The sequence below is a fragment of the Passer montanus genome, unplaced genomic scaffold (assembly GCF_014805655.1).
Source record: "Passer montanus isolate IOZ18808 unplaced genomic scaffold, ASM1480565v1 scaffold29, whole genome shotgun sequence".
In the NCBI taxonomy this organism is placed as follows: Eukaryota; Metazoa; Chordata; class Aves; order Passeriformes; family Passeridae; genus Passer; species Passer montanus.
In genome coordinates this window covers 9,706,592-9,849,448 of record NW_024367596.1, presented here as the reverse complement: position 1 = coordinate 9,849,448, position 142,857 = coordinate 9,706,592, and the positions used below count along the sequence as shown (strand labels likewise).

The following is a 142,857-nucleotide window of genomic DNA, read 5'->3' as shown; positions in this document are numbered from 1 at the left end:
ATTTGATCCAAAACTATTTCTATTATTTTAACTTCCAGTTTAAAAAAGAAGCCGGGGAGGGGAAGGAATTCAAGAGCAGATATTTCTCCCAGTAAATTTATGGTCAGTTGAAACCCTAGATTTTCCTTGAAAAAAACCTTGTAATGAAAATTTTGGGACAGCCTTACCCTGTTTCTCCCCCGCTTCCCCCACCCTTCCTGGTCTGCCTGCAAAGCCCATCACCCACATTTAATTTTTGTAGGCTTAGAGATCACACGTCAAAAGGGAAAGAGCTGCTCATTTCCCATCACTCTTCTCCCTCACTCCCAACAGTGTCCAAGGTCTTTTGCACATCAGTGAATCCCATTCTGCCTCATCCCTGACTATTTCAGCCATCCAGAGCCAGCCTTATGCCATCCACTGACTTGGAAATAAAAACGCATTTAAGAGTCAACCAAGGGGGAAAAAAAAGGAAAAAAAAGAGGCAGTAGGTGTGCAGGCCAACCCTGCAGGTGCTTCTGCAATTGAGTCTTGGCTCAGGGCAGTAAGCGTTAGTGACTTTTAATTTCCTCTGTCCCCAGGCATCCTGGATAATATCACTCAGATAGGTCCAATTCAACTCCTGACCTGGCAGACAGTGCTGGGTATCCCACCGTGCTCCATTGAGTACACTAAGCCTCACATAAGCCCTCTAAGCCACTGGGCTACTTTGGTGAGTCATTTAATAACACTGAACATGCTTTTCCCTACAACTTTGCAAGGAGGGGAGGAATCTACGGCAGGGAATTAAAGACCCCCCAAACAAATTTTAAACACAAATTGAATTTTTTAATTGGACTGGAGTGCTGAAGCATATTCAGATCTTGACCTCAAACCAGATCAGGAAGGAGAAGTAGGCAGTCAGTTGGCTCTGGAGATTTGTAGGGGATCAGAGGTGCCTTTAATAACCAATACTACAAGTTAATAGCTTGGTTAGGGGATGGGAATAGACTAAAAATTATACCAAGGAGTTCAGTTTTAGTCCAGTTTGCTTCAAAAAAAAAGCTAATACCACAGTATGATCACAACTGGAACAGGAGGTTGGAAAGACCCCCAGATTACTACTTTTAAGCTTTTGCTATTGCAAACCTTTTCTTATAATTGTGACAACCTGTAGAAGTTTTTCAAGCCACATCCTTGTGCAGGACATTCTTACATTGGTTGCTCCTACTGGGAAGAAATTTCAAACTCTGCAAGAAACTTTGTCCTAATTATCAGCCCAAGACTCTGTGGTTAGCAAATGACATTCTCCTCTAGTTTAGTAGCTATTCTTCTAATTTCTTTTGTTGAAACCCACTAAGAGGGTCCTTGCCTGAATGGCAACAGAATCATGAAGTCTTGAGGGGACAGGTATCAATCAATTGCTTCATCATGATCACAGTTTTAGTTGATTCTATTGATCAGCTGTAAGTAACCCCAGAATAAAAATGTTGGCCCATTATTTGGTAGCTGCAATGCTACCTTGCTCTGCCTCTCATTTCATCCCTGTACTCTGCCTTGGCTGCACATTTCCAGAGGTGTCAAAGGGAGTTGTACCAAGCTAAAAGTTTGCACATATCTTCCTGGAGCTGCTTTGAGAATCACAGGCTCCAGGCAGGAGTCTGATCTAAGTCTCCAGTTCAGCACTTGCCGAAGGATCAACAAGAATATCTTTGTGAGTGTCTGAGAGCCACTGGGTTGCACAGTGCTCAGGCATTTGGCTGCTGCAGGGAATCCTACTCTGATGTTTATTCAAGTCATGACCTGAGCACCCAGCACTCCAGTTTGCAGACAACAGGAACCAGGGGCAATCGGCATTTTTGAGCATCTTCGATCTGTTAACTGACATTTTTCTGAAGATGAAAAGCTTTTGGGTTGACTGCCCATGAGAGAAAGCCCCCTGCCCCCAGATAGTTCCTGCATGGGCCTTGGCAGTGGGCCCAGACAACGTCAACAAGCTTTGAGCATGACTTATAGCACTATCTGAGACAGTGAAGAAAACAGAAACTCCCATGACAGCATTCACATTCAGGTCTTGTTGATGAAACTACCAGTCACTGATGCCAAAAACAGCAGCGATTATTTTTTACCATGTGGGCTTCAAAATTCACATCAACAGGCAGAGTAGCATCTTTCACACAGCTCCTTAGAACACCACTCTGCCACAAGCCTACCCCTCACACCCATCTGGCAGCAGGCTCGCCCATGGCGAGGCGCAGCTTCCTCCTCATTTCATCCTCCTCCAGCACTCCCATTTGCGTTCTGTCCACTTGTTGCATCCTGTCTAATTCCTGTTCAGGCTTTCATCAGGGAGGGGAAGGTTGTTTTTGCTACTTGCCTGTGCTGCACCCAAAGTAATGAGCCCAGAACCTTTATGTGATCTCCTACCTGATACTCTCATTTAAGGTGGGACTACAAGGAAGACTTTCCTCTCTTCAGCCTTGACAACGAAGTGGAAAGCACACAAATTTCAGATAAACAAAGGTTATTGGGAAACCTACTTGAGGGTCAGACAAAAACATTTAATTTGACAAGTAACATTCTGTGTTTGGAGTTTGCCTTCCCTCTTTCTGCACATTCAAACCAAAGTCCTGCACATCAAAAATATCCTTTTGAAACAGAAGTCAAAATGCTGACTACAAACCATGGGAAAATATTTGATACCAACATCCCTATTCTTGCCTTGACCAAAATTCAAACCATATTTGATGCTAAGGAGCAAATAGGCTTGGCCTTTGAGAAGCAGTTTTGAGCCAAATTTACTGCTCATTCACAAACCCAAACCAGTTCTTCATGCAAAGCAACACAACCACAACTTCAGGTCGTTTGTGACCTTGGCCTTATTCAAAATAAATGAAAGCTTAATGCTCACAGATTTTAAGTCCTAATCCACAAACATCCCAACCCTCACTTTGTTTGCTCAGTATTAAAAAAATATGGGTTTTACTTTTTTCCCCTGCATCTCTTTTCAAACAAATCCTTCCTGCCTTTGGACAAGCTGACATTGTGTGTGTCCTTGAGTGTGTTCAAAAGAGAGGCAGAGCGTTCCTTTCTCATTACATGACTTGGCTTATCAGCCCAGCAAAGGTTTGGGTTTCAGGTGTGGCTCTGTGCCAGGTGTGACTGGCCACACACCACTCACAGCACCAGAGGCAGGAGCGTGTGCAGGCTTACAGGCTGTCCTTCAGAAGCACCAGGAAACTCTGCTCTCACCTGCTGATCCTCATGGACAAACAAATGGCCTCTAGCCTCAGATGGATCAGGAGGAATTAAATTATATTCAGCAGGTTAATTGAGAGGTTTGATATGATTTGCCCACTGAAAGCAGGAATAGGTTCTCAGCTGTATTTTGATTTTGCTGCTCTATGGCCAAAATCCATAGTGAAGAAAGGCTGGTAAAACTGGGGCAAGACATTTGTATTATCAAGAGCATTAATGCAGAGATTTTACCTCCTAGAGCAGACTGCAAATTATACATAAGAGATAGGCCACCTAGGAAATAATTCCTAGACAATGTGATGAGCTGATGTGCTAGACAATTCCACTGCAGAGAGGTTGCATCCTAGGACACCCATAAACAGGACCACCTCAAATCCATCAAGGTGTCCTGTTACTGCAAACTAGTAACAACAAACTGGTAACTCAGCTTTCACCTATTAATTTTGAAATGGCATACTCTATTTACATATAAATGTAAAATACTCTACGTGTGAACAGTTTTCATTTATGTGTCATAATGAAAATGGACTCCATACGCTGTCTGGGTGTTCAACAAGTCACCCCCCAAGACATTCTACCATTCTTTGTTGTGCCACTTTGCATTTATCTAATACCTTATGTAGTTACTCAGAGGTTACTATTAGAATAATTGAGAACATGCATCTCCAGGAGGGCTTGTAATGAGCAGTCCATCCACCAGCAAATATTTTGAAGCAATGCCCTGGTGTTCTCCAATTACCCAAACAGGTGTTCCTTGGGCTGGCTAAAATTGCCAAAGCAGCTTTTGCCCATGGATTGACAAGTGGTGCCATTGGCCAAGGAGCTCTTTCTGCAGGCAGAGCAACTCTTGTGGAAAGGAGGGAGGGATGGAGGAGGTAGGAAGGAGGAAAAGCTCTTCTGGAGATGTGTGTAAGGAGAGTGCAAGCTTTGGGAGGGCAGTGCAGCCACTGGTAACTTTTGCAAGTTCCTAGCAAGCCTTGCACTCATTGAAGTGTCTCAGTACTCCAGAGAAGCTGAAAACATTTGCAGGCTCTTGGCAATTCCTGAGCAGGTCATTTTGGCCAGTTAATTAATGCCCTGCAGCTCTTTGTCACTCACAGAATGAATCCATAGCCCTGAATTCACAGGCTAAATTAATTTCCCTGATTCATGGCCTGGACAGAGCTTTTACAGCAAGGGAACCACAGGTGCCTGTGGTGCTTCTGCAAATTTTCAGCTGACACGCCAGTGCAGCAACACCTTCAGGATTTGCCAATGTTTTCACAGGAGAAGGTCCTGAACCTTACCTTCTTGGTAACCCAGATGGTTACCAAGTCCCTTCCCACACCTTGAGGCAGATTTAGCACTCCCAAAACCTTTCCCTGAAGCGTTTGGCATACAAGATATCAAGCCACTTTCAATACAGTTGCTGATTTGGCTGTCCTGCTCACAGTATTCTGCAGTCTTCAAGGAGTTTACCCTCACAATAATCCCACAAATTGGGCACTCCTGTAAATCCCATTGTACTCCTACTGAATCACAACACTGATGTAATTTGCCTGGGACAGAAGATGAAGTCTGGGTCAGAGCAGGGATCTGAGCACAAGTCCCTCAAATTCCTGGCACTCACTCCAAGCCCAGGCCATCCCAATGGCTTGCCATATTTGTGAAAACATCTGGCACAGGCTTTAGGTGCAGTGTGTAAGATTTTCACTTGCTTGAGCAGGCATGGAAGTGCCAGCCATTCACCTCTGGGTGAATCTGCTGCAGCAGGACGGAGGGGATGCCATTGCATTCCAGCCCAATAAAATTCTGCAAAGCCCTCAGGAAGAGAACCTGGTGCCAGGCACGGGATCAGCAGGCGAGCTGTGGGCAGCCAAGGAAGCTCTTGACAAGCAGCATCATGCAGCACCTGATCCCAAGCCCAGATCAGCCACTGTCTCCAGCACACTTTGAACACACTCGTCCAAGTGATCACTCAACACCAGAGGTATTTGTGAAAGATCTGCTCTGAGTGTGGTGATGTCCAGCTGGCAAGAGATAACTATTAGACTTCTGCAGTGCCCTGCACACCCTCCAAATTAAGCAAATCCTGCGTTTAAAGGCATAAATCAAATCACAGCACTTTCTCTTGCAAGATGAAGATTTTAAAATCTGACTTCAAAATGCTCAATTAGAGATGCAGAAGCCACTTAACAACTGAACTGACTAGCAAAGCTCCTTGAGGCTTTGAGATGCCCCATGCATTCAGAGAGCAGTCAAAAGATGACGAGGCTCTTACTCCCTTGTATGGGGGCTCTGTTTCCTCATGATGATGGTGACCATGGGATGGAAATCCTGTTAAAACTGATGGAAAGCATTGAAGCACATTTGGGCTCAGCTCTCCAGCAGCAGGGCACTAAGCACCAGGGTGGGCTTCTACTTTTTCTTTTACAAAGATAAAAATCCTGCCTGGAGTTTGTACAGCTGGAAGATAAATGGAGTCAATGCACAAAAACACCCACCACTGGCAGAGGCAGAGAGATAAAAAGTTGCTAGAATTTGATTGCACCCATTATTAAAACTTATCTTTAACCATCTCTCTGTCTATTGATTTCTAGCCAACTATTAACTAGCAATGACCTTAGAGGCTTGAAAATAACTTGGGAAGTCAAGTAAACAAAGGGGAACCCAGCTGCATAAAAAGAACCAAGATATTTGCAGAGACCCTCTTTGCTTCTGCTCATTGCAATAAACCTGTACTAAGTATTTTTCCATTTAAACATCTGAGTCAATGATCCAAGAAGCTGAGGGTGTGGACAAGCAACTGAGTGTACAGAGGAGCAGAAGGAAGGAATAGGAGTTAATTTTAATTGTGTCTACAGCCTTGAATTGATGTAATCTCAACCAAAGTCAGAAGACAAAGGTTCACATTTTAAGAGCTTAGCTCCACTGGCTGCAAGCCTTCATGTATATTAAAAAGAAACATTAATTATACACAGGTCAATCTCACTTTTTCAGGACATGGTATTATACTGCACCTAGTGCCAAAGAGAGCCCTTTTTGTTGTTTAAAAACCTCATGAAAATGGGCAATAGTTCTTTTAGAAGGAGAAACATAGTATTTCATCATGCACCTTTGTTTGTCCTCCAATCTTTTTCAGGCCTCAAGATTGTTCTTTTCACAGTCTAAGAATTTTCACCCCACGTCCTTTCCCTCTATCAGCACATGTACTCTATTGTCCCCCACACTTCCCTTTGTTCAGTGCTTCAAGATTCCCCCTGCAGCCACCACAACCTTCACCTCACCCAGCCCTGTACCACAGCATCCTCAAAACTCTGCCCCTTCCCAATACACTCAGCTCCTTCCTGTGTCCTGTAAGGATTATCTGTGGGAGAAGCAGCATTTACTGTGGTTTGGTTTAACCTATTTGTGCTCTAGCTGGACAGTCACCCACTTGTACAAACAGCACTTTTGAAAACTCCCTGAGTCCCTTATACAGAGCACACCATTGCCTTGCCATTGATTTTCAAGGTGCTTTTGTAACAAGGATTATTTAGGTTGCCCTGTTTAGGTTGGCTGATCAGCTGGTTCTACAATTTCTGAAAGTACACAATAAAGATACCAGTGTTACTATTTTGAAAATAATTTATATTATTATGCACCACATTCTACACTATTTTGGTTTTGGCCTTGCTTGGTATTGTGGCCAGGGCAGTAGTTCCTAAGAAAATCTCTCAAAATCCTGAAAAAATATTGTCAACATGTCAGCCTGTTGATTTAAATCCCATCCTGGATCCAGCAGCTGATCTGTGTGTGAGAGTGAAGTGAATTGTGCAAAATAGGGCTAAATATGGTTACTGTTCAGCTCAAATTGGGAAATTTCAGAGAGAAATGTGGGACACATTTGGTTTTGAAAATCAAATGTAGGTTTGTTTCTCCTTAAGAGAGAAGAGAGCTGGGGACATTCACCTATCCAAGCTCACACAGGGCACAGTCAGGCACAGTGGAGCAGGAAAAGCCAGTGTGTCTTTAGTCGTAGTCCCACATTACAGAATAAGATCTTGCAAAATTCTGGTGTTTACAGTTTGTGGGGAAATCCTTTAGAAGGGCCTTTTGTGCTTTCTCATTCTCACCATAGGCAAACCAGGCCTGGAGGGGCAGCATAACAAAGTAGTTTGAGGTCAGAAGAGGAAGATACCCAAATTCTTCTTAATTTGAAACCTTAATATAAGTCTAAATATTTTGGCAATTCAGCCATCCACACAAAGGATTCTTTTTGGACTGACACTCAGATAATCCACCACCCATCCTTCTCAAAGAACTTTTGAAGGTTTTGACTCAACTGGGTCACATTTGAAAGAGTGGTAGAAATTTCAGCAACAAGAAGTGCCCACAGGACTTGGCAGAACCCATAGGACAGGAGGTGGAGATGCAGAGGATTTCCCAGTGTGGAAGGGCACGTGGTAACAGCCCTGGGGAGCAGCTGCCTGGCCAAACAGCACATGTGTCCTGCCTGGCCAACCAGGGCTTGCCCAGCTCCAGCATTACGTTATCTTCCGTGTCACGGAGCCACAGGAAGAGCAGCGTGAAAAGAGCTGGGCTTATTATGATAGAAACAGAAGTAGGATGAAAAGGCCAAAGGACAAAAATCCACAGGAGACTTCAGTAGCTGTGGTGTTCAGGAAACAACAAGGCTCTTTCCCATCCCTTCATCTTCTTCCTGTGAAGGGTGAGATTACCCACCCTAAAGGCAGGAAGACACATACACCTCCCTCACCAGAAGAGACATGGCTTTATAATAGCAGGGCTATTTTTTCCCCAGGAAAAAGAATGAAATCAGCTATTTACACTGGACAAATTACAAACTCTGGAAAGCACATGAGGCACACAAAGAGAGCAGTTGTATCACAAATAAATAGGTGGTGGGGGGAACTTATTGATTAGCTTTGTAAACGCAGTTGCCCAATCAATAGCAATTTCTGGAAATGCCTGGTACTTATTTGGTGCAGCTTGCACAATGAGGATAAATAATAAGAGTACTTAAGGGGCACGTCTCCTGACACCACTGCCGAGCCCTGTACAACACAAAGCCAGAATGTGGTACAACAATTGCACAAGCCAGGACTAATCCACTCTGCTTCTAAAAAAAGAAAAATCGCAAGCACAAATCCAAACACAGCCACGCTATCAAAATAAACACCTGGATCCCAAAGGTATCCTGACAAGTTCCTGCTGTTCTTGCTGTAGATAGCTGGCACAGGATGGTGTGAAACTCACCTATTCCCAATTATGCCCAGCTGGGAAGCCATGGGTCCCCCAGGATCCCTGCTGTATGGGAACACATAGACCCTTTCCTCTTCCCTGAATGATCAGGGTGCCCCTAAGCACAGTAAAAACCCCAGATCTTGGACTAGGAAAAAGCCAAAGGTACAAAGCATCTTGCCAGAACGGTTAGCCTGATGCAGCCCCTCCATGCCAGCAGCAGCCCCCTGCCTCTTGGAGGCTCAGTTTGAACATGCTGACCTCTTCCCACGCCTTCCTCTTCAAGGGAACCCAGTCCCAATGGGGCAGGGCAGGGCCCCAAAGCAGGCAGGACTCCTGAGCCACACCACACGCTGCTTGCACAGCAGCAGCTCAGCAAGAACCATGGAGGGTCAGCATCTGACCAGCAGGGCTGCAAGGAGCCCTGATTAACCCCGACCCAGCTCCTGGTTATACCACAGCCCTGTGCTAAAAGTAGCACCTGATGGGAAGAAGGGAAAATCCACCTCAGCTCCCCAGAGGCTTCTCTACTTCCCTTCTTTACAGATAGGAAGTTTGCTCACATTGTAACATGAGATCATAGCACAGGAAAGACTGAGGAACCAGACGCTCATTTGAGGCACAGCTTTTTCACTGCAGCTGCCAAGGATAACGATGTTTGCATGAAACCTGTTTACAGATACTGCTCACAGCCCTCCCGTGAGGTGCCTGTGCAAGAGCCCATGACCAGCTCATCATAACAAAGACCTTCACCCAGCCAACTTACTTCAACCAGCTGCATCACTCCAAACAAGATGGGGCAGGGAGTTCTCACATCCACAGCAGCCAACAGCACCCGTGCAACTGAGGGCTGGAGGCAGAGAGGGAAGGGTGCCTGTAACATAATCCCTTATGTAGTTTTTGGTGCAGATTGCTGCCAGCTGGGTGGGGAGAGAACAGGGGAGCTGCTCTTCTCACTGGACAGAGCCCAAAGGTGTTTCACATTTTCCCTCAGGGCCCTAATGACTCTTCCCACCTGCAGGTGTCTCAGGACACAGGGGACTGGGCAAAATGCTGAAACCTTGTCTTCCCTGCAGGAGAGGTCATTTACTCTATCCCATGGTGAAAGGCTCCATGGGACTACACTTGTTCTTGAATCATGGCAGGATGAGAGGAGTTCATGTGGAGTAGGAGTGACTCATTTTTCTGTTCCTAAAATGTTGGTATTACTCACCAGAAAAATCCCCACATTTTCTGAGGGATTTCAGTGTTTTTTGTCTTTCATTAACAGCTCATCTTGTTTGCTTCCTCATCACAGCGTTCTCCTCATAAGAACTTCCTGCATCCTTTGTCACCACCTCACAACATCATCACGACAGCCAAACAGCTCTTGGAAGCTGGAAAAGACATTAGGCAGCAAAGGATCCCTTTGCCATTAAGGAAGGCCCCATCAGCCTCCGTGGCTCCATGTTCAGCAGCACAGTCAGACACACAGGTTGTGGGTTGTGTGGATTTTCCTTGTGACTCAAAGCAATTTTCATTTACAGTCCAGAGGTGTGCACTCATTACCAAAGGGTGCACAAATGAAAGCCTTCAGTTACCTTGTACAAACAGGACAGGTGTCCTTACATGAATTCCTGTGTCTCCTAGGAGGGAATGCACACATGCTGCTTGTGGATCCTGGCATAGCTGGTATGGGGAATTAAAGGCATAGCCAAGTTACTTCAGCTCTCTGTGCGTGGTTTCCCTAACAGTAAAACAGGTTTGCTTTGCACTGACCTTGAGGCTAAACATAAATGGAGGCCTGGAGTTGCTACATGCAGAAGACTGTGCAAAGATAAAGAAAATTTCTTGGGGACCTGCAAAGCAGTGAAAGGGAATACATTTAACTTAGGAGTGGTGTGGGCTTATGTCTCCACTTTCCCTCCATCCTACAAAATCTTAAAATTGCTTTTCTTGCTTTTTGTTGTAAATAATTGATGTGTGAAATGCTGACTCATAAGTCTGGGGTTACAGGAAAGGAAACTTTGTTTCTTGGTTAAAAAATTCATTTCACAGCATAGGCAGCTTCCTGCAGGGCTGGCTGGCATGCCCTGGGCCACCCGGTGTGTGCCCTGCAGACACGGGTGATCCGTCAGGGGAGGATTTCCCAGGCACTGCGGTTCTGCCCGTCATTCTGCAACAGGGAAACCCAAGCATTGCCCCACCAGGAGCGTGGCAGACCCGTTCATGAAGGGGAGCACAGCAGAGCTCCCTTGCCTTCCTGCTAGAGCAGAGGTAGGGCCATTGAGTGTGCCAGGTCATGTTCCTCTGGGCATCACCTGGACCCCCGTGGGCTTTTACCCACTCTGCCCAGGCAAGAAGAGGTTGTGCTGTGGCTGCAATGTCCACAAGCTGTTCCTTCTCCACAAACAGCAGAACAAATTTTGGACTTCCCCAGTTATTGCCATACCAAAGTAGCAGAGAAGAATGTCCCCAAAGCTCAGTCTTGAGCATAAATGACTTAATTCCTCAAAGACCTTGCCATACAAAGGAATAGAAGAAATATTATCTGTACGTCATAGGAGAGAAGACACTGAGATCCTTACATTTTTTTCAGCACCTGACCTGCACTGATTTCCACAGCAGTCAGGCACTTGCACTCCTGCAGTGAGCCACACGTCAGTGACTCACTCAGCGTCAGACAGAAAGTCTGCAGCGCTGCAGAGAAGACAACTTCACTCTTCTGGAGCTCACAGAGGCACTTCTGACACCTGGGGTGCCCTGACACTTCCCCTCACTCCCTTCAAGCAGCATTATTTCATCGTGGCTGCCAGGCACAATTTGCTGCTGGAATTCAGTACTTTTATCTCAGCTCTTTGATGGACACCCTTGTGGCATATTTGACTCATCTCCTTTCTAATATTGTCGTGATAGAATTCAACACCCCCTCCATTCTCCTCAGACGTTGCAGGAAAGGTGAATTTGGAAACTTCTTTCTCTGAGCAATTGTTAATAACAGCTCCATTGTGCCTGACAAAGCCAGTCACAGTCTGTGCCTTCCAAAGCCATAGGAATGTTGTTGCTGTAGCTGTGCCTTGTGTTGGCAATGGCTGTGCAAGGTGCAAAACAGGGAACCAGCCTCTGTCCCACAGAGCTTGCAATCCTAACAATCATCCATACATTGAATGTTTGCTATATAAATATTTAGCTAAAGAAAGCATCCAAGTTACATAAAAGCTCAATGGATTGAAAAGGTCAATGGAGAAGCAAGTTTTTCAGCAGATTTGGTTTATCCATAGAATAGCAATTTGCAGAGCTTCCGTGTTGTATTTAGTGAGAAGCAAAAGCTCACCGAGAGTGAAAAAACTTCAGATGTAAACCCCTCCTTGTGCAAACCTTTCCTGAGTAAAGCCTCCTCCACTTGGAAAAGGAGAGGAATTGAAGAGCTCCATGAGCTGAGCAGCATTTGCCTGTGCAGGGCTGACAGCCCTGGGGAGTGCTCAGTACTTGTGGTATGGACACATATCTGAGAGGTGAGGCAGAAAGTGAGTCATGGTGGCTTGAATTTCACATATCAGGACAAATTAGTTCATTGAGGATACACCAACAAGTACAGGTGCTGCTGTGGATGTGTGAATGAGACAGAAAAAGAGATGGCACTTCAAAGGCAGCATTAGGAGAAAGCCGCAAGTCTTGCTCTTCTTTTGTGAGAAAGATTTCCTTGAGCTCTTGAAGCTAATGGGAATAAGGAAAAGATGTTTCTCCTTACTCCTGATGAATGCTTTCCTATTTAAATTATAACCAACTCTAGAGTGAAGTGGGATGCTCCTATGCAGATTCTACACAATAGCAAGCTGGGTTTTTTAACAAGAAAAATTCAGATCACTAGAAAGTGCTATGCACTCCTGCTACACTAAGACAAAAAGGGACTCTTACAAATCGGTAACAGGGCACGTTCACAAACCTACAGTTACATTAAGAGGTCTTAAGGACCACTGAGGAACCTGCCTCTGAAGGCTGTGAGACCACACTGTGGCTGGGCTGGAATTCCTGCTGCTCCTCTAAGCTGTCCAAGCCCTGTCCTCTATGGCTGCTTCAGGGGGCAGTGGGAGGCAACTGCAGGATGCAGCAACCACATCTCCTCTGTGGTGACAGGACAAGGGAGACAGATGAATGATTGCATAAAAGAAAAAAGGAAGAGCTTCATTTCCTCCTGGTCAAGCCATCTTTGTTAACCAAAATGTTTGGGGAAGCTTTGGGTACAAGCTGTGGGCATGGCAGTGGTGTGGGGGATTCTGAGCAAGGCGAGGTCCTGGGGAGCAGCCAAACCATCAAATGTTTTTTGTGCTTTTCAGCTGTCCCAGGGATGGGCCCTGACTTTGTCCTTCAGTCTCTGAGGACCAGGGATCTTGGAGCATGAGAGCTGGCCAGACTGCCTCGGGGAAATATTCTTTGTGCAAGTGACAGCTGGGTCCTATTTGGAGACCTTTGCTCCATGAGACCAAGTAGAATGGCTAGGGTCTCCAAAATGTGTACACATAACAAGTATCTATGTGTGTGTATAAGCACAGACATAAGCTATGTACATGTGTGTTTTTATATATATGTGCATGTACTTTACCTTTCAGGTTACCTGGGGCACACAGACTTTCTGAAAGGGATAGCCCACATGGAAGGATGAGTCCAAGAACAACTGACTTCAGAGAAATCAAACTCCTGTTAATTTTTACAGCTGGAGGAGAGAACTCTTGATATGATTGAACATCCTGTGCATCTTTAGTGAAATCAACTTTTGGAAACACCATGATGAACCAACACTAATGCAGCACTGTGACAATGTGTTTCAGCAAAGCTCAGGCTCTTTTCCCTCTGTCCAGCTGCAGTGTGGCCAGGCAGAGCTCTGGGTTATGTAAGATGGGAATCAGATGACTGATACAACTCTTGCTTCAGTAAGGACAGATGCTGCCAGCTGGGCATGTGAACAGCCCTGCCTCTTGAGTTTGAAACAAGAGTATTTCAAAAGAGAACATAAATATAATATTTAAACATAAATATTTTAGGGTTTAATGCTGTTGATTTTTGTTTATTTGAAATGTATTTATTCTTGCTGAGAAAATCTTGTGGTTAGTGGGCTTTTACTCTGCACTTCCTGTCTTATGCCCTGTCTTGTTCCTACTGTAAAATACTGAATGCAAGATAATTCAAAACAAATTGGTTATTGTCATGTTCTCAGTGGCTGTCAAGGCATCACAGCCTTCTTTTCTAGCTCACTCCTGTGAGCCTGGACACATGAGACTTGTTCTTAGGGAAATCCTGGTGTTTCCATTTTTTACTGTATTTGGGATTACCTTTGTTTGTAGCACACTGTAGTTTTGGTTTCATCTGTATTATGCAAGATTTTTTAAAAATAATTCTGGTCAGCATCAGACACAGTGTCTCTTGGTAGGTTATAAATTGTTCTGTGCAGCAAAGGAGAAAAACTGATTGTTCAGGAAGGGAAAGGACTGGGATGCAGATTCCCTGGCATCTGTTCCCACGCTGAGCAATTTACTGTCTGTGTTGGTGCCTTGCACAGGCCACTTACACAAAGGTCAGGCACCCCCAACAGCCCCTGATCCTCTGGTAACTCAAAAGCACAAACATTAATCTATTAAGGTTTACTCTACAGAACTTCCAATACACCACATCAGCACAACCCTGGGGCTACTAAAGTCACGAACTCTTCATTGGCTGAAACTGAAATAAGCAAGCAGCACCTAAGAGGTTGATCCCAGCAATTCCCCTTTGCTGCTCTCTAATTCATGCTGCTGATCTTCATTCCAACAGCTGCCAGGGACCACGTGGTTTAATGATCCTGGACCCCTTAGCAGTGCCCAGGGACCTCCCAGGCCCTCCTGCAAGTGTGGCCTTGCTGTGGCAGCTGAACATGTTGGGTGACACTGTAGGTATGGTCCAAAGGGCAGGGGGTGCAGATGGAGGGGAAAATCCAAAGAAACACAGAGGAGACACTGGTCAGGGCAGTACAAAGGTTTTTTAGTGAGTTTTTTGGTTCTATTTTCCAAAAGGAGGGCTCCAAGGAGGTCAGGAAGATGCCACACAGGAATTTTGGGATGTGCCATCCAAACATGTGTGACTGCATTCCCAGCCCGCCGTGGGGGAGGTCCTGTGTCCCGGGGAGCACCTTGGCCAGCAGCACCTACGGGAGTGCAAACATTCCACCTCAGCTGAGCTACTGAACATGCCTCCAGTTATTATAATGGAATTATAATGATGGGTAATTCTCCGATTGCAGCCTGGAAACAATGCTGGAAATCTCACTTGGAGACTGAAAAGCACGCAAAGGTCTCCCTTTGCTCCGTCAATTCCATTTGAGCTCCACTGAGACCCCACCCAGCTCGGGCAAATCAAACCACATCCATTTCCTCCATCTCTGCATGGTCTAGCAAGTGTCCTGAAAGGTCTGGTGTGGATTTGCAGCTTGTAAATACTGCATAGCCAGGAACCTCTCCTACGGAAAGCAAGAATCCTCTGGAAGATGTCAAGAAGACAAGACTGCATATCACAATCATGTAACAAGGAGGTGGTGAAATTGCTGTTGCGTTAGAGCTGAGCAACTCATGATTGCTCTGTCCTGCAAATGTTTTCAGTGCTTAAATGCTTTTCCCTACATGTAAATATAGGTGATGATAAGCATTTTTACAATGAAAATGTGAAAAAAATGCTCTGTGGGGGCAATCAACACTGGTTCATTTTGATAACTTTGAAGTGTTTTGTATTCAGCCACGTTAAAAAAAAAACCTCATTAGCTTAAATTGTGAAATCAAAAGTAATTTTAAATGAAATGAATTTTTCATTTCGGAAATTATAAAAGGGCAATTTCCAGCCCTTAAAATACAATTCAAATTGAAAAATTTGCCCAGTACAACCCTTTCAGGGAAAATGCTTTGTTTCTCATATATTAGCATTTTTGGGCGACAATACGGTTCATCAAAAACCTCTGCACCTCAATAATCTGCATCTAGGCTTCCCCTGATTGCATGGTGACTGTGCGTTGCCTAATTGTGTGTGACTAATACAATTTCATGTGCATTTCCGTGCACTGGGGATTCATTGTTGCCACATACTACCATTGGGAAATCTCTAAGCGTGTGTCTATGAAACAATGACAGGGAGACAAGAGTACCTCCTCTGGAGAAAAGACCTAGGAGGAGGCGGATGACTGGGAGCAAAAAATTATCAAGGCAGAACAGACAGAAAACAGAGCAGCTGTGCCTCTCCCTGGTTTGCAGGGCACAAAACCTCCTCTGTGGGGTGGGACTTACTGGGACAGTGTTTGAGAGGTCCTCTTTGATGGTGAGAACAATGAAACCTAAGCAATGCTTGAGAAGGAGGGGAGTGAAAGAAGCTTTCCTTCTCAGGGAGAAATATCCTGGGTGGACCACAAGTCATCAGCAGCATCAGGAAGGCAGCTCAAGAGAGACCTGATGCCTCAGGGATGGAAAAAGAGAGGAGGGTGCAAGGCAGCTCCAGGCAAGCTGCTGTCCTCAGTGAGAGCTGGCAGCCAATGGTTATAGTAACCCTGCACTCAAAGCTCAGTCTGCATGGCTTGTGCAGCAGGTACAGAGGGTACAGAGCCCTCTGACCAGCACTCAGACTCCCAAAATGGGCACCTTTCCAACCCCTTTGTGCAGCAGCACCCAGGCTGCTGGAGAAGAGGGTTGGTTTGTGAACAGGTACTTGTCACGTGGGGTCCAGGTCCCACACCTCCATCCTCTGCTGCAAAAGCCCTGTGGAGGTTTAGCATTCCCAGGGAACAGGCATAAAATTGGGAGAGGTCCCTAATTCGGAATAGGCCCTGGAGGCCTTTAAGAGATGTGTAGATGTGGTGCTTAGGGACCACATGGTTGAGCGGTGGGCTTGGCTGTGCTAGGCTGATTGTTGGGCTTAATGATCCTGGAGGTTTTTCCAATCCAAATTCTGTGGTTCTATGCAGAGAAGAAATACACCTCATTTGATATGGAGGCTCATTCCTGAGCTCCTTAACCAGGAGGCTGGAGTGAGTCACCATCTCACTAGGAACACCAGGGAGTCATGCCCTGTGGCTTGGCAGAGGGGATGTGTTCCTGCATGGTGGCACATCCTATCAGTGGGTTGGGTGAGTGAGAGGGAACACAAACATCCTCCCGAAAAGGGCAGCAACTTGTTTGGTGCAAGTCTTACACATGTTCAGAAAGCATCTTCTAGAAAGTGTCCCTCTGGGAATTAAGGTATTTCTCCACCTAGTTTCGGGATGTTGGAGATGTTAAATGGCACCTGAGGCAGCCACTTCTAGATTTATGTTTTGGACTTGACTGCCTCAGTTTCAGCTGTATGTGCCTGCACACAGCTGCCCTGCACAGGAGGGCTAAATCTAAGTGCAGATCCAATTAAAAACACAAGGCATCCAGAAGCTGCAGAGAGGGGAGCCCCATAAATACTTGTGAGCAAGGGGGTGCAAACAGCCACGTCCCAGGGGAAGTATCTGGTTTTTGCAATGTTTATAAAACAAAAACAAATGAAACCAGCAAAAGTCCTGAGGAGTCCACCACTCACTACTGCTGATGGGGAGGGACAGGAAAGCCCTTTGATGAAAACTTTAGTGAGAGTGACAGGCTTTCCCCTCCTGGCTGCTGTCCCAACCAAGCTGGCTGCTTGTGCAGGTGGTCACGGGCCAGTGCCCTACCCAGCCTGTCCCCTCTCCTATCCACAGACCCTGGAGAAGGGCCCTCTTCCTGGCCCCTGATTGTAGGCTTCACAGGAACGTAAATAGTGCACATGGCAATAGAGATTGCCATTATTTTTATAATTGCTGCTAATGCTGCCTGAAATAAAAAAAAAATGAGATAAATAATAAAACCTGTTCTGCAAGCAGGATGACAGGAAAAGGCCTTTGTAATCAAACAGGAGGAACCCATCCCTTTTCCTCTTCTACCAACCTCTACTTCGTTGCTTACAACATTCTTCATTGTCTCAATTCAGCATTTTCTTCTTCTTTTTATCCTTCCCCATAGACATGGTATATTTAGTCCCTCCTTTCTACTCATCCCAAGTGCCCACAGTTACAGTGATTGTTTATCATCCTCTTGATCCCCAAAGCCTTTCACTAAGCACTTAGCTGGCTTCTTGCTTTTCAGATCTCAGAGTTCTTTGAGGCAAGGGCTCCCCTTTCTGAAGTGTCTGCTCTGTTCCCAGCACACAGCACCCCTAACCCTGGCACTGGTCTGATTGTCCCTGGCATCTCACGGGGGGTTTCAGAATCCACCACAATGGGTTGGCTAATGAACTTGTTGCTACAGCTGGGCTGGTCTCCTGAGACATCTCTGTGTGGAGGGAGTTCTCTGAGAGAGAGAGAGGATACACAATTTTGGATTGAATACAGGGCTCCAAAAAGGAAGGTGACTCATTGAGCCTAATCATTAGGGTGTGTGATGATATTATCTAATGAGGAAACGCTTGATGATGCTTTTAGAGACTGCAGAGAGCAGTGAACTGGCTGTAGAGGAAATCAGAATGTGAGCACTTTCGACATAAACAGTGTTCGAGAAATGGGATCTGAAATGTCTTTGGGGAGAAGAGCAGAGCAATTTCAACACCCTCAAGCTTGCATCAGGGTGTGTTGCTGCTTCTGTTTAATCTTAGTTGTTCACATAATTCTCTCCTTAAATAACCAGCTCTCTAGAATTCAGGACAAAGGAGTCTTGCCTAAAGAACAGATTTCATCTCATTTTTTTTTCTGAAGCTTGTGCTTGTTGTCATTGTCTTTTTAACTAAAGAAAACTCTTGGGTTGGTGTAGGTTCCAAATCTAGGTTTAGTTAAGGGGTTTTACAGAATTTCCAAGAAAAAGAGAAACATTTCAGCTGTTGCTGTTCTGTTTTGCCCTTGGTTTTCTTTTTTTTTTTTTTTTGGTGCGGTTTTTTGGTGGTTGTTGTTTTTTGATTTTTTTTTTAAGAAATCTCCTTGAAATTTTTTACTTGACTTCCTCTAAAGAATCTTCAGCTTTTTGCTACCTCATGAGAACCAGAGAGTGAAACCATGTAGAAACACCAAGTCACAGTCCCCATTCTCTTTTTTCTAAGTTGAGAAAGATGAATGAATGAGTTGCCTGACACGTTTCTCACTCCTGGCACTACTTGTCTAAGGCAGCTGCGATATACCTGGGCAGTTTTCAGTAAGGGACCACAGTGGGGAGTGTTGTCATGCCCCAGAAAAGTCAGTAGAAGACTCTAAACACCTCAGAGAAAAGCCTGTTAAATGTATTCAGCAGGTGGGAAATTTGCCCTGGTTATTTTATTTAAGTCTTCAGCATCTGATAAACTAATGTATTCATCTAGAAAGCAATAGTGCAGGGGGAATAAAAATAGCACAAATTAAAACTTGTCTCTTCCCTTAAAACTGCAAGAAAGGTCTGCCCTTCCTAAAGCTACAACACCCTCAAATTAGGCTTTCTTTGCACACAAATTTTCAGTCTTATTTAAAATCCATTACAGATAGTGGTTTAAGCATGTTCTTCATGTATTGAAATTAAACTAAGCTGACAGAGCACATACAGCCTCCTGTAGCCCTTTGACTAAATGATGTTAAACTGGTGTAATAGACTTGGATGCTTTTCACAAGCGTGGACTCCGACCATTGCAGCTCTGGGTGCACATGAGACTTCAGCTCTGTTTTAAGCAAGAGAAAATGAAAGGAGAATAGACCCATGATCAAATGAAGGTTAAGGTCTTGTGTGAGCATCGTGGCAGCTGTATCTCTGATGCAAATGTCTGCAGAAATATCAGGAAACCCTGATGCAGGTGTTTGGGAATCCAGACATAGTTACACCAACCCTTTTTTCTTTCAATTTTTTTTTTCTCTTTCTTCTGCTCTAACTAAACACATCTCTGGGCTTAGCAGCACTGTGTGGGCTAAGGCCAGGCTGGTCTCACGGCTGCAGCTGTGTGTATGTGCGTGTGTGTGTGTGCATTCCTTCTCACTCTCGTAAATGTGCAGCAAAAGTGTGAAAAAAGAGCAGCTGGCACATCTGAGAGAGAAAATTACAGTGGAAACATGGCATATTTTTTAGATCTTGGTTACTGTGACACAAATTGTGAGAGCTCCCATCTTCTTGGGCAAGACTTAAAGCTCAAGTTACACAAAACCTGGCCTCCCAGTGCCCCATGACCCCAGGGCAGTGACATCCTGGGGTGTTCAGAAGGCATAGGCTGGGGTGTTTCTCTTCTAATTGATTAAATCTACCCATCCCTCAGACTTGTTTTATTGTTAATAATGACACAAAGACGGGAAGTGATGAGGACACTCAGCACTTGTGCAGAAGAGGAGGCCATCAAACCCTGCATATCTGGGTCTCCTTTCTATGGTGTCTTTGCAAAACCATTTGACGTGGCCATCAGGAAGGAAGAATGTGCTTCAGAGGTGGTAGCTGAAAACTTACCACAGCAGAAGAGCCAGTTTGAACTCTCTTTATAACATATTCTTCTCTTGAGTGCAGCTGTGCTTGTAACAGAGATCGGCTGAGTCAGGAGAGCACATAAAGAAAAGCAGGAGCTCAGCTCTTCAGCTGCTAACACATCCCACACAGAAGGGGACTAGGTCCTTGCAGGTGCTGCACAATCTTCCACTGCCTCCTTGCAGTGCACCCTCGTAGCTGGGAAGGAGAAACAAACTTTTACAACTCCCACCACAGAAACTTCACCAAGCAGGTCGGCTTAGGGCAGTGTTAGAAACCTGTGGGACATTCACTCCATCAGGGAGACTTTAGGCCCAAAGGTTTCAGTTTGCTTTTTAATGCATTAAAGCTAGACTGACCCAAAGGACCTGAGCATAGCCATTCTCAGGTAGCTCAGCAGGAAAGACAGCATCCAACACCTGAGAACATCCTTTCTTTTTTTTTTTCTCCTCCAAATCTTTATCACAATGAAGACATGATATCCCCCTGACCAGGTACTGACAGACTGCCTGGAGGAGGGTGGAAGGAGCAGGGATGGGCAGAGCCCTTTTCCACTCCTCTGTCCTGGAGCTGGTGCTTCAGCCAAGCATGGTTTGGTACATCCCCAAACCCGAGAGATGGCCAGCAGGGATGAACCCCTGCAAGAGCAGCCACAGCCTTGCCTGCACCTCACAAGAATCAGGTGCTCAGTGCCTCTGCTGGTAGGCCCTACATCCAAGAGAACAACATTATAAGATCAGTCTTCCCAATTAGGTGAGGATAGCAGAAGAATACATAAAAATAGAATAAGAATAATAAGTTTAAGAATTATAAACTTAGTAGCCTCTCAGCATTCCCCTCTTCTGTGAATGTGATTCAATGTTGTAGTAGAGAAAATAGCACTTAACAAACCTGATTTAGTTCTTTGAGGAGATTACAAAGTTGCCTGATAAAAGTAACTACGCAGATATGCTATACTTAGATTTTCTACAAGGGGATTGAGCTAAAACCATGACATCCTGCTTAAAAAATAGCACAGAATAGTATGAACCAGAGGATATGTGAGACAGATTGAGAGCTGGATAACTGACAGATCTCAAAATGTTGTTGTCAGTGAGGACTCATCACCGAACAACAAATTCCAAGCAGGTTTGGGACTCAGCCCTGCTTTACCCCATGTTTTTTTATCATCAGTCTGGAAGACAATGTAAAAGGGCCACTGACAGAGGGCATTGATGCCCACCTTTGGTGGCAAGGTGGTGGAAGAGGCAGCTGTGCCAGGGCTGGGTGACTGCTGGATAAGCCAGGCTCACTTGCAATGCATTCCTGCAGTCCGGGAGGAAGGAAAAGGGGAGCTTGCTCATTATCAGCAGGACTGGCTGCAAGTGTAGCAGAGCTCCTGAAGGAGGGCTGGAGGTCGCTGTGGATGAGTGGTTCAGCGCAGACACCTCTCCTGGCAAATGGGGGCAAGGGCTGCCTGGGATTAAGCACACAGGGAAAGTAGTAAGTAGGATCAGGGAGGTTAATTTTCCTCCACATAAAGCACTGAGACTAAAGTGGATAAGATAACATAACCAGGCCCGGGGCTCACATTTTAATATTCAAAAGGTGGTTAAAGTGAGGGCAGGAAAGAGCCACAGAAATGAATTAAGGAGTGTAAATGCCTTAGAGCAAGATACTGAAATTGTTCGATCTGTTTCATGCACCCAAAGAGGGACTGAGGGGAATATTGAAGGGTGAGTTAGGATCAGCATATAATTAATTCCACCGGATGAAAACAGAGAGTGCAACAGGGCTTTTCAATGTAGTAGAGAATAGCATAAACACCAACCACCACTGGTGAGAAGCTGAAACCAGACAAATTCAAATTAGCTGCAAGGTGCACGTGTTTAGCAAAGAGATGATCAACCACTGGAACAAATGACCAAGGGGAGGGGCAGCGTCTCCTTCTCCTGATATCTTCAGATCATGACTAGACACCTTTCTGGAAGAGATGGGATAGAGAAGAGTACTCTGGAAGAGTAAGGGATAGAGGGTAGTGTTATTCACTGTGTGGGTCAGACTGCAATCTAATGATTTCCCCCCACCTAAACCCTCTCAGTCCTGATATCACACAGAGATGACTTTTTCATCTGAACAGTACCCTGGGTCACCATAGTTAGCATCCCTGTTGCTTAGTAAACTTACATAGGAAGCCTATGATTGCTTGTTAAATAACCCGTGATTCCCACCCAAATATCTTGACTTCAGACACTATTTTCCCTGAAAGAACCAAAAACTCGCATCTAGGTCATCCAAATTTTCCCCCAGAAACAGCCTCTGGGTATAACAACAGTGTGGCAGATACAGCATCAGATCATGCTTTAGTGTATCTGCTTGTAAAGGTCGTGCCTCCGAGGCATCAGCTTGGGCTGGGAAAGAAAGGTTCACTTCTCTCCCAACACGGACAATGTAGATTGATGGTCTGACCCTAAAGCTTTTGATCTCTCCCTCATCCTTCACATTTAGGCAGTTCATCCTGTACAGCACTACACAAGGTGGTCAAGAACAGAAAGTAAAGAAAACATGCTGTATTTTCATGCCCTTAGCAGGGCTGGAGCAGTAACTGGGGAGAAGGGGCTTTACGTTAAAAATCCCCTTGAGTTACTCACATGTGCATGCAGACTGCATTACTGCTGAATCACTTTAGAAAAAAAAAATAGCACATTACATCTGTGCAAATATAGCACTGCCATTATCTATAAGGTGTCACCAACACATGCAAAGAAGGGGGAAGCCATTCAAGTGTGACAACTCACTGGGCCTCTACATCTTGTAGACCTGAAGAAAGTTTTACCTCCTGTATCCTGTTCGGTTAAATGAAACCCAGAGTGGGTACCAAAGTTAAAAATAGCTATAAGGTTTGTATAACAACATCTATATGGAATTTTAATATAAATTCAACCTGTCTCATCTTTTCAAATCCCATCTCCCTGATGGCCCTCATCAATGACCCAAGGTCTAACAGTCTCTGCCTTCCTTCTCTGCTACCCCAAGGAGAAAACCCTCCAAACCCAGCAGGCTGGAGGCCTCAAGTTTTGGGTCGTGCTCTCTCAGCCCAGATGTGTTGGCTGGGCCAGTGACCACAGGGCTTTTTTGAAGCCCTCACTGGCTTGTGAGCAGTGCGTGGGCTGGCACATGCTCCTTTCTGTGCCTTGGCTCTGTCCCTGAGGACCCCTCAGTTTAGGACTGGGGCGCTGGTGTCTGCATTCGTGATGAGTAAGCTGTAAGTCCCCAGCCAGCTCTGCTGTGTCCAGAGGCACTATACTGGTCTGGGACCCACTGCAGGAGAGAGGATGGTGTATTCAAGCACCTCTATATCCTAAAACAGACACATGCTGGTCCTTGTCACCATGAAATCCAAAATGTGTATGGGACACCCACTACAGCCACAGACTACTCAGTTTAGGGCACCTGGTTTAGCTGGAAGTCAGTGAGACCATTTTTTCCCAGGCATTCCGGTTCTTCCAAACCTCCCAATGGACACAATTGCACTGCACAAGCTGCGTGTGCCAGCTGTACATCTTCACTGTGGACTTTGCTCAGGGGTCATCAATATGCAGTGCCAGTCCTCACAAAGCACATTGCCATGGGACAGACCTCATTTTGTGAGACCATTTTTTCCCAGGCATTCTGGTTCTTCCAAACCTCCCAATGGACACAATTGAACTGCACAAGCTGTGTGTGCGTGTGCCAGCTGTACATCTTCACTATGGACTTTGCTCAGGGGTCATCAACATGCAGTGCCAGTCCTCACAGAGCATATTGCCATGGGACAGACCTCATTTGCTGGGGTTAGTGTGGAGCAGTTTGGGGTCTGACACAAATCAGAAGCCTCTGAGTTCTACCTGGGTGGGTGGGGAAGGAACGCAGGGGATGACCTAGGATGGAGATGGAGAAACAGAATTGCTGCTGGTGCACAGCAGAGTCTGGGTCTGCACAGGACATTCTGCTCCCTGCTCAGCCCCCTTGTGCTCAGGGCAGCTAGCAGGGCAGGATGTTCTGCTCCACAGGGTGGTTTTCCTCCAATGCGGTCAGGAAGGATCTGGGCCCTTCGTCCCACCTGTGCTTGTGCCAAGGGCCAGAGCACAGCACAGCACTAATCCAAGGCTGGTTTCTGGGACAGATTGTTCAGCCAGCCCCTAGTGCTTAATGCATGATCTCACCCAATGGCCTAGTTTTTCTAGTGATAGTGCTTTTCAGGAGCTTTGCAAAGCCTTTCACATAATCTAAGGGGTATCAAGATGGGAATCCATCCCTCCATGGTAAAGCCAAGCGCCACAAAAACATCTTAGCCATGAGTAAGTGACAGTAGCTGATCTGACCTGTGTGGCAGCTCTGACAGAATAATACCAACAGTTCAGCACTTGAGCTCATTATTCAAAATCTGACTTGTTAAGGTTGGGCAAATATCATCCTCATTCGACACAACCACTGCTGTGGGAAGGCACATGGAAAAAGTGCCACAGGCCAGTGGACTGGGATGAGATGGGGGAGGAGAGCTGGGGACCATGCCTGGAATCTCTCAGGCTGCTGCCCCGACAGAGGGAAGATGGGTATGTGGCATTTTCCACTGGCATGCAAACAGCTGAGTCTATCTGATATCTGGCACACAAGTGTTTGGCCAGCTATTTACCAGCTCACAAACAGATAAATATGCAGAGGAGGGTTCTCACAGCTTTCCCACAAAAGGGAAGAGTGAGAAAGAAAGAGACACGGGGAAAAAAAAAAAAAAGAGAGAGAAAAACAACCCTAAAAAAGAGAACAGGAGTGAGAGTTGTCAGTGCCCGCAAGCGCTCACAGGAATAATAGCAATAATCACTGTCATCCGTAAGAGGCTCTTGCGCCAGGTTCAGCCTCTCCCCCTCCCTCTCTCCCCTCGCCTTGCTGTCTGAGTCACTGGATCTGAGTCACACTCCTGTTCTATTCCTGTACCCTTCCCTTCAGCTGGGGATGTAGATTTGTTTTGGCTGGAACGATCTGGGCACAGGAGGGACCATCTGCTGCTAGTTCTTGCTTGCTTTGCTCTTGTTTCTTTCCCAGAGAAGGGAAGTGAGTGCTGCCATTGCAATAATTCAGAGGGAGCATGCTGGGAACATACACCCCTTACTGTACAGCCAAGGACTGCCATTTGTCATCTGAAGGCTTGTTATCCGTGGCTGACCCTGAGCAGTTGTCTCCACGTGCTTAAGCAAGCAGCTCTGACAAAATCACTTCCCTGCATCTCAGCTCTTTCCCAAGGAGGGTGTTTTTCCTTTGGTCAAGCCCCAAACAGTTTTTGAGGGAGCTGGGGTGGTTAGTGCAGCCTGCACATTGCTGTGATGAAGGAGAGGCACACGGAAGAAGCTGACAGCATGCAGGGACTTGCAGTCAGTGTGCACAGCGCGTGTTATGACGGAAGGAGTGCTCCCTTCTGGCTTTCCCATCAGGAGCAGCAGCCCCAGTCAGTGTATGCACTCTGTCTTTTGCTGCAGGAGTAGTAATTGGCAGTGGTGAGGAAATGCAAATGGCTTAATGCCTAATCCACCACGACCAGTGTCTTGGTTGATTCCTGCATCCACATCCTGAATAGGAAAGTCAGCAGAGAGAAGGTGAGAGAAGAATTGACCAAAGGGCTGAACTAGCAATGGACTGGAGGATGGGCTGAATGAGCAAGAGAAAAGGCCTGGGAGAGAGCAAAGTCACACCACAGGCATACCAGGGCTCTCAGGAGTAACCAGACCTTTAAGAGGCTCTGTATCTGAGGCATCTCTCTGGAGGGATCTTTGAAGTATACAGCAGTTGAAGACCTCCAAAGGAGAGATTGTTCCAGCAAGCTGTGCTCAAGCATCCCAGAAATGAATGCCCCACGATGAAGAGTTGCCTTTGGAAAGCTTAATCCCAAGGCTGTGCAGCAAAAGCTGGTATTTGCCAGACCTTTTTATAGGAGAGACAACAGAAGGAGTTGCTTCATGCCTGAAAGAATATAGCTGTCCATTCAACAAAGCCTGAATCTTGAACCCCCTGGAAAACCAAATAAACATCAAATCAGCTTCATACTTTTCATTTCTAGTCCATGGGGCTTGTGAACTTAACCTAAGGTCACAAAGCCCTGAAGCACTCTGTAGTGAGCAGTCTTGCAAGCCCTGAAGACACATCCATTTCCAGAGATAACTTTCTCAGTCTCATTCCTCACTGTGCCTCCTGAAAAATTTAGATTGGATTTCCCAAAACCTGAGTTTTAAAATGTTTTCAGTGACCCATTCCTGAGTGGGGAGTACTTAAATGCCTGCAGATCAGGGAGCCCACTGACTGATGATAGCCACCATGCTGATGTCATATCCCCCCAAGGATCAGGGCTGCCAGGCAAATTGATTCTCTGAAGAGTGATCTGGACTCTAATTTCAGCACAGTAGCAGCTCTTTTTGGGGCAAAGATGCTCCAAAAGCATTTTGGTGTTTGGGACATTGCTCAGAGGGGCTGAATGTCAGCACAAGCAAAACTACCATCTCCACTGGTCCACGTGTCACATCAGCATCTAAGACACTTAAAATGTTAATGTCTTTAATGCAGAAGGAAATCAAATTACCACAAGGATATGACTTAAAAGGTCTGGGCCAAATTCTCTGCGGGTGGAGAATGCCTACATCATTCCTAATGGAGCTGTGACGATGTGACTGACCCTCCCCACAAGTGGTGGCTAGACACTCACATCACAATTCCACCCAAGCTAATTCTAATTTGCTCTGAGTCTGACTCATCTGCCCAGCCAAAGAAAAGATGCTTCACCTTCAGTGGCTGAGATGGGCACCTGGTTGTTAAGGTTTGCCTTGCAGGTGTGCCCCAGCCAGGACCTCTGGCTCTGAAGGCTGCCAGCACAAGCCACCAAAGGACAGTCCCTGCCTCAAAAATCTTGTAGTGCATGCAAATACCAAAGCAGGTGCTTCCTGACCTCTGAAGGGGCTGGACATCAGTTACAACAAACAGGGTGCCTGGCAGGAGAAGCTCACAAGAGAGACAGGTTAATTACCCAGCTCTTTCTGAGGTGTTGGTTTATTATTTTCAATGCTCTTATTCAATTCCAGATAAAAACCACCTGATCTCCAAAGAGGCTCCTGTCACACCTCATGACTGACTCCTGCTCCCAGTATAACCCTGTTCCAACAGAGAAACCCTGACCCCACACCACTTCTGGGAGTGACTGAGCCAAGTTGCCCCTCAAGACCTACCAGTTTCTCACAGCTGGGAATCAACTCAGATAAATGTCTCTGTTTTCCACAGTCTTTTCTGAGGCAATTCTCTAAAAGGGATGGTTTGGTGTACCCATATCCATTTGAGATGGCCACCCACTTCGGCATTTTTCACTCCAAGAGACATGGAGGGGACGTTTTGACTTTTAACAATTAAAAAAGCACATTGATTGCTGTTGTAGTTGGGTTCCTCCCATTCTTGCAGGAGATCTCTCTTGCGTGCTCTCCATTATGCAATTTTTAGCAGGAGGGACACCCAATTCCTCCCAAAACTACAAGAGAAACCAAAGATCAGTCTGAGGTCTTCAGCAACACTTCTTTCCCCTTAATGCTTCTTTCTTCCTTTTTGCATCCTCTCTCTTCTGTCCACCAGATTTTATCCCTTCCAAACTTCCAAAACACAAAGCTGATCACAATCAGCTCAAGGCAAAGCAGGAGCAGAGGCCGCTGATCTTTGCCAGTCTGCATTTTTGATCCCAAGGACCCTAAGGATGATGTCCACCCCATGTTTTCATTTCCTAGGCATGCTTCAAGACACTCTGGAATTGCAGTGCATGCCAGTCACTGAGATTTACAGCTCAGCAAGTTTAACCTTAGATTCTCTGAATAACGTGCACACGTCTTGCTAAAACTGGTGCATTCAGTGAAGGCTTGACATAGTATCTTATGCAGCTGTATTAAAAACACCCTGCCCCTTCAACCATAATAGCCCAGGCACACATTACAGCTCTGACCACATTTCATAGCCCAGTGCTGTCCCTTAACTGCAAACATCCCATCTGCAGATCTGCCACATCTCTGCAGTTGGGTTTGGTTCTGACTAAGAGATCCTTAGCAGCAAATGTAGGATAGGAGGAAAACACATGGATTGCAGACCAAGAGAAGTACAGGCATTTAGTAACAGCCCACCTGCCCTGTGTTTGCTTCAGAATTTGCCAGATAAGATGCACGTGTTGACTAGAAAATGTTTATTGTTACTGCTGGCCCTAATGGATGAAGTGTAAAATGCACACCCTGCTTTCCCTTTGCTGAGCCCTGACAGCCTCACTGCAGAGGGCTCCTCCTGTGCCAGGATTTTGCCTGTCTGTAAACAGTCCTGATATTTTGGTATCCCAAGTGAGGGGGATAAGGGGATCCTCTGAGAAAAAGTCGCCTTCATTGCTGCTGCACTGTCCAAAACCCAGCCCTGCCTCAGCAAGGCTGGACTCACCAGAGAGTCCAGATCCACAAGGCATTTGCAAAATGTATGTGAATCATCCCGTTTGCACAAGCATTTGCACATCAGGAGTGATAGCATGCAGGATCAGCCTGATGCCTGAGAGCAAACCTGGAGATCCATGTCCCACACAGCCAAGGCTAAGGCTTTCCCCCAGAATGGCACACCACACTGCTCCTGGACACATGGATGCACCTCTGCTGTGAACCCTGCCAAAATCTGGGGAGCAAAATGAGTTTGAGTCTATGTGAAACCCAGAGACAGATTCAGACATGGTGACATGGGAGGCAGCCCCAAGGTAGCTCTGGCTCCTATTGTTTCCAAACTCCCCATCCAAAGCAAAGAACAGGTTATCCTGATTTTTACCCATCTGATGCACATTAAGAGGAGAAATTTGATACCAGTGTTACCCTGGACTTGTGCAGGATGCTTAGGATTTTATGGTACAGCACTTGTAATTTCATCCTTCCAAAGAACAGCCCACAAAGTGACTGGAATTTATTACAGCAAAATTAAACAACAATAAGAAGTTTTTAGAACAACCAGGAAGAAGATTAACACACTTGGAAATCTTGAACACTGTGAGTTATAGCCATAGTCCTGAAACAGCAGGGATCAGGAGGAATTCCTCCAATGAGACACAGTGATGCAATCCACCTCTAAGGCAGGACCAGTGCTTGGGAATCAGCAAAACCAGACCCTTTGTTGCTGAGCGATGACAGCTTCGAAGTTTAAATGTTTGTAGAGAGATGTTTTCACCAAATATGATACACAGTGATTAAAATAATGAGCTGGAACAAGCTGAAGTTATAATTGCTCCTTTTCCTCCCTCCCCTGAGTTGGTCTGAGTGCTTCGTTAACTACCTTGATGAACCAATCAAGAGTTGGCTAAATCAAGGAAGGAGCAAACAAACCCTGGGAGACATCCCTACAAGAAAAGACATAATCTGGACACTGAGCTTTGAAGGCAAGCTGTATAATGAGAGCTGACTATATCTCAAAATCCATGTTAGCTTGAATGAACTTATGTAATAAACATTTATCACAGAACATATGTCACTGAGCACCTGCCAGACTTCAGGAATAGAGCCAGCACAGCTTGAATCGTATATGTATTAAAAAAAAAACCAACTTGGCGGCAGGAGGCTGGCAGACGCTTTTACTAGAAAAATCAGAAGTGATTTTGAGAGGAGCAGAAATTTCCTGAAACCTCTCTCACTCCATGTGGGAATATAGCACTTGGAAAAAGCAAGAGGCTGATCAAGCTGTGCTGAGCGGAGGGAGCGGGACGAGCTGCTCTGCTCATCCCCTCTAGAATTTGTCCCTGAGTCCCCAGTGCTCCCCTGCGTGTGCTGCTGCCCGTGGAGGAGTGTTCTGCTCGTGCCTGGCTCTGCTCAAGCAGAAAGGCAGCACTGGACAGTGCAGGGCAGCTGCTGGAGGAACAGCAAGCACAGGGCTGAGCAGGGCTGGGAAGTGAGTTTATGGTGAGACAAGTAAAGCTACCCAGCTCAGGGGGAAAGTTAGCACCCAAATCAAGCAGAATGAGGTGGTTGAGGGATGAACTGAGCCTCTGGGTGGGAAGGGGGCTCAGAGCAGCAGTGTTCAGTAGAAATCACAATAGCAGAAAGACAGGGCAGGGTAGTGCAGAGGCTTGGGCAGGGCAGTATGAACCTGGTCCGGGATTTTCTTCCTGGGCCAGTGCTCCCTGAGAGCAGACACAACACAGCAAGGAGCCAGGGATAGAAGGTGTTTCTGTCTGATACAATGAGGATCAGGGCAAGCACAAGGCTGTGCCAGGCATGGATCGCTTAACTCTAGACACAGGCTGGGTGTGAGAAGATGCAGAGAGATGTGAAGCAAAGGTGACAGAGCCAGGCAAGAGGAGAGGAAGGGGACTACCTGGTCTCACCACTGATGGGCATATCTGCACCACCTGTGCTTTATCCAGAGCTACCCTGCTTTCTCAGGCACCCACAGCAGGGCATCCGTGACAGCTCCATCCCTGCTGGAGGTGACAGACCTGGTTCTCCTGCAAGACAATTAACTCAGGCCATGCAGATGAGTGGGACTGTAGTGCTCACAGGCTGCGTGTCAGCAGAGCTGCAGCAGGTGTGGGTATCTCTGAAGGGCAGTGCCTGTGCACTGAAGCCAGACCCTGAATTTCCTGTCTGCTCTATCACACTTGCAAACCGACCGTCAAACCCAGCCCTGGGGAGCAGGTTCTCTGGGAAAGATAAGCAAGATTTGCTTTGTAGCAGGTATCCTCATATTTTGTTTCAAAAACAAAAGCTTGTTATGGGCTCTTCCTGCCATATGGCTTCAAGCCTGATGAACTCTGCAGAACTGTCTCAGTTTGAGGAAGGGGAGTGAGGGTAAAGAGTGCAAAGAGTAGAGAAGAAGTTTACCCCAGGAAACAGGTATAGGATAGGTGAGAGGAGAGGAAAGAAGAGGAGAGAAGAGAGAGATCATCTGGTCAGACTGTCCAAACTGCACCTGAGTAAATCCGGACCCTCCTTCCGTCCTGCTATCTAACTTCAGCACTTCTCTGACTGCCATTATCATTGCATCAGAGCACCATGGGTTATTTCAGAGCTTTTATCATGTCTTTTCCCTGCTGCAGGTGTCCTTGCTTTCCCCTGCAGCTATAAATGAGAAACAAAACCTTGGGGAAGATTATCAGATTATTTCCAACTGACCTTTTGGACTTCTGACCCTGACTGAAGTGACCAGGGACTTGCCACTATTAACTAACCATCTGCCCTGTGTTTGGGCTAGAACCAAGGGCTTGGAAGCAGTCCAGTATACGCCATTGAGAGCTTTGCCTAATCCCTTTCATTTTGGTGGTCCTACAGTGAGTTAGAGGAGTGTGAGATCAGATCCAGTAAGTGCAAGACTGAAAGGAAGCAAGAGGAAGGAGGCAGCAGAAGTGTGGGGAAGAATGAGCAAGGGCATGTTGGTGCAGTCCTTCTGCAGGGAGCTGCTGGCTATTCAGAGGAGCCTAAGGCTGAACAGCCTGGCTCAGACTCTCAAGGCATGCAAGCCACTCATCTGCCTCCCCAAACAGCAGATCCCAGCTGCTCCACGGGGTGACAAGAGTCTATCTGGAGAGAAAACCCTCACTAACCACCTGATGGTACAACGCTAACGACAAATGATTCATTGTTATTGCAATTCTCCCTGCTGCACTGAATCCATGGGCTTTCATTAGCGCTCTTCCAGGCTGGCTCTTCCACAAGTGTGACCTGGGTCACAGCTTGCTTGCTGTCTTTGCTAGTGTCCTGGAGTCACACCACTTGGGGTTTTGCCCCTTCTCTGTGGAAAAGTGAATGCTGACCCTGTCAGCATGTCAGATGCTGACCTGTATCTCACCACATGGATTGCTTCAATAAAACCCTGCTAAAGCAGAGCTGTGATGATTCATGGTTGTGCATTTCTTCCACAAGTGTTGAATGTAGGCTAAGATTACAATAGATCTGGTATTGATAACTGCTTAGATTCAGGGTATTTTTTGTTTAAAATTAGGTATTTTTAAAAAAAAATCTTGTTGAGAATTTGTAGAGGAAAATCATACTTTGAACAACTACAAGAAGTATATGGTGCAGAAAGGGAGGTTTTGCCGAAAAAAGTTCAAGAGACACCTTTCTCTTTCTCTTTTCTCAGCTGCCAAACAACATTGTTCTCAGCTCCCTCTCTCCCCATTTTTGGAGGAAGAATGTCTGTTTTCAGTAGCCAAAACTAAGCAGAAGTTGAATTTCCCCAGTGGCAGCCGAGTTTTCTCAGTGAGGAGCTGATGTGGTCACTCAATGGTCCCTTCCAGCAGCGCCCTGCTCGTTTCACCATTTCCAGAATTCAGTGATTAAAGGGTAAAGCCTTCCTTTCTGCAGTGCTGCACCACTTGGAAGATGCTTTACTCATCTGCCTAACCATAACCTACACGGTGATAATTAATGAGTCAACACTTCTTTCTGCACATGACAGTGGCTGGAAACAGGTAAGGCACCGAGATAGGCAGGAGGGTGACGCACCCACACAAGGCACCCCCAGGGCTGACTCTGCACTCCCACCAGCCTCAGGAGTCTCCACTGGGGGCTGCACACGTGGGATGGACACAGCTCATCCACCAGCTGTGACAAAAACACCCAACCCGCCAGCCCAGGGGGGAAAGAAAGAGGCATGAAAGCGAGAGGAAGTGGAAAAGATCAAGGCGAGAGTGTAAGACAACAAGCTCACCACCGGAAAACAATAAAAATAAAATTGCTCAGAAATAGCTTAACTGACATGCAAAGGAGATAAAAACAGGCCCTCAAAATATCTCTTGGTGGGGGGCAGGGGGTGCCTATGGTGGACACCATGGGGCAGCCAGAGGATGTGCTGCGGGTGGCGGGCAAGTGTTGGCTGTTTCGTGGCCACATCCACATCCTGCCTGGCTCCCCAGATTCTGACCTACAGGTCTCTGGAGGCTTTGGTCTCCTGGGAGATGAGCAGTGCTTTGTGCCTTCCCCAGGGCACCAGAGCACACGAGATGTGGCTGATATCTCTGAGCCAGGGGTGGTGTAGGGGCTCTGTGGGGATCAGGTGCTATTCTCATTTGGTTCATCCCACTTATCCAGCCATTTCTCTGATGCAAAGAAAATAACTTGGGTCCTCCTTCACTTGCCCCAGCACAGATTTGGAGCATGTGCTGTTTACATAGCAAAGGGACTGGGAAGAAGGGAAAGGAGAACCCAGTTCTTCACGGTTTGCTTTGCTGGAAAGGACAGCTGCTCTCAGCTTGCCTTCGTGAGAGTGCTAAAGTCTTAAGCTGCTGAGGCATTAAGCATGCTTTGACCTTTAAGCAAAGATAAGGCTCCAAAGTCAGCATTGTTTTGCTGTAGGTTGCTCCTCTGCTTAGAGCTGGGCACACTCCAAAGCCTTGCTGTGCTGTGTCCTGATGTGTTTCAGACTGCTGTGAGCACAGCACCAGGGAGCAGAATCAGGTCCCTTGGGCCCATCTCAGCTCTGCTTTTTCCCAGCAGTGTGACCAGTGGCATTCAACCAGCTCTGCTGCCCATCTCTGAGGAGTTTCATTCTCCTGAAGCTCCAAGCACAGACTAGACATCACAGCTGGGGCACTGTCCCACCGCAGGTCCAGAATAATATGTCTTTCACTCCTTGCATAACAACAACAACAACAAAAAAACCAACAAAAAAAGCCCAAAAAATAAACAAAAAACCCTCACCAAACCCAATAAAAACAAAAACCAAAACAAAACAAAAAAAAAAGCCCAAAAAATAAACAAAAAAAAACCCACCAAACCCAATAACAACAAAAACCAAAACAAAAAAAAATAAACCCACCAGAGAAATCACTCCAAGCACGGGCAGGTCTTCAGAGGAGTCCTTTGGGCTAATCTGCCCAAACTTGCAAGACCTAGTTGGAGGCTGTTCTGGCAACTTTCCAGCTCCCTGTGAATCAGGGAACACTGGGACTGCCACTCAAGGACAGCAAACTGTTTAAAACATAATACCTTATTCCCATCTGGTGCACTGAAATGCATGGATGCCCATGAACGTGTTATTCTTCATTCCCTCTATAACAGAGCATGTGATACAGAGTTTTCTCCAAGGAGAAGAAGGGTGAATGAACACAGTCAGGGAATGTCATTGTGTTTCTTGAAAGCATAAAAGCTAGGGCTAAGTATTAGGGATTAATTATTGTAGCTGCTTAATGATGCTAGGGATTTTTAATATTATTATTATTTCTGTGTGCTAGCCAGGGCCATGGCAACAGGAACACAGGAGGGCCACTTGCCTGGGCTGTGCCAAATGAAGGTTTATATATGGGTTACAAAAGTCACTGGGACAAAATGCTGATGACCATGGGATGTGGCTGGGCTGGGGTCCACTTTGGCTGGCAGCAGGAACTTCCATCTGTGGGTCCAGACATTCTTATCCAGAGCTGAGGGTATTTCTAAATAATGCAAAGGTGCCTAGTGGCCTTGAAACAGCTATCCAAAAATGGCCAGTGTGTGGGAACTCAGTACAGGTCCTTGGACCTCCTTGGTCCTGCAAAAACACTGGCTGCCTCAGTGCTTTTATACAATGAAACACCAGTGTCTGGACTGTAATTTTGCTGCCCTGGATGGTGAAAAGGGGGAGCTGGACACTGTCAGCTCTTTCTCCTTGAATACCAACTCGTGTTACAGTAAAGTAGAAGTAACATGGTCCTAAGTGTGAAAGGACATTTTTTTTATTTATTCCTGGTTTCAAAAAGCAAGAGAGAATTATGCCCATGCATTGAAGGAAGTTTAATAAAGGTTTAATTAAGTGCCTCAATCTTGATTTAGATGTTCTCACTTCTAGTGCTGGAGCTTGGAGCTGTTAGTCATTAATACTCATCTCAGGTAACTTCCACCACCCTCAGCCCCTCACCTGACGCATGCACGCACTTGACAAAGATTGCTGATATCCTCTCTGAAAACTAATGAAATCACAGTGTGATATTTTGATTTCAAGGGCATCAAAGTGATGCAAAATAATGATGGAAAAGGGAGGCTCTGATACCACTGACACAACACAGCTCTTCTTGTCTCTAGATCTGAAAGCACCTTGAGAAGGAGATCCGAATCACCCCCTGCCTCTGTTCAAGAGAAACTGAGGCACAGCGCTTTGCAGAGATCCCTGCACCACTGAGATGGAGAGCAGCTGCCCCAGCCCCAGGCCAGCCTAGCACTTACTGACCACACTTCTCCCTGGAGCAGAGATGGGGTCTGCCATGGGCAGGAGATCTGTGTGTGTGTGTTTGTCTGTGGGTACACAGGTTTTGCAGAGAGAAGGATCCCAGACACAAAAACAAACAAAGAGGAAACCAATTCAATGGTCAGCTGGGAAAGCAGGTCCTGCCTAGGCTGCTTGGAGTTTAAAGGGCAGCAGTGGACACAGGAAAACGCTTTCTAAAGGCTGGAACAGCAACCAGATTTCTTCCTGAGATTATTTCACAATATTTGTAGTTCTTGTTTGCTGCACAGGAGATTGGGTAGGCAGAAAGGCCTGATCCCTATTTTTGTACTTTTCAACAGAGAAGAGTGACTGCTCCTGACCTGCAGAAGGCTGCAGGACTCCTGCAGTAATCCACAAATTACTGATCTTCAGCAGAACAGAAATGGGAAAAGAAATTATTCTATATGCTTCAATAGAGTATTGTGGAAAATTGAAGGATCATTAGCAAATCTTCTGCATATGGGGCTGGCAGTATACAGCTAAAGAACAGAAGGCACAGGTCTCTTCAGGTTATTAATAAAAGCAGCAAACATTTCCTTTACTTACTAGCCTGAGTATGCCCAATTTTTGTTATAGGAAGAAGGCCATGCCCTGATGAGGATTATTACAGGCATCACTTATACATGTGGAGATCCTGCTGCCTCTGGGAAAGGTTCACCAGCTCCCCAGAGATGCGCTGAATTGCTGTGAACCTGCAGCTCAGCTAATCAAAAGTCTTTTTTTGCCCTTTCTTCCCTTTTCCCTTCAAGGCTGGCTATGCAGAGCTGCTGGAGCAGACAGTGCTCCCCTGAGGGGATTGCCCCAGGCAGCACTGGACTGGATGCCCGGACACCCCAGGAAGGAGCAGAGCTCGAAGGAGAGACACAGCTTGCAGTGCCATGCTGCAGTCACAGCTGCTGAGCGTCCGTGGACTTGAAGCCTCTCCGGGTATCACAACAACCCTCTCAAGATGACTGTGCTGGTGAGAAGTGTGATATCAAAAGCCGTGAGGCTTTGCCCCCGGAAAGTAGTGGGCTCAAGGCTCCAGGTTTGTTTCAGCCTTTCCCCCTCCCCCAGCAACACTATGACTGAATCAAAGTGAGCAGACTCAGCCTCTCAGCCAGCTTGGAAACTGGGGCACAAAGAGAAGTGACTCACTCCATAGCTATCTACCACTCAGAAACTCATCTATGGGACAGGAGCCTTGCAAGAAAACACAATTTTCCATAAGCAAGGTCAGCAGTTTTCTTCAGGTGTTCAAGCCCAGGGCAACCCCTGTGGCTGGCAAAGTCCTATTGAGCCCACAACCCCACCCTGAGCCTCTCCCAGCCCAAGAGCTGTGCAATTGCCCTGAGTAAGGGAAGAGGAGGATGGCATGGTTTGGAGGCTGCTCACAGCCTGCCCAGCTGGCAAAGCCATGCCCCTCTTTGGCCTTGGGCACCCAAGGCATGACTTGCTCTTGGCAGTGCCACCCCAAGTCAATGAGCTGTGACTTCACAGGAATGGCCTCGCCACAGAGCAGGGACCTGATTTCCTCATGTCCCTGTGGTCCTTGCACCTTCTTAGAGGTTTCAAGGTCATTTGACATCCCTCACTGAGACCAGAACTGTTTTGGTATCCTGAGTCTTATCTGTAAGGCTTTGTCTCTTCTTGGTTTTGGTGCCAGCCCAAGTCCCCATTGGTGCCAAAACTGACACCATCAAGAATGCTCCACTGCTGCTGATTGCTCTGGGAACCCAGGCCTCAGGCTTTTTCCCTGACAATTCTACCACTAGATCAATATCTGTGCTTGAACAAGAGCAGAGCGCTCAGAGATACCTCCAAACGCAAATGGGACCCTTGCCAGTAATGGAGAACCCATCACAGCTCTCCAAAGCTGTGCCAGTGTTTAATTAAGCCTCCTGATAGACACACATTTTATACCTAATCTGCATTTGTCTGGCTTCAGATTGCAGCCGCTGGATCTTGTTTTACCTCCCCTAATTGGGCTGGTTTTGTGTCATTCCACTCCCATTCCACATCACTTCCCAGCAGGACTTCCCTGGACCAGGGTTACCCCAGGCATTACTTTTCCATGCCCAGAAATGTTGCCTGGGTAAAGGTTGAGGATTTCAGTCTCTCATTTGACATTTCAGATGCCAGACAGCCCATGCAGAGCTGTGTGGGCATGGGTGAGGGAGCTCACACAGGTTTCCCCAGGATCAGACTGACCATGCATTTCCTCTGGATATTCTGCATCTGCCCAATTTGCTCCCCACACCTCAGACATATTGGAGCTCCCCTTCATCTCTTGCAGAGATCGGGACAAAACTAAGAATGCACTCAGTGCCCTTCATTTGGTTTACTTCTTGTTTTGTTTTTGTTTTCTTTCTCTTCACCCTCCAGGACCACCTTTTCCTTCGAGGGATGGAACTGGTGCCCATCCCAGAATCACGTGGCAGAGGGACTGCAGCTGCTTGGTTCAGCCTCATGGTCTGGTCCAGCGCCTGCTCTCCTGCATCCCTTCCTAACATCCTGCTCCTCCCACTGCATCCCCTGCCTTCTGCTCTCCCTGCCTCTGCCTGGTTTCTCCCATGGAAACACGGCCCTTCACCTTCCTGCCAAAGCTGTGTCCTCGGGGGACCAGGCTGCTCGTCAGCCTGATGGATTGATTCAGTCTGACTTCCTCACTCTCATTTATTCAGGTTTCCTAGAAAGACTTTTTCACTGGGGGCTTCCTGAGGGAAGCAGGTGGTGCGTCCATGCACGAGTACGTGTGGGTCTGTGGGCCGGGGGAGCTGCATCCCAGCCCCTGCTGTTCCCCCCAGCCCTGTGAGGAGCTGTGCCAGCCCCGTGCATCCGCGCGGCGAGGGCTGCAGGGATCTCGGCATTTGCAGAATGAGCATCTGGGAATGTGCATCTGATCCTCAGGCCACGTGAACGGGGGGCTAAAAATAATAACCAACTGCCACTCCATTCCTCGGCAGCATCTGGGAGAGTTTGTGCAGGGAGGAGCAGCCATCAACATCTAACACTCCCCAGCAGCATCCCTCTGCTTTGCAACCTGGCTTTGTGCATGAGAGAGGGGTCAAAGGCTTCAAGCTATTTTTTTTTTTAAAGAATTTCTCTAAGGGAGGGTTATGTTGTGAATTTTCTCCTACTTTACCCATCAGCTGCTGTCCTGGTCTGTTGAAAGATGCCCCAGTTTTGCACTTGAAACCTCATTTGCCCTTTGCAGAGGAGCTGGCAAAAGTGCCCAGTGTATCAGTGAAAAGGTGACAGTACTACAGAAGGAAGGCTGTGCAGACCATCCCTGTGAACATGGGTGGAGATCACCTTTTTAGAGCAGTCAGTGCCTTCCCCAGCAGTGATGAGCAGAGTCCAGCTGTAGCAGATCTGCAAGATTGCTGGTGGGAACAGCCACTGCCTTGGCAATGTATTTTTGCACTTTTGGTCATCACCTTGAGCTATGCCACTCTTTGCAGTGGCACTGACCAATTGCAGGCAATGGTGTCAAAAAAGAGTCACCTCTGGTGGCAGCTTTGTTTAAACTTGCTCATTTTGTAGGGTTTCCTGCCCTCACTCCTAATACAAAAATAGCTTTACCCAGAGACTTCTTTCAGTGAGCAAATACCATTTTCAACCAAGGAACAGCAGCAGCATATGGATCCCTGTGCGTCTTGGGGAGAAAAGCTCAGCAGTGTCCAACACAGCTCACACCTGGATTCCCTGCAGTCCTACAAAAGGGCTGGGCAGCTCTGGAAAAGCAGAGTATGATTAAACCTCCCTGTGACTTGTTTCTTCCACTGTAAAATCAAATTAATATCACTCCTGTGTTTCTTGACAAAAGGTAGTCAAATCCTGCAGGGATGCAGGCAGGAGTACAGCCCGGCTGTGGTCCTTGGTGGATGCTGACTCAGCCCCATGAAGGAGGTTTGTTTTCTTTCTTCTCCATCCCTCAGCCATCTCTGCTGCCTCAGGGGGCACTGGAATGAGCAAGGACTGAGTGGTTTCTCTCACGACCTACAGATCAGAGAAATGAGCAAGTCCTGGTAGCTGTTGAATGAGGAGAGAAATGTTCCCTCATGTACCAGGAGGAACATGAGCAGGGAAGGCATCAGGTAGCAGAGCATTTCCACAACAGGTTTATCACAGATCCCCTAGCTCCCCACTGTAGCATTTCAGGCTTGCAGATGGGATAACACCTCCGGGCTGGGCAATTTATGGTTTGTGGGCTGCCTGTGGCTCACAGACTGTTCAGAGCTGGTTCTTGTGCCAGCAGGCAGCAGTGGCTGTAGGTGGGCTGCTCCATAACCCACACCCCTGGCTGGAGGCAATGGGAATAAACCCATCAAAAAGGATTTTCTGACAAGCCACTGAATGCTTGTCCCTCCTGCTTCCCTAGATAGCCAAATGGGCCCTGGGAGCATTAACCCCTCCCAGCATCATAGAGATGGATTGGCATCTTTGGGATCACTCCATTGCCATGCAAACAAGCATGAAGATGCCTCTGCTGTGGCCTGGTTTGTACCAAGAGAAAGATCTTGAGCAGAGAGGTGTGTGGGGTGGTGGAAGAGAAGGGGTTCATTGCTAGAGGGACTCAGGAGCACCAGTCTGCTGCATTTGACTTTCCCAGTGGGTAGGGAAGTGGCTGGCTGGATTGAAGCTGTAACCAGCACCAGGATGTGTCAAGACCATCCTTGAAATCCTTGTGTGAAATTGGGTCTCCTGGGAAGTCAGCCAGGAGCACAGGGAATGCAATGCCATGGCAGGTAGCGAGTAGCTTGCCTCAGAGCTGGGCTGGGTCCCCAGGCTGCGAGAGACTCCCACCTTGGGTGGGTCAGGGTGCAGGTGCCAGGTTCTGTGTCCCAAATTCTGAGGCAGTCTGGATGCCTCACTGGCAGAAGGCCGTGTGGGGCAGAAGACAGCCAGCAGGGTGATGGAGGAGACCCAGCTTGGCAGGGAGATCAAGGCCCTGGGAGTGGGCAGGAAAAGGAGAGGAACCAGGAATGAGAACTGGGCTGGGATGGGGTGTGGGAAGACGAGCTCAAGGGAAACATCTGAGAGTCTTTCTGTGGGAGGATGAGCTTTGGATTCCCCTGGAGCTGACAGACCTATTGAGTCCTGATCCAGATGTTTCCCATGAAAGTTCTGCAGCATCCCCACCCCTGAGCTTTGCTCTCAGCAGTACCCAGGGGAGCTGGGGAAGGACAGCAAGAGCTCTGCAAGCTTTGGCACCTCTCAGCTGGTAGGAAACCCTGCAGAGGAGAAGCCCCAACTTCTTTGTCTTTTGCCTTGCTCAACCCCAGATCCAGCTCCTGGATACTGACCCCTAGGGAAGGAGACAGACTGGAGAAGCACAAGGAGTACCCAGGGCAGTATCAGAGCACCAGGGATAGAGCAGCAGGGCTATTTAGCTCTGAGTAATGTGGTAGACCCTGATGTGCTTAATGACTGAGAGAAGAGAGATGAGGTCAGGATGTGCAAGTGACCGTGGCATTTCTGCTGCATGTGATCAAAACTGGTGTATTTCTCCACCACTTTTCTCCTTATTCTTCCAGACCTCAAAAACATTCACTTTTTATTTATTGTAAATCTCTCTGCATTGGGAAATCTGCTGCCAGCTCTTGGGCTGGAAACCCTACTCCCTTCCATGCTTCCTGGAGGGAGGTGAGCTCCCTCCACACCTATCTCCTCTCCCATCAGCTGTGAATCATGGACCATCAATGGCAGAGCAAGCAGAGGGAGAGCAAGAGGCAACTAAAATCCTCAGGGGAGTGCTGCATATTTCTGTGTGCTAAGCCTGTTGAGGTTTTCAGTTTTTCATTAAAAAATCCCCAATTTCCTACTGAAGAAGCAGATGGAATATTTCCAACTACGTAGTTCCCAGCCTGTGGCCAAGCCACAGATTTACTGTTGCTTCCTGATTCCAAACTCCAGAACCTGTGTAGGCAGGGACTGATGTTCAGAGCTGAGCTTCTGGGGGTGCTTCACCACACCAGCCCAAACTGTGGCCCCCACCAGCAACACCTCTCTGCTGCACGTTCCTGAATCCAGATCATCCAGTCCCTCCCACAGTGCACCCCAGGAACAGCTCTGCATAGATTTACACCTCTGCACAACATGAATCATGTCCAGTTAGGCTTGAGCTGACCCTTGCAGGGAGCTCCTGAGGCATTGCATGAAAATTATTTATGGCTGGTTTTTATTGCCTGTAAAAGGATGTAGAAATCGGGCAGCGCCCTTGTGGTTTTCTGCTGTCAAATTATGATCAAGGTTGCTATTTTGCTGCCCAAATATTTAAGAGTGAGACAGAAATCTTTACAAGGGCTACCACATTCCTTAGGTTATCTGTATTGGTTCTGCCTGGGCCTATAAATACTAGAGGGACTACCAAAGTAAATAACACATTTGCCTGCACATATGTTGCTCCAGGGGAACTCCTATTTCCTGCACCATGGAGGTCAGTAGGTCAGGGACTTACTTGCAAATCAATAGAAAATTACCTTTCAAGTGACACCTGCATTAACCTTTGATTCTTGTTGGTCTAGATGAGGTTAAGGCCACCAGTTCCTATAGGGAGAGTCTTCTATTGCGCCTGTCATTTATTTGTATTATGATTTATTTGCATTTTCTGTTTCCCTCCTTGATCTTTGGAATTGCTGGCACAGTTCCCACACAGCATGCAGAGCCATTTCCCTGCACATTGGTTGGGAATGGCAGGAGATACACAAGGCTGTGCTTTTTGCTGACAGGTGTCAGAAACAATAAAGAAAATATATATGTTTGGAAATGAAGAGAAAACTAAAACAAACAAGAGGAAGCAATTATGAAGACCCAGTTGTCAACATAAGCTCTTCTATCCAAAAGTTGTGTCCTGAGCTCAGTCATTAATGACAGCCATAGGTCATTGAAAGTGAATGAGTTGTAAAAATCAAATTCACTTGTCATTACAGCTCATCTAGAAAGAAAATTGCTGGACCCTACAGCCTCCAAACTGGTGTGAATCATTGGTTATTTTCATCAGGGGCTGGTTCACACCTTGTGTCTCTTCTAGCTTGCATGAAGGAATCAGACTGGTCATTTCATGTTTCAAATCTGCTTGTTCTTTTTGCTGTCTGTCCCTGGCATTGCTGCAAGGCTGTGCTGGTCTAGCAGGAGCAAAGAGCTTAGCAGAGCATCCCGTGCTCACCTCATCTCTCACTGTCCCATGGCAGTGCCCATGTGTTACAGCTCAGTACTGCCTCTCCCCTCCATCTCCCCTGGCCAGAACTGCATTTAGCAAAGACTTCATGGTCCTGCCCCAGATGTGTGAAAGGGGTCCTCGGACCCTGTGCTAGATGCCTTTCCCATAAGCCAATTAATGTGGGAATTTGGGTGGGACCCCTTTCCCTCTCCCCTTCCACAGAGGTTCTAAGATGCCCCTTTTCTGGATATTATTAGGCTTTAGTTGTCACGCAGGGACTCCTGGACACAAATCTCTTTCCATCACTTCAGATGCTGTTTCTCACTCTATGAGGTGACTATATCTTTTTGTTTGCCTCTGATTCCCCCTTTGCACTCCATAGAAATGCTCCTTGGTTGCTTTGCTGCTGGTGGAAACCCTTCTGCAGAGCTCCCTGCAGACGTGAGGGATGTGCTGATCATGGGAAAGCAGCTGACACGTCCCAAGCAGCTCCTGCAAGGGCTGCATTCCCAGGCAGCCCAAGCAATCCTGTCAGGGTGTGCAAAATGCCCAGCAGGCCTGAGATAACACTGAGCAACACTCAACTGGCAGGAGGGCACTGTGTCCTCAAGGCCACCGTGATGGTTTGACAAAAATCCACTGGCACAGGCCACCACTCTGCCCCTCCACCCTCCTGTGGCCCATGGGAACATCCCGGGGGCAGGGGGGACACGCAGCTCTGAAGCTCGACTTCCTCTTGCTCTGGGCATGTGCACTTTTGGCCACTGGCTTCTGATTGTCACTAGGGACCTGTGGGTGCTTCTAGAAAGCAATTAACAGCCAGAATTAATATGGGCAGACCATAGGACTTGGCACTCTGCAGTTGGCAAACACTCCCTACCCCTCTGGCTTACTTCAAGCCCTGAACCTCGCTGATTGTATCCTGTTAACAGGCTTTAGTTCTGGATGCCGTTGAGAGCCTGCCAAGCACAATCTGTAGGATGTTTTAATTGGAGCAGAGAACAGTAATAAAAAGACCTTTGCCCAAGCCCTGCAGATGAGGCTAACAGGAGGGGAGGGCCGTGCCGCTGTTCGGTCACTTCCCTTGAGCTGTCCTTGTTAGAGGGAATGGACCTGAGGTCCCAGTTTTCTTGCCAGCCATCTCTTCTGCCTGGCCTCTTTGTGCACAGCAGAAATGTGCTCTGACCAGCCGAAGCCACCCAGGCACAGCAGCACTGAACAATTTGCCATGGCTTCCTGAAGCTGAGGACAGTGGCACCCTGCAGGGTCTCACCTGGGGGGCTGGAACACCTGCCTGAGGGTCTAGCACAGGGATGGGAGGCTGAGACATTGCCTTCCTTCAACTGCCATGGGAACAGATATCAAGAAGCATCTGGAGAAGAGCTTGCAATGTAATGTCCTCCTCAGTCCACTTATATTCAAGCGATTTCACTTTTCAAGGACCTTCCTGGGAATCTGGGGTGACCAAATCATCACATCTTCAGGCCACTTTTGAGACACCCACCCTCAGCAAATGAAGCTGAATCACAGAACAAGGCTGGACCAAGTCTGTTCTTTGTTCCAGAGGTTTTTCCCAACAAGACTGCAGATCTGCAGCTCTGCTGGTAAAAGGTTGAGCCCTGGGACTGTTCTTCCACCTGGGAGCCTCAGCAGACAGCAGCTCTTTCCTGCTTTCCACCCTCCTTTCCTTTCAGTGTCTGCTTTGAGCTGCTCAGTGTTCTTGCTGTGCAACATCACACAGCACCTGCATTCTGCTTCACAAAGGGTTGCATTTGCACGGGGGTCAGATGGTGCCCCTCCAATCTGCTGACCACGTGCTGTTCAGTCAGCAGGAGAACACCAGGGGGACAGGCTCCAGTGTGGCAGCAATAAAATCAGTGCTGCCACAGATTTCAGAGGAGCAATTGCCAAGGACCAGCTTGTCCACACAGTCCCTCGAGGATTGGGATGTGTGGTCACTGCAGGCTTCACCAGGCCCTGCAGGCCCCATTTGGGCTGGAAAAAAGGTGAGGAGGAGATCATCCTAGATTATGTGACAGCAGGTCAGAAATCTAGTCTTAGTCCCCCTCCCTAGCCCAGCCCTGCCTGGGCATCTCTACTGAGGGCAGCCTGTGTGGGTGGGGGTGCAGGGGGCTGCGTGGGCTGGGGAGGGTGGTGGGTGTCAGTGTGGGAGCCCAGGTGACAGCAGCCCATCCCTGCTGACTGAAAGCACCCCGTCTGCCCCGCTGCCACGCACCGGCACGGCGGGACCTGCCACGGGGGAGCACGGCTGAGGGGTTTGACTGGGACCTCAGTTTCACTTCCTGCCCTGTGTGGGGAGAAACCATTAAAAATATCTGACTAAGGCAGACTTCTCTGCTCTCAGTATTACTAAACCCTCCCTGTTCCCCAGCCCCCTGCAGTGACAGTGGTGTGGGCAGAGCTATTTCACTTTCCCCTGGTTTGCAGGCTCACAGGTGGGCAGGCAGGTGTACAGCACTGCACACCTCCCGGCCTCTCCCAGCCTTGCTGCAGCATCATCCTTTGTCCAACAGACCTGGGGCTTTTCCCCACGACCTCAATGAGGCACAGCTTCTTAATCCTCAGAGAGGGCTGCGGACACCAAGTCAGGGTAATGTGGATGATGCTGAAGGCCATCAGGTGGGGATCAGGTCCCAGGGATGCTCAGAGAAGGGAGGGTTTGGGACCCTGCTTGCCAGGCACAGCAGAGCTGGACTGCACAGATGCCTCCTGTGTGGGGCTGCAGGGGGCAAATCTTGACAATCTCACTCAGCCATCAACAGATTGATCACAAACTGATTTCCCCTTGGATTAGTATGGTTACTGTGAAAGATACAAGCATTTTAACATCTGCCCCTCCGACTTCAATATTTGTTTTAATGACCACGTTGACTAATGCACACAGTACTTTTCAAAACTGTAACATGCCTTTTCTTGCCAGAGTAGCTTGCACCCAGTGCACATACAGACATTGCAGCTTAGAGGACAGTGGTTTGTAATTTGATGTATCCCCTGCACACCTACCAGGTCCTGTGGTGCAATTAGATGCTCTCTTTTGCAAAAGCAATAGTAATTAATGTTTCTGCAGGATCCTGGGAGTTGAGAGTGGGACAGGACACGTGAGGTGAGCTAAAGCCAGGGATGAATGGCTATCAGAAGCTCATATCTGAAACAATCAAGAGAAGGTACAGCAGGTCACCTGGAAAGACTGTTTTTTCTTGTTTTTCCACTTTTGCCTTACTAAATCTTTTTATTGATTTCACTGCAGATAAAGACATGAATACTACACCTACATGGTCTGTCATGAAGGCCAGTGTTTCATTCCATGTTTCCAAACTCCAGACACCCTGACTCTTGGGCTGGACCCACTTATCTTGTGCATTCTCTGCCTGTCTCCAATGACATTCTTCCAGCTGTACTGATTACTGATATGGGATCCCATTAGAGGTTTGATTACATTTCAAAATGGGTGAGATTAACCTGTGGCAAAATATCCATACACCACCTGAGATCTAAATCCCTTGAGTTTTGTTGCTACAGAATATTCATGTTTTCACCCTGCTGGTGAAACCAGGTGAAAAACTGTGGGTGGCAATGTGCTAGTATTCATATTGGGCTGCAGGTAAGTGGAGCTGCCATCTCTCTCCATTGATAACTTGAGTGGCAGTGTTGAGCTCTGCTCCTGAAAGCTCAGGTGAGATGGCATTCCACCAGAAATGCTGAGCTGTGCTTGCAGATGCACAGGGACCATCTGAGCCCTGAGTGGGGAGTCATCTGCAGAGACAGATCCAGGAGCAGATGTGAGGGGTGGATGGAGCTGCCCACCCATGTCACCATCCAGTGGTGCTGACTGGGGCTGATCAGAACTCTTGCCTCCCTGGAACAGGCTGTGCCTGTGGGGAAAGCCCTGACCACTCTCCCACTGCTGTCACTTCACATGGAGCCAGCGAGATGGGAGCAGGGCTGGCACCCTGTGGGAGGCACTGTGGAGGAGGCACCCAGAGCATTATTTCATGCTAGAAGAAGCTGATTAATAAGCTCAGAGGTTCTGGGCTGAGCCCACTCTGGAGAGAGAGAGGGTTTCCAGTGAATCCATCCTCATTTTTCCTTGCAGGAGTGACATGATGGATAGCAGCAGTGGTGGAATCATTAATAGGGTAAAATATTTCCTGCACAGGTGGATCCCTGAATTTAAAACCCTGGGGACAACTTGTTTGGGGGATGATGTGGAGCAGGAGCTGAGGCAGACAAAGCCCTTCAGAGTGAATATACAGCAATGCAATCCTGGAAAATAAACCCTGACAGGGATGTGCCTTTGGAGGCTGGAGGACACCTTATGCATTCAGCAGTGACCCCATCCCCTCCTGCACAGGCAGCTCCTTCAAAGCAGAAGAGACTGGTCAGAGTTTGGGGGCCGTTTTTGTACAGCGTAGCCAGGAATTAGTGAGAAGTGGCTATTTTAAACATTTCATTTAAAGGAGTTGGGCATTTTGCATATGATTTCATAAAACACAGGAGAGATCTTCTTTAATAACAGAGATTTTTTAGGAAATATAAGGCTACATGTGCCGTTTCCATCACTCCAGGGTGCTGCAGGTGTGTGGAGTGCTTAGGATGCTTCAGGGAGGAAGGAGGAAAAGAAAAGCTTTTGGGATTAAGTGGTTTTTGTTCAGCTAATCAAAGCTCCTCACTCAGGGCCAGGACAAAGCAGCCAAGACCTCTCCTTTTTTCCCATTATCAAATGAGAGGTTTCTGTTGGTTGTATCACGCAGGAAGCTGCAGGTTGCTGTTACCCTAATCCCTGGGCAATCCCATGCTCCAGAGCAATGCCCTGTGCTGAGCAGTGCAGCTCCTCCAGGAGCTGGTGAAGGACATCTGTCAGTCAGCACTGACTCTTCACAGGTCACCCTGAGCAAGAACTGCCTCAGCCAGGTGTGGTCCTGGCCTGCAGACCCCAGCCCCAGGGCCAGGACCCACCTCCCAGTGTACCCCAGCCTCCTGTGCTGGCCGAGGGTCCGGCTTTGGACAGGAGCTGAGTGTGCCTGGTGCTGGCTGAGCCCTGGGCAGCAGTCCAGGGCTGACTGCTCCATGCAAGATACACTGAGCTGGTGCACCTTTACCTCCTCCAGCCTTTCCAGGGCAGCAGGAGTGGGAAAAAACGGGTTAAGGGAATGTGAGTGTGTGTGTGTATACGTGGGTGTAGGACAAAGTGTGTAAATAAAGGTGAAGAAAACACCATGTGAAAGAGGATGGGGGCTTGGAAAGGAAAAACTCCTCCACCACAAAACAGAATTCCTTTACCTGTTTTTCTCATAAAGCAGCATGAGTATGTTTCTGCTAAAGCAACCTCCTTTCACAGCAGCTGCATTATGAAATTACTTCTTTTTAACAAATCCGTCTGCCTGCTTTTTAATAAGCAGGGCTTTCCACCATTGTATATGTGCGAGGTCTGACCTTTTCATAGGAAAAAACATTCATAACCAAAAACTATAAATAGAAGCCTTCAGACTGGAGCAGATCAAGATGTAGGTTTTGCGACTTTTTAAAAAGAAAAACAAAAAACCAACATCATGTGGGAGGGAAAGAAACAGGCTCTTTTAAAAAGTCATAAACTTCTATTATTGCCTTAAGCTTACTTAATATTTACTGAAACATTTAATGAAAGACTTAACAGTAAGGCTTACAAGACTTCTGTATCAAAGCAGGTATTTTTACAAATGAAAGGAAAAAAGATTAGAAGTATGTTAGTTTAGGAAAAAGGGTATTTCCTCCAACTACGTAATGAAAACTTTATACAAAGGTTGTATTTCTAGGGTAAATTAGGTTTTGTATTTTGTTCATGTTCTGGCTCTGCAAGCTCTCCTAATATGCATGTAACTTTGCTCCTGAGTACAGCCACAGCCTTCAAAGGGACTACTCATGTGAGAAAAGCTGATCATTCATTGTTTCCACTTCAAGCCATATTTGGTCCTGTGTTTTAAGTCCCAGTTGCTGAAGGTAGGTGATTACATAAGAATCTCAGCTTTCTTTTAAAAAATGGGAGGAAGAAAAGTAAGTTCTAAATCTTGTGGTTGAAAAGAAAGCTTGAAAACTTGTCCTCCACAGAGCTTCAGAGCCAGAAGGCAAATAATAATGAAACAAATCTTCCATTTAAATCTGCTAATCACAGAGGTTTTTTGGGAGCAATATTAGTTCAGTGTATGACAAAGGAGCTCAAGAAAGAGGAGTATGAAATGATCAGTGCAATTGTGGCTTTGAGCCACGGCAGCAAATCACAATTGCCACATGCAAAGACCCTTGGTGGATCTGCTCACAGAAGCTCTGAAGAGCTTCACTTAGTAAACACTCAGGTACATCAAAGTGAATCAAGAGGAGGCTTTGGTTAACATGAATTTAGCTCATCTGCTGTATCCCATGCCTCACATTCTAGGAGATGCATATCTCCTCTGATATTTAATACAGCACAGAAAATAAATCAACTTGCCTGGTGCTGTCAGCATGAAAATAAAAATAAGATGTTAGCTGTAGCCACTGAAGGGTGCAGTGGTAATACAATACTTCAAGTCTCTCTGTTCCTTTTTTATATACTTCAGCAGCCTAAGAAACAATTACACTGATCCATATTTCATCAGGCATGGTGGGCTGAGCATCTTTTACGACCATTGTGTAGCTTCTCAAGTGTTAGCTGCTACAGCTTCCTTAGAGAGGTATTCTTTTGCTGGAACTGCTCAGTGCCAGGATCCTTTCCCCAAGAGGCAGAACTTCACCATCACTGCTCCACAGCACAGCACAGCCACAGCCTTCCCTTGAACCCAGCACCTCCAGTACCGTGCCACTGCCCACGTGAGGAACCAAATCATGGGGTTTGCCCAACACTCACAACAAAGAACTTTGTATCTTTTCTGCTGCAAGGCATTTTAGGATGAGTTTATGTCACCACTTCCCCGATAGCTATAAATATCTTTTTTCATGTGTTGAAAATGGGAAGCTATGTAGAGATCGTGGAGATGAGAGGTGGACGGCGATTCCTGCAGAGATCTCTGTGGGCATAAGCACGTGTGCACACTCACTGCACGTAGGGTTTGCCTCGTAGCTTCATTTCTCCCAAATGATGATGACCTGTTAGCCAAAAGCCTCCCAGGCAGGAATGTTTGAAATGTTTTTCAGAAGCTGCAATTGCTGCAGACATATCAAGACCCAAAAGTCACGCAAATGGTACACAAACCCTTGAGACAGCCAGGAAAGATGTCATGAGTTCTGCTTGGGTGTTTGAAGAGAGGGGAACCCCACCATCCACATGCAGAAAAGTGAGGCATGCATTTTGCCTGGCACCTGCTGTGTGTCTGCTCTCCGTCACTTGGGCTGGATGCCAGGATGGAAGAGGGGCTGTCCTTGGGAGAACCTGAACTCTACAAGAGATTCCTGTTTTAGGAACAAAAATATCCCTTTCTGCAGAGCTGCCCTTGGAGTGGTCATTAAGGTGAAATCTGGGCCTGCAGCAGCTGATGGTGAAGTCGCCATGGACTTTGGTCTGGTCCAAATTCCACCCCTTGGGTTTGACTGCTGTCCAGCCGCTGCCTGAGCCTGAGCCTGGCCTGCTGCCCTACGCTGGGTTTCCTCCTGCAGCCATGGAATGGGGCCTAGGTTGTATCTCACCAATAAAACAAACAGAATTATATGATGCAAGGGTGTTTGAGTCGTGATTTTCATCAGCGTTTCCTTTTCACTGAGCTCAAAGTCTAGCTTGAATGCAGCCTACTATTTCAGTCCCCAAGAAAAGGCTACATAGAAAATAGGTTTTGAATCAGATGCTTTACATAAACCATGAGTTTTACTAAAAGCTGATCCATTCTGCTCTTTTTCACTCCTACAATAGCGACTCAGCAGGGAGGCATTAGAAGTTTCAGTACTTTCATCTTGCCTCAGAACATTTAAGGTGGAGAGAAAAGGTAATAATAATAATAATAATAATAATAACAACAACAACAATTAAATCATTCACCACAACTGATTTATTAGAGGAATTTTGCCACACGTGGACATGATAAGTCATCCGAAAATAGGTCATGATTTCCTGAAATGTATCTGAAGTGCAGGATCATTTGCCAAGTAAGCTATACCAAAAAAATTCCTCTCGCTGTTAGTCGACAGCACTTTTATTTTGAGTTGTTTTGACTGAGTAGCAGCATGGTTCACATGGTGAATATCTCTGTCTTGATTGGGAACCAGGGCAGGCACCCAACTTTAACCATGTGCCAGATGTCTCCTGGCTGAAGCCAGCCATTAATGCATGTTCAGTCTAAGGACACACAGAGAGGTTGATTTTGGTGACCAGTCTGTGTGCCAGTAACACAGAGACCTTTTGGCTTAGAGCTGTCCTAAGCCTGGAGATGCTGCAGTGGGGGAACAAAAGTGACATTTTAACTGCCCTTTCTGAGATTCAGATGGATTTGGGGGGGTTGTCCCAAAACAGCCAGGTAGGGGTTATGAAACAGTGAGGCCTGTGGGAAGATGAAACAGAGCCCTCCTTCTGTTTGAACAAAATAAACTGTGATCTCACTTTGCTTTGCACCCAGCCTTACTTACTCCTGGCTGATACATCTGGTTTTATTGTCCTGGCTGGAAGTTGCCTGAGCCCACTGTTGAGTTGGTGGTAGGGATGAGAAAACTCTTTGTATGAAGACCCTCTCAGGTGGCTTATGGTATACTCAAGCCCACTCATGTCAGTAGGAGACCTTTTGAGGTGTGTGGCAAATAACATGAAATTCCAGCAAACTGAAAGTAAGAGAAGTTTGTCAAGGCTATCACAAATGAGATGTTTGTCAAAAGATTAATCATCTGCTCCACTGCTTTTTTTTGAACTCATCCCACAATATGGAGCAAGGAGATCGTTGCCGATTCAGACCTCAGGGTTTATTGTAATCCTGTGCTGCGTGTGGGAAAGCAGGAAACTTCCCTGCTGTGCTTGGAATTGTAACTCTGTAGAGGTGTTTATACGTGTGGGACTTATTCCTTTATGAGAAGTAGGATAAATTAGACTTGAACAAAGGCAGCACCACATCCACCCTAGGGAATTCTCTGCCTGCCTATCACTCTAATGCCCACACTATCACCCTAACTGCACTAGTTAAAGGAAAACACAATCTTGACCAACATACAAGTATGAAAATGCTTTTCTGCTTTCTAAAGTTCTGAGAGAACAAAGGTGATTGAAATGGGTTGTAAATTAATTTCTGTGTGCATTAAGACTCTTTACACAGCCTGAACAGTATAAAAGAGCTTTGGGATCACTCAGAATTAGCCTGAATAAATTCAGAAGGCCATATTTCTTTATACAGCACATAATTATTTCCAAAACATCTGTCATAAAAGGGGATGATTGAAACAGATTTCCTAGTGGATAATTTCCTGCCTGTCCATTGCACTTTCATCTGAGGGAGCTGAATGTAAAACTCATGGTCACCAGTGTGAAAACTCCATTGATCTCAGTGGACTTTTTGGTTCAGCTCTGAAAGATATGAGAACAGATACTGAGAATTTGGGTTTCTGGAGCTCAGTGCAGCACTGTCCCTATTTGACAGAGCACAGTGAGACCAACACGCAGCAGAGCTCCTTCCCATGGCTGTCATGCTGTGATCCCCATTCTTGTTCAATCCTCTCAACACAGCCAGTGTGACATGGGGAGATGGCAATGATTGGACAACGGACCTGTGATCTGGGAAATGGATCTCAGATTTACACAGCTGGAGATTACAGCAGTAATTCACTGTTCAGGTGCTGTGGCTCAGGATGGGAAGTCTCCTGTTCAGCTGGACCTTCTCCATGTTTCCCACTGTCACCTCTCCCCTGCTCCAGCTCAGCAGATCACAGCAGGGTTAATTAATTTGTCTCCATGGAGGACATAAAGAGGTGTAGTGAGTGTCTAGGGAAGCTTACCACATTGCTTTCTTAATAAAAAACACTTTCTCATATCACAACAGATGAATCTTCTTTCCCATAGGAGCTGGGACAGCTGATGCAGTGAGTAGAACCCTGGTGCTGGCTGAGGTAGCTGTTGCTGACTTGACTTGAGAATGAGATTGTCAGTGAAATGAATTGATGGTTTCAGTTCCAGATCTGGTGGAAAAAAATTTTAAAAACCAAAAAAAACTAACAAACCCCCCCAACAACAACAAAAAAAGCCAACCAAAAGTGGGTTGTGTAATTCAATGCGTATTCTCAGGAAGCCACAGCTCAGAAGGTGAGCATGGGGACTCATATCTCTTGCTCTTCAATACCAGCTCATGTTCCTCAGATGCAGCAGGCAGGAGAGGGAGGCAAGTATTCCAGGGCCCCAAGGAGTTTGCTCCTTTGTGTCCCTTCTCTGGGAAAAAGAGCAACACCAGGGAAAAACAGTGAAGTGGAAAGCAAACCTCTGTCTTTGTGAGATCCCATTCATCCCAAGACTGACTGAAATAATTCAGATATAAACTGCATCATACCAGAGCTTGTTGGCATTTTCATTCAAGCACAGTATACAAGGGAATTTTGGTTAACCCTCCCATGGCCTGAAGATGTAGGAGGAAATCCAGATTCATGAGAGCTGTCAAGTCAACATCCCTGTATCTCCAGCCAGTTACACCAGTGTGAGTTTCACTGATGCCACCTGAGGAATTGCCAGCAGCGTTCAAAGGTTTTTAAAGTACCCACCACATCCCTGTGAGAGAAGTTAAAAACACCTCTTCCAACAAAGAGAGAGAAAGGGACATTGGAGATGCAAAGTGTGAATTTGGGAACAAGGTGGCAGAGCAGTGGGGAGCAGGCAGGAGCTCCTGGCTGGTGGGAACACAGCCTTCCTGAGCAGCCAGTCAACAGGACGAGGAGCAGGAACAATGAGCTAAGCACTGCAATGGAAACAAACACCTTTTTTTAGGCTCTCTGCACCAAGCTGCTGCTGCTTTTATCACAGCATTCATTTGGGAAGAAAGCAGTGCAGCAAAACAAGGTGCACACAGAAAGCTGCACACTGTGTCTGAGCTCACACCAGTTACCAGCCAAAATATCCAGTTGTTAAATTATTTCATTTAATGGTTTGGGATTGCTGTGATCGTGCATGGTGTTAAATCTTGGGGAACTGGTTACAGCTGAGTTAATCCTTCTGAGCAGGACATGGATGATCCACAAGGGGACTGGGGACCACAAGTAGTTTCTGACTTCTTCTGGGCAGCCCAAGCCAATGTTTCCACCATGCAAGCCTTCCATGGAGGCTCATGAGCTGTTTTACAAACACATACACACGTGCACATGAAACCCCCTGGCAAAAACAATGGTTGCTTTGCATGCCAAATGTGTCAGTTGCATTTCGTTTTACGACTGAATTCATTCTCAAGTCACGAATGCAAAAAAAAAAAAAAACAAAAACCACCAACCAAATCTTGGTGAGTGTTTAAATTTAGGGCATTATTTTTGCATTCCAGTGTAGAGGGAACCCAACAGTCTCAAACCTTGGAAAAAGGCACTCCACCTCTGCTTTATGGGCAATTTCATTCTGTTTGTGTTTCCAGAGCCTACTTCAAAGCACAGATGCGTTTCAGGTAAATAATGACAGCTTCAGAACAAGTTTTCCTTGTAACACAAATCACCTCACTAATGAAATCACGGGAAAAATTCAGAACAACTTGATATCCATCTGCATCAAATCAATTCCTTCTATTTATATGCTATAAGTAGGGGCCTGATTCCTCCCACAATCAAATCAGGGGTGAAACTCCCCAGATTCCAGTGGGAATGGGGTCAGCTCTTTATGCTTGCTTGGTGACCACTGCCTGAATGTGGGTAAGGATGCCCTGGTCCATCCAGAGTGAAGCAGAGAACATGCCTGTGGGTGCAGCACCAAACAATGGGGTCAGGTTCAGAAGAATATGAGGCACCTTCCCTCAGCACAGAGAATAGTTTCTGTAGTTTCCACATTTCCTTCCTGTTCATGTCAATCATGCACAGGGAAAAACAATGGAGTAAAAACCAGCCCCACATGGAATAAAGTAATGGGAATCCGAGAATGAACCGCATGCTGAAAAGAAAAGTCATCACATCCAAGATTGAAAGTATTGACTGTCTGGACTGCCAAATAAATCAGACTAGCCGTGGGGACTTGGATCTACACCTGTATTTGCCTCTTTACCTCAAACCTCAAGGGCAAGCTTTCCTTCTGCTTTGGAAGTCTGGAGGTGGGCAAATGATGTAGCTCCTGGTCGCCTTCATGTGCACTGCTGAACCACTTTGCCTCCCTGCAGGCTGCTGCCTGCTTCAAGAGACACTCCTCTCAGATCCCATCACCCTTTCCAAAGGCTCAGCTGTGGTATGAGGGGAGCTAGATGTCCACTTGGCTTGGCAACAAAGAGAAAAAATTGTACTTGAACCTGGAAATTTACAGGAATGCAGAGCAGCCGTGTTGCTAAGCCAGCTGCAAACCTGCTTTGCTCGAGGCTCTTCCCTTTGTAGGGTTGAAGGAATGAGGCACGTGTTGCCAAGTAGGACATCAGTGCTACAAACAAATGGAAGGCCCTTATCCCACCAGCAATCTCGACCTGGTAACGGGCAGGCAGCTAGAGTAACAAGGAAGCTCAGCTCCTTCCTACTCGCAGAAAGGGGAGGCGGTAGGATACAGGTTATAATTAGAGCCACCCACAGCAATTTTGGGGAAGCTTCAGTGTATGGATTGGGATCTTATTGTTAATGCTGCCAGTTCACCATCTGCTTGGACTGGGCCAGTTCAGAAATCCAGTGGCCAGCACTTCCAGACACATCTCTTGCTTGGCTGGAGTTTAGCAGTGCTTTAAGCCACCCTGGTACCTGCAGGAGAGGCACAGCAATAGGAATTTCTGTATAAGCCTTTAACCTGACTGTCCTCCTAATTTAAAGGATTAGCTTCAGCTTTGGGGACAAACTCCTTTTGGAGCCCTCACTCCTTTTTTTTCTATTGGATTATAAAATGTCAGTGGCTCATCCAAATTGGATCTCCCCAGCATAGCTTCCTGTAGCTGACCAACACCAGTTCTGCCAAGCACTGCATGCTGCAGGTACAGCACGTGCAAAGCTGCACAACTGTCTCCTTACAAAGCTCATGAAGCAGAGTGAGGAAAATCAGAGGCACCCCCAGCTCTCCTTCCAGCTGCCATGGAGGCTGACAGCTTGCCCTGGCCCAAGCCATGCTTGCAGATCAGCTCCATCCTCAGAGCTCAGGCCCAGTAGGATAAGGGTCAGCGTGGAGGACTAAGGAGCTGATGGGGTCTTGGACCCTCCTGGTACAAGACTTTAACACCTCTGATTTGGTCCTAATTCTTGTGCTGCTAGTTCCCAGCACGGATTTGATACACCATCTGTGAGCCTTCAGGCATCATTTCTGGCCTATTGCACCTGCATCAGTGTCCCTGTCCTTATCCCCATCCCCAGGCAGGAGTTACCTCTTTCAGAAATCCTATGTGGCCCCCTCAAAAGCAGCACAGGCCCCATGTTGCAGATTAAACCCCACCAATGTGAAGATTTAAACCACCTGACTGGGAAAGCTAAGCCACATCAAACCCTTGTGAGAAACAGGGCCTGCCTAGAAGAAAGGAGTCCTTGACACAGGTTGCACAGCTTAGGTTGCTGCTTTTGGTACTGCCCTTTTCATAAACACTCTGAATTTTGGTGTTTTCCCCCAAATCCTTGCTGCAGCACCCTGGGCCCAGCTGTGAAAGTCCCATTTTTGCCATCTTGCTTTTAACCATCAGTATTTCTAAGCCTCCCTGCTTGCACAAACAGGCTTCAAACTGTGAGTCCAGCCCTCTCAGAGAAAACAACTTTAATTCTTTTTTTTTAAAATTTCTTTAACCCTACTGCTGTGATTTATTTAAGGAGCAAGTCGGGGGGCCTCACTCAGGACTTTTGGGTACTGCTCAGCCTGGGGAGAGCAATCCCAAAGCCATTACTGCACCAGGAGCACTCCAGGAAGCCCTGTGATAACTGCTCTGGCCGTGCCGAGGGGGAACCTTTCCAGCTGAAGGCACAGTGAGAGCTTTCTTCCAGGTAGATGGAATAGAATCATGCAGATTATGAATGGTGATGTGTCTGCAGGGGGGTGGAGACGGGGTGAAGGAGGCGTCAGTGTGTTTTGTAAATGCTTTGAAATGTATTTGTGTGTTTCTGAGATGAGCCTTACAGAAAATACCTGAAAACTGGTTTTGCTTTTCCTAAAGCATTGGCTCTTTCAGGCAGCAGCTTTGCCAAAAGTCATTAATCACAACTTTATTAACAAGGGCGGGGGAACAGTGACCTCAAACAACCGAGGAAAACAACTAAAACCACATTCATTTGAAGGACCGCTTTGTAAAATATCTTCTGGCCAGCACATGCTACTGTTGATGGGAATTTAAAGTGCTCTGAGTCTTTGGGATATATTGGGACTTCTGCACAGAACCAGGACAGGACCTGGCCCAAGGCTGTGTTTGACTTAACTATTTGTCTCCTGGAGTAAAATGGGAGAAAAAAAAAAGGAAAGGTTTTTTAAAGGTCCTCATCTTTTTTTACTATATTGAGGTGCATCATGTAAGCGGGACAGGCTAAATGTCCACTTTCCACTTTCCACTTCTCAAAATTCATAGGTTCATGGATCTCATGATGTGTGTGGTTTGAATCCAGAGGGAGAATTGTGATCAATAAGTTTCCTCTAGCTTCAACAACCTCTTTGCTCTAAGTATCCCGGCCTGCTGCTAACATGGCACAGGGTCCACCACGTCTTCCACCACATCACTCAGTAACTCATTTTCTCAGTTAAAAATGCAGGCAGCTGAACGAGCAGCTGCATTAGGTGGGGCCAAGCACACACCACAGGGACTGCTGCTCTTGGGGTGAGCAGGGCCACGGACGCAGCCCGTGTGCCCCTGCCCTGTCCTGCCAAAACTCCGTGTTTACTGCTCTGACAGTGTGTCAGCTGGGAACAGGGATTGATGATAGAGTGGGGACTTTTGAGGGGATTTCTGGAGCCTGCCTCCAAATGCATTTGTTGTGGGGCGGGCTCTCAAAGGCAGTGTGGGCAAAGGGCAGGTCCCCACCTTGGGCAGAGTGCCAGCGGTGCATCGCGGTAGGCACAGTGTAAACCCAAACCCTGGAAGGCTGTTGCCACTGATAACACCCATCTGCTGTGGCATCATGTCCGTTGACATAGCCTTAATTAATGATATTACCAACTTAATGAGGAGATAAACCACCGATCCCAACTCCTGTTAAGAAATTGTCTTAAATACCAGTCACTAATCGCTATGGAGAAACAGATAGTGGGCCAAAATGCACACCTGGAGTAAAGAGGTGTGGCTCCCGTGTTTTCTGGTGAAGTTGCATTTGTTTACTCCAGGACTGACTATGAACCATCCTGATTAACACACGGCGGGTGTGCGCTGGGCGGGAAGTTGTAAACAGCCACAGCCTTAAGTAATGGCACTGATCTTGTGCAATACCTGTCATCCAGATGGCAGCAGGATTGATGGCTGTGGAGATCAGCAGGGTGCCAGAGCGGGGTGCAGATGTGCGTGGGAGTGCACCAACCCCAAGCTCGCTCTTCCCAGACCCTCAGCTGGTGCAGAGGGGCTCTCCAGCCACCTCTGAGCCCTGGGATGTTTCTCACAGATTGTCTGGTTGACGTGGCTTTAGGAAGAGTGGACATCACCACAGTGGACATCACCACAGTGGACATCACTATGGTGGCCAAGAGCCTTTTGGGCTGTTTAATTGAAGATGATTTGCCAGTTGTAACCAGATTTCCTGCTACCATTAGTGCGGTGTGGATGTAACTTGTAGAACAGGGAAGGGACCTGTTTCACCGTACTGATTTGATTCTTTGGCTGTTACTATATTTCCTTGCCGTTGTTATTCTGATCTAGTGAAATTAGAAAGGCATGAGCAGCCTATTTGGATCTGAATGTGTGAGTTCCTGCCCTGCAGAGCTTTCAGCAGAGATTAGACTGTGCATGCCATTGTGTGGGGGAGATGTGCCATCAGGCAAAGGAGGAACAAATGCAGGCGGGGCGGGAGCAGAGAGACAGAGCGATGTGTGCATGAAGCTGCCTGCTGCTCGTGGGGTGGTATCTCCATCTCACTGATGGCTGGTGAGTATCTCACAAAACATTCACTGCCTTTGGTTTCTTCAGGGTGTTTATCTCCTGGAATTTGTGAGACAAGGCAGCCACATCTTCCTCACATTAACCTTTTAGAAGTTGTCCAGGGAGAGCCTAAAATAAAAGCTATGCATAGAAACCTATGCCAAGTCTCATGCTCCTGAGCAGACTGTAGGGGATCCTGGTCCTTAAGAATGAATAATCTCCCACATTGCTGGAAGGGTAGATATCCACTCAGTTTGCTGGTACCCAAATAAATCTTAGGGGATTCCAAGGATTTATGTGCCTACATGACGCCCCACACAGACACCAGGAGCAGACAAGACTGGCACACTGTGCTACCAAACATTCACCCATTTCAGCTACTTCACTCTAGCCGTCTGTTTCTATTCAGGCAGACTGTTTCCTGTTGAAAGAGAACTTAAAAAAAAAGGTGCGTGTTTGTTTGTTTTTTTAAGTGATCATAGGCATGCATATATCAGAAAAAAAGAAAGGACCTATCTTCTTCTTACATCTCTATTATTTCTATTGTTCAGGTATGCCTCGGGTACTTTCCCAGACATGTTGCCTTCTGTTTTTAACATTGCCATCTGGGAATCAGATACTGCACATCTTTTGTGGTGCTGTTCAGCAGGGAGGGAATTTCTTATTGCTCCTCACAGACAGTTCTGGCTTGATGCAGAGGGACAAATCAGAAAGAGGGATCCATGGGCTTTGTGGCCACTGCATTTCAGCTCAGGGAAAAGCTATGGCTGTGTGTGCACTGCACAGTTTGGGATGAGCTGAGAGACTTCTCATAACAGGTGATGTCCATGGGGTCCAAACTCCTCACTGTTGGGAAGCTATTCCATGAGTTAATCCTGCACTGGAACCTCTTCTCAATCAGGCACACTTACTGAGTGTGTCTTTAATAATAATTTGTCTTTTGTAAATCCAAGGAAAGCAGAGGTGATCTCCACACAACAGGCACAGACCAAAACAGACTAAACTCCAGGGCAGTTGGAGCTTGGTGCAGGAGCAGATGCAGAACTGAGCTTTGTGGCTTGGACTCATCTCTTGAAGTTGATTCTGGCAATTTCCTGATTCAGAACCTTATGCTGTAACCACAAACCCTCCATATCCCACCTTCTTTGGTCTCCATCTCTGTCTGGTCCTTTAACTAAACACCGCTCAGTAAATGCTTACAGATTCAAGAGGAGAGGCTGCTAGTTCAAAGTGTTGCATTATCTGGACAGCTGGAAAGGAAAATTAAGAGCAGCAAGAACCAAATCAGAGCCAGGAAAAAAGCCTGGCTTTGAACAGTTACAGATACCTGCTTAAGACATATTTCTCCAGCCTCTGTTCCACACACTGCTGAACACAAAAAGTTGCTTTACCAAACTGGGCAACAACTTGGATGTTCAGGTGTGTTACTCTGGAGTGGGCTGCTCCTGACTCTGCTAATATTGTGAGATTATTGCTCTTTGTAATAGAGCAATAATCTTTCCAGCCTAGAAAGCAGAAGGGCTGTCACCTTGATGTTGTTACAGAGCTGCAGGTGAGAGGAGTAGAACAATACCCCTATATCACAGTGGAGAGGACATTGTGGGATATTGAGAAGCAAAGAAACTGTGAGAGCATGCATGTGCGTGGTTTCTTCTTTAAAAATAACCTCTGCAGACTTTCTTTTTCTTTTTTTCTTCTTTTTTAAGACACAGTGGCTAAAAATGTCCTTTCAAAAATATATAAAGCCTGAGGCTGGGTTTGAAAGCACTTAATGAGGGGTAAAAGTGGTTGAAAAAAGGAAAAATTCCCATGCTATTCCTAGCACTGACTCCCCCACTTCTGCATGTAAACTGTAGCTGGATCACACTAGAGCACTTCCACCAGTTTCAGACCAATGCCTGGCCCACTTAGGTCAGATGGCTGGAAAGCAGAGAGCAGAGACTCTACTGAGACTTTTATTTCCTACAGGCACTGGGCACCCCATCATGTACATCATGGTATAAACCCCAGCAGGGTATAGCATCTTCAAAATCATGAGGGCATGATAAGGTTTAAAGCAAAACTGCACAACACACTAGAATGAAACCAGTTGTGGACAACGTGATGGAAAAGCTCTTGGGGAGCTGAACTGAGTGGAGTTAAAAGCTGTGACTGTTATTCAGCCTTCTTAAAATGAAAACCAGGCCTTTCAGACAAATCCTATTATGTTCTTTGGAGAGGTTAAAACTTTTGTTGGGAAAAGTGACTTTGGATGGGATAGATTTTTGGCGAGGTGGTTGACTTAGCAGATTCTCTTACAAATATTAATAGCCTGGTGTGAATAGCACAAGCTCTGCATGGCCCAGAGAGCAGTGAGATCAAAGCTCTTCCAAATGAGCAGTCCCTGAGAAGTCACATTCCCAGAGGAGACCCTCAGGGAGTGACAGGACATCACTAATTTTCAATGCCAGCACACGAAAGGTGACGCACAGTGACTGCTGTCCAAACCTGCAGGTGACAGCAGGCAGGTGGGGAGGTGGCTGCTGTGGGGAGATGTGGGTCACTGGCAGGCAGAGCACGTGTGTTCAGGCAGCCACAGCCCTGTGCCAAGGAGACAGGGATGCAGCTGCCTGGGTGGAAGAGAACACCCACCTTGGAAAGCAAAGCAGTAGGAAAGGAGGCTGGGGGCAAGGTGGACATGCAGCCCGACCTGCATGTGACATTGCAGAGTGATAAGGGTCAAGATAGGAAATGCAGACTGAAGTATGAACCAGTTCTGGTTCCACAGAGGGTCTTGAACAGAAAAATAATTTACCCTTTGCTGGTCTCTGCATTTTAAGAAGAGAAGAGACTTGAAGAATTTAATGTGCTAAATGTGTCTCATTTTCATCCAGAAAATGAGAGGTGGTGTCATTACACTGTGAAAGTGCCATCAGGACAAAATGGGGGTAGGAAAACTCTAACTTGGGCAGGTAAGGCCCCCAACAAGAACACCACAGCCCAGAAAGTTCAAGCAAGAAAGTAGCATGCATTGTATCAGTGATCACTTACACTTTGGAATGAGCTCCAGAGGCAGGACTGGATCCACATTTCTTGATGCCATCAAATCCAGGCTGGCTGCCCTCCTAGGAGGTCTGATTGAGATCAAGCTGTGCTCTGCCAAACGTGAGTTAAACACAGAGGTGAGGCAGTGATAGTCAGGGATCCTAAAGTGCTGGAGCACAGGAGAGAATCTCCAGCCCTCCCTTGCAGCCATGAATTTTGGGATTAAGAACTACAAAGCTGAATAAGAAAAATATGATTTAAAAGGCCTGTTGCCTCTTGGAAGGTACAAGATGGTGAGAAAGCAAGTGAAAAAGCCTGGGAATTTTTGGTAACTACTTCTAAACTGATACAAACATCCTCAAAACCCCTCAATCCTTTCTCTTTTATTGGCCTTTCAGTGTTGTAAGTGGAATGAACTGATTATTTCATAGATGTTTGTTGGTAGTGATCTTTTTAGCACACTGGCAAATTGCTCCTGTTTGGTTTTGGTTTGGGTTTTTGAGCAACTATAGTTGGGTTTTCACTCTTTGTTTGCAAGTGTTTGTTTAGGACTTGCTGAGAACAAGTTAAACACAACAAATGAGCTCTGGACAGAGTTTTGAAAGAGATTTATTCTGTGGTCATTCATTCTCCTCTGTCAGGAATCAAGTCCCATATGCAGGCACTGCTTCTGAGAAAGTTTTTTCCTTATGCTAACTCCCATCCTTGCTTGGTAATGGTTGCAAGGCATTAAGTTGAAGACCAGGGGCCCAATCCAGAAAGATAAAATGAGGTACTTTTCCCTTAATTTTGCCTGGCAGTTAGTTCATGTATTGATGTCTATTAGAGATGGCGTTAGAGGATACTGAGGAAAAAACATCAAGCCATGAAATTCCCACAGAAAGTCTGTGGCAAACCCAGGATTAACACCACAACCACACAGTCTGTGTGTCTAACAAGCCAAGAATGAACAGGGCAGGTAGTAAATCTAGAAGAGCAGTGCAAAGGTCAAAAGCTCAGGAATTAAAGAGCAGTGAAAGAATGAACCAGAAATGCAGCTGCTGAAGGAAATAATTCATGTGATGTTGATCATCACATCCCCATATGCTTGTAATAATTTTGACAAGCATTTCATTTTATCTGTTGTTATTAAGAAAATTATTCCTTTAAGGGCAAAACCTAACTATATTTTTCAGGTCAACTTGATTCTGGGAATCAGTCTCACTTGCCTGTGGTTTTTGCTATCAGGCCAGACTTAATCCCTGGTGTATTTCTCTTGACTCGGTGGAGTTATGTTGAATATCAGCTTGGCCTAAGGGCCTTTAGTTATATTGCCAATGGGTTTCTTTAAAGGGATATTTCCCTACTTTGAATGCAGTGATTCCGGGCAGCGATTTTCATTTTGCAACCTGGAAGGACTCCTGCATATCTTAATGAAGTTTGAGTTACTCTGATCCTGAAGAAACCTTCTTTGGCAGCAGATGACTTGCCTCGTGCTGGTCCGGCTGCAGGCAGGTGTGTGCATGTGCTCAGGCTGGTCTGTGGATGGCAGCCTCGAGAGCCAGGTGCCTTCCCCCTGCAGAAAGAGCCCGGGAAGAGCCACAGGAAGGGACCTGAAATACACAACAGCCCGGCAAAGCTGCGTGAATGCTGTTCACAGTGTTTCTGAATGACAGAGGAGCATCTTATCTTCCCCCGAAACCTCTGCACCCAACCCTCCAGGTGTGTGTGTGTGTGTTGGGAGGGGAGCCAGGATTCTGATTACCGTGGGGAGCAGCTCCTGGTATGCATCCTTTACTTGGAGAAAGACAAAGGCAAGACCAAAAATAAGAAGGATAGGCCTCTCAGCATCCTCCACCCTGGACATCAGGGGCTGAGACATGTGAAGGCAGGTGAGTGCACACCCAGTGTCTCTGCACAGGCTGCTGCTCCCTCATGAATCCATGCAGGAGAGGCTGTCACGAGAGAGCTTGTCATCTCATGAGGTCCTGGAGAAAAAGACAGATCTGCAAACTGATGGGTGCAGGATAGTATCACACCTGCTGAGATGGTTTAGTGCACTCCCCCTGCCCTGAATGTCCCAAGTGTTGCCTGTTTCAGCTTGCTTTGACAGCCAGATTACACCCCAAGTGCTCCAAATCACTGAAAAGAAAAAAAAAAAGACCAAAAAAAATCTTTTTTGATCTTGCTTCATGCAAGATGTGAAACCTACTAATGAACCTGAGTGTAACCAGCCTCCGGTTATTTGCTTAAAACTGAGCAACACATGAGGCTGATACTGCAGTTCTCAAGAGAGATTTGTCCCTGGGACAAAAGAGACCTGAAAGAGACCTGAGAGAGCCTGGAGCTAGGTTCAAACAGGCTGGGAAGCGTTATGCAAAACAGCAGCACAGAATGTAGGGTACATGATGTTCTTGTGAGCTTCTAAACTGAAAAATCTTCCTGTAGGGACTGATGATGGGCATGTCACTGAAAAGCCAAGTTTACCTTGCTTTGCAGAGGACCCACATTCTTACTGTGACTGGTCAGAAGAGACAGAAGGCTTTTTAATCTTGATGACTTGATATGATGGGACAAGCCAAAGTCTGAGCTCTAGGGTTGCTGTGGGGTGCTCAAGCACACAAGTGTGCATCAGAGGAGGGCAGGGTTTGAGGGAGCAGGGCTCAGGGATGAGCTGCTTCTGTCCTTCTGCCATTGCTGTCAGCTTTGCACAGCTGTGACTGGGATCCAGCAGCCTGTAAAGCACAAAACTACTTGAACAGGGCTTGAATCTACACAGCATCACATAATGGATTTAAGTACCGTGAGGGAAGAGAGCTGATGTGATTTCTGTACAGTACAGCCCTTGTGCAGAAATGGTTGTTGATCCAATCACCATCTCTGGAGATCCCAGCTCTCCCCCATCCTGCCATCTCCATATGTCTTCCTTGAAGACCATCTGCCTTGGCATATAGCAAACTAAAGGCAGATGACACAGTCACCAGCCTCCACTTGTTGCTCCATCTCCATCTCAGGGAGACCAGCTCTGAAGGTGGTTCTCCTAAGGAATAGTGGGAAAACCTGGAAGGCTTGGGATCTGTGTCATCCAAAGCAGGAACTGGCTGACTCAGAGAGCAGAAATCATTTGCTGTGGTATCTGGAGACCTCTGAACAGCTGCAAAATCCCAGTACTGAGACCTCAGTAAGGCTGCAGTTGTGATTGGCTGGGCACATTGCCACAATGGAAGATTCCAGGATCTATATCCTCCTGGGAGCACCTAGCAGCCAACACAAGCTTTGTAAAGACACCTGAAAATCCTTACTTAAAGCTTGTCAGCTTAACATTAATAACTGGGAGGGAAAGGGTTTGGAGCCACTGCAGTGCAGCCTGCGAGGTGAAGCAGAAAAGCAAAATGGAGGAGAGAAGTGACTCAACTCAGAGAAAATCAGCCGTGCCTTTTAAAAAGCATGACTGGAAAGGTGCTCCCTCCCAAAGACTGGCTTGTTTTTACAGGATCATACACACATACACATAGCAAAAGTAAAAATATCTAAGGGGATGATCATTGCAAACTGTACCAAATAACAATTCAATAATACGATTTTAATTAAGAAATCCACGGCACCAAATAAATTCAAGATTTGGCACAACAGCAGTGTCCAATAGCAATAAATAAAGCAATTTGCTAATGATTGCACATTCCATCTCATTTTCCTTGATGTTTTCCATGGCGTCATTCCTCTGAACCGCAGGTTTTCTTTTAATCTCATCTCAATCTACACCACTATTAGGTGCTGTGCTTCTTCCTTGACAGCACCACATTTGAATGGCCACTAACCAAAGCCAGGGAAGGTGAGGCTGGAACACAACCTTGTCTCCTGCAGGCTGAGCCCCGAGAAGGCGGCTGGTCACGCCTCGACTGCACGAGTCACTCACACATAATCAGCTGTGGCTAATTCAGAGCCAGAACCACCCCCGTGGCCCCTAACAACTTCTGCACTTGGGACTCAGTTGGCTCCACAGGTTTGACATGTCATGACAGAGACATTTCTTCTTCACACAGCTCATTTTGTCCTGAGCTAATGAGAGATTAACTAACCCACAGCAGCAAATCAGCTGCTGCTGGTCTAGGGAGGGCATCTCAGGTTCTCTCCTTAACGAGCTTCACATTTGGCTTTTCTTAGCTGAAGGAGAGTTCATCAGCACAAACATCCTGCCAGTGACACGGGCCTTATCTGACAGATGGAGCCCAAGGAAAACTGTTTGCAATGACCTAATGTTGTTTGCTGCTTACCTGGCAAGACACCAGTGAGCTGCTTCTCCCATGCCCCGAGAAGTCACTAAACAGATGCTCATGGCTCCCAAACAAAAAAAGTCTTCTCTCTTCTTAAACAAGTCAGGGTTTACAACAGATCAAAAGCACTTTGGAGCCACTTTGTCTCTTCAGCTGCATGCTGGGCGCTTGTGGGACCCTGTTTCTGCATGGGGTTGTCCCCTCTGTGCTGCTCTCAGAGCCCAGGGGAAGGCAGGACTCAAAGGCATTTAGTGTGTCCTGCTGGGAGATGATTAACCCTTTTGTCACCACTAAACCACAATGGGAACATCTTCCTCTTTTTCTCAGTCATTAAGTTTTTTGCATACTGGAATTATATGCATTAAACAAGGAAGTTTTCCAGTAGGTGCACATCCTTGAGTCTTTCAGTAGAAAGCAATTTGAGTGTCCATAATCACAGAGTATCTGACAAACCACAAAAGAAGACTTCTTAGTTTTAACTTCTTTTGGCCTAAGATGGGTAGGACCTGAAGTCAGGGTTTGACAAGCTCAGAATTACTTGGCCATTACCATAAAATCCCATTCTAGGGGAGCTTTGCCATTTGCTTCATCTGCTTCATTCCTCTTCAGGTTTTCACCTCAAAATTCTTCTTATTCAGTCCTCTTTTCTTATGCAACTTTATAGGCTGTGGGAGATGGAGATAAGGAGTCCTGAAATGATCTGTCTGTTCTATTTTGCAACCTCAGTGACAGCAAATATTAATGTTCATGTGTTCACTGCCCAACTCGTCTGACCACTCTGCGTGGACATTTTGGTGACAAGCAAAAGCCTTCTACACAGTGACTGATTCTCCAAACACCACAGAAGTATGGTTAATGTTGTTGTGATCCCCCAGAAATGCTTTTCTTTTGCACCCCTCCTCCTTTTTTTTTTTCTTTTTTTTTTTTTTTTTTTTTTTGCATATTGAGATCCAGCATTTCTCTTGTGCCTGGCTCTTCCTGGACTGTGCCTGTGTTACACAACTGTGCCCTTCAGACTGAGGCAAGGATTAAAGGTGTCCAAATTATTAGGAAATCAGAGCAGTGAAAGGTCAGGGATCTTTCTATTTTCTCTCAGCTTGGAAGGTGGTTGCTGAAAAATCACAAATGCACTTTGAAAATGAGGGGCAGCGAGGTGCAGCTTTCCAAGCACTCCTTGGCATTCATGTCTGTGAGTGAACTATTTACAGGTATGGCAAAGTGTTACTAATCTCTGAGCTATTTAGAAAGGAAGTATCTCTAGGATCTCCTCATTTTTTCTTCCCTGTTTCTCAAACACCACTGAGTCACGCTGAATCTCCTCCCCTCCTGAAAAACTGCTTTGTAGAGCTCCCTAAAGAAAGAAAAATGTCCCTGGACAGTGAAACAAACAATCCCAAAGGGGGTTGATCATGACCTACTAACTGGGTAAAAAATCCTGGAGACCCTGGAAAGGAGAGGTCAGTCCAGAGGCTGCCTGAGGACTCAGCTGCTCTCGAGCCCCAGGGAGGAACTCTCTTATCAGGGCTTGGAGCCCAGCTGGAGACAATCTGGACCTGACCCTTCTCAAAGTTCACGTCTGTTTGGATGGAGGGTTCTGGTTCAGACAAATCTCTGCTTTCAGACAGCCTCTTGGAAGACAGGGCTGCCAGTTGGCTTTGCAAGGCTTTGCTGGTTGTCCACTTAAGTCTGAACTTTCCCTGTTTCCTTCCCCCCCTCTCCAGTATGCCTGTCTGCATCTGGCTTCTCTTTCAAACTTAGCCCCAGATGTGTTACGTTGCAGCTCTGCTCCCTGGATGCTGTTACAAATGGCAAGAAATTATGAACAGAATTCCCAAAGAAAGCCATGCTGAAGAAAGAGCTGAGAAAAGGGAAACCTCACCATTGCTATTAATTTTTTTTTTCTGAGCCCATACTTCTTGTGTTGCTAGAGTTTCAGAGAAAAAGGAAGTGTGTACAAAGGCTGCCTTGAACAACAGGGGGATGCTGGCTCAGGCAGTGAAGAGTGAAAAGAAGAAGTAGGCACTGTGAGAGAGCTGGTAAAGATGAGGTGGGTGAAAGAGGTGCTTCAGCACCTGGTCTGTGAGCAGTGGGGATGGACAGCCATTGAGACAAATGGGCTAGGCAGTGCTTGAAGAACAAACATGGAATAAAAGACTTTTGCAAAGAAAAGAAAAAAAAACAGGGATTGTCTTCACAGTAGGATAATTCTGAAGGGCAAGCACCAAGGGACAGTGTCCCTGCTTCCAAACATAACTTGATAAATAGCAAAGGAAGAAAGCCAGAGTTCCTGAGTTCTGGTTTTAGTGCAGCACTAATTTCTCTACCAGAGCACCTACTAATTGCAGGTGCTGCAGGCAGCTTTCAACAGAGAATGTAAAAACATGGAGTGGGGTCCTCAGTACCAGGAATAGGCATGACTTAGGTGACTCAAGGGGATCTAAGAGCATTGGGTGCCTCATATCTCTGGCCAGCTTCTGACCATCTGAGAAGTGGAGCATGTCTCACCTGCCACAGACGGTGCTGGGAGGTTAATAATGGCATTGCACATCTGAAGCCCTGTGACAGAAAGCTGCCACGTAACACCACGCTTTATTCTACCCTAAAGCCAAAGTCTCCTCCACCCAAATAAATATGTATTTGTGTTGCCTGCCTCCCATTTTTAATCTACTAGCGATTCTTACCAGAAAAATAATAAATAAAAAGCTCTGGCTGTACAAATGTGCCAAGAGCTTGGCTAATCAGCAGGATTCTAGTCTGTCACTACAGATTTTGGCAGCCTTGTGTCAAGAAAATGAGGCAACCCCATTCCTGGGAACCAGTGCGATGGAAAGCGCTTCCAGCTGATTCGGATTGTTTATTCTAGGTGAAAGTTTGCAACATTTCCATTTGGTTTCACCACTGTCAGCTTTGCCAGGACTTTTTCCTAAGCAAATGAATGTTTTCTCATTTCTCTGCTTGATCTCCTATTTACAGTTGCTCCATTGCTTTTGTTACTCTGGAAGGTGTTTACTTGGTCAAAAATGGGTTTCAGCTTGCGAGACGTGCAATGCTTTCGTCTCCTGCTGACTTTAGTTAGACTGAAGGCTAGCATGAGCAAAGGATCTGTAGTCTTGAAGGAGGACAAATTATGCCAGAAGAAAAGCCAGAACCTGGGCAGGAATGCATTAAGTATTATTATTACATTTCTATGCAAGTATTTAACCTGTTAGTGTTTTCACGGAACAAGGAAATGCATGGAAAATACTCCTTTCATGGTTGTACAGTGCAGATTAGCATGGTATGGGTTGTTAGTACCTGCAGCATTGCAGAGCTTTGGCCTAAAGAAATAAGGTCAGTCCAGCCTTGTTGAGAGAAGTTGAGCAAACTGTATACAGGGATTTGTCCCTCAGCTTGAGCCAGGCCTGCATAGGGGCAGAAAGTGTACTTCCAGGAACATATTGGTCTGTTTTCAGCCTAAAACTGTTTCCTCATTCTCTTTGTTCCTCTCTGTCATTTCTTCTTTCTGCAGCACTATAACCAAGTTCCACTTTGAAATGAATCACTGTTCTAATGCTCATTAAATTAAGGAACTGACCATTCTGGTAAGACTCATGCTGACTAATTGCAGGTGTTGGTTAAATTTCCCCAATAAAACTTCTACAAAATCAAGGCATTCCTAGCTGCCATTCAAATTCTGGGCATCTGAGGAGTTTAAAAGATCCAGTTAGGATGATTTTTCTAAAGGGAAATCTCTCATAAAAATGTCCTAATCTATTGCAGCCTGTCTGAGAATTTGACCCTTTATTTCTAAATTCAGCAGGGTCAGATAACTGCCAGATCTTCTGACCAGTTCACAGGCTGAGCCATGGTTTATAATATCTGTGTCTCTTAGAAAGAAGTGCTCCTGGCATTGCAATGAACAATTCATTCAATTCACATGGTCAGATCAACATCTGTGCCCTCTGTTAAAGAATCATGGTTAGGATGTAGATGCTGGAATTGGGGCACTTCAATCAGACAACATGTAAACCCTAATAATCTAAGTGCCATCAAAAACTCAAATATCATCTGATCCCTGTGGCATTAATCATGACCCAGAAAGTTCTCCACTTTCCTTTTTCCTGTTGTGCTCACAGGGAAAATAATGGACTCAGAAATATCCCTTCTCCAGGACTACACACAGACTGGTTGGGCAGGGGGGCAGCTTGACAAAAGGTGGTCCTGCAGGAAATCAAATCACAGTGTGAGCCTCCAGAAACAGTTTACATGAAGCTCTAGTTTGATGCCACATTTCCTATGGCAGCTGGGTGAAAACTGTGCTCCCCACCTGTGCAATGGAAGCAGTAATCTCTTCATACAAGGCTATTGCTTGCCCCACATTGGAGAGAGGAATTTGAGGAACTCTGCCACTTCCTGAAAGTTTTCACAAAGTGTGTCACGGGAAGGCTTCAGTCTCCAGGTCCTGCTGTTTAATAATAAACCTGCTGTTTATTTTGTGGAGCTCATTTCCTAGACAGAGTAGCAAGAAGATGTCATAAATACCTGTGTGCTGCACACACCTTTCCCGTGGTACCCTGTGTCCCAGGCGCCTGGCAAAGGCAGCCCAGCACTGTCAGCCCCACTGAGGCTGGGGAAACTGGGAAACTGCTCATGCTGCAGTGAGGCAGAGGCACATCCAGGCACTCCTGGCTTTCTAGCACCTGTGCCTCAACCACAAGGCCAAATTAGTACTGAAGGGACCTGTATTTTACTGTCCCCTTCTTCTGCATTAATTAAAACACATCGCTGCACACTTAAGCAATTTAAATATTTTGGAACGAGTCTCAGGACGGCCAAGGGCGTTCAAAGTGAAGGGAAGGCTGGCAGCTTGCCCTCAGCTTGCTGGCTTGCCTGTCTATCACAGGCACACATCATGCATTACAAAACTGTGAGATCTCTGCAGACCCAACGACAATAATACAGTTCAGGGAAAAAGCTGAAGCCAGAAATCCCTGGTCTTCCTGGGGCTCCATCACATGGACTGGCTGACAGCATCTTTGCTGATCTTTTTTCAGTTTGCACATTTTTCTTTATATCTCTTCTCTGTGAAAAGCTGGTGGGAACTGCTATTGCAAGAGATAGAGGTTGTCTGATGGAAAGCCCTACTAGACCTGAGTTAGGGTATATACATTGCTCTTGAGGACTTTTGGGAGATATTCAAGGCGAGAAAGAGCAAAGTCATAGCACCTCAAACAAAATCCAAGGCTGGCAAAGACTGAGTTTTGCCCTGAAGGTGATACTGAAGTTCAGGGTATATGTGAACCTTTCTCCAAAGGTCTGTTTGCCTTTCTATCACCTATCGGTCAACGGCAGGAGGAGGCACCTCAGGTGACCTCCAGAGCAGCTTGTGCACTCTGGACTCCAGGCAGCAGACAGCTGACTACAGTCTAGCATGGAAATGAAGGACTAATTTGCCCAGGGACATTCCCTTTTGTGTTTTAAAGTAATGCAAAGTGTCTTTTCACTTTCAGCTCTGGATTTGAGACCTAAGATGAGGAGTCACTGCCATTAGATCCACATCATCACAATTGTAACATCAAAACAAGTGTTGTATTAAAAATAAACACAACAGGCATTCACTGACTTGATTAAAATGTATACATATGGGTGAGGTCATTTTAATAAATGCCTTATGCACAGACATCTGCATTTCTTACCGTGGCCCTAGGCTTGGAGAAGGAGCACTGTACATCCACAGCTACCTGCTCTTGTGCAGTTGCATCAGCCTGAGCTCTCTGGCTGTTTAGAACACCTACCACAACTGTCCTTATCACATCCCTGTGCATTGACCTCCCCTTAACACTCACAAAGGCTACAAAAAACACAGCCATGGTTTACCACATTAGCTGGATATCTCTGATCTCTGTCAGGCCACCATGTCAAGGTTCTCCATATCTTCTATGAATCTTTTGAAGGCACATTCTGATGCTGTTTGGAAATAACTCACTGAAAATATTGTCCTGTCTGTGTGCCTGGAAAAAGCTCCATTAGTTGAGGGAAAGTCAGCTGGACTTTCCAGAATGGCACAAAAAACTGCATAGCCAATAATGTCTATAGTCATACTGATGAAAATCTTCTGTATGTCACTGGAAGAAAAAAAATCCAGGACTGAAAGACCTGGCCTTATGTGCCTTCCTAAGTGAGCCTGTGCTGAAGCTTCTGCACCTCCCACTATGAGCTGCCAAGCCCCTTCAGCTCAGGTGGAACAGCACCTTCTGCAGCAGGCCCCTAGAGCTGGTAGCAAAGCTGGCACCACAGTGGCTTTCCTACATTTTGGGTACCTCCTCAGGAGTGCCACTCACCCCAGGCTGCAGCTCCCAGTGCATGATCCAGAGACAGCCCTGCTCTGGGAAAGGCTGGAGGAGCGGTGTCCCTAACTGCCTTTAGTCTCCTGTTCATCCTGCTGTGGATATCCCACCTGCAGAGTCCCCGCCTGGCTCTGGAGCATCCCTGGGCTATCCCAGCTGTCACTGTGAGGGTACCAGTGCTTCCCAGTACTGCAGCAAGGGATGCAGCTCAGGGTTGTTTGTACTCTCACTGAGGTGTCTGCTACAACTCCACAAAATTACTTTTGTGCTACTCATTCTTACTAATGGTTCTTATACTGCTGCCCAGAGGAAGCTTCAGCCTGCTCCCTCTTCCTTTCAGGCAGAAATAACCAGTGTCTGCCACCAAAGAAAAGCTCACCTTCCTGAAGAGGGAGGAGGGAGGGTTGCCTTTAATTTAATTTGGAGTCCAGTGGAGCTGTTTGCTCGCTTTATTTTCTTCCTGATGCCTTAGAGCTGGTTGGAAATGTCTGTGCTTGTGATACTTCTGAATATGTTCAGCAACGCCCAGGCAAAGAAAGCTGCCAATGGCTTTTGCAAAACTCTGAACCACGGGAGCCACGAGCATGGTGTAAGGGGACAAGAGAACCCGTGTGCCACTGTCCTGAGGTGACTTTATGATGCTGGTAACATCCAGGGAGTTTACCTGCAGAAGGTGTCACAGAAGTCCCAAACTGCAGCCCAGGAGTTCCACACCTGCCCTGAGAGCTGAGGGAACCCTTCTGAGCATGACCTGTGCTGTAAGGATGGTGATGCTCTGGGGCAAGAGGCGCACAGCTGGGGACCCAGGGCAGCTCCACCAGTGATGTGCTACATGGGGACACCAAATGTGTGCCCAGGCAGAAAGCTCAGGGCTCCCAGGGCTCACGAAGGGGCTGTGTGGCAAAGCCAGGGTGGGTGCTGGGAAGTGGGGCACAGCACCCCCAGCTCTGCCAGCAGCACTGTGCTTCCCAGCCAGCCGTGGGATGTGGGTGACAGCCAACAGGCTGGGCCAGACCCTGGCCTGATTTCCCTCCTCTTTCCCACAGTGCTTGCACCAATAGATCTTGTCCTAAAAAGTTTATCCAAATGCTATTTGCATGCTGGTCCTCCAGACTGAGGCTCACCTTCTCTGTAGGATACACCTTCTTGGAGGCTTTTTACTGGTCTCTGCTATGGGCTGAGCCATAAATTAGCCTGGGAACAGCTTGCTTTGCTGTTCCTGTGTATTTTCAACCTCAGTTCCATTTTAATATATGGTAATATAGACGGTACTGTCCCCAGCCAGGATCCAGAAGGAGTGAGATGATTAAAAATAATTCATCTTACACTGAATTAAACAACTGAGAGCCTCAGGAATGGTCCCATTTGAGTTTGGTACAAATCACGGGTGACAATCTGGGTCAGTTTTTATTGGACCTGCACCTTTTTGCCAGCCCTAAATCTGCCAGCCATCACATAGGTTTAATAAGAAGGGACAACAAAGAGGCAAAAAAGGTCAATCTGTATTCGAGAAGGAGATGGAAGGAGCAGGGCAGACAGGGCAGGGGAAGGTGGTGGGCCCTGGCAAACATGCAGGAGGTGATGTTTCCCCAGGAGAGGGACAGACAGCAATGCCCTGGGTTCTTTGGAAAGCAAACAGGCTGCACCTGGAGCCCATTCTGCTGTTTGCTGAGACTCAGCAGCCTGGACCACTTGTGGTTTCCTCTCTGAGTCTTGCCTCTGCCCACAGTGACATGCAGAAACTGAGGGAATGGAGATGAGACGCGCCTGGCACTTTCTGACCACCCGAGGCACTGGGGGCACAGGGCTGCTTTGCCCACCCTTCAGTTGGGAAAGTGGCAGCAGGTTCCCCTTCCAGCCACCTCTGCTGAGTCACAAAATCCCCTGTGCATGCCATCCCCAGAGTCAGGAGGTCTGTGTGCTGCACTGCTCTACCTTGGATTGAACCACCCCACTTCCCCCTCCCGGAAATAACACGAGCAAGAGTGAGAATGACTCATCTGTGCATATGAAGACATGTATATGCACACACACACGGATATATCTTCTGTGTTGAGAGCCTGGGGCAAAAATTTCACCCAGCTTTTGAGCTCCCTGGTTCACATGGTTCTGTGAGGTTTAATGAAAAATTAAAAAGCCAGAACCAACCAAACAGCAAAAAACACACCTGAACAGTGCCAAAATAGTAAAAAAACAATTAGAAAAATTAAAAATAAAATCCTGTTACCATGTTTCTAGATTGAAAGGAGGCCTTCCTGCTAGTGTCTGTGCATGCATTTTGTCCCCCATGGTCTCATAGCAGTATGACTGTTTAGTGAGTGGTGGGCTGGCTTGCTCTGCTTCAAATCCAGCTGTGCCACTGAATCCCAATCACTGTTATCTGCCTAGGAATTGGATAGATGGTTTCTTTCCCTGTCCTTGTAAACAGCTCCTTTGACATGGTTCCTAGCCAGTGATGCTGATAATGGACACTACACACGTGGCTGTGCCTTAGTTTGAGGTTGAGTGAAGACAATCAGGTGACATTTGCCCATATCATTCCTGAATTCAGCTTTATAAACTCTTCCTCCTTCATAAAAGTCCCTGGAATGGTGCAACATCCCAACAAGGGCTTGTGAAGCTTTGTAGTTGTGTCTGGTGTTTCCTTGTCCCATTTTCCAGTGGGTTGCATGGAATTCAGTGTTGAATGACTGCACAAGGACATGGAGGCCTAGAATCACAATTAGGCTGGCAAAGGCCTGGGACTAAGATGATCAAACCCAACCATAAACTGCCAAGCCCACTGCTAAACCACGCTCCTAAGTGCCAAAATGCACATATTTTAAATACCTTTTCAGTTCCCTGTGCCAACCATGGCCAAACACATCCGAAGCTGCAGCTCCTCATCACAGCTGAGGCCCCCATGTGCTGTTCCCACCTGTGGAAGGCAAGAGTTGGACCTTGGCCACCAAAGCTCAGCAGTCAACATCAGCATTATTCTGTGGTGGTGAGCTCAGCTCTGTGCCAGCCCTCCCCTCTGCCTTGGCTCGTGGAATTGCTCTGCTCCAGGCCTCCTCAGCCAGCAGAGCCAAACGTGACCATATGATGGGTCTTGAGAAAAGGGAAACCTTTTAATTATCCTGCCAGAAAAGGTGAGCTGGTAAATGGGTCTTGCTGCCCAGGGGTTTTGCAGCAGGGAGGAGAAATCAGTCATTCACCACAGTGTTGTTGTGACGGGCTGTGACAAACATCCTGAGGCAGCTGTGTCTGGTCAGAGTCATCAGATGGCACAGCATAGGAAGAGCAGCTGCTCCCTTTTGTTGGGTCAGAGACCCTTCTCCACAGCAGCCCCCTCAGTGACCACTCGTGCCCTGGCAGTGTGACACAATGCATTTAATCAGCTATTGGGAGGATGTTAAGCTCAGTGACACCCATTCCAGCCAAGCTACATTGTTTAATAAAGAGCACATAATCACAGACATCAGCTGCAGAGGATTAAGGTTGCTTTCCCCCTCCAGTGTATTTTACCTATGTCTATTTGCTACATTTTCTCTGCATCCTCAGCCTTTCCTCCTCAGGACTGCTCTTGCTGGTTCTCTCACAGAAGCAGAGTGTGTGAATGGTACAACTGCAGAGGAAGGAAGTGGTGTTGCTGATTCAATAGAGTGTGCTTTTCCTTCTGAGTCAATACAGAACAACTGTCTCACTGCGCTCAGAACGTATTAGAACAAGAAGTCTGCCTCTGGTGTGTGTGGGCTTGTGTTTTAATCTCTCTGACCCAGAACATGGGAAGGTTGCACAGAAGGGATTTTAATTATCTTGCAAGTTACTAAAGTCCAATTAAAAGTGTGGAGTCATCACAGCAGGGCACCCATCCCCTGTATCAGTCTGTGGGCCAATTGCTGTGATATATCCAAAAATCACAGGGCATGAACCTGCATCTAGAAAACAGAATGTGTCAAGAAGCAGTATGGTTAAAGGCTGTGACATTTTTGAATCACACAAGATCCTGCCTAGAACTGCAACTGGACTCCATAAAGACAGCAGGTCAGAGACAGCTGGGAGGATGGGGAGAAAATGTGAAGGACAAGGATATGAAATTATAGAGCTAAATTTCCAGAATTTTCTGCAGTAAGTAGATCAGAGGTAGGAAGCCTGCAAGAAAATCTAAGGTTTGCAGGACCACTCAAGACAAACACTGAAGAAATGGAAATTACACAGCTACTAAATTATGAGCTCAATTCAGACTTCATCCCTGAGGCTATCAGGGTGATATCTGGTTCTAACAAGAAGAGATGATTTGCTGGTACAGTGGAAACTAAAGGAAGAGAAATTGGAAATAACTCCAACTTGGGAAAAAAAGTCACAGCAACCATACTACCCATGAAGAGGATACAGTGGGAGCTTTTAAGTGAAGGAGCCAAGACACTGTAAGGAATTGCAGGGATACTTTGAAATCAGTTCCTGTGTCATGGGTTGGAAAATAGCAAATGTTTTGATTAAAATTTTTGTTTACAATATTATTTAAAACATGAAACAGCCTCCAATTTCAAAGTTTCATGCACATTTCTCACAGGCCCAGGCTGGAGGAAATGCGGGTAGTGTCTTCTTTCATGATACTTTCTATTAAGCTCATTTCACCTCAAAGGTTTGGGTGAGTCTGAGCCCTAAACCAAAAGCAAAACTCAAGCAGGCATAAAGATAAGGCAATGGAAAGTGATTGCCCAAGCCACTGTGAACTGAAACTGCCATGTTATGCACAGTGCAGGTGTCAGAAACACATTGAACTTATATTGCAGCATCCTGGAACAGCAAAGGACTCTGGCTTCCAGCTGTGAAGTGCTCATGAGCAGAACAGGCTTCTCCATAAACTGGTGAAAGCTGCCCATGCACCACAAGTGATGGTCAGGGAACCTGACCCCAGCTGCTGGATCACCACCAGGGATGCCAGTGCCCTGTATGTGCAACAGTGAGGAGTAGTTAATTCTGTCCTGTGCTCCCCCAGCAGCCTGCTCTCCATGTTATTGCAGTGTTTTTTCAATTGGGCAACAAAAATCTGTCATGTACTGGGTTTGTTTTTGTTCCTCCTGGGCAGTAGACTAGACACATCTGGGATTTTCTTGGGACAGACTTCGGCTCAGTGCCCAGTTCTTGATTTCAGGGTAGGGATCATGGGCTGAAGGATTTCACTGCCAAGGACTGGCTGCCTAGTAGAGCTCTGTCTCTCTTGAGTACATCTCAAACTTTTATTGTACAGTGCTCTTTTGTGCTAGAGAAAAAGAGATAGAGAAAAGAAATTACCAATCTGAGTTTCATGCTGCTTTAAAATAGTCTAGGCCAAGGTTGTCTCAAAAAAGTGTCTCAAGGATACAGCTGCAGGCTTCAAACCTGATTCAATAGCTTGATGTCTTTCTGTAAAGTGCTTTTGGTGCTCTGCAGGAATAATGTGGTGCATGGAATTAAGTACAACTCTTTGGCAAATAAAAATTAAGCTTCGGCTGAAATATAGTGTTTCCAAGGCTTTCTTTAAAATGAAGCAAGGTGGTCCGAGACTTGAAATGCATTGTATTTGTACTCTTACCTTCCCATTCCTTATTCCCCACTGAACTCTGCTCACTTGTCCTGCTCTTAAATCACATTATGAAACACCAGCTTATGTCTGTGCACAGACACACAAACACAGAGGCAGAGCCCACAGGAAAGCTGTTCTATTGCAGCACTTTGTATGGTTTCATGATATGAATGTTCTGCTCTGTGTGCTGCTGCCCACAGGCTGTGGCAGGAGCCCTGCAGGTCTGAGATGCAGCCTGGCCAAAAGTCATACTGAAATAGGTGAAATTGCAAAAAGAGAAAGCTGACCACAGCTCTCTGTGCTGCTGAAAGCCATAATCTGGGCAGGCTCTGTGCCCCAGCACTTCAGCTGCCCAAAACATTGTCTTCACAGGGAGGCCAGTGGGCCCCCAGGTGAGGTGCATTTCAACTCAAAATATGATGCCAGTCCTTTCACTGTTAAAAAAGTCAATGCACTGAAAGCAGCATAAACAACCGCAGATAACAGGAGTGTTCTGGATGCTGGTTGAATAAATCCCTGGTTGCAAGGGAATGATCAACCCCACTGGGTGTGAATTGCTCCTCCAGAGAGAGGGAGGGAGAGGAAGGAAGGAAGGAAGGAAGGAAGGAAGGAAGGAAGGAAGGAAGGAAGGAAGGAAGGAAGGGGTTCTGCAGCCTCCCTACCCCCCACATGATACCATACCAGACAACAAATATGCTTTTACCCTCAGGAACAGCTTTGCCATCCAAAAATCCAGTGCAGGAAGCTGGGCAGACAGGGAGATGCAGAACTTCCCAGTGGGTGGAGGTCCAAGACCGAGCCTGGGGCTGGGGTAAGATGAGCACATTGAGAGTGAGGGAACTGTCCAGCACGACACAATGAAGGAATTATCCAAGGATGGGGATGGAAGAAGATAAACTGATCTGGCAGTCAGACAAGCACCCTGCTTCCAGCAACTTACGGTAAAAGCATTTCAGGGCTTCAAAGGGCCCCCCAGCAGTTGCTTCTGTCAGTGTCCCAGGTTCAGCAGGTCTTTGGAATGCATTTCTCACCCACATTCAAGAGAGTTTGGCTTGTTTAGTCTAGCAAAACTAAGGAGGAGAGGGCATAGCTTTGTTGTCTGTAAATACACCAGAGGCTGGAGTAGGAGAAGACCTATTCAAGCTAAAAGATCCTGTTGGCATGAAAACAAATGAGGGATCAGTTGCTGTATGAGAATATTTGGGATAAAAATTAAGAGGTTTCTATCTGGCAAAGAGTTTGACAACAGCTGCCTGTGAGGAGAGGGGCCTCTGGGGAATGGCAATGTTTTGAGGATGAAGCTCGAGTGATTTTTGGAGGGGATTATAAAATGTTGGATGAGCAGGAGACTGAGAAGTTCTTTACAGCTGGAATAGGGGCACAGAAAATGGCACAAGAAATAGAAAAGCAAGAACTGGAACAGAGTTTAGTGGAGGAGGTTCACAGAGAACAAAGAAAGCATTTCCAGATGGGCAATGGATAAGCCTCATTGAAAAGAACAAAAGAGGCCAAGAGCTTTTGGAAGTACAGGTGAAACATCTCTCACCTTGTCAACAATGTCTGGAGAATTGTCTCTCCAGTGAAGTGGTCTGTATTTATCCATGCACCACCTGCCTGGAAGGCAGTGCTGGCTCGTAAGCAGATAAAATAACAAACACAGCATCCAGGGCATTTCTGTCTTCCAATTACTGCTGTTTGGAACATCAGAGATGTTTTTGCTAGGCAAATCCAAAGGATTTCTATCAACTCTGAAACACAGGAGAAAGATTAAGGAAAATCAGTCTGCAAAAGAACATCTGATGTCTTTCGGCTGGGACTTGCCTATCTGTACCCATCTAGTTACAAGCATAAAACCCTCTGCTGAGGAGAAAACCATGGGTCATGGAGAGCTCTGTGCATGTGGGAGCAGGGAGTTTCCAGTGGGTAATATGGACCCCTCCATGTCCAACCTTATCATCACATCTGAGCCGTGGCCTTGGAATAGGAAACACAGGAAACACACCATGTCCAGGAGAAGGGTCCCAGATGGCAATGCCTCTTCTGTGTCTCAATGGAACCATCTCCTTTATGGCAAAGAGAAAGTCCTCTGGTGGAAAGATTTTTGAGGGGAAACCACAGCATTTTAGAAACCAGAATCTGCCTAGGAAGGAGAAGGGTTTCAATGTGCCAGCCCAGAACAAGTCCCCCAGCTGGTAGATGTAAGACACACTGAAGTATTTTTTGATGTCTGCATTCTTTAAAACACAGATCCGGGGCCAGGATACACTGGGGGTGGGAGACTGTGCAGCCAAACACCCTCACTTACTGCTGGGGAGAGAACAGTGTGCCTCGAGGTATTAATCTGTGAGTGGGAGGGAAGGCAAAAGCTGGGAAACCCAGGCCTATATCTGTATCCACGTTTCCACATATGCATATATAAAAATATGTATACACACAGAGGGAAAACAAACCAAACCGAACCAGGAGAGTCCATTGCACACAGTCCTCCCCCGGGGAGAGGGCGAGAGAACAAACAAGCAGCAGATGTGAACCGCGCCACCGCGCCTAGCGCCGCGCCAAGATCAGGCCCGTGGTGACAACGCGGGGTGAGAAGCCACCAGAACAAGGAGCAGCAGGAGACACCCAAGGCAGGAGAAGACCACAAGGCAGAGAGGTCCACACAGGCCACTCTCCTCCCTTGGCATCGCCCCAGGGTGAGGAAGTGACTGGTGCCAAGGTGGACTCTGAGCGACGGCCCTGAGCCCCTCCGTGGAAGGAGGGATGGGACAGAAGGAGGGCTGCAGGGTGACTTTCCCACAGCTGCAGCAAAGGCCAGAGCCAGCCTGCAGCCTTGAGCTTTGTGCCAATCCCAATGCCAGGAAGTGGGAGCTCCTGCACTGCCTGCAAAGAGCAGAAATGAGAGAAGGAGAGGCATCTTCCAGCCAGTTTAATCAAAGATAATGAAGAGATCTGTTTCTCAGTTAGATATATCTATTTCTATTTTCCAAAAGAGCATAAAGGGCCTTGGAGAAAGAACAGGAACATGGGCCCTCTGTCCCTGGCTTACTCTTTAGTGGTGTTCTGCTTCCTCGTCCATCCTGGGGCAGTGGTGCTGAATGCTGATAAGGCCAGACTTGGACCAGCCTCAGTCAGACAGTTGGTGCAATTTGACTTTAGATAATACTTAATGATTTGTTTTTAGCATCGGGTTGGGGTGAGTTGGGGTATTTGTTGTTGTTGTTGTTGATTTTGTTGTTATTGCTTCTCCCCCTCCTTCTTTTCCAACCAATTAGGTTCAATTTGTTTTGGCAGAGGACATGATTAGTGGGGCTGGGCTCCAGATGGTTGGGCGCTCAGCCGCTCACCATAAATAACTCTGGATGAGCAGTGCTCCTGCATGCAAAGCTGGGACACGAGAGGCCCAGGTCGCCAGATCAGAGCATCCCATGGCTGGCCTGGTGGGACTGTACCTGAGCCCTTTGGAAAAGGCTTTTCCTTAGATATCTCCAAAAAATGGGTTTGTTTCCACTCCCGGGCAGTCACTGGCAGGGCACCACTTGCCCAGCTGCTCCCTCCTCTCTGAATTCACCTCTCCTCACTGGATCAGCCCAGAGCTGCAGCTGAGCTGTAGCAAGCAGGGAGAACATGTCTCTCCCATTTCACCTTGCAGCACCTTTTGGTCTGCCTGAGGATCATCTGATCTTGCTCCTGGTATGGATCCACCATGGGGAGCGTTCTGTGGGGCTGATGAGCCCAGCCAAACTCCAGCGTGGAGTGGGACTGAGCTGCCATGTGCCCCACAGACACAGTCACAGTCAGGCCTGCTGCATTGGCACTGTGGCAGCCAGACCCTTGGACATCCTTCAAAACTCTAATAGGGCTCTTTGGGAAGGGGACAGTAATGTATCAATTAGAGACAACCTTGGTAAAGAAGCAGATCCTGCAAAGAAACATGGAGAATTTGTCAATTTTTTTCAAAATCTGACACTTTTCAGTTCTTTTTGAACAAAAAATGGTTTTAGCAAAGCAATGCCCAACTCCACCTTAACAATTACCTTCTGTAATACACTGTAAGATCCTCAATGAGATAACAAAATAAAGCCCACAGTTTATTGTTATTGTTCTATCAGTATTTAAGAAATACTCAGTAATTGCAAACTGAATAGCTATTCAACATTTTACATTATCTTAGGCAAGCAAGGATTTGCTGAGAATGTCTTATGCTTTAGGAAAAAGCTGGTTGTTGATTCAGTAAGTTACAAACAGAAGGCTCCATTCTGTACAAGAAGTTTACCATGAATATAATGTGACTATTGTATTAAAGTTAAGGGGCAGACAGTACAGCAAGGAGGAAGTAGCTATGAAGTGTTAAAATGTCTTTGAACTGAGCATTTCAAGCCTTTGAACTGAGCTCTTTTCCTCCCACCTCTCAGTGCCACAAGCTGCCCTTCCCTGGTGCATGTCAGGTTGCCCAGGGAGCCTCAGTCACCCACAGCAGCACAGCACAGCAGACACACCTGAAACTGGCACCTGCATATGGGGAAATAAACCCCAGCTCAGCTCTCGTCCATAGTCCAGCTCTGCAAGCTCACACCTCTGTGTTGCAGGGTTGCACGGGCAAAACCCTGATCCCTGTCCCCCACTGAGCATTGTCCCCAAAAGACTCTGGAGATGTGCATGCCTTGACCATTGAGCAATCTCAGGCTCTGCTCTCTGGACTTTTTGTGTTGTAAATCTCAGACCCAAACTCCACTTGGGTCTGGAAGATCTCTGCAGTTCTTTCAGAGTTTCAATCTTTTGGGGGCTATAATGTTAGGCAAGTTCTTGCTCCTGGAGAGACAGACACATTGGAGAATGCTATGGCTCTGTCTGCAGGTAAACAACCCATGACCAGCCCTCTGTAAGATGACGATTCCTTTCATTGGAGAATGTTATGGCTCTGTCTGCAGGTAAACAACCCATGACCAGCCCTCTGTAAGATGACGATTCCTTTCATTGGAGAATGTTATGGCTCTGTCTGCAGGTAAACAACCCATGACCAACCCTCTGTAAGATGAAGATGCCTTTCACATGGCCCAGCTGCAGTTTTGGGCTGCAGCTAAGCTCATGCCAGCCTTGTGCAGAGGAAGCCTGGTGCACAGGCAGCAGTTCCTGGGCATATCTTTGCTCATAACAAGGGAGCTCACTATTCCTTCTCTGATCTTCCTGGATAGATTGTTTGTTTTGTTTATTTTTATTGACTGGTAACAGGAGGAGCCAATGTCAGAAGAGATCCATCTTGGGGAAGACTGGACAAAGCTGCTTTGATCCAGCACATGCTTGCTCCATGCACAAGGCAACTGTTTAGCAGTGTTGCACAGGTGTGGAGTGTTTATACAAGTAATGGAGCTGGTGTCATTGCCACATGCAGATGGCTGGAGCTGCAGTGAAGTGCTGGTGCAAGTGCTGTAAATGCCAATACAACCAGTCATATGTGGCCCGTCTTGCCTGGAGCACAGGTGTAGCTGTGCCACTCCGGTGATTTCTCACAGGGAACAAAGATAAGATTGTCTTCCAGTCACTCTGTTGTCTCCCGTTGGAGATTTTCTGCAGGGATGTTGCAGAAACAAACTTTAGGTTAAACAGAAGCACTGAGACCCCTGGGAGTCAGTTGTAAATCCCATGGCCATGGTCGGTGTCACATGCAAAGAGGTAGAACAGATGTTCATAACTGATAAGACTTGTTCTGGTCTAGCTTAAAACCTTGAAAATTGGAGATACGGCAAGGCCTCTGTATGTAACACTGACCAGAACCCACAGTTCACAGAGCTGTTCTCAAACAGGTTTACATACAGCTCTACTTATCTCTGGACCCGTTGCAAATCCATGTGTACAGTCACACGTATTTTGCAAAATGCCTGAGAGAACCATGACAGAATCTAAAGGAGTTAGAGATGGAAGTGATCTATCAGATCTATTTGCAATCTCTCATGAGCCAGGCAGCATTTTTCCCTGGGCTATATTCATTGCTTTGCCTCGTCTTGTTTTTAATCACTCAAGCAAAGAGACTAGAACAGCCAGGCAAAGTTATGTCATACTGCTGCAGCAGGGGCACTGGGGAATCTTGTATCTCTGATCAGAACTGAGTCCCACAGTTGTACAATGTATACTTATCAAGCATGTTTGATGTGGTAAAAAAAAATCCTATGCAGAAATGCATTTAATTTCTGCAAGGATTCGTCTTCCAAGAATTTTTAAGACCTTGCAATAAACATAGCCAAAACCATCTTTCAACAAATTGAAATCACACTTGTATTAATATGGTTGTTATATTCTATACAATTCAACCCTCATGACTTTATCTTGTAATCCAATAAAGTGTGCAGGTCAACAGAAGTTATTATCAGAGAGCTGAGTGAGCATTTATTTTCCATCATCTCCTCCACCACTTCCTTGACTTAAGGCACTTCATCCAGAGATCCCTCACTTAGGCAGAGCACATTTCCTAACACGTCCCTCCTGGTCTCCACTGAGAATCTCTTTTATATATTAAGTGAATTCAGTGTGGTTTTTGAAGGTCTTCTTACAGGTCTGCCTTTTGATGGTGGTGACTGCTTTCAGAAGGGTGATGTTCCACTCATGCCAACAAAGAGAAACAAACGACTCAGAAAAAAATGTGATTGTAGAAGTAATTTGTTATCATCCAGGGCCCTAGTTTTCTTCCCTTGAAAGCATAAAAGAGGAAGGTCCCCTCCCAGCAGCCCAAAGAGGTTGCAGCAGAGACAAGTTGCAATGTGCATGCCATGCTCTTGTAGCTGGGCTCACACAAAGTATAAAGAATCAGTTCTTACAGCCAAAGACACGGGTCTCTGAGAATAAATACGCAGTGTATTTGCTAGCTCAGTTGCATCTAATCAACAGACATGTTTTTTTGTTAAAGTAACCCAGGAGGTTTCTAGGGTCAACAGAGCTAAACAAAAACACTGTGGTCTAGGAAAGGGCAAGATTTTTTCAAAGCTCAGCTCCCCTTGGTGGTACGGCTCCTGTACAGAGGGATGAAAGTGTTTAAGTCATCAGAAAGAGCAGGCAGTGACCTGCAATAAAATACATGGCCTGGTGAGATATGTCTCATCTTGCTAATGACTTCCAGAGCTGGGTCAGCAGATGCCACTGTGGGGAACACCATCATCTGCAAGGCAGCAGACACAGCTCTGCTGTCTTGGCGTGCCTCCGTCCTCACTGCAGCCCTGGGCACACCAGCTCCACAGAGGCCCAGTGAGGGCTATTCAAATTTTTGGAAATAACACCTAGCAGTGGTTATTCACAAAATTTCAAGAGAACAGTCTCACCAGTCTTTCCTATGAGCTGCAGACCCCTGAAAACAACCAACCTCTCTGAAACTGTTTGGCTGCAGTTGCTTACCCTTTTTTACCAGAACTACATAAAGTCACCAACGAAAACAGAGTGAAATTATGCGGACATCTCAAACTTGCAAAAAAAACCAAAAAACTTTGGGATTTTGCTTAGTCAAATGCTTGAGCTAGAAAATTCAGGGCAATTGTAAATTTTAAGCCAGCAAACTCCTATATTTTTCAGGCAAAGCTGGCATTTTTCTGCCCTTAGCACATGGCTCTGCCTAATAAGGATACAGAGCAGGGCAGCCCAGAGCCAGCCTGATGCCTGGCCCAGTAACCATCCTCTGGCATGGAGAAAAATGGCTGAGGATTGATGGGTTGGGAGCATGGTGCCAGACACATCCTGCTGCTCCAACTCATCCCAGATCTATCTGGATACCCTTCCTCCTTGCCCAGCTGGCAGATTGTGTGGACTGCAACAGAACAAACTGGGGCACAGGGCAGAGATTGCTCTTTTGTGCAATACAGGAGCTAATCTCATTGCTGCAGAGTGAAATTTGGTTTCATTAAGGCTTTTGAGCTTAGACCCATGTGCCCCAACAAAAGACTGTTTCCAAATGGCCCAGAGCTTTCTCCAGGTCTTGTAACACTGTAGTGTTGGAGGTCTGAGACTCAAAATGCCAGGTACAGTCAGGTCCTCATGTCCTCCCAGGCTGGGACTTGGCACTGCTGCCACTTGCAGAGAAGCACTCTAGGTATTTCTCCCCCATTAGCATGTCCCTGCAGCACAAGTCTCATTTCGGCACAACACGTATTGCTAAATCTACACGCCTTGTAATCCTCACCCTCTCTGGAAGGAGAGAAAACCCGATGTACAGCAGAGATATGCCACGCACAGCTCTCCCCACCAGCAGTGCCCATCTCGGGCAGAGTGGCTGGCGTGCACCTACCCTGTCCCTCCAAAATTAACAAACTTTTAAACTGTGGGCCCTGGATGAGGGGGTGGGGGAGGGTTGGAAATGGCCCCGTTGCTTCACGCTGCACATCAGCAACCGAGTTCACTTCACAAACACAAGGTGCGCTGTCAGAATAGCCCGGGGCAAAGTTTGTACTTTGCTTGAATTCTAACTTTTGTTTACCAAGGTAATAAACCGGTCTTCTCTTCCAGGTGTAAATGCTATTATGAAAAGCATATTTGTGTTTCATCTCACCTCAGATGTACAGTATGTGCTCACATCCTACACTGTGTGTACAGCCCACATTGCTCCAGAGCCAGCAGAAGACAAGACAAGGGGTAAAAATAAACAGCCCCACTTTGTCCTCAAAAAAGAGCGTGTTGTGGAGAATTTAGGTGTTTAATTGGATCTCTTTGCCTCAGACCCTGTGTGCAGCCTTTGTTTTACTATATGAAGATGAGGCCAGACCTTTCCTGCATCCCTGTGGTCTTCCCTAGTGCAGCTGGGCAGACCCAGTGCAGGGAGCTGATGGGGATGAACTGTTCATTTTGGTGCAGACAAGCTGAGCTCTAATCTGTGAAGTTTTATTTTCACCGCAATAGTTGGGTTGCCAGTTTGGCTCCCTCCTCTTAAACTGCCTGCATCTCCACCATGCCACATGCATTGAGATGTGTTGTGTTTGGTGTAATCTCACTCAACCTGATGGGAGAGGAGAAAGAGGTGGGGGGAAAAAAATAGAAAGAAAAAAGCCTGGCATTGTTTTTTTTCTTGCACTTCACCTCCTGTTCCTGGTGTCGTGCCCACTTGGCAAGATTTAAAGATAGCAGATGAGCTCTGGATAAAAATGACCTAAATGTTTCCTCATCCCTTCAAACCTGTTTGGTGGCCTTCTGTCTCCACACCACTGGTAGCCTGGCCTGGCTGCTGTGGCTGCCACCTGAATGCTACTGAAAGCCAATGCCACGAGACCTGCAGCTACTGAAACAATCACAGCCCCAGTCGAGAGTGTGGATCAGCCAGCACAACACGGCATGGCACAGCACGGCATGGTGGGAATGGGCAAGAGCACTGCCTGCCAAAACAGTGCACCCCTCCCTGGCATCACTTTGCTCCTCTCACACTGATCTTGTAAAATTTCAGTAGATGACACCTTGAAAAACTAAGTGTGAATGCCAGGCTTGGATGGGGCCTTCCCAGAATATGCCCAGCTGCAGGTCAGCAGTTATTTCCTTCCTTGCCTGTTGTATCCCCCTATGACCAAATTTCAGAGGGCAATAACCACACAATAATTTTATTTTTTTTACACAAACTATTTATTCTATTAAAAACCTGTGCGCATAACTCCACCTGTATTAGAGAAGAACTGCTTCAGAGGGGCAAAGAGAGGGTCTGAAGAAGACCACAGAGTGAGCAGTGTGTGCTGCTGGCCCTCTGTGCCCAGTGCCGGGCGCTTTCTCTGAACGCCTTTGCTCCTGGAATCAGCAGCCCCACGGAGGGAGCCGGGCTGCCAGTGCCACACAGGTCTGAGCCTGCCCCGGCCCAGACGCCTTCCCCACCCCGCTGTTTACACCAAAGTGCTCGCTCCAGCACAGGCTGAAACTGAGCCCTGGCTCCTGCACCCAGCAGGGCCCGGCACACTCTGCTCCCCTCGGGCAGTGACAGGGTCTGGACCCCTTCGGTGCTGCCTGACCCTCCATGGACTTTGCATGGTCCTTCCTGTGCCAGTGCTGGAATCAAGTGATCACAGGACAAAGAGCTGTGGTGCAGATGGAAGAATGGAGGTCCCCAGCTGTACATGCTCATGCTCCTCTTTGCTTCTGGAGTCACAGAAGCTGGTTTATGGTTATGGTATTTTTAATGTCCACAAAACTCACTGAAGGTTCTTATCAGCTTTTGCACTTTCTCTTCTATTTTTCTACCTCCAATATTCCTTTATGCTTTCACAGCAGGGCTAGAAGGAGCATTGCTCACAGGAATGCAATCCTCCCCATCCATCAAACCCAAGCATGACCAGCAGCTCTGCTATCCCTTCCCACAAAATCTCACACAACCACATGAGCTGAGGGAGAACATCCTCAGCAGCACTGACTTTGAGCAGTCTCCTGGCAGCAGTGGAATGAAGAGCCCACATCTGACCCATCACAACCCAGGAGTGGGGAGCTCCTTTCTACTTAGGAAGGGAAACTGGCGCTACCCAGGGAACTGGTGTGTGCCCAGCTTCTCATAAGGGACTGATTGTAAGCGAGCTGCTGGTGGAGGATGGGAACAGCACGGGTTTCCCCACGTGGTTCATTCCTGCCATGGTGCCTTCTTGGATTCACCCACCCTCTTGAGCTGGGTGGGGCAGAGGAGGACACGTCTGGGTCCACCCATGCGCTCCCAAAGGAGGAGCGACGTGTCACCCCAATTTGGGAACAGGTGTGTTCAGTGGCCAGATCAAGGCGCGTTAGGAGACCCAGAACTAGTTTGACACAGGCTATTATTTCATGGCATCTCAAGTATATTCCACATGTCCTTTAAGTGCTCCAGCAAAGTAATGGCCCAGGCCAGCCTTTCCAATCGTGTTCTTCTAACACGTCAGTTTGGTTCTTCCAGAACAGGGAGGGGGTGGCTTTTTGCCAGCGTTATGTAAGGAGCAGAGGGATTGCGTAAGTTCAGTTGGTCGCAAAGGTGTAAAATAGGCTTTATTGGTAATTGCTGCACCTGGAAATTTCTCCAGAGGCATCTGTACATATTTTACAAGGAACATGTCCTTATCTAGATTTAGGGTCTTCTGGAATCCTTTCTTCTGGATACTTCTGTTCTCAGAAATGCTTGTGCAAAGGTGAATGTTTGCTTTCATGCGGGATTTGATAGGAGGAGGTTGTATGTCCCCTCACTGATGCTGCATAAAGTGCTCGAGTTGCTCCGCTGACCTGTGATTTGTGCAGTCAGAGGCAGGTGCCGGTTTTAAATCAGTTCCAGGTGCAAACCTGGGACACTTGATGGACCAATCCAGTCCTCCTAAGAGTGACAACAAGACCGTATGACTGCAACTAAGAGGAACTGATCCACTTGAGATCTTTCTAGATAATTAAGTAGCAAGTAACACCTGTTAAAAACACAAGTTATTTGACACAATTTCACAAGTAGGAAAGATCATTGCATTCCACCTGTCCATGTGGGATAGGACCTTGTGTATTTTAGGAAAAGTGAAATAGCATTTAAAAGTGGTTGGAATGTGACCCACTGTAACTCCAGCAATGCAAAGAGAAATGGCAAGCTTCACTTTGTTCTGCTGTCTTCTATATGTTTAGCATTAAGTGTATGGAAAAGGCTTTACAAAACCAAGGCCTGATCAGTAGCTAATGCATTCCCAGGTTCAATAACAAGTACACTTTGTACATCAGAGGAATGGCAGACTGCCCAGAGCTTTTGGGCAGATGCTGTTTCTAAAGAAATTAAATGCATGAATAGATAATAACCAAAGAAATCCCTGCTGGAATAGAGAAAGGACAACCTCCTTCTGATAAAATCAAGTTCTTGCTCAATCATTCCCCACTTGAACACGAAGACCAAATTGAGTCAGTCATGAAGGTCCTGGAGTCTACAAATAAATGGTTGGGCTTCTTTTATCTTCATCATGCTGTACATTATCCTAAGAACTGGCAAAACACTGCAATAATGACTTCTCTGTCCCTCCCAACAAGAGGGACATTGCAGAGCAGGAAGCCAGCTGGGTCTGCTAGGCTGAAGGAGTTTCCCAGTTCTTCCTTAACTGGTTACCCCCCAATCCTCTAAGGGCAGAAGGGAAAAAGGAAAGTGTGTTTAACCTGTGTCCTCATCATGCAAACAGAGGACTCAGGTGAGGAAGACCTGCGGGACAGCAAGGGTGAGCAGGGCACCAGTGGTGAAAAGATGAACCTGAGGTTGCCAAGGAGTGAGTGGGCTCTGACATGGGAAGGAATGAGGTGAAGGCCAGGGTCAGAGGAATGCAGAGAGCTAACCTCAAACCAAACCACCTGGGTACTTCAATCCTTGATTCCAGTCATGGTGCAGCACAAATTCCTCAGCTGGCCTTCCCCACTATGATCTACTCCCTGTGCTGCTGTCAGACCCTGTGCTCATTGCCTGACCACCCTGGCTGGTCTCACTGGAAGTCCTGTGGGAGTCAGACAAATACTTGGCCGTGCTGCATCAACTCCCTGGCAGGGAGAGTTTATACATACAGGGCTCAGAGAGTGAGTGGGTAAAGTGTACATGGGGAAGCAAAACCCAGCATCTGAGTGTTGGGATGAAGCTGTTAATGTCCATGTTGGTGTGACCAGTGCCAGCTGCTGGTACAGGGATCTGGTCAGAGGCACCTGTTGCATGCCTGGGAACCAGGCTGCTGGTACCATATGAAAGGCCTGGGAAGCTCAGAGATGTTTGACCAAATCTTTTCCAAGAGACAGAGTCCAAGTCTTGCTTCTCTTCCCTCTTGTTTCCCATGGTCCACGGGGATGGTATAACCTCACAAGATCTCTTCCAAGGCTACAGGCCCTGGATGCAAAGGACAGCAACTGCTCTGCCCAGGGTCTGGCTGAGGAAGGCGATAGAGCTTAAGATACAGCTCAGGAGTGGGAACCTGGCACACAGCTGTAGCTGAGAGGCAGGTGGAGATGCCCTGAGCAAAAGGCGAGACACCTTTGGATGTCAAACAAGTGAGACAGTTGCTCAGCAAGCCCACAGGCTCATCCTTTGCTTCCTGGTGAGGATATCCAGGGGACATTACACAAAACCATGGTATAGGTGACAGCACAAGGCCAGGAACATTTTGCACACAGGCTTGGTGCTCTATCCAATGTTGTTCTTGACCATTGGAGCCACTGGGGCCACTGGGATGCTTCTGAAATGCCTCACAGGGAGAGGGAAATTCAGTGCAACCAGTCATCGAGGATAGCTGCAATATCTAGTGTTCCTGGATCTCACTCAGACTCTGAAATACATTTATGGTGTACGTGACAGGTGGTTTATTTTCAATACCTAGAGCATAGAAGGCATGTGAGATGATGTGCTGTCATCTAGAACACTTTATTCTTGTTTAGTGCCAACTATGTTACAATATCATTTTGATGTCACCATTTCCTCCTGCTGAAATAAAAAAAAAAAAAAAAGAAAAACAAAAACATTGCTAGACAACATTTCCCAGCAGGGAGACTTCTGGGTTTGTTTCCCATTACACCTGCTTTTTATTACTTCATTGGCTTGTTCAGAAGAGAAGGATAAAGAAACTAGAAGAAAAAATGAATACATTCCTATCTTTTTTAATCCCTTTAGTTATAAAAGATCTGAACAATCCTTAAAAAAATACCTGACTTGTAAGTGCCAACACATAGCTGATGTCATAAAGTATTCATGGGGGCTGGGATTAATGCTGACATGTTTTAAACTGATTAAATATGAGAACCTGATGACTAGAGTTGGATTTTCATTATTCCCCTGACACGAGCAGAAAGTCTGAGAACTTGAGGGTTTCTAAGTATCCAGCACATCTCTGAGGAGCCCAAACAAATGGCCTAGGGAAAGCAATAACAGGTGGTCCCCAGCCATGGGGTTTTTTACTTGCATCCCTCAAACCCAGTTACTCACATGCAACACTTTCATCCTGATTTGTTCCACAAATGTGCCATGCCAGGCTCTGCAAGCCATCAGCTCCTTCATTCCTAGGAGTCTCTCAGGGAGCAGCTGCAGGTACCAAAGCTTTTGCCAGCTGTGGAGGAAGAAAACGGTGCCTGGCAGGGCCAGCCAAACACAGCCAGCCCCCATCTCTGTGGCTGTGGAGACACACACATTTCTGAGCACCCTCTCTGGCCATTTGTGCTGGATTTGCTGCAGCACTGCACATGGGACTGGATGCAGGCTCCTACCTGCAAAGCACCATGGCACAGATGTGGGAAACCAGAGCCTCCAACACCTCTGGGAGATGCTGCTGCACACAGAGGAAGTCTCCCTCTTAGAGGAAGTTTTTCCATGGAAAATATTGTCCTTGCTGGAGCCTGACAACCCAGCACCAACTCCAGGCCTCTCTCAGGAGATCTGTCCTCAGGAAGAGTTTTGCTCCCAGAAGAGAGAGCTCTGCAGGGGATTACTCTGCACAGTAACCTGTCGTGAGGGTTTGCAAATGAGCTCTGCAAGAACCCCGCTCTCCTGGGCAGCACTTCAGAATGCATGGGCTGAAAAAGGCCTGAACTCTGCAGGGAGCCCAGGGGAGACAGGTCAGAGGTTCAGTGTTTGGCTGCTGAGCAGCTCCAGCCCCAAAATTCAAGGCCAAGAGGAAGGGATGGAGCAAGGGAGCCTGGGCCCATCTTGGATCATCTTGCTCAGGACCTTCCTCACTCAGTCAAGTTGCTCCAGCACAACCTGGCAAGACAAGACTGAACCTTCCCAAGAAAACAGGTGTTGAGCTGGGCTCTGCACGGCAACAACATGAGAGAAACTCCCCCAACCTTCCTTCTCCCTTCCCCTCCTCCTCCTTCTCGTCCTCTTCTCCAGCCCTGGCAGCACATCTCTGCAAAGGCCATGTAACAACAGCACCCTGGCTCTTGCCCAGCAGGGCTCCCACTGCATCTGGCATTTCTGGGCATGGCCCTCCCGCGTACACCCATCTTAACTGACCCACATCTTTGCCCAGGCTGTTTCTGGGGCAGCGTGAGCGTGTTTTGCTACTGCAGCTTGTATCGCCCCTGCCCTGATAGGGCAGTTTTCCAGGCAGGGCAAACATTTCATCATCATCTCCTTCATGTTTCTTTTTCTTTCTCATTTCCCTTTTTTCCACCCCCATGTTTTTTTCCTTCAGTATTGCCTAACCTCCACCTGGGTGCAGGCGGTGGGGTGAGCTCACTGTGCGGAGCCCTGCCAGCCCCAGGGCCACGCAGAGCCAGCCTCCTCCACCCTGTGGGAGCCACAGGGACCCTGGTAGGAGGCACGGGGTCTGAGAAGCCCACGCTGAGCCACCCCACCCAGGGACACGACCCTCAGCTGTCCCGCTGCACATCCCAGCACGGCACTGGGTGCAGGGAGCTTGGCCGTTTCCAAAAACATCCTTCACGAGGAGACACGGCTCAGCAGAGAGCAGAGAAAAGCATCAGCCCCACCACTGTCCTCCACTTGACTGTGGGAAACCAAACCTTGCACTTTCCTGGGGGTGTGGGAGGCACGCAGCTACCAGGGTGAGCTGCTGCCTTCCTGCACCTTCTCAGCCCATACCTCCCAAGAGACACGGTGGGAGCTCTGGTGGCAGACCTCCCCAGGAAACGGTGCTTTCTGCAGGAAAAGCTTTTTTTTTCATTATTTTCTGTTTCTGCTCTTATTTTTTTGGAGGGGGGGAGGGGAATTGAGCTGGGGGATTTCTCTAAAAGTATATATTACAGGGGAAGAAATATCCATTTTCTGTCTAATCGCAAGAATTTTCTTGATGCAGACAAATATCGCTTCCCAGAGGGCTGAATTGCTTCTGCTTCCAGTTGCTGAGAACTACACTTTGTTAGATGGGAGTTTGATGAAAACCTTAAGTGGTGGCAAAAATGGAAATTTTGCAGAGATAGCTGCTGGAACCCTCTGAAAGGTCATGCTTTGGTGATGAAAAAGAATTTAAAAACCTTTTTTTTGCACCAAGTCTTTCAGCAGGATGGCTTTGCAAGGGGAGAATTGGGTTAGGAAAACAGGATGACACCACTTTCCTAGGGACAGACAGAATGAGGAAAGGTGGGGAAGGAATGAGGGTTGCCCAGTGTTAGACATAGGCAGGAAGAGAAACCTGGGACTGGTGGCTAAGAGCATGGCTGGGGTTTTGCTTGGGGACTTTTAGTCTTCTAATTCTAGATTCAGTACCAGTAAGTTGCATTTTTCCCAAAAAAAAATATTGGTAGAGTAATTCAGAGTGCTACAAAGGTGCTATGCAAATTTCTGGTGGGAAATACAGCTGTCTCAAAACATTGATAGCCTGTGGTTTCATTTATGTGGTGGATGTTAATGTGTCTAATGATTCTGAGGAGAGATGTCTGAAAAAATGAATTTGGAGTTGTTTTGTTTCATGAGCAGTTCTGAAAAGTCAGGAAGGAGGGAATTAGTTCAGATTGCAACTAGGACTATTAATTTAAATTACAGAAAATGTGAAAGGTGAGGAGAAAATGCTGTGCTTTGATTTGGAGCTATTTACAAGTAAAATGGAGGGGAATTTTAAACTGAAATAAACATTGCAAATGTACTTTCTTGGAATTTTTTTTCTCAGGACAAACAATTTAGTTCAACCAGCACTAATGCTCAAAACTATTTGTCACCAAATTTGCATTTTTCACACAAGGGAAGTTTCAGGTGAAATAATTGCACCCATCCCCAGCTCTGAGCCTGGGAATTGAGGATATCTCCCAGCCCTTTGCCATTGTGTGAACCAACTCAACTGGACATTCATACCAAACCTCTCACTGCTGAGGATACATCTCCAGACCAGGCTTTCCATATTGTGTTTGGGCAGCTCTGTCCTTTTAACACTTTGGCAAGGTTTCCCCCCACTGTGGTGTCACACAGAGAGAGCTCAAGGGGCAGCTGGAGGTCTTCCAGCTCTTGGCTGAGTTCATGTGGGTCACTCTCCTTCCCACAATGGCAGAAGGCACAAGGCCAGTCCCAGGGGAAGGCCAGGGACCCCACCCCAATCATGACCTCACACTGAGACAACCTGTTCCAACCCCACGGCAGCCAGGTCATGGGTCCAGAGACAAAAATGTCACTCCCAAACCCTCAACATGAGGCCCCCATCTCACATGCATGGCTGCAGAAAACCAGCCCTTCAGGCTTTGCACCCTGGAGAAATTCCTTTTCCTGGTGGGGGACACAGAGGCCACTTCCCTGCACCAGCACCCAGGGCTGGAGAGGATGAGCATCCTCCCAGGGGATGAAGGCAGTTGGTCACACACCCCAGCCTGGCTGGACCTTGGCCAATCCTGTCTTTCTGAGGTCCCACTGAAAATGGTGGCAGTGGTCAATAAAAGAAGGTAGCCAAGGTTAGGAGCAACATTTTTCTAAGAGGTAAGTTAAATAAGAGAAAATGGGTTTTCATCTAAAATGACCTGAAAATCTGGTTTGTAGCTGTGTACATTAACTCTTTAGTGACAGCAAGGTTTGGAGACACCTCTAATGATTTTCATGAACACTTCAGAAGGGAATGGAACAAAGCAGCTTGGGAAATGGTTCCTATTTTCTGAAATGTCTCAAAAAACACATTAGGGTACCTTGAATTTCCTATGTTCCAGAAGCTAGGCAAACGAACCTTAATAAACCAGACATTTTTTAATCCAACCTGCCATTTTTCCACATCACTTTAATCACTCCCTTTGACCTGCTGCCCAAACAATGAAGCAGTGTGCAGGGACCTGAGAGTCATTCATTAATGTTTACAAGACACTCAGATAATAGGGAGAGAGACGAATAGAGATAGCACATATGAATAAATTATAGCAATAATATGTTCAGTCTCTGAGATTACTCATGCTCTAAAATCTGAGCAAGGGCATAAGTTTCTACAGGTTTGGGCCTTGGCTTGGTCCAAAGATACTCTCGGGTCAGCCTGTTAGCTCCATGAATGAAGCACTCCCTGGATCCACTTGGCTGCTGTGGGTAGGAAGAGGGAAGCTGTCAGATATCAGGAATTTGGCAATATCACCATGCTACTTAAGTCATGCTAGTTAACTGGAGGAAGATCATTCACTAAAACACTGTGTTGATAAATACCACAGAAGTGTGGAGCTGGGGAGGTCCAGAGGAACAAACATTGTTTAGGTTTTACAGTGCAAATCGCTCTAGGAACAGAAAAATGCCTTTCCATTTTTCCCGATCCCAGACATTCCTTGGAGCATAGGCCATGGCTGCTTTATTTTTAAAATCAACAAGTTCTTCTGAAGAAAAAGCAATTCTTGATCTCGTGACTGCCACAGCAGAAAGCTCTGTCCCCTCGCAGTCAGGCAATGTGCTTCCTGCCAGCTGGACTCACTGGCTGCCCAAACCCTGCCCCAGCGAGGCACGAGCTGCCTCTTATCTGCCAGCCCGGGCTGGAGCAATAGGATTGAGACATTGCAAGATATCATCTGGGAAAGCAAGATAAATCCAGGCGAGTTGATTTGTCAGTCTCTGCAAAGCACACAGCCAGCGCATGGCCCCTGCAGCTCCGTCTGAGCCGAGCCCACCCAGCCCTGTGCAGCCTCACCTGGGCACAGGGGCTGCCCTGCAAGGTCAGGGGGAGCCTTCAGCCCCACCAGGCTCTCACAGTGCACACACCACCATGCCCGGGAAGCACCAAGGCCACCCTTCCTAACAGTGTGTCACTGCATCCCATAAGCAACCCCAAGGGTCATATACCAACTGGATTAACCATATCAAAGCTGGATTGTGCAAAAAAAAGCAGCTTATTCCCCTTCACCATGAAGCTGGTTGCAATGTGAAGGAAACACCAGTACTACACATTTAACAGGGAAAAGTGTTTCACCCCAGAAAAATGCAAAAGTGATACTCATTCCATTCTCTGGCTGTGTTCTTGTTGTCCCTTATCTCCGTAGCACATCACAGCACACTGTGCCTGAAGGCTGCGCCCCTCACCAGGCTGCACCACCACCTCATAGTTTCAACTTTCTCTGCGTTTTCAGTCTAGTTCTGTACTGGCTACTTTGTACCAGTTGAAACACCTTATCTCCTTGGCTGGATCAAGGTCTCCTCTGTGTGTGTTGCAGTTTAGCAGCCTGGCATGCAGAAACAGCAAGTTTCAGCTATCACCAGCTGCTCTGTGTCTCTGTCCAAGACACACCGTGCTTCCCTCCAACAGGATTTCTGCACAGACTGGCTTAAACCTCACCTACCTGCAGCAGGGTAGAAGCCCTTCCTTCCTACTAAGGATGTGTTCAAGATGTTCACGTGTTCAAGCTGTTCAAACCTTTGTCTCCGCGAATAGGCAACCAAGTGGGGAAACTCAGCCTGACACATGGGGCTGGCAGAAGTGATGCTCTGAAAGCCCAAGGAGGCAGGAACAGCCAGAAGGAACCCAAACAGGGGTTGTGTATGAGCACCTGCAAGGCTGGTGCTCACTCCTGAGCCAGTCATCTGGCTGGTCTGTAAAGGTACTTGCAGGGCACAACCAGCTTTCCATGGACTGCTCCTTAGTTGAAGGGCCTCTTTGGAGCATCTCTTTTTCTGCACCCATTACAAGAGCAGCAGAGTCACACTGCTCCTTAGTTGAAGGGCCTCTTTGGAGCATCTCTTTTTCTCCATTACAAGAGCAGCAGAGTTATCCAGCCCCTGTGAAGATGCTCTCACTGGTGTACCTGCCCAGGTTCACACTGCAGCCCAGTGGCAGGTCTAGAGGAGAAGCACCCCACACCATCCACCTGCCCCCCTCTCTGCAGCCACTTGTCCCCTCACCAGCTCTCAGACAGCAGAGGCTGTCCAAGTCTCCAGACTGAAATTCTCAGTATTATCATTACTGTTACAGCATCTAAAGAGGACCCAACCAAGAACAAAGGACTTGTTTTGCTGGATTCTACACATCTCATGTGCTTGAAGTTTCTCTGTCTGTGAACACACTCATCGAGTTCCTGGTCTTGCAAACTCTTACAGGCATTACCATAAAACCTCTGAGAAATTACATGGAAAGGAAAATGACCAGCCCCTGCAGAAACTGCCTGTTCCTGTCCTCAAATTTAATTAATCTGTCCATTGGCTTAAGCTGTACTGAAACACCTCCTGGAAGATGAAGGCAGGACAGGGAGAGCTCAGGAGGTGTTAATGACCCATGGAGAGCACTACTTAGCTGGCACAGGAGCTCTGCTTGTTGCAGTCTTGTGGAGTTCATGCTGCTCTGGAGGGTGTCCTCACACGTGGCTTGTGTTTTCTGTGTATTTGATTGTTCTCAGTCAATGAACGAGTCTGAATGTCTCTGCTGAGAGACTCCCTGTCAAGGCTGCAGTTTCTTTGTTTTGCATTTCTGCTCATTTCACAAACATATTTACTATTCTTGAGCACTGTTTTCCATGGAACTCCACGCCTGTGTGCAACAGCTGCAGTGGTGACCCCTCCAAAGCCACATCTGCAGAGGGACTCGGAAGTCTGTGCAGTGCCTCCCTGCACGGCAGCACTGGGCTCTGCAGTGACCCACTGCGAGCCACCACGTCCAGGGTGCTGTGCCAGCGCCTCCATGCTCTGAGCATTCTCCAGCCAGTTCTCCCTGTCTCAGAGCTCGACCTGACCTGTGTGACAGACCTGCTCCCTCCCGAGGGAAAGCCCTGCGCTGTCGTCTTTTTGCCCTACCCAGACAGGCAGACCGATGAACCCTTGAGATACTGGGAACGCCGGCTACTCACAAGGTTGGCCAGTGCCTGGGATGTCTGGGGGCTTCAGGCATCTCAGCTGAGCTCTTCCTGCTCAAGAGAAGGCTAATTAATCAGCTCTGCTGTTCTGGCATCACCCAAAAGTGAAAATACTTTCTGGCAGGGCAGCAGGCACAAAATTAGCTGCTGCATTAAACTGCCAAATCTCCTTTACTCCTTTATTAGTTGCATTTGGTGATGATGAGGAGTGAGGCATTAACCGGTCCCTGATGGATAAAGAAACTATTACCCTGCTTTCTCTTTGCAGCTGGGAAGAGGAAATAGGTTTTATTACCGAGATTTCCTTGAAGACATTCACTTGACTTTGTGGCATCGGAGACGGAAGAGAAATGAAGAACACAAGAATCTTGGCACAGCAGGAGAGATTGTGCATGGATAATAACAGAGAGAAGCACCAGGTCAGTTGGGAGCTGAAAATATACTTAGGTGATTGAATCCTTGTGTTGGGTTGAAGCTTTGATGATCTGCTGGGCTCAACTAATTTCAGCATTACAGCCAGAATCTCTGTGCTGGCACTGAGGGCCTAAACCAGGGAACTTGCTGGAAGACACATTCGGGATGGATTAGAATGGAACAGAAGAGAAAAAAATAGAATATAAATGGTAGATTATTAATTCTTTGTTGTTTGGTTTTGTTTGTTTGGTTTTTTTTACTCAAGATTAGATTTAGAACTTACCCATCCTTGTTGTAGGCCTAGATCCTGGCTAACATGATACGACCCTACTAGAGGAAGGTGCACACTGGAAGAGCCCATGCAAATCACAATCCATGCCTTGAAATCTCAGAGGGTTCATTTTGGAATGAAATACTGAGTTTCCTAAGGGACAATTGCAAATTCTTGAGTTTGCTACTCATTTGTTACTAAGACAAACACAGCCTGGACACAGATGTCCAAGAGATCTAGAGCAGACCAGAGCAAAAGGGCAGAGCTGGAACAGAGCTGACCTAAGCATGGTGGGGGACCAGCATTGGGAGGGAACTGGAAGAAACACCCTAACCATGTGGGGAAAGAGGTCTTGTGACAGGCAGGCAGAGGCAAAAAGCCAACCTGGCCAAAGAGGATGTGGTAACCCAGGCCTGTGGGGACCAGGCTCCAAAGCCCAGCAGGTCCCTCCTGCTCATGGTCATTGAGGGACCCATCTCATCCCATGGGCACAGGGGAGGGTTAGGAAGAGGAGCTACACGAAACCATCTCGTCCCATAACTTCTGACAAAAGGGGAGATGACATGGGCAGGTGGCCAAGGGATATCCTCCTGGACAGAGTGTATTTGAGCCTCTAGGAGGAAAAGTCCAGGCTCCTGGCTCAGGAGCTGGCCCAAATATCAGCACGGTGTGGTGAGATGAGCTTGTCTCTCAGAACAGGTCAACCAAGAGGCTGGCAGAGGCCTGAGTTTTATTGCTGGTAGCTCTTGCTGGCTGCTGCTCAGGGCACTGCCCCCCAACTCTGCTGTACCTCGAATCCTCTCGCCTCCCCCCACCCCACTTTCCACATCTACAAAGTGGAGCTAAAGCTAATTACAGCCCCTAGAATGGAGCTGCATCACTTGGCTTTACCAGTGTTTCAAAAGCACCCAGACATGAAAGGTGCTTGAGAAAGCAGAGTATTGTTATTACTAATAATTACAAAAATTAACCAAATATTTGTCTAGCAGCATCCATCCCCACTGCTGCTTCTTACATAAAACACACACATGCTCTGACTGCCAAACCAAAGCCCCAGAATCACTACATCAGCCCTACGGTATCGAGAAGGGGGGCAAAGTGCCTTGGGTCTAAAAAGGGTTGTCTGTTCCAGCAATTAATTTAATTGTCCTAAATATAACCCAGGTATAGTGCAGATCCAGATTGCTGGCTGACAACAAACCCAAACAGGGCCCAGAGGCTGTGAGGCAGCAGGTTAAACGCTGCCTCTGAAGCTGCTGGGCTGATCCTGGCACACGAGTATATTTTCTCTTGGTATTCGCCGCCGCTTGCTGCTGTGGAGTTGAATTCTCGTAAAATGTTTATCAATGCCTGGGCATCTTCCAAACCAAGAAAGGGTGCGTGAGAAGTGTCCCCTTGCAGTCAGCAGAGACTGGATTTCATCACTTGTTTTAATTCCCGTCTTCATAATTTTATTGCTTTTTTTCCTCCTGTTTTCTAATAAGCTCTTCTAGCACCTAATGAAATCAGTTCTTTTTTCCTTCTACTTACCTCCCCCTGCTGCCATCGCGATTACCTAGACTAGAAAAATACAGAGCACGGGGTCCTGCAGGCTGAGGTTTTAGTGACTGATTTCAACTGACGTGAGCAGAATCGGCAATGAACTTCAATGTCATGGAATTTTGATTCCTCCCTCTCCCGTATTGCATGAAATATCTGAAGGGGACAAATGCCAAGGAGTGAGAAGAATTCTTTTGGGTTGTACAACCAAAAATGAAAGTAAGAAAGGGGCCATTTCCAAAGGGGGAGATGCAGTCAGCTGTGCAATCGTTATCTGTAATAGATGGCATCTCTCACTGACGTGATCTCTATTATCCTCCTATCTCAGCATCTCACAGGCTTTAATGGATTCTTCCCTCCAGCATTTCTTCAAGACTCTGCCATTGTCCTACACACATTTTACTAACCAGGACCAGAAGTACCAAAAGACCAAGACCCAGCTTCCCTAACCTATGCTGGTACTCAAGTTCCTGTTGGTCACTGTCTAAAAACCTGTCTGTAATCTGGGCACTACGTTATTTAACAGGAAATTCATTTGCAAAGGTAAAAAAAGAGCTCTGTGACCACAGAGAGGCAAACAAATCTCATAAAATCCAAGTTTGTTATTTCCTGCTCTGCTTTCAAAACAAAACACAATAATTTTAGCAGACAATTAAACTCTCTGATTTCCAAGGGAGGCAGGCACACAAATACTTTTGAGGATCTGAGCCCACATGATTATGTAAGGAATTAGTAGGAGGGAATTAACCCAATCGCCGGAGCATCCTTGTGGAGAGGATATCATCCACACTTGGGGCTGCCATACAGGAACATGCCAGAGCAAAACGTAAAACTCAGAAATACTTAAAATTTAAATCAGCAAAGTGCCAAAAAATGTCACAGCATTGCTCCGTTTCAGGACAATATCTAGCCTGACCCCTTTGTACCTCCTGCCTCACCACCGTGCTCACTGTACTCCAAAAAGCCAGGAAAAAAAAAGCCCAGCATTGCACGTTCTGCTTCCAAGCACGCGGGACCTCCGTGCGGGGCAGTTGCCCATGGACTGGTTGTCTGTGCATTACCCTCTGTGCATGGACACAGGCTCTGTGTCAGGGCAAACAGTCCCTGGGCACCCGTGAGGCTTTTGGCAGGAGGACCAGGGGTGCCCCATGCCGAGCAGATGCAGGGATGTGGGGACAAGGCAGCAGCAGGGCAGGATTTCCACCATCCGGCAAGGATCTCGCATTTCTCCCTCCGCCCTGGGGCTGCTCATTAAGTATACTGTGATATTAAACCAAAACTACTCTAAAAACATAAAAATAAGTAGGAGCGAGCAGGATTTGGGGAAGTAATGGGGAAGGCTGTGGGCCTGATCCTGCTCTTCCTCAGGACGTGGTAATGAGGAGCATTGGGTGAAGGCAGTTCCGAGGCGCGCTCCTTGATTCCAGCCTGAATGGGACATAAAGGAGATCTGGCTCCTTTCCCATATTTTAATGCTCTCACAGTAGAATTTATCACGATGAAACCGGTGGAGCTGTTTCAGGAGTGAGGACTGGGTCAGCAGCAGACCTGGGAATGCAGAATATGGACACTGGGAACCAAAGCTCCCTGCCTGGGATGGACGCAGCTCCCAGCACGGCTGTGACGATAAAAGCAAACCTTCCCGGGCAGGCAAAGGCTGCCTCGACTGTCACTTTAATTGAAACCTTCTGCAGTTGTATACTTCACCTTACGTTTAATGATTCACCTCTTAAGCAGCCCACTTGTACCTTTGTAATCTTTGGGAAGGTTAACTTGTTGATCCTCGAAACTTGTCTGCAGGGAGAGAGGCAATTCACAGGGAGGCTCGGAAGGAAAAAAGTATCGAGTTTTCTGATGAAAAGTGTTTTTATTGAGGGAGAAGGAATGAGAAATGAACTGCAAAATTCAGAAGAGCCGATGAGACTTAGGAAATAAAAAAGAAAACAAGAAGAAAAAAAAATAAAAAAGGGAAAAAAGTCAATAAAAAATAGGAGGGGTGGGGGGAGCATCTAGGTTTAGTTCCCAGTTCCTGGGAGATGGTTTATTTCTTCTTTATAGGAATCAAAAATATATTTGTCATTTACCAAATTAAATAAAAATAATCCTAGCATTAAATTATTTTTAGTACATTAAGAGTTACGTTCTTATGGGCAATAATCTATTTGTAACACTGTAATGGAGTAACTGGCAATTTCATACAGCTTCGGGATCGATTTTTTCCTATTTGCCATGTACCTATGCAAATAAATATCCCATTTGATTCATGTCCATATAGTAGGATCTGCCTGCTTCTTTCTTACTCCTTTAATATTTAATTATTTAAAACAAGGAGAAATCTCACGGGAATTTTTGTCTTAAAAAATAGCTGACTTTTTCTTGTCATCCGAGAATAACAGAAAAAAGATGTGAAAATCTAATTCTTTTTAAGTCCTAAAACTGAAACTCAAATAAGGACGAGGAGAAAAAAAATCTTAAACCCCAGAAACCAAACTTCCTCCCCTCCCTTTTTACATGAATATTCTGAGTTTTTACTGTAGCTATTCATAGTCATACCTAAATGTAGTCTATAAATCTACTAATATATTATTTAACACTCTAACTACTGGTATAAAAATTATAAAATATTCTGTTGGCAATACATTTAATTGAATTCTTTTTAGAGACAGCTTGTTACTGCCAGACATGCTTTTAGAGATAGTACGGAGAAATAAAAGAATTCCAGAAGGCAGTAAAACAAATAATCACCATTTTCACCATTACTTCCAGATACCCTCCTATCCAGTCACTAAATCCTTTAAGTCTAAATCAAAGAGTTTCCGTGAACAAAATTGCACAGATAATTTCAAAGAATATAAAAATTACGTCGATGTTTTATTTGAAGAGAGAAATTGAAATTCACACAGTACTCTACAGGCTGAGACGTCCGAGGAGTTATTAGAGGAAAAACAGAAGTAAACCAGGCTAGTTTAGCCTGAACTTTAGAGGCCTATTTCAAAATGATCAGGGTCAATGCAAATCCTTTTCTTAATTGCAATGTGCTTGTGCCTCTAAAAGTTTGAAGCATTGTCCTTCTTCTTAGTCTCTCTGCTGATTTTTATTATCAGGTATCTGCAAGATTCTCTGAGACATAGGAGTAATAAACAATATTATAAACCATTCAAAGCAAGCACTGCCTTTTATTATTTTTATTACTTTTTTCCCCAACAATGCAACTTACACATTGGGTTTGAACTACCTCAGCACAACTCCCTAATCAGAGAAATATCTGTAGGGGTTAGTGAGGTTTTTTTCACTGTAACATCTGAACGCTGACAGATCTGCTGAAAAGAAAAGAGGTCAGTAGTGCTGCTCAGCACAGGCCAGGGATATTCAGCTTCCACTGGTCACACACTTCAGTTTGGTGGGTGCCAGGATGACAAGATTTGGGGACAAGCAAGGGATTGGGCTGGGGATGCTGATCAGGTGAAGGCTCCCCCAGCACATCCCCTGCCAGGAGGCTTCTTGCCCGGCACAGCCCCACTGAGGCATGGAAGGCTTTGGTCCATAACTGGTTAAAAATCTGCTGGGTCCAGGGTGGGGTGGGAGGTAATTATCTGCAGCTTGAAAACTTTAGGATGAAGGTTCCCTTTTAAATCTAAGATGGGGCAGAACTGGTGTGGGGCTGTGAGGGCTCAGTGGAATGGTGACAGTCCTTACCCACCTTCCGAGAGCTGCTGTTTACACTCAGCCAGTTTGGGAGATCAGGCAGGAGACAGGCAGATATCTTGCTCCTATGTGGCAAGGAAGTAATTTTTGACAGGCAAGTCTACACTGTCTCCTGGCAGCAAGCACCAAGCAGACATGCCAGATATTTGGGCAATTTTGCCAGAATATTATCCTGGGGGTTGATGTGCACACAGCATGGATGCACATCCCTCCATCATCAGAGCAGCTCTTCTTGCAGAGTATTCATCTGAGGCAATTCATTACCCCAAACGGGACGTCTGGACATGGCTCGGAGTTAAAATGTGTTCTCAGGCCGTGTGGGGAGCCATGGCATGGCATGGAGGCACTGAGGGCCAGCCAGTCACACAGCCCTCCACACACAGGGAGCCCCTGGCTGTCCCTCCCTCCATCCAGACCTCATCCCTCTGGTCCTGTCCTCCAGGGCACCCTGTGCTTCCCTTCCCAGTACCCATCCAGATGCTGACAGATGCCAAGAGGTATCTGCAGCCACCTAAAGCCTCTGCACAAGATGTAAAAGGAGTAACACAGGTTGGGCCAGGGGCTTGTGGCTGGTGGGCTCAGTGGGAGCCAGACCGGTGAGGGAGAGGTACAGCCAGGTGTGCCCAGGACGTGCTGGGACAGCCAGGTTTTACCACAACATTCAAGTTTTTCCACTTCCAGTCCCTTTCCCTTGCAGTGAAGACCGAATCAGAACACAAACACTCAAATTTACAACAAGTAAAAATAAAAAAGAAAGCAAGAGAAGGGAGCCCCGACGAGCACTGCAGCACCCCTCTCCCTGCCATTCCCATACACCCAGCTGCTGCTCCCTCTTGTCCTCCCAGCCGGAGCCCATGCCTCGTCCGATACCCAGGAAAACATTTTGTTCTGCGTAAAAGGCTAAAGCTAACACATGACCAGCGAGAGGCAGCAGTTTGTTTAGCTCTTGGAGTTTATTTTAATTGCGGCCTTGTTTTGTAATGAGGACGGCTGCAGCAGGGGGAGCCTGCTGGGATCCGGGGGGCTGTTCCAGAGGAGTTTCCTTATCAATAAAAAGAACTCTCAACTATTTAAATCAACAACAACTGCATGGCATGCATGTTCAGCTGCTTTGTTTTCTGGGAAGTTAAACTGCACCCATTTGCTTATTCAGGATCTCAGTGGCTGGCCAGGATCACAAGTCCCCTCCAAGTGCCACCTTTCACATCCCCAACCACCACCAGGGAGGAATGAAGACGAGAGAAACGGGCCCCGTGTTCATGCTGACAGACACAAAACAGCCTGGTAAACCTTAGTAGTTTGTTATGATGATGCATGAAAAAAAAGGAGGAAAAAAATTTAAAATCATGTGATTTTTATGCAAATCAGATGAATTGGACGGTTTAAAAAAACCTTAAATGTCAGGTAGATAAGATCACATACACCTAGAGCAGTGTCATGATGTTCTCTGTACATTACATTCATACTGGAAACCAAAACGTGTTACAGAAATCAGACACCCACAAAAAGCTCTGAGATTGCACTGAGAACAGGTTCCTGCAAAGCACCGGCCTCTGACAAAAAAAAAAAAAAAGGCAAAAGAAAAAAAGTAGGTTAGATTAGAAAACAAGATAGCTGAATTCAGGCAGGGACTCGGCTGTCCCTGCGCAGCCTGGCCTCGCTGCATTTGCATTAATATGCACAAAACTCCTTTTAAGTAACGTTCATGCAGTGGCACCCAGCTCCAAAATGGGCAGGCTGTTCCTAAAACCCATCCTCGAGGGCTGTGGGGAAGCGGAGAGGTTCACAGGCTCTCTTCTGTCAGGCCGAACTTTTCTCTCTTAGACACATTTTTATTTTCCCTTTAAAAGTCCTGGCAGTTATTTTTGTGTGAGGATGGGGAAGCCTTATGGCCTGAAGGAGTTAATTTCAAAAGAAAAAATTATAGTGGGGTACTGTTTATTTAAGCAGTGTTTTGTAGAACACAAGGCATTTCTTTCCAGGGGTGCGGCTCACCTGGGAAAAATACGCACTGGCCTCGATATACCATAAAAACCTGCTCTGTGTCCCCTAGAGGGAAACGACCCAAGCCCGGGGACTCCCCTCACTGCCAAGTAGCACCTCCAGCCCCGAGGCCCTTCCACATCCAACTGCAGCTCCCAGGGATGGCTGAATAATTTCACACTGCTCTGTGCCCTGCACGCCAGCACACAGGCAGAGGGGTTGTTTTTCATCCCAGGAGCTTTGCCAGGGGAGGACATGAAGAAGCTGGAGAGGGACAGTCCGTGGGAGGGTGTGAGGCACCTGTGGCAATGCCCAGCTCTGCTCCTGCTCCTTGGAGCTGCTCCTGCGTGACCAAAATACCCCTGCCAGCTCCAAGGGGAACCATTTCGCAGCAGCACCAGCCCTGTTCCAGCACTGCCACCACTTTGCGGTGTGGCACTGGGGGGTTCAAACCCTTGTCTGGGTGAGGAGCTCCCTGCAGCACAGAGGGTGTTTTTGGGAGAGGGGTGCGTGGGGCTGATCCCCCAGCGGGGCTGCCACAGCCTCCCACAGGCAGGGCCGAGCTCCTCCACGTGCCACACAGGCACCTCGTGGGTGTGCAGGAGCCACGCCGAGCCCGGGGCTGCTGACAAACGTCCCACAGCCAGCATGGGGCTGCCGGTGGCTTTCCACACTCCCACCAGCGACCCTCCCCACCACGGGGTCACCATTCTCCCCCAAAGAGAAAACACTTGCGGAGGCAGGGGAAGCTGTCCCACCGGGACGCTGCCACCCTGGCAGCCACCACCACTGCCAGCGGCTGCCGTGCTTGTCCCCAGAGCTGGGACGGGCAAAGGAAGAGCGTGTCAAGGCCGCACTCAGCAAAGATCCCTCTGGCCAGTGGTGGGAGAGGGCTCCCAGGAAAATGACTCCATCCCCAGCTCCCTGGAGCCCCCAGCGAGGCAGCACAGGGACCGCTGGTGCTTTTGGGGCAGCAGGAAGCAGTGGGGAGCAGAGGCGGGTGGCAAGAGCCCGTGGGTAGCTGCAGCTGGGCCCTGAGTGACAGCGAGGGAGCAGGAGAAGTTATGACACCAAAGCAGAAAGGCCAAAAACTCAGCAAAGGCGCCCAGGCCGCTCAGCTCCCAGTCCGAAAGGGATGCTGCTGGCTGCTCCCTATGTCCCCGCAACGAGGCGGGTTAGGATGGAAATTCTGATGCAAGCCCGGCTTGGCTGTGGCCGGGCGGAGTGAGAAATCTTCCCCCGTAAGAGTGCTACTTGAACGGAAGCTGTGCTCGACCTCGGGTCTCCACCAAAAATCCCCCAAGCGGCAGCCCTCCCGCCGCCGCTGCCGGGCGTCCCGCGGGCGCGGGGCTCGCTGGGCTCCGGCTAAAGCGAAAGCGTCACACGCTGCAGAGAAATGACAAACAGAACAGAGCTGTCGCCCCCAACACCCCCTTCCTTTGGGTTTCAGTGCTGGGGGAAAAGGAAAAAAATGAAACCGAATCAAAATCCCGGAACGGAGTTGCTGCTCGCGGGTCTGTCCCTCCTTCGGTCACTCGCAGAGCCGGGAGCTCTCTCCCTGCCCCGGGCCGCACAAACCACACGGCTCCGGCTGCACCCGCTCCCTGGGAATCCCATACTGCGTTTTACCCACAGGGAAGCCGTCTCTCCAGCACATCTGTACCACCTCAAGTGTCTCGGGAGTACCATCCCTGTCTTGCCACCGGGCTATTTTTAATGACGAGCCGTATTAGCACAAGGGCTTTCTTCCTAATTTATTACCCCCCCACCGCCGGGCCGCCCAACCTCCTTGCTTTGAAATGTTTCGGTTCAAGAGCTCAGCTGAGAAATCAAAATAAAGGCAGCACCCGGGCGCTCCGCGTCCGAGGCGGCCGCTCCGTGGGCTCCACAGTGCTGGAATCAGTAGCTCCGAGCAACTGCACCAGTGTGGAGCGAGGGCACCGTGACCTGCGGTGGTTATTCTCGTAAACAAATTTCTATTAATCACCAGGGCCCGGGAATGCCTTCACAGCCCGGAGCGTGCCTTCCCCCGCTCCCCACCAGCCCGGCCGGCAGCTCGCAGCCCGAAAACCCGTCCGGGAGAGCGGAATGAGCGATGTGAACCACCCCCGGAGCCGAGCCTTGCTGCAGGCCCCCAGGAAAGAAACAGGCGAGGCGGGGGGACAGGGGCAGGGATGCCCAGATTTCCATCCGCGGAGCTGCGGCTGCACAGGGGAAGGCTGGGGTGACAGGTCCCCTCCTTGCCCGCCCTGCGGAACCCACCCGCGACACCGACTGCGAGCCTTCGCATTATTCCCCCCTCCCACCTCCCGGCAAAGGCCTCTGCCCAGCGAGACGCAAAAAAAGTGCAGAAATAAAATCCCTTTCCAGAAAAGCCGAAGCGATTTTGCATCCCCCAGCACAGTACAACAATTCCATACAAGCAGAATATTTATAGACTTACAGGTTATTTTGCAACAATAACAAAACAGCTACACAGAATTAACCCACCACTTGAGTGTCCTGGAAAGGAAAAGAGAACACGGATGGAAAAAAAAAAATAAAAGAAGAAAAAAATCATCAAAATGGTTTGTTTTTAAAGAAATAAAAAAAAAAATAAATAAAACCAAAAATTAATATGGGGAGCTCATGGGGAACCATCTTTAAGGAAAAAGCTTCTTTCCCCAAGAGTAAATCCCATTGGAGGCCCTGAGCCGAGTGTGGCTGTTTGCAAAATTTAATTTAAAAAAAAAAAAAGGCTGAATGAGTGAAAAAATAATTAAAGGAAAAAAGCAAAATTCCAGAACAATGCAGCTGGCTCCTGGCTTTGCTCGCTGGGCTGTTTGGTTGCTTTGGGATGTTTTTTAAGGGGGGGAGGGTGCTTTAGAAACGCAAAAGTGCCCCCCCGCCCCAGAGTAAATAAATAAAAAAAAGATAAATTATAATTAAAAATACATATATAGAGATATAAAAAAAATAAGTAAGAGGCGCAAAAAAAAGCCAGAAGCGGAGGCTGGTGGTGGCAGGGGTGTGATGTGTGTTTGCACCGCCCGGAGCTGTGCCCGGGACCCCCCGTTTTCCTCTCCCGCCGCTGTCGCTGTCGCCGCCGCCGCTCGGTCCGGTCCGCGCCGCGCGCGCTGCTCCGCGCCCGCGCGCCCCCCACGTCACCGACAGCACCCGCCGCCACGTGACCCGCCGGCCGGGCGCGACCACTGCTGGAAGGGGGGAACGGGGAGGGGGATGAACGGGGGGCGACACCGTGAGACCCCCGCCGCCGCCGCGGCCCCCCCGGGGTGCGCGCCCCCACCGCGCTCTGCCCGGTGTCGGCCTCCCCGGGGGGGAGCGCGCACCGGGAGCGGCGCGGCGCCGCGGAAGGCGCGGAGGGGGGAGGTCCGTGGCCCTCCCCATGCCGAGCGCGATGGTAGAGTCCGCAGCTCAAATTCCGAGAATTGGGCTCTGTTGATTCTTAGAACTGGGGTTCTTAGAAGTGGTGATGCAAGGAGTTTCTAGGAAAGCCCGGAGACCAGGTGATTGCTGCTTCTATTGCCGCGGCCGATTTTACCCTTTAATTCTCTCGCTCGCTTTTTTTTTTTTTTTTTTTTTTTTTTCTCTCCATTTTTTTTTCCCTCCTCTTTCCCTCCCTGCCCCGCTCCGGCGCTTGGCGCGGAGCCGCCTCTATATATTTCTACCCATTTTTTTTTCCTCTCCCTCCTCATTCCTTCCCCCCCCCCTTTCCCGCTGCAGGTGCCCTTTATTTATTTTTTTTTTAATACTATTATTATTACCATCTCAATTTAATTTTTTTTCCTTATTTATTTATTTATTTCACATACCCACCCCCCCCCCCCTTTTGCCTGCTGTCAGGCGAGGAAAAAAAAAACCCAGGGAAATAGGGGTGCCTGCATGTCTTTAACGCCGGGAGCGTGTACGAGGGGAGGGGAGCGGGGTGGGTGGGAGTGTCCCCCCTCGCCGTCCTCTCCCGGGGATTATCGGTTATCTGGGATTATTGGCTTTCCCGCACGCGTGACGGCCGGGTGGGGACGGGGGGACGGCGGCGGCTGCTCTCTGCACCTGCAGCCGCTCGGCGGGCGCAGGACGGCGGCGAGCGCCGGCGGCCGCCGGGCTTGTGGCGTGACTCGGGGTCCGCTCTCAATGGCTGGATCCTTCGCTCGGGGTGTGTTATTTTTCTTTGCCCTTTTTTTTTTCTTTTTTTATTTTTTTTCCTCCCTCTATTTTTTTTTTTTTTTCTGGTGTGTGCGTGTTGTGTCGCTGTTGTCGTTCCGCCGCCGCACGAAGCCGCCGCGGAGCGGGGCTGGCGGCAGCGCGGGGGCTCGGCGGCACCGGGCACCGGCCTTTCCGCGCCGGCCCCCGTTTCTCTCCGTTTCTGTTATTAAAGCATTATTATTGCCATTCTGTCCCCGGCGCAACCGCGAAAGCGCTGGTGCGTTTTGCAACCTGTGGCGGGGCTGCGCCGTGATCTGTCAAGCCCCGGGCTAAGAGCGGGCGGTGATGGAGAAGACTTGCGGCATTTCCCTGCCCGGGGAAGGGGGGAGTCCCGCGGAGCGCCGGCCCGGGGCGGCGGGCACCGCGCTCGCCTCGACGGTGCGCGCGGGGCGGCTGCCGGCCGGGAACCCCGCCGCGGTGCAAAACTCGCGAAGGGGCAAAAGTGTACCAAGCGACTCCGAGTATCACGCGTAGGGCTGAAAATAATAATAATAACAATAACAACACCACCACCCGTGGGGAGGAGCGGGCGTCCCCCGCCGGGAGGAAGGCGGCGGGCGGGGGAAGCGGAGCGCAGCCGTGCGAGGGATGCGAGGGACGGGGTCCGGGGCGCGCTGCGTGCGGAGCCCCCCGCTGCCCCCGGCGCAGCCCTTGCCCTGTGTTTACTACCGCGGCGGACTTGGCGCGGGGACAGGCGCTCGTAAATCTGCCGGCGGCAGCCGCGGGGCTGGCCCCCGGCCACACGCTATTCCTGGAGCGAGCGGCCGCGGGGAGCCGCGCAAGCCCCGCGCCGCTGCGGCCCCGAAACCGCCGAGAGCGGCCGGGCAAGACAGAGCGCTGTTTGTTTTGGTCATTTGGGGTTTTTTTAATTGTTTTTATTAGGTGCGTGATCTTGTGTGCGCATTTTCTTCTTTCTTTTTTTTTTTTTTTAAGCTCCCCCTCCCCCCCTTTTAAAAATAAAAGGCAAAACAAAACCGAAAAAGCCCAACTTTGTTATGAAAACTTTCGTGGTCGGACGGCAGCGACCTCTCCCGGCCGCCCCCCCCACCCCCCGCCGTTCCCCCCGCCTGTAGTTTGCAAAGTCACAATATGAAATGTTATGAAATCGCCTCTTGGGAAGGAGGGAAACAGAAAGCAAGGCGTTTGCTTAGAAAAATCCGCGGCAGCCTCTCAGATGTGCCTAAAAAGCTGCCTTTAACCCCCCTGTTGCATTTCCAGGGAAAAGGCAAATCTGGGCTTAAAGTCATGAGTCAAAATCAACAAAAACAAACCCATCCCCGGTTAGTTTTTTCCACTGACTTCAGTAGTCGCAGGATCAATGCGAAGGGAGGCTGGGGACAGACGGATGAGGCTCAGTGAGAAGCTGCTACTTTGGAGTATCTTGTCCAAATCTCTGTCTTGGGCCAAATTGCTGCTTGTGCCAGTGGAAGTGTCAGCAGGGCCAGGTTTGGGATCAGGCCCTTATTCGATCTGGGAATCTTATTGATTCCTCTCCCGAGTGTTTAAATGCTTTAAAAATTATTATTTGCCATGCTGTTTTAAGAAATTAAAGGATAAGAGCTTTAGGAGCAAATGCAGGCTCCTTCCTCCAGTCCTTGAGTAGGTCACAGTTCAAAATTGCTCTAAAAATATTTTAGGGGAATCCTCTCTTTATATATGCACATAGAAGCAGAACCAAAGATTCTGTTATTTTCTCCTAAAGGGTAGGATTGCAGGTTTAAAAACTTGCATTATAGATGGCAAACATTTTGCCCCATGAAACATATCACCAAGCCATTAAAATAGTCAAAGGGTATCTAGAAATTTTCCAGAAGAATGGATTATTGAATTGTTCCAGTAAGAAAAGAGTTCATCTCTTGGTGTTCAGTTTTGATTGGCAAAACAGATCAAAGATCTCTTGAGATACATTTCAGTTCCAATTTCCAATCCCCCTCAGTTCTGACTGTCTGAGTCAATATTGGGAGAGGAAGTGGAGGTTAACTGGTTAGTTATTATTGCGAAGGAAGAAGTTGGAATGAGAAGTGATTCTTACAAATCCCCCCCCAAAAACAAAGCAAAAAAAAAAAAGAAATCCGTCAAAAGGCTTTGTGACACTTTTTAGACATCCCTGTTTGCAGTGCAGGGAGGATTCAGCCGGCTGTTGGATGGTACAAAAATAAACCTAACAGAAACATTAAGTTTCTCAAAACAAGGCTGGAAAAGCTCATAAAAATAATGTCGCTCAGATGCGTTTTAAGAGAAACAGAATTACATCGACAAAATTATATGTTTTCCAGGTTTGGTTGGGGTGTTTTATTTTCCAAGGGGAAAAATCGCTCCTGCAGCAAAGCGAACTGGTGCCATCTAGTGTCACCTCCCGCCGCTCCGCGCGGGGCTGGCGGGGCTGAGCCTCGGGAGAGTGGGAACATGTTTATTAACTGCTCGTTAAAAAAAGAAAAAAAAAATGCTTGCCAGCTTGGAGGAAGGTGGCAGAGGAAACTCTGGATGCCACTGAACTTACTTAAGGAGCCTAATTGGAAACAACCGAGTGCTTATTAAAGTCACTGACATTTCCATATGGAGTTCTCTCTGGGTCTGGTCATGAAATCACATGTGAAAATCTTTCCGAGTTGTGGTGTTAATCTGCCCTTGAATTTTTGCCTAATTTAGGATGTATTGTAAAGCTATGCTTTTTTTCTGTTTTTTTCCCCCCTTGGGCAGGGAAAGCTTTCAGTGTCCAGCTGCAGCAGCCCAATATGAATTTGTAGGAATAGTGTTTGGATTTGGAGCACTTTTTTTTTTTTCTTAGTAAACAGTAATGTTATCCTCAAAACCCCATACAAATACAAGTGGTAAAACTTTGTGTGCCAGTCCTGTGTGGTAGGACTGTCTCACTTTATTTCTCCATGAAAAATAAAACCTTTTTACAAAGTCTATAGATTAATAAAATAAAGCTCTAATCAGTAGATGCATTTCTCAGTGTGCAATTTATGCACCTTCATATATTTATTGTGTTAAGGTTGAAGAAATGTTTCATGCCTGGTTTAGTCTGTATGCTGCAATACCTGCGCTGGGAACTTCACTCAAAGAGCTTTTTTACTGGTTCAGCTGGAGCCTGAAATGTTGTTTTCATTTTTCTGAGAAGTTGGTAAAATCTAAATTTGGTGGAAGATTGCTTGTGTGCTCATAACCTCTTGCTCCATTTTATAGTAGCATGGGAGTCTATAAACGGGTGCCTTGTATGCCGAGTGCCTGTATTCTTCTCTAGATCTATTTTTAAACCATTCTTCTGTTTGGCAAAAAGTGACACTTGGTTTCCATGTTTACAGCAGGCATTGGCAAACCTCAGGAGTTCACAGTTTGCAGTTTGGTTAGATCAGTATCCAAAAGTCAGCAACTGACCAGTAAGCTCCTTCAGACTGCAAATTTAGACTGCAAATGTAGTCCTCCTTTTCCCTTCTTTTTTTCTTTTTAAAATCCAAGCTAGATCTTATTTGTTAACATCGCTGCAGGATGCTGGCAGCCAAAAGACACACACCCCTAAACTGGAGCAAGCATGTAGTCCTTAGGACTGCTTAAAAACCCCAGTAATCTCAGTGGAGCTTCCCATTTAAACCAGAGAGAGAACTAGGAGCATTTGGGAGAGGGGTAGGAATTTTTTGATCTATATTGTTTTCCTTCCCCTCTTTCTCCTGCCTTTGGGCTGTATGCTGGGTATCCATGGGGAATGTTGGACCCCTTTTATGGAGGAGAGAGCTTGAGACAAGCACACTGCAGGACAGGGGGCTCTGAACGGGTCCTGAAGGACTAGATACCCTTTGAAATTCACCTCCTTAAATCTGTTTGGCTAAATATAGGGGCAAGAGGATGTCTCTACCCTGGCCAAGGCACCCCAAGCTGTGCATGTGTCTCATCCCACCCAGGCGGGATGCCAGAGCAGTTCCTTACTGCCAGGAGGAGCTGTGCCACCCTCAGCCCCAGGAGCACAGAGACAGGGAGGGTCAGGTGCCAGCTGATAATTTTCTGTCCCAGTGCAGGAGAGGGATGATCAGACACCTCCTTGGAGCCCAGCGGGGCCAGGGACCCAGCTCAGCTGTGGGGACACCCGGCTCCGGCTGCACCCTGTGCTCGGTCGGCGCCTCGGTGCAGGGCTCAGTGTTGGCAGGGCATGGAGTCCATCTTCTGTTCTCTGGAGTAGCTCCCTAGATTTCAGCCAGGACACATGGTTCCTGCCTTCCCTTGAAAAATTAATGTGCCAGATTGCTTGGGGTCGTTTGAAATGCTGAGGAAGGCTCGACTCCTTGCTTCCCAAGGGCACACACTGCCTCTGCCTCACAGCCAGAGCTTGGCTCCGTAGAGGGCAGGGGAGTCCTCTTTAGTAGGAAAACATTGGAGGCAGTTTTAGCGTGCTTATCCCCTCCCTCCTCTGCATTTTCTTCTGCAAAGACCAAAACAATGTGAGACTTGAGCTGGGCCAGCTTTCAAGGGCAATCCTTTAAACCCTCTTTTGAAGTATGAACTATAAAGTTCCCTGCGGCGCTCGAGAAAATATGCAGTTTTCCTGGTTCCAAATGCTGATAATAAACCCGTCCAGATAATGCATTGCATTTCCTAGAAACATTTGTTTGCTGGCAGGAAATTGGATCAGATTGAGACCGCTCGATAGAGCGAGTGCGATCCGTTCACGGAAGGGTACGGGTGGAAAATACGACAGGGCTTGCCCTGGTGATGCTGCTTTTGATCTGTGCTGACACCGTGGACTTCTCTCAGTCTCTTCTTGGGTTATTATTAACCCAGCCACGTTTTGGCCTAGACACTAATCAGAAGCTACTAAACTAATAAAACTGCTGTGACAACTAAAGGACGCTCAGTGCCCCTGGATTGCATGGTATCAGAAAGCTGAGCTGGGCACTCACACACCCACAGCCAAAAGCATCTTCTTCACCGTGGCATGTGGCACCCATGGCTTTGCTGGGGCAGCCACCCACACCCCACCTCATTTTCTTGGTTGTCCCCCTGATCCCTGTTCAGGAGAAAGCAGGCATTCCTTGGCAGGGTGGAGAGGCAGCTGGCAGCACGCCCTGGCAGGCAGTGGGGATGTTCCCAAGGGGCTGGGACCCTGCAGGGTGCGGGGACTGGGGAGGAGGAGGGCAGGATGGAGCTTCCCCTGGGCGGGCAGTTTCAGAACACTGTGTGGGATGAGATTGTGGGGAAGGAAGATTTCACCCAGTCACCCCTGTGAGGTGATGTGAGTGAGTCGGCGCTGCAGGCTCTGGAGGGGTAGGAGATTGGGGCCCAGGGAGGGGGAGTGTTTGATGCCCTCCTCCCTGCATGTGCGACTGGGGGTGGGAGAAGGGTTAAGACCATGGGGTATCACCATGTAAAGAAGGCTAGGGGAGCAAGGAGTTGCCCCCTATGCACAGAGTGGGAGGAGGATGAATGAAAAGGGAGAGTAGACCAATGGAGAGGCATGGCAGAAAAATGGATTGGAAGTCCCTGGTTCTCCCCTCTGCCCCAGGGTAAGTGAGCAAAGAGGGTCTCCCCTTTGCCTGGGGTTGAGCTGAAAAAGGTTCCCCCACACGAAGGTACACCCTCCCTGTGCTCACAGAGCTGCAGGGAAGGCAGAGCCAGCTCTGGGCTCCTTTCCAGGAATGGGTTTTCTCGGGGTGGTGCCGGCAGGGAAGGGCTGTTCCCTGAACCGCTGGGGCAGACCCATTGCCTTCCTGGAAGGAACAGCAGTGACTGTCCCGTGTGGCCACCTCTGAAATGGGCCCTGTGCCCTTTCCAGACCTTCCTCTATGGGCACAGCCAGCCCTGGCACACAGCCTCGAGCACTGCCAGAGAGCCCACACCTGCAAGGTACCGGACAGGAAAACTGGAGGGGAGGGGGCGGTGGGGTGGGGATGATGCTCTGGCCTGGCTGAGCCTGGAGTAGCCTCATGGGATTTGAGGGGGGTTCAGATGGCAAAGACCATGCTTGGTTGCAGTGGTTTTTTCTGCTGCCTATCGCTGGTCTCAGGTCCTTGTTGCCATCCTGTTCTCTCTGGTCTCTGAGTATCCTCCCGTGCTGGGGTACAGAGCTAGTGCTGTGCAGGGACTGGAAGGGGCAGGGTTAACCCGGCTCAGCACAGCCAGAGGAAGGAAAGTCCCTTTCCCTTTGCATGCCCACATCCTGCAGCCAGGAGCTGCCTGGGATGCACCTGCCCTGCTCTTGGGGCTGTGGATGTTGCAGCAGCACTGTGCTGGGAGGGATAACTTGGAAGGGTGGGGAAGGGGGCTGTGCTGGGGTCCAGCTCCGGGAGAGAAGCTGGGTGTCCCCCTGGCAGTGCTGTGTCCTCGCTGTGGATAAGGGGATTTGGCGACATTAGCAGCTTCTCACATGATGCTCAGGGGTACAGAGTTCATCTGGCTGTTTGTAGCTTTGTTGGTTTACAAGAGGGTCACCTCCTCACCTCTGTGACACTGATGTGGCTCCCCAGAGCCTGGCAGAGTATGTCTGCCACTGTGGCTGAGGTTGGGGTGCCAGCCAGCTGCCCCAAGCACATCTGCTCATGTGGGCACAGGGATGTGCACTGGGCTCCCTGCAGAACACTCTGAGTCCCTTGGCTTGCAATTGACAGTAGTGAGTGGCTGGCAGTGAGCGTACAGAAAGGTCAGAGTCTGCAGTATTTGGGAAATGAGTCACTTTTTGTATGTGCATAAAGTTTTAAGCTATCCAGGCTCAGAGCAGCTCTGAAGATTTGTGTTTGATGGCTGGAATAAAGCTGTAAGACACCCTCTGGGTTTTGTGCGTGATACCTTGCCTTAAATCTCATCTCTTAATCTCAGTGGCTCTGGGAATGGGAGGGGATCTTGGGCTCCAGGCCTGCACATCTCCTGCATGGGAGAGGGGAGGCAACACTTGACAATCCCTTGTCTCACAGGGGTTATTGTGCTTCCTGCAGTCTTAACAGTCTAGGGGTTGGTCCTCAAAATGGTGTGATGAAGGTCTTGGGGTTTGTTGGCTCACTTCTTTATTGTGCTTCTACCTGCTGAGGCAACTCTCTGAGGACATTCTTCCTGCACTGGTGCCAAGTCACTTGGGTTTGGTTTAAGTGAATTTTGGAGGATTAGTATGAGTTCTGCAAGGCAATTAATTCCTGGGTTTCCTTGCTATTCTGTCACAGCTACATTGCTGGGTGAAGCCAGTGCCTGGAGACACAGCTTGTGGTTTAAGGGAAGGCTTTGGCAGCAGCATGGGGAAGGGACATTCGTTCTGCATCCTTATTGTCTCCACCACCGGCTTCCTATGCAGTCCTGGCCAAGTCACGTTGGTACTTACACCTATATCCTCCCAAATCTGTTGAGCAATCCCATCCCAGGGCGTTTTCACCCATGGCTGGAGCATGTGGGTTTCTGAGTAGAGTGGCAGCAGATGTTTGTGTGTATGTCATACCTGTTAACAAGGTGCTGGGAGTATGGCATGGGTCTTGAATGTGGCACCAGACTGGAATTCAGTTTTGGCAGGGGAAGAGTTATCTCCAAAAGAAGTGGTGAGAAAATTCTCGCTTGACTTCCCTTCCCCACCTGCCTTTAAGTTCCTGAGTCATGGAAATGAAAATCTCCTTGGCATCCGCCCATGGTTTGGGCTAGAGGGTGTGGAAGAAGCTATGATTGGATTCTCAAAGCCTGTGATTGTGATAAGAACGTACTGTACCGGAAGAAACAAATGTTAACCTTACTGGAGAGTAGAAGGTTTGTTATCTCTAGCTTTTATCCAACTGATACTTGAGCGAAATAGCAGCCTTGTGACCTGCCATGGCCAATTCATAATTACCAGCTAATGTGGTGTTTGTTTTCTTGTGATTTATTTGTAGGTTTGAAAGAAACTTTTGGACTGTGAATTGAGGCATTGGGTATGTAAATTTAAATTTTGTGTTTTCCCTCCTAATCTCTCTCCCCCTTTCCTTAATGCAATGTTTCATTAGACCCATCTGGCTTTTGGTTTTGGGAGAGCTGCTGCTCTGTAGAAACTACTGTATGTTCACGTGCCACAGGGGAAGGAGGAGTTGGGATTTTGGGAGGGGGTTGATGATCGAAGAATTTAACACCAAAGATGCATTCCAGCCCAAACCTCAGGGAGACACAGGCTATCCTGGCTGCTGCTTGGGAGGACACCTCTGAGATGTGTCAACAGGTGTTGTGTTGGGAGAAGGCTTCATATTCCTCGACTAACCCAAACCTTGCTCATGGGCCATGGTGTGGGTAGCAGCCCAGCAGGTTAGATGAGTTCTACTCCTCACCAATTAATTGGGAAACTGTGGACAGGTCTTCTCTGGAGTGACCACCACTTGGGAGCAGGAAAGTAGGGTGAGGGCTGGTATTCCACTGTGGGCTGGATTTTCCAGATGTTGAAATCATTCAACTTCATTTGAGACCTTAAGGCTTGTTTTGATTCCTGTGGCTGGATTTGCAGCCAGACATCACACAGGTGAGGAGGATGGCTCCTGAGGGAGTTTGGAAGGCTAGAAGCTTCTAATGTTGGAAACATTATGGAGATGAACCTGAGTGGGCGGAGTGGACTGGGGTGGGGCTGCCATGGGTGAGGCAGGGAGAAAGAGGAGATGGTTGGCTAATCATCAGGAGGGTCTGATTGCCTTCACCCACCAGCTTGATGGGTGAGATGAGACGTGCCAGGTCTTGCTGTCAGGAGACCAGGGACCTCACTAGGCAGCCTGGCAAAAGCTTGGTGTGGTGCAGGACTGTTTGCCTTGGGACCGAGGAGCTGGTGCTGCCCCTACCAGGAGCAATTGGCCATCTGAGCATGTTCCAGAGCAGCAGCCGTCTCTTCCCTGGGTTTAGGGTACGTGCCTGGTTGTTCTCCATTCTCATCTTGCTCTGATGCTTCTGTCTCCCAGACTCAAGATGGCCTCGCCGGCAGACAGCTGCATCCAGTTCACGCGCCACGCGAGCGACGTCCTCCTCAATCTCAACCGCCTTAGAAGCCGGGATATCTTGACCGATGTTGTCATCATCGTGAACCGGGAGCAGTTCCGAGCCCACAAAACAGTCCTGATGGCCTGCAGGTGAGAACAGGGTCCTTCTCTGGCTCCCTCCTTGCTCCTTCAGCCTTTGGCCTCCAGAAGCACTGCTGCAGTCCTGTGGGGGCTCGTGGGATTCACAGAGGCAGAGAAACAGAACTGAAAGGGGCTGCCAAGAAATTTGTACCTGTAATGGGATTAGAGCTGAGTCTGCTTCCCTCCAGTGTGCTGGCCTCACCTCTCTCCTTGTGTACCCACATCTGCCCACACACAGCCCATGGAGACCAGCAGGAGCACAGCAGCTGTGAGGCACATCCCTGAAGGCAAAGCACAAATGTGCCACAGGGACAGGAGAGGAGGGAGAGGGCTGGATGTTCACTGGGGTGAATGAGTCTTCTGTGACCAAGGTGTCCCCTGCCACTGCTATTTTTAGAGCTATTCCTCCCTGGCTTCCAGACTGCTGGCTGCACCCACCTTTGTTGATTAATTTTTTTTTTCTTTTTTAAGCCTGATGGAGTCTGAAATCCCTTTCCAGCTCCTAAGATTGCTGGAATTGCTTCCCAATGAATGCTAATTAATATCCCATCATTGCCCAGTTGAATTACAGCAAATGCCTTCCAGGTTCTCTTGCTGACATGGTGTAAAGATTTCAAAAAGCCGAGCTTTGACTATTAAAATGTCTGAAAAATGTTTTGCCAACATTTCTCCTTATTTTGTTTTTCTGGTTTAAAACTGTGTGGAAGCCCCGAGAGGCTTCTGAAAGAAATGAGTCATAGTGGAAGGGGGATGGTGGTAAGAATAACAATGGAAAAAAACCAAAAAAGCTGGGGAATTACTAAATGGAGGCAGTGGGGAGTTGTTGAGCAGGTGAGATCTAAAAGCAGGCTGTTCCAGTTGGGAAAAGTGCAGTGCAGAAGACGCTTACTAAGCTGAGAAACCAAGCTTGATAATAAGGGGGAAGCTCAGGGAATTCTGTAATTGCCTCCTCCTCCTCCCTTCCCATTCATGAACCCACTCTGTACTCAGGGATTTCCTACAAATTCTCCTTTTTTTCCTTTGAATTGTCATAACACTTGTCCTCTCTACTGTCTACCCTCTGCAGTGGCCTCTTCTACAGCATCTTCACTGACCAGCTCAAGTGCAACTTGAATGTTATCAACCTGGATCCTGAAATTAACCCTGAGGGGTTTTGCATCCTCTTGGACTTCATGTACACCTCCCGCCTGAACTTGAGGGAGAACAATATCATGGCTGTGATGGCCACAGCACTCTACCTGCAGATGGAGCACGTGGTTGACACCTGCCGAAGGTTTGTCAAGTCTAGGTGAGTGCAGTTGGTGAGGTTTGAAGAGCCTGGGACTGTGTGTTTGGTTGGGCAGGGGAAGAACTGACAAAGTGTCTGCAAATGTATCTTTAACAGCTGAAAATGACTTTCTCTCCCTCTTAAACAATTGCTTTGTTTTCCCCGATTCCAGTGAAGCAGAGATGGTGTCTGCTGTGAAGACCCCAAGGGAAGAGTTTTTGGCAGGACGGATGCTGGGCCACCCAGAGGTGATGGCTTATCGGAGCAGAGATGTCTCAGAGAATGGCATGCCTCTTCAAAACGGCTCTCTCTGCAACGGGAGGGCCTTCGCACCTGGCTTGATCAACAGTTTGTCTGGATCCCCCATTTCCTACCATGGATACAGCCCTCTCCCTCTAAATAGCTTCCTAGTGGATGATGAGTTGCGGGAGATGAGGATGCCTCTCTCTGAACTCTCAAGGGCAGGTGCCTTCCCCAAGGAGAGGATCCTGCCGTGCGACAGCTCCAGGACAATCCCCACCGAGTACGTGAGAACCATTACCGACATCTCTGCCAACATGTGCCACGCCACCATCTATGCTCCAAAAGAAGGTGCTGCTGAAGAAGCCAGGAGTGACATGCACTACAGCGTGGCTTCTGGGCCCAAACCTGTCATCCCTTCAGTCCGGAACAACCCCTACTTCCCTTGCGATAAAGTGGCCAAAGAGGAGGAGCGGACCTCTTCAGAGGATGAGATCAGCCAGCACTTTGAGCCCACCAACACACCCCTGGACCGCAAGGGACTCATCAGCCCTCAGAGCCCACAGAAGTCAGATTGCCAGCCCAACTCACCAACTGAGTCCAGCAGCAGCAAGAATGCCCGTATCGGCCAGAACTCCAGCTCCCTCTTCACCAAAAGCCCCACAGACCCCAAAGCCTGCAACTGGAAGAAGTACAAGTTCATTGTCCTCAACTCTCTCAACCAGAACACCAAGCAAGACAGCGCTGACCAGAACGAGATGGGAACCCTCTCTCCTCGCACCTACGTGCCCATGTCCACTTGCCAGCAGTCCATGGAGCCGGAGCATCTCAATGTGCAATCCCCCACCAAGATAAGCGTGAATGGTGAAGACTCTACAATCCCACAAGCAAGCAGGCTCAACAATATTGTTAACAGGTGAGAAGATTTCCACCCCCCATGCCCCTCCCCTCTGAGAAAGAGGACTTCCTGCATTGTTGGTGAGGGTTTGGGAGTGTGAAATATCTGTTGCATTGGTCTGGGAAGTCCAGTCATGAGCAGATGAAATCCCCTGCATTCAGTGGAGGGCTGCCAGTGACATTGAGTGCCTGCTGTCCCGACTGTAGTGCTGCCAGTGAGGACTGGCAAAGGAACTGGGAACGTTGGGTTGTGAATCCATGGGTAACTTTAGCAGCTCTGGATGATTTCTGGAGCCTGGATTTGCCTAGTCTGTGTTTCAACCAGTCTCCCTATGCTTCAAGTTTTTTGTTGGCTGTAAGCACTAGAATGGCCAAAGCATGAGGGAACAATATGCTGTCCTCTGAACCTGGATGTTCCTAAAGACATTTGAGGTAATTTGGTGATGGACATTTGAAGGTTTGAAGCTTAAGGATCTGTTATTGATCAGGGCTATGCTGTGCAGCTCACCACAAAGATGTCCCCATAAAACATGTCTGTCCCTTGTGTTGGGAGGGGTGCAAACACCCTCGGTATCTGGAGCACAGCAAGGGCCTTCTCACAGCTGTTTATGCTGCTCTCCTTCCACAGGTCCCGGGATGGGTCCCCTCGGAGCAGCGAAGGGCAGTCCCCACTGTACATGCATTCATCGAAGTGCAGCTCCTGTGGCTGCCAGTCCCCACAACATACTGAGATGTGCCTTCATACCCCTGGCTCAAACTTTGGAGAAGAGATGGGGGAAACCCAGTCTGAGTACTCTGACTCCAGCTGTGGTGAGTCTTGCATCTTTGATTGTCTTTTTCATCCAGCAGCTGGGGGGCTGTGCAATGTAGGGACCATCACTGACTGCCCTGTGATCAAACACACAGTCAGATCTGTCCCAGATGCTGGTGGATCCCACAGTGCTTTACAGCCCCCTCTTAACTGTCTGCCCAGCTGTGTGCATGCATATGAGGGACACATGCACATAGGAATTGCTGCCTTCCTCCCCTTCCCCAGCACCATCCAGATACGTTGTGCAGGGAGGTAGTCACCTGCTGCAAACCTAGCAGGTAAGGACAGGAAACAAGTGCACCCCACCCCACCAGAGCCACAGGAGAACAAGCCTGACAGATGTAATGACCATAATGGGGATTGGGCAAGCTGGCATGTCTCATGCATCCGTCATGATATCTTTATTATCAGGGAGCCCAGTGTGCACATCTGGGGAAATGCAGATAATGAGCCTTGCAATCTTGTTACAAAACCCCACAAGCCCAAATACAGGTATCTGTGCACTCATCTGCCTGTAGCTCAGGGAGGGGGAATGCAGCATTGCCACCTGTAGTGTGGGCAGAGATCCAAGGAGGGAACCTCACTGTGGTAACACTCAACACATGTAAGAGTTGGGCATCCTCCTACTGGGGGAGCCTTCCTTGTGGTTTGGGTGATGATCATCTTTCCAAGCTCAAGGCAGGAAAGGTTAAAAGACCTCTGAAGGTGCAGGAGTTGCTCCAGAGCTGAGCATCCTTCAGAGGATGCCTGATATCTTGAGAGCTTTCATGGACCTCTCTGGAAGATGTCCAGATGACATGCTGGCTTCTTGGAAGCAGCCTGTGTGTCACTAAAGGAGAGAGAAAGCTCTAAACTAGAGCTCGTGATGGCTTTGCTCTCAAACCATGCATGTTGTCACTGTGTGCACAAGGCCAGGAGGTAACAGCACAGTGCAAGCACAGCTGGATGTGAACACCTGCACTTGGCTGCTTGTTCCAACACTTGCTCTGGGTGCCCCTCTCCTCCACCCCAAATCCATCCCATAGCCTATCAAGAAGGTGACCCATGCACTGTCCAGCTGATTGCTCCTCTCTCTGCCCTCCCAGAGAATGGAGCCTTCTTCTGCAACGAGTGCGACTGCCGGTTCTCCGAGGAGGCCTCTCTCAAGAGACATTCTCTGCAAGTGCACAGTGACAAGCCCTACAAGTGTGACCGCTGCCAGGCCTCCTTTCGCTACAAGGGGAACCTCGCCAGCCACAAAACCGTCCACACAGGTGCAGTGATGGCTCTGGGGACAGCTCTGGGGAGGCTGTGGGTTGGTGAGCATGTGGGTGTTTATGGCTGGGTTTGTGCCTGGTGCAGCATCCTCTACCCTGTGTCACAAGCTGTCTCTGATGGGAAGAGCAGGGTGCTTTATTTGGCACTGCCAGAGAGCCCTTGGCCAGAGCACCAAACCTGGGAATGAGGGAGATACCTGCCCTTGCAGCAGGGCTGGAACAAAACTTCCTTTGCTATAAAGCACTGGGCACCGCTGTTTTTTAAAGGTGTCGTGCAAAATTCATAACTGGGAGCAAATGCATAGCCTCCAGGTAACTTTGTGGTAGACTTAAGCAAAAAAAAAAAGAGATTAAAAATAGTTGAAAGAACATTTAGAGAGAAGTCTGAGATTTATTTTTACCTCCTAGAAATCCAGGTCACATCTAGCTTGGCATAAACTCTGCTGATAGGAAAATCTGTGAATGGATGGACTCTGAATCAGCACAATGAAAGCTGAGAAAGGAAGAGGATATTAAGGGTTTAGTCATTTGCTGACAAACCTAGGGCTTATTTTATTTCATGCTTTTAATACTTAACATATCAACAGCCAGTTCACAAGCTGGGGAAGGGAAGTCTGGGCTGATGACTCTCTGCTGCTGCACTGAATTAGACCCAAATTCTCACAGTCTCAGCTGAGCTCCAGGAGGGCTGTGCAGGGGCCTGAGACAGCACAAGTACCAGGGCAGTGTTCAAGGGTGCTTACTGACAGCTGTAGGGAGATGTAGGTGCCAGCTGCTGTCACAGGGTCAGGAGGAATGATGCTGTTAATCCTTGCTGGCAGAGCTGCCTGACTTCCTGTGTTGCCCTGAAAGTTGCAGCTCCCTATCCAAAACAGAAAAGCTACCTCCTGAACTCACCCTGCCCGGTAGACACCTTGCCTAATGCTGCTTGTCCACAGCCATATCCAAAAGGAACAGGAGTCAGGGCTAGTGCTTCATGCCATGGGGTCTGGCACCTGAAGGGATTCAACTCTGGGGAGCACCGTGGATCCTGGGTGCTGAGCACACCTGTAGCTAATCCCTCACCCTTTCTTTTGGGCTCTGCAGGAGAGAAGCCGTACCGCTGCAACATCTGCGGGGCGCAGTTCAACCGACCAGCCAACCTGAAAACCCACACACGCATCCACTCTGGGGAGAAACCCTACAAGTGTGAGACTTGTGGGGCCAGATTTGTCCAGGTGCGTGCAGCCTCTGGGACCCGCAGTGCCTGGGGAGGTGGGATATGGTTAGATCTGCCCAAGGCTGGCAGATCTGCACCACCCAGACTGGTGATGCCTAATGGCAGAGAGGAAGGTGATGATGGGTCAGCTTTCTGCCTTGGGCAGCTCTTCCCATGGTGTTGTAGGATAAATATGGACCTTAAGGTCCGAGGGGGACAATTTGGCTTAGTAAGAAAGCCTGACTGCAGGTTGTGGCTATTCTGCTTCATTTTGTCTTAAGGACTGGAGGTACCAAAGCTCAGACCCTGCCTCCCACCTATAACCCAATAGATCAAAAAAGCTGTGTGGGCAGAACCCCATTCCCAGAGGGATACCCTTGCTCCCAGTGGGATGCCATCCTCCCTGGGGCTGTTCTGACCCAGAGCTGCTCTCTGCAGGTGGCCCACCTGCGTGCTCACGTGCTCATTCACACCGGGGAGAAGCCGTACCCCTGTGAGATCTGCGGCACACGCTTCCGGCACCTGCAGACCCTCAAAAGTCACCTTCGAATCCACACAGGAGAGAAACCATACCATGTGAGTGGCCCTGCTTTTTTTGGTGGTGGGGAATCTCAGCTTAGGCTGGGGAACAATGCTGCCAGGGCTGAGAAGACACAAGGGCATTTGCACAGGCTGGTTGCAGCATCCCAATGCCCTTTGCCAGCCTCATGAGGCCCCACACCAAGGTCACATCCCTGCTTCTTGTGCCCCATTTCCCTCCCGGGCATTAGCTGATGCTGATGTGGTATTTTTTCAGGCGTGGCTGTGTTGGAAACACTGACATGCAGCCCAAGCTGGGTACACCTTAGTTGCTCTTTTCTTCCACCCCATCTGGAAGAAGGTCACACGTCTTCAAATAGCTGTGGCTTAAATTACAGCTGCCTGTGGTGTGTGGGGATGGGGGAAAGGAGCAGAGTGCCTGGCCTGAGCTCCCCTCTGATGGTGATAATCACACCCAGCAAACAGTATGCCCTGCCTTGCTTGCAGCCCTGTGGGCTCCCAGCTCTTTGCTGGGGCTTTCCTGGCTTTCACCATCTGCTAGAAACAGAATCCAAGAAGGGGATGATATCCAAACATCCTGGAGCCATTCAGCTCAGCAGAAGTCAAAAGCAGCTCCAGAAATAGCCCTGTAGCTGGTTTGATCACCTAGACATGGAGCTTGGTGCTATGTCCATCAAAGCCAGAGCCATCTCCTGAGGGGCTTTGCCCTTTGTGCATCCCATAAACCAATATATGCTGCTGATAGCCTGGGATGGGGTGCTGCTCCTCCCACTTTTCCCCTCGTCCACCTGTACAGTGGGTGCAGTGTCCTGGGGCCTCTGGTGGAGCGTGCCCTGAGGGGAGGACATGTCCTCTGCCACGGCGTTTGACACCCTCTCTCTTTGCCTGTCGCCCCGCAGTGTGAGAAGTGCAACCTGCATTTCCGCCACAAAAGCCAGCTGCGGCTGCACCTGCGGCAGAAGCACGGGGCCATCACCAACACCAAGGTGCAGTACCGCATCTCGGCCAGCGAGGCGCCTCCCGAGCTCCCCAAGGCCTGCTGAAGGCACCGGATTTCCCTGGAGGAGGTCGTCTGGGGGGGCATGGCGGGGAGAAGCTGTCCAAAGGATGCTTGCAACACTTTAAAAGAGAAAAAAAAAAAAAAAAGAGAGAGAAAAAATATTCATCACATGATGGAGTGCCTCTAAACCCATAGTACAGATAGGTGGAAAAACATTAGAAATTTAAAAAAAAAAATTACAAATACACGGGTTTTATTTTTCCCAGTTATGTGAAACAAAAAGAAAAAATAAAATTATTCAGATCTTACTGTATATAAAACATTAAAAAAATTTAAAATAGTCATTTTAAATGTCTGTGCAGTGGAGTGTTGATAAACTCTGGAGTCTAACCTTCACAGCCTTTGCCGTTTGAAGATGAGGAATGTAATGTTGATTTATGGGAACAGATTTTTTTCTTTTGTATGCAAAATGTGTGTTCTTTTAAAGAGAAAGTATGCTATTAAAGAGAGGGCTTTAACTTTTTTAACCAAAGGTGAAGGAATCTATGGCAGAGTTGTAAATATATATAGATATAAATATATAAATATATATATAAAATAAATATATATAGACCTTTAAAAAAGCTATATTAAAAATATATAAAATGCATTAAAGGCTCAGTTGGACTCTGCAGGCAGAAGCCACTCTGAGAATCTTTATTATGATAGAGCACTTAAGGAGATATTTTAAAGTATTGCATCTGTACAAGTAAGAAAATATTTTGTCTAAATGCATCAGTGTATTTGTATTTTTTTGCAAGTGAAGGTTTACAATTTACAAAAAAGTGTGTATTAAACCAACAAAGCTGCAGAAGGAATTTAAAATAATAATAAAGTGTAATTTTTTTGTTCTAGTTCTCAGTCTGTATATATGTAAAATGTGGTTTCGCACGGTGCCTTTCTTTTCAATGGAAGTTTTCAGTGTATGGACTATATTGAGCTCAGTTTTTTCAAGGTACAGCCTGATGTTGCAAAAGGAGTTTTGGTGGAACTCTTAAGTGGGAGAATGTTTTATTTTTTTTTTGTTTTGGATTTTTTTTTGTCTTATTTTACATGCTTGTGTTATAAACAATCTCGGGAGACAGGGTTTGGGCTGTGTCTAAACTGCATTAATGCGTTCTGTAAAATATAGCTGTACAAATAAAAGAATAAAATGAAGAAAAGTGATGTATGCTGGAGTGAGAGGTCTGTTCTTGCCTGTCCTTCTCCTTAAGCACCTTGAAGCCTGGCTGGTGCCTGGGGAAGGGGCTGAGCATGCTGAGCCCTGGTGTGAGCCCTTGGCTCGGTGTGGCTCTGGCAGGGCCTCTTTCAGCCTTGAGTGAAGGCATTCTCTGGCAGGAGCAAGACTCAACTTTGCTCAGGATCCTGGAGGCGACTGTGCCACCCCCTTGGTGTTTTCTGCATTGGCCCTGAGTAGCCAGTGGGAACAGGGCAGAGCCTGGGAGAAACCTTTGCTAACCAGCCCAGGGACAGCTCCAGATGGCTGAGTAGTTATTTATATTTCCTGGAATCCAGTGTAGTTGCCAGAATTGCTCAGGGAAGATCACTGCCTGCTGCTCCTCTCTTCTCAGAGCTTGGGATGGGGGGGCTGCTGTTCTGCCTGCCTTGTGGGAGGATTCAGGGGAGCAGGGTCTGTAACCCCATCCAGGACCTCACTGGCCAAGAGCATCTCTGTTTCCAGCCATTGCACGCTGGCTTTGGGCCAGAGCTGAGAGAGCCCAGCCTGAGGGAGTCCCTGGGCTCATCCTGGTGGGGAGAGGAGCTGCTTTGCTCTGTTAGGATGGCTGTGGAGTACTGGGAGAAACTCTGAGTGCCCGGGCCCTGAGCTCTGTGCAGGCAGCCCAGCAGCTCTGTGCTGCTCCACTGGTTTCAGAAAACCAAAGAGCCTCAGGCAAAAAGTTTCTCTGAATTACACAGGCAGGACTGGCTGGAACCAGCACTGGTGTGGAGCCCAGCCATGGCTCAGCACGGCCCGGGGTGGGGTCTGAGTTTCATTTTGAGTTTAGTTAATTCATGGATAACTTTTTCTCTGGGCTTGCCAGATGATTCACAATGGGGGCGCTTGGAAGCACCAGCAGAAAGGGGAGGGCCTGGCTGTTTGCAGGGTCAGGAGGGGCTGCACTTAGGAGGAGCTGGAGATGAAGAGAAGGATGTGGTTTTCAACAGGCCATGGGACAGAGGTGGATGTGAGATAACCAAAGCAGCTTTGTATGGGAAGAAAATGCCAAGAAGAGGGGGAGCCAATTTGCTGTTTTGCAGCATCCTTGCTGCTCTGATTTGGCCTTCTGGTCGTCACAGCAGGCTGAGACAACTATTGCTGACACCACCTGAATGTTTTTAGGACCAGGAGCTATGAAGATGCTTTTGGGCCCCATAAGTGGGATCATGGTGACTGATAACAGCAATGCTATTCTTAGAGAAGTTTCACCTGAGGAATTGTCTTGCTTAGCATAGCCTCTGGATCTGGACAGGCTGCTGACCTGGTTAGAGTGGCTCGTCCTCATCTTTGTGGCTTTTAGGTCTGCTGTTTTTCCTTACGACATCTTTGAGCTCTGCTTTTTGTGCTCATCTAAAGACAGTGAGGTTGCCTTGTCCTGTTTGCCTCTAAATAAACACATTGTTTCATGATGAAAGTTAAAATTTTTAACTTCTACTCTGGTCTTGCCAGGTCCCTCCCTGAGTACTATGTCCAGCTCTGCGGCCCCCAGCATAAGACCTGTTGGAATGAGACCAGAGGAGAGCCACTAAGCTGGCTGCAGGGTTGGAACACTTCTTCAGTGGGGACATGCTGAGAGAATTGGAGCTGTTCAGCTTGGAGAAGGTTCCACACGGAGACCTTAGAGCACTTTACTGTACCTAAAGGGAGCCCACGAGAGAGTTGGAGAGGGACTTTCCACCAGGACATGTAGTGGGGGCACAAGGGGGAATGGTCTTAAGTTAAAGGAAGGTAGATTTAGATTAGCTGTTAGGAAAACATTCTTACCCATGGTAGTGGTGAGGCACTGGAGCAGGTTACCCAGAGAAGCTGTGGATATCAAATCCATGAAGTGTTCAAGGCCAGGCTGGATGAGGCCTTCAGTAACTGTAATCAGTGGAAGGTGTCTCTGCCCATGGCAGGGGGTTGTAACAAGATGATCTTTAACATCCCATCCAACACAAGCCATTCTATGTGATTTTGTGACCCCAAGCTCCTCTGGCTTGTCTCCCAGCAGCCCAGACCTGCTGGCATGTGAAGAAACCCCACAAAAAGGCATGAGCTGAGCAACGAGCTGGAGCCAGCCTCTCTCCCCTCTTGCTTAGTTTGGCCAGGCAGGATGACTGCAACAAGCGCCTGCCTGCTGTGGGGCAGGTATTTCATGAAGTGAGGTCTTCCCAAGCATCTTTCTGGGCAAGAGCCTATTTTTCACCTTGAAGGCTGAGGCCAGCATGAGCCCTCACCAACTTACTTGTGTTAGACACAGCGTGCTGGAAAAATGACCACAAATGTATCATTACCTGAATGTTGACAACAGCAAAATCTTGCTTTCCCACCTTATTTCCTCACTTGCTTTCCCTTTCTACCTTTCTGGGGTGGGTTTTTAATGTTTAGTAAAGCTGGCTGTCCTCACAGCAGGGTTTTGACACACTGCTCTCATTTGACACACATACTTAAGTTTCTCCCCTCCCTGTCAGGACCTGCTTGCCTTTGAGCTCACCGCCTCTCTGGTTACTGCAGTTGTCACTTTTGGAAGTGGCTGGGCTGGACTGACAGCTCCACTTGCCCCAGAAAAGCAGCTGTGCAGCCACGACCTCTATTTCCTATTGACTTGCTCAGCTGCACTTGCAAAATAAATACTGTATTTTCCCGGAGCACGGTTTCCTCCTCCTGACAGATTTTAATTTTTTTTTAAACAGTGATGTCATGGCTTTTCCGGGCAGTTCAGCTGAAGCGATAGCAATCCGCGGTCAAAGGCCTGCAGGCATCTGGCACGGATGGTGTTTGGAGAGGCGAGGGAGCCGTCACACACAGAGTTGCCCTACACCTGCTTTTTGCCCGCTTTACACCCACAAACACTCAACTGCTCAGCCCTGCTGGGCTGTTCGCCCTTGGAAAACCCCGCTTCAGAGACAGGCTGGCATTCAGAGGGAAGGTCACCACCAAGCCCATGGAATGGCTGGCTGCCAGGAAGGCCCAGCATGGAAATGGGGATTCAAACTCCAGGGGAGTGAGCAGGACAAGGGGAGGGGATGCTTTATTTCTTTTGGCAGCGTTGATGGACGACCCCCGCGGCCGGGGCCGGGGCCGGGGCCGGGGCCGGGGCCGGGGCCGGGGCCGGGGCCGGGGCCGGGGCCGGGGAGCTCCGCTGCATTCTGCCGAGTCTCCACAAGAGGGCAGTGGAAGACGGAGTTTGAGCAAGCACGCAGTCCTGGCATTATGGAGTCGTTCGGGTTGGAAGGGACTCACTCTAAAGATCATTCAATTCCAACCGTGGACTGGGATGCTCTCCACAAGATCGGGTTGCTCAAAGCCTCATCCAGCCTGCTCTTCCATTTGTGGAGCGTCCACAGCTTCTCTAGGTTAGCTATTCCTCAGCACCCTCACAGTAAAGAATTTCTTCCTTTTATCTAACCTAATTTGCCCCTATTTCAGTTTAAAACCATTCCCCTTTGTCCTGTCCCTGCACATCCCTGTAAAAAGTCCATCACCGACTTTCTATAATCCTGTTTAGGTACTGGAAGGGGCTATAAGGTCTCCCCAGGGCCTTTTCCAGGATGAAAAGAGATGGTGTTAATAGAGGAGAGTTATATACGGAGATAAAGCGGAGATAATTATTTCCTGATTTTGTGTGCTCATCCATCTGTGCCCATCATCTCTTTCTTCGTGGCAATAATTCCTCACAGCTCAGGCCAGCATCTCTCTGTATGGTCCCAAACACAGCCCTGACTCCTGGCAGCCACTGCAGTAGTACGGGTAAATAGCCAGGTATTTAACTCACCTATTATACCTGGTATATAACTCTTAGTTCAGCCTGGTCAGCTTTGTTTCTGCACGTGTTTGTGCTGGTCTTTCCCTTGTCTTTACCATGTCTTTCCTTCCCCTTTCTCTTCTCTCCCCCCTTCCCCTTTCCCTTCAAGGCAGCTGCTATCAGCCCTACGGATGCCATGGCAGTATCCTATGTGGCTGAGACTGGGAATAAATCTCAGGTAGCAGCATCAGAAATCCTAAACACAGCTCGGGCTCTTAGACAAAGACATTTCAAAAATTAGGTAGTAGAATTCCACCTCTGTGAACCTCTACAGCCTGACTGCCTTACCTCTTTGCTACTGGAGCAGAAATCCCAGAAGCTTGTAGTTACTTGATGGAGACGCAAATTCTTTTGGATCTGTTCCTCTTTTTAAAGTTTTACTATAAAAACAGAAACCTCTCAGGGCTGTTATAAGTCCGTGTATAACCCCAACATTGCTGCTGTCTCTGTGCCCCATTCCAGGGGTATGTGGTACCATTCAGCCAGAGGCTCTCTCCCTTATTGAGCTCTTGGTCTTTATTATCACTCAGGCGTGACTGACTACCCTTTCTCCACTCATCTGGATCTCCCGGGGCAGGAACCTGCTCTATTAGATTTCCAGCAAGCTGCTTAGAGCTGTGGGGCTGTAGCAGCTCCCTCACTGCCCCACAGCACCAGCTGCAATTCCAGAGGCAGTGCGGGAATGCCACCGCCCTGGCTCCCAGATCACTGCTCAGGGCTACCAGCTTGAGGGCTACAATATGAAGAAAAAAGGTATTCCCTGCTGGCAAGGTAGTGATCCAGGGCAGAACTGTCCTGCTCGTGGAAGCAGAGCTGGGAGTGTGGAGAGTGTTTCGAGAGAGATAAGGTGCGATGGGAGCCGGGCTGGCGGCTGCGGTGACAGCAGAGGGCACGATTGGCTGCCGAGCACACAGCCTGGGCACCCAGACCCGGGCATTGCTGGACTGCCCTGGTCCCTGGAGCAAGCTGAAGCGTGGGGGTAAGGAAGCAGTCACAGGAATTCAGAGCGATTCAATCGTCTGCAAAGCCACATGCCCTGCAGCGCTGCGGCAGAAAGAAAGGAGCAGAATTGCCTTTGCCACAGCCGAGAGGATGATGGATTTATCTGGCTGGAGAATGAATGCAAAAAAATTCAGAGCACACTGATCCCATGGAGGTGGTGGGGAAAGGGAAACTTGTAAATCAATCTGCAGCTCATTCACTGCTTCATGCCTGCACCAGAGTCATGAGGACGTCTGGGGGTCTGCCCTTACCCCCTCCCCAGGAGTCCTCTGTGGGAGACAGTCCAGACTTGTATGGAGCAGATGGACTTCCTTTCTCTTCTCCCTTGTTGCTGGTTCCTTCAGGTCAGCACAAGGTAGTTTTCTGAACCAAAGCACGTGGTGTTTTTCCTTTAGATTTTCCTTGAAAAGAAACAAAACTTTTCAGAAGGAGAACATCAGAGGGATTCTCACAAACATTATACCTGAAAACTTTGGTCCATTCAACACTGTATCTGTCAACAAAGCTCAGACCCCATGGGAGTGCAGTTTCTCTCCTTTAAACAGGTTGAGATATTTCTAGGGGAACAGTTCCATCAAAGCTTTTTTCTCTGATCCTGCTTCACCAGCCTCACAACCTCAGCTGAATCCCAAAAAGGTAAAATCCTACAAAGGTAGATGTCAGAAACTTTCTGAGACTGCTCGGCTCAGGAGCCTTGTCGTGTCCTGATGGAGGGCATGATCATAGAGAAGAAACCAACCACACTTTCCTGAGGTAAGCTTCTGAAATTCAGTGGGACAAATCCAAGACACTTCCCTGAGGTCACCATTCCCCTGTTGCTGGGGAACACTGATGTAATTCCTCCAGCGTCCCTCAGGCAGAGGGGGGAGCAGAGGGACAGCACCCAGCTCCAGTGCTGCACACAGAGATGGAGTCAGAGCCAACCTCTTCTTCCAAGCCTTGTCCCCACGTGTCTGGAAAAGCCATAGTAGCCTGTGAACATCCAAGCCAGGAATTTCCAGTGTGACTGACAGTCTGTCCTTGCCTGGTACTGGACTGGACTGTAGGGAACCCAACAACTCCAACATTTTTCCAACCCAAAGTCCCACTGGTCATTTTTGCTCTGTGGCTGGATGCCCTGCACTGCCAGCTGGCCAGGGAGGGCTGGCAGAGCAGGATTGGGCTGGGTAAATGCAAAAATGAAAAACAAGGTGGGGTGAAGACAGGGAAGGAACAGTTCTGAACATCTTTAATCGAGCTGGGTTCATGCACACAGAGGTGCTGTGGGTAGCTGGGGGAAAACCAAGGTGCTGAGCAGCTTGGGTTTGGGGAGGACATCAAGAACGGCCTCTCAAAACCCCTTAGGAATCAAGTCTGGTATCTTCCCCCATTTGATGGCAGCAGGACCATACCAGCTTTCTGAAACCATCCCTGCCAGTGCATCTGGAACCCATCCATCTCCAACTGAGCTATGCAACTCTGCAAAATCCCATTAGGTGTGTCTAAGTCCTGCTGGCCCCACAGGAAGTTATCAGGAAATGAGAAAGAGGGGAACTCATCAATGAGGTTGCTCCTGCACTGTGCCAGATCCTACAGTTCTCATCTCCATGTTGGTGTCCAGATGGGTCCAAAGGGTGATGAAATGTAGCACAGCTCTCCAACCTATCCAGTAGTCCAAGGCTGCACTCCCGCCCATTGCAGTGCTCTAAGAAATACAGGTGCTGAACTGATCCTTCTGGCACTTCAGAGAAGATCCATCACTGTGGAAGCCAAAGGAGGATGGCAACTCTGGCATGATGGGGGTTCCCAGTGTCCCCATCCCCTTGGGGTGACACGCTGAACAACAGAAGGAGTGCCAGCCTGGAGAGCTGCCTGCTGTGCAGTGGCAGGGGATGTTAGATAACAGCTTCCAGTACGCCACAGGGGAGTCTGAAATAACCCAGTGTTGTCTCCCGTTCCCGACTCTGCTCCTCTCCAATGTGGAACCCAAGCAGGCTGCACTGCCCTGGGCTGTGGGAGCTGGGATGAGCTGGTGGGGAGCTGGAGCCTTCTGCAAAGCTGGCCCAGGCTTGCACTGCAGCATGGCACAGCTGAGCTGGACTGGGCTGTGCCAAACAGGAGAGCCTGGGGGCTACAAAACAATTCTATTCTCAGTGCAAGTAGAATGAGAGAGCCCAGCTTGTTGCTATTGGTGCACTTAGAAAAGTGGCAAATTTTTTGTTGCTGAGAGAATTCTTTCCTAGGAATCCTCTCTTGACAGCAGGCAAGAGTTCCAGGATAGGTTTGGTGCCCTGGCATCTGCTGCTTTGGCCATTTGCCACAGCCAGGACTGGCTCTGCTTCTTTGCCCACAGGAGGAGAGAGATGCTGGTCCAGCTGCTAACACAGGATCTTGGTGGAGAGAAAAGCTCTGACAGTCACAACCTTTAGAGACAATCTGCTCTTTTGGGTCTAGTCATTTATTTTGGCCTTGGTAGGAGACTGTGCCCTGTTCCCAAAGCAAGAAAATTTGTCTAAGCCAGAGCAGGGGCTGATTCTTCTCCACCTGTTTCCCCAGAGCAAGACCAGTGCTAGAAGACAGACAGGGTCCCAGGAACACAGAGCTTGGCCTTGCTCACGTCAGGTAGATGGGGGAAAACTGGCTATAAATACAGCACAAATATACCCAACCCTCGGGGTCTCATGGGCTACAAATGAAGGCTTATTATCTCATGATTTTCATTAATTTTGCTCCACAATTTGGGAAAGATGAAGAGGATGAAAGCTATGTGAGGCTGCAGAGCTGCACTGCACAAAGGAAGGGAGGCACCATCCAGGGAGGGCAGTAACAGTGCAGCCCCAAGCTCTGCCTGGTCTGGAACCAGCAACCAGCTCCAATTCATCATGTTGGACTGTGATACAGAGCAGGAACACTTTGTTTCATGCTTCACACTCCCTGGTCAGATTCAACAAACCCAGACAGCAGCACCAGGGTTGAAAGCGGAGCAGGGGATGCACATTAATTCATCATAAAACAAAATTTTGAAGGCTTCTGGAGACATTTTCGCAGTACTTGAATTCTTGTCCCCTCAAGTCTTTGACTTTCCTCAGCTGGAGATTGAGATAGAAGAGATTCTTATAGCCCTTTTTTGACAACAGAGGCCCTTTTCAGCACATCCTCCTCTGCTCCTGCCAGCTGGGAGACAGATGAGGAGGCTGATCCTTCAGGGGGTTTGAAGCAGGAGAGGCTGGAGGAGTGGGAGAGACTGCCCCACCACCCCTGTGGGATAGGTGCATGCCAAGGGACCAGCAAGACCAGCGACCCTGAGATGGAGACAAGGGTCCAGCACGCCCCGACCCAGGCACAGATTTGTCATCGCTTCCCGGAGCTGCAGAGCCACGGCAGGAGCCGGGGCACTGTCCCCGGAGGCTCCCGCTGCCTCCGGAGCTGCCCGCGGGAAGGAGCCTGGGAACGGACCGGCGCCGGAGAGACCCGCAGGGGCAGGGGCGGCAAAAGGACCCCCAAGGGCACCTCAGCACCCCCACCCTCTGCAGGAGCCGGAGGCAATCGCCCTTCAGGGGACCCTTTGCAGCTCCCCGGGTTCTGGAGCCGCTCCTCACCGACGGGGCGAGACCCGGCTCCAGGGCGAGGGGCTTTGGCAGAGCGGCTGCTGGGGGGCTTCACCCTCCGGCACTGGGTCAGAGCCGCGGGTGGGCGGTGACAGCCGGGACCCCCACGGCCGCTCCGGTGGGCTCCGGGGAGGAGGGAGCGGACGGGCAGGGTCGGGAGCTCTGGAAGGGCGGTGATTTGGGGACGGGGACTGGGGGCGGACAGAGGGGAGGGGAGCTCAGGGGGAACCGCGGAGGCTTGGCCGGCGCCGGGCAGAGCGGAGCATCCCCGGACCCGTTCCCCCCCCGTCCCAGAGACCCACCCCCGGCGGCGTGGGGCGAGGGGGGCGCCCCCGCCTTGACGTCAGGAGAAGGGTTTATAAAGGCGGCGGGCGGCGAGGAGATCCCCAACGCCGGAGCCGAGCAGCAGCGGAGCCGCCAGCGCCTCCCGCCGCCGCCTCCCGCGCCCGACCCGCCGGCGAGATGCTGTCGTGCCGCCTCCAGTGCGCCCTGGCCCTGCTCTCCATCGCCCTGGCCCTCGGCACCGTCTCGGCCGCCCCCTCGGACCCGCGGCTCCGGCAGTTCCTGCAGAAGTCGCTGGCCGCCGCCGCCGGGAAGCAGGTGAGAGCCCCGCGACGGCGCGGGCACCGCGGGTACCCCTCGGGCGCCCCGACGGCCGCGCTGCAGGCTCCCGCTCCTACAGACACCCCGATCCCCCGCTGCAGAACCTCCGCTCCCTGTCACAGCCCCCGCACCCCTGCTGCAGACCCCTCCCGTTCCCCGCCAGGCTTCCCCAATGTCCCTGTTTCAGACGCCTTGCTGCAGACCCCCCTTTCCCCGCAGAGACCCCGGTTCCCCGCCGGGGCTGAGCCATCGACAGGTTGGGCAGCTGGTGCTGGGAGGTGAGACAGTCCAGCTGGGTGCTGGTGGGCAGTAAGGAGCAGGCACTGCTGGAGCACAGGGCAGAGCTCCTGGAGAAGCTCCCAAGGCTTTCTCCGGGTCGCAGATTGAAGGCAGCTTCCCCAGAGCACAGAACAATGGCCTCATCCATGCTGGGTGACAGCCGAGGCTTGGAGGGACTAGAAGAAAAATTAGTCCCAATGAGATGGTGACCAATTCAACCTCCCCTGCCAGCTCCCCCAAAGACCTTTCTCGTGTCACTTTAGCAGCAGGCTCATGGCATCCTCGCTGAGTGCTGGAGCCGTGGGAAGAGGAGGTAAAGACGAGTTCATTCCCTGTCATGGACAGGACAGCAGTCTGTTCCCCACACCAGGTAGATGCCGTAGACACAACTGCTGCATAGCAGCTGTCAGGCTGGGCTCTTTGGAAAGCCAGGGCTCCTCTTCTCCTCCTGCATCCTGAATGTCTGTAATCTGGTCATGGAGAAGTCTTAGACGAACAGAGTGGTGAGCCCACAAAAATCAAGGAGTAATTGTGGTCTCTCTATCTCTTTTTCCCTTTCTGTCTTTTGTCCCCAAGGAACTGGCCAAGTACTTTTTGGCAGAACTGCTTTCAGAGCCAAGTCAGACAGAAAATGAAGCCCTGGAGTCTGAGGACTTGTCCCGAGGGGCTGAGCAGGATGAAGTGAGACTGGAGCTGGAGCGCTCGGCTAACTCAAATCCCGCTCTGGCACCCCGGGAACGCAAAGCAGGCTGCAAGAACTTCTTCTGGAAAACTTTCACATCCTGTTAGCTTTTGAAACCCACCTCTCCTCCCCATCCATCCCTGCCCTGCCCTGAGCAGAACCTTCACCACAAGAGGCGAAGACTGTAAATACACAATCCACAGTTATGGTGAAATTAAACAAAGAAGGAAAATTTGAGTTTGATTTCCACTTGTTTTAATAAAACTTTCTGTTCCAATTGTACATGATTTGCTTGAGTTGTGATTTCTGACTAGTTCTTTGATGACATGCACTCTGCAACTCTTTCAAATGTACTATTTTTAATTCTCTGTTGCAATAAAATTTATGTTTCAAACGGTGATGCTGAGGCTCGGTGGTCAATGAGAAAACTGAGGTTACCTCTCAGGCTGCCCATCTTCAGAACGCTGCCTGTCTCAGGGCAGCCAACACCATCCACATCCACATGTACGCACACACACACGGTGTGTCATAATGTGATATTTTTTCTGTGGTCTTATAAAAGAACTAAAGCCACAGTGATATTTTAGATATCAAATCCCTGCAGTTGTGGCTGAATCAAGCCCACAGTGCTTGGCACTTCAAGCCAGTCCGGAGGATTTACACCCGTCACTAGAGGGATCAGTAAAAATCTCAGCTGTGTATTTCAAGTGATGGGGATGATAAAAGTAGTTCATGGTACAAGTTTACACCACACATCTCATTCCCTCCTCAGCCACAGGCACTAAAAGGTTTCCTCACCTGACATATTTTACTCCTTGCAACATTCCTGACAAACACTGTTCCTGGGATTCCTTCAGAAAATTTTCCTTTGTTCTGCTGTGCAGGGGGTGGTTTCGCATCCCTGTGAAGCTGAGATGTTAACCCCATGACACCAGTTCCTCTCCAGCTAATGAACTGGTCACAGCAGTTTTTCTACCCACCTCATCATCTTGAAAGGCAATATCGAAGGGTTCAGCAGGGTAGGAGATAGCATTGTGAGAAAAACATTATTTTCTCAATGGAAGACAAATTTTTCATGCTTTTGCAAAGTCTCAGCTTTCTGGCCGGGCTGGTTTGTGCCACACACTCGCAGATAAATTGGAGCTGTAGAGCAAACATGCTGCACAGGGGATAGGTGCTACTTTGATGAGAAATTCATCATTCAGGATTAAAAATAAGTATTTTGTAGACATCATATATGAAAGAAGGGTGAAAAGCGGGGGATTTCGGAGATGTTCATGGGCAGAGAGCTCAGCATGACTCCAGTGAAGGTGGATTCCCCAGCTGAAGGCTTGTTAAGCTGCCTCTGGTCTGTGCTGAGCATAGCTCTCTGTGGGGCATCATTCATGATGGCTCATGGACCATTGCTTTCACTCTTGCTCTGCGCCTCCTTTCCCTGTAGGCAGGGGGCTGTTGGATACGGGCTGAGAGGAAGGTGAATCCCTTGTCATTGCCAAGTGTGAAATCCCAGCCCTGCTACAGAGCTCAGTGGGCTCCTCCACAAACAAAGGCAACAGGCAGAGGCAGTAGGGACATGCCCAGGGAGGGGAGATGCTGATATCAGCCCCTCTGAGGGGGGCAGAGGCAGAGCTGGATTCTGCCCTCCCTCCCTGGAGCAGGGCAGTCGTGGCTTAGCCTGTGCTGCAGGCAGGGCTAAGGACTGCTGCTGGCCCAGCTGGATCCTGCACCTGCTGCAGCAGCCTTGCTGCGACACAATCCTGTGTGCCCCCAGCTCCTCTCCTCCTTCTTTGGAAGTGGGATAGGTTTTGTGGGGTGGTCTGGGGAAATGCTTGCTCCACATGCAGCAGCCTTGGGGTTAGGGGCTCTGCCCTCTTTCCCACAGCTGGGTGCAGTGCAGCCTGGGCAGGGCACAGTGGTTCTCACAGCACTTTGTGGGAACAGGGAGACAGCCTCACCCTCTTTGAGCCCTGGATTTCTGCAGCTGGTGCAGCTGTGGAGGGTGCAGGATTAACCCACTGCTGTGGGGTGGACAGAGCTGCACTGCAGGGAAAAGCCTCCAAAAAGGCATTTGAGAAGTGCAGGTAATTTAAATCAGTAATCAGCCTCAAAAAACAGGCAGGGTAAGAAGAGGACCCTGCTTGAAAATGTGGAGACAGACTCTGTGAGGAGGCAGTAAATGTCCCAGCTCACATCTGATTTCTTCACTGCTGTGTAGTATCAACAGAGCAGATTTAAGGGGATTCAGTAAAGCAGAGACCTCCCCACCCCTGCCTGTTCACTCTTGTGTTGACTGAGGTTCCTTTTAGCTTTCAAGAAGAAACTAATTTTTCAGTGCTGAGCCTCAAGAGAGCAGCTAGAGGAACAGGAGGGGGGCGGAGGGGCCAGGGGCTTGAGTATTCTTATGCACAGAGTCCATCTTTCATGGGATATAAATAGACCACTACTCACCTGAGATTTTTCCCCTTGTTCATAATGCTCAACCATGCTTCTGAAGGGAGTTTAATCCTGCCAATTGCTGGAGTGAAACTCATCCCAAAAAGGGTTGAGGATGATCCCCAGTCACAAGCAGGAATTAAAGACAGTGATTCATAAGCTACACCAGCCTGTTTCAATACAGCTGATGGCATGACATGGCAGCTTCTGGGAAGCTTAATGAAGATGTACTGGTGAAGGCATGTCCCCAGTTCAGAGACAGAAAGACAAACTGCTCCTTGTGTCAGCTCAGGAGTTCCTGGAGTCTGGGGAGCTGACTTCCAAGGCATTAAATGCAGTATCACCACATGTAATTGCACTGTGGCAGTGCCAGCAATCCCAGGTGCTGGGAGCTATACAAGCACAATGCAGGAGATGGCTTTGCCATGCTGAGCTAAAAAGACTAGAAAGAAAAAGGAATATTTATTTTTCCCTTTTGATATGTGGGAGTTATGGGCTAAGGAGACTAAATAAGTATATTCAATCCCTAGACACGGAGCATGGAACAGTGCTCCATGCTGGGAACACTCCTGCTGGGCAAGGCTGAATCTGGATGAGCACACAGCTAAGGAGACTAAATAAGTATATTCAATCCCTAGACACGGAGCATGGAACAGTGCTCCATGCTGGCAACACTCCTGCTGGGCAAGGCTGAGTCTGGATGAGCACAAAGTACAGCACACAGGCCAGAGCTGCCAAGAGCAGAGCAGTTCTGGGACAGGTTCTCAAGCCACTTTCTCTGCAGGTCAGAGAGGAGGCTCCATGGAGGGCAGCCTCAGCATGGGTCTGGGAGAGGTTAGGGGCTGTGGTGATCCACACTCAGATGGATCCCCTCTTGCATTTGGTGCCACGGGCAGACCCCAGTAATGCCCCTCCAGCAGGTGCCTTCAGCAGGTGATTCATCTGAGGCAATGCAGAGAAATGTCCCTAAGGAACAACATAAAAGGGCTTGAAACTGCTGCATGAAGAGCTGCCCTTAATGAAAACCAGAAAAATTGTATAAGACCTGGAAACACACATCACCTGTGGGAAGTCAGTCAGGAGCTTCTCAACCATCCCCAAAGGCAAAGTCTCCAATGATGCTGGGGGGTGTCTCTTGATCTAGCAAGCAGGCCAAGATTATTTTTTAGGTGCAGTTCTAAATGGTAAAAAAGAGAAGTCTTCTTTGGTCCAGAAGGCTCGTTGGGGACATATAGCTTGAAGTGATCCTAGCTGTGCTGCAGAGGAAGAACCTGTGGGACCCAGATTTCATACCCTGAGTCCACTCTGGCACCATCTAACTCCTTTTAGCTCTGCAGAAAAGACCAAGAACTTGGACCCATGGGCACAAGTCTCCTCCCCCCAGAGGAGCCCATAAGATGCTCTGTGGTGCCTTTGCCTTTACTCTGCCTCTGGGGCTGCTCACAGGAATTGCACCAGCTGATTGCAGCTACCGGGAGCATCTCTGATTCCCAGAGCTCTTCTTGCACCACAGGAAAGTTTCCTTTCATCCCACCCAACTCCCAGCATCTCTGAGGAGCACCAGATCTGCCCCCAGCCCCCACATGGCTGAGCACCAGGTGCTTGGAGAAAAGCACTCACTGCTGCAAGAGTCCGAATTCTCAGCAGGAGGGCTATTGAGCAGGGTGAGAGAAGATATACCTAGGCAATAAAAGTTATTATGATAAAGGAACACACTGTACTCTTTGCTCACTGAACACCTTCTGACTCTTTGTTAGCTTATCACCAGAATAATGCAATAAAAACACTTTTATTCCTTTTTTCTTCACCTTTGTCTTTATTTTATTAGGGAGTTATTTGTTGGGTTTTTTTCAAAACCCAATTACACTTCTGAGAATAGCTGTTTGGCCAGACACTGGGTACCTCAGAAAACTTTTTGTATCACAGTCTAAGAATACTTACCCCATAAACAACTTGTAAAATACAAGAAAAAAAATTTAAAAGTCACAAAAAAACACCCACAAGTTCAGTTTTCTTCATATGTATAGTAAAAATGCCAGTTTGTGCCATGAACCATCACTCCCAGCATCATTGATAAAGAAACAAACCTGGTCATTCAATTATGAAAATTAATTTAATGAAGGTCCCTAGTATTTTCTACAAAGATATTCCCAGAGAAAACATGAAATAATGCAAACCCAGGCTTTGTTTATCACCTAGACTGGCTGCTGGACAAGAGAGAGAGAGAATTGGTCTCACATACAGCAACAGAGCATCCCTCCTGATGCTCTCCACTGCTTGCCTCCCCCTCCCTTGCAGCTGGCTCTTGCAGGCAGCAGCCTGCTGTGCTCTGTGGTGCAGAAGGATGAAGTGTTCTGGCCTCCAGCCCTGGAAAGGCATTCCCAGGAGGAGAGCTCAGAGATGCTCCGGGCCCTCCATACTCATCCCACAACCCCTGTTAGGAGATGTCCCAGGCACAGAGCCCAAGGCAGTGATTCCCTCCCAGCTCGGCAATCAGCCTGGTGCTGCTCTCCCGAGGTAGATCATTTGCTCCCTTACACAGAGCTCTGTACTCTGCCTTCAAGGAAAACCTCTCCTTTTGCTCGTGACTGAGGAAGAAAAAGGATCCCTCTGGAAATCGGCTGTCACATTTGCAAAGCTCTTTTGTAATTCTTTTCTGGCAGCTCTTTTTTCCTGCTTTACTTCTTGTGCCTGGCAGAGTTTGTGATT

At 48.1% G+C, this 142,857-nt stretch overlaps 2 protein-coding genes across 6 annotated transcripts; both read left to right on the top strand.

The window, feature by feature from the left end:
* The first annotated feature begins 102,290 nt into the window (after positions 1-102,290).
* Positions 102,291-127,722, top strand: BCL6 (BCL6 transcription repressor). Of its 5 annotated transcripts, none has more exons than XM_039713360.1 (10): positions 102,291-109,576; positions 118,109-118,147; positions 119,150-119,317; positions 120,375-120,596; positions 120,748-121,731; positions 122,341-122,522; positions 123,609-123,776; positions 124,866-124,996; positions 125,416-125,553; positions 126,417-127,722. In XM_039713360.1, exons 3-10 carry the CDS (start codon positions 119,157-119,159, stop codon positions 126,558-126,560), a joined length of 2,130 nt encoding a protein of 709 aa, XP_039569294.1. In that variant the 5' UTR covers positions 102,291-109,576; positions 118,109-118,147; positions 119,150-119,156; the 3' UTR covers positions 126,561-127,722. The 5 variants fall into 5 exon arrangements, with proteins under 5 accessions (XP_039569294.1, XP_039569297.1, XP_039569295.1 ...); XM_039713361.1 differs by lacking the exon at positions 102,291-109,576 and adding an exon at positions 109,894-110,223 and having other exon boundaries at positions 126,417-126,651; XM_039713359.1 differs by lacking the exon at positions 102,291-109,576 and adding an exon at positions 115,792-116,111 and having other exon boundaries at positions 126,417-126,651.
* Positions 127,723-136,475: 8,753 nt separating this feature from the next.
* Positions 136,476-138,115, top strand: SST (somatostatin). The gene is made up of 2 exons (XM_039713897.1): positions 136,476-136,751; positions 137,610-138,115. Exons 1-2 carry the CDS (start codon positions 136,614-136,616, stop codon positions 137,820-137,822), a joined length of 351 nt encoding a protein of 116 aa, XP_039569831.1. The 5' UTR covers positions 136,476-136,613; the 3' UTR covers positions 137,823-138,115.
* The last annotated feature ends 4,742 nt before the right edge of the window (positions 138,116-142,857 follow it).

Coding starts and splice junctions, on each gene's coding strand:
- BCL6 (XM_039713360.1), top strand. CDS start 119,157: ATGGCCTCGCCGGCAGACAGCTGCATCCAGTTCACGCGCCACGCGAGC. Junction 119,318..120,374: donor ACAGTCCTGATGGCCTGCAG/GTGAGAACAGGG, acceptor TACCCTCTGCAG/TGGCCTCTTCTACAGCATCT. Junction 123,777..124,865: donor CCACAAAACCGTCCACACAG/GTGCAGTGATGG, acceptor TGGGCTCTGCAG/GAGAGAAGCCGTACCGCTGC.
- SST (XM_039713897.1), top strand. CDS start 136,614: ATGCTGTCGTGCCGCCTCCAGTGCGCCCTGGCCCTGCTCTCCATCGCC. Junction 136,752..137,609: donor CCGCCGCCGCCGGGAAGCAG/GTGAGAGCCCCG, acceptor TTTGTCCCCAAG/GAACTGGCCAAGTACTTTTT.